General features: G+C 40.0%; 3 protein-coding genes and 2 long non-coding RNA genes across 6 annotated transcripts; 4 read left to right on the top strand and 1 right to left on the bottom strand.

The window, feature by feature from the left end:
* Positions 1-14,042: 14,042 nt before the first annotated feature.
* Positions 14,043-44,198, bottom strand: LOC108880516 (EMILIN-1). 2 transcript variants are annotated; one of them, XM_018672070.2, is made up of 14 exons: positions 43,613-44,195; positions 38,533-38,658; positions 25,588-25,823; positions 25,143-25,399; positions 22,002-22,172; positions 20,654-21,544; positions 20,028-20,361; positions 19,570-19,806; positions 19,233-19,481; positions 18,938-19,129; positions 18,404-18,520; positions 17,452-17,469; positions 17,179-17,313; positions 14,043-16,809 (listed from the first exon to the last, which is right to left on the bottom strand). In XM_018672070.2, the coding sequence occupies exons 1-14, from the start codon at positions 43,744-43,746 to the stop codon at positions 16,487-16,489; spliced, it is 3,420 nt and encodes a 1,139-aa protein (XP_018527586.1). In that variant the 5' UTR covers positions 43,747-44,195; the 3' UTR covers positions 14,043-16,486. The 2 variants fall into 2 exon arrangements, with proteins under 2 accessions (XP_018527586.1, XP_050925374.1); XM_051069417.1 differs by lacking the exon at positions 17,452-17,469 and having other exon boundaries at positions 43,613-44,198.
* A 13,195-nt stretch (positions 44,199-57,393) lies between these two features.
* On the top strand, positions 57,394-58,975 carry LOC127142205 (uncharacterized). Its single transcript, XR_007812683.1, has 3 exons — positions 57,394-57,541; positions 58,032-58,175; positions 58,399-58,975. It is a non-coding gene; the product is annotated as an uncharacterized LOC127142205 (long non-coding RNA).
* Positions 58,976-71,139: 12,164 nt separating this feature from the next.
* Positions 71,140-123,552, top strand: vps35 (VPS35 retromer complex component). Its single transcript, XM_018672067.2, has 17 exons — positions 71,140-71,264; positions 72,957-73,055; positions 73,606-73,702; positions 74,848-74,971; positions 86,222-86,404; positions 96,880-97,099; positions 100,493-100,576; positions 102,440-102,549; positions 105,061-105,157; positions 115,454-115,602; positions 116,033-116,240; positions 118,349-118,504; positions 118,906-119,028; positions 119,122-119,301; positions 120,270-120,509; positions 121,144-121,287; positions 121,963-123,552. The coding sequence occupies exons 1-17, from the start codon at positions 71,262-71,264 to the stop codon at positions 122,140-122,142; spliced, it is 2,397 nt and encodes a 798-aa protein (XP_018527583.1). The 5' UTR covers positions 71,140-71,261; the 3' UTR covers positions 122,143-123,552.
* LOC108880515 (uncharacterized) lies at positions 86,826-93,134 on the top strand. Its single transcript, XR_001960493.2, has 2 exons — positions 86,826-88,099; positions 92,236-93,134. It is a non-coding gene; the product is annotated as an uncharacterized LOC108880515 (long non-coding RNA).
* A 2,118-nt stretch (positions 123,553-125,670) lies between the features above and the next one.
* cunh16orf87 (chromosome unknown C16orf87 homolog) lies at positions 125,671-139,172 on the top strand. The gene is made up of 4 exons (XM_018672101.2): positions 125,671-125,968; positions 130,505-130,601; positions 134,082-134,261; positions 138,586-139,172. The coding sequence occupies exons 1-4, from the start codon at positions 125,903-125,905 to the stop codon at positions 138,702-138,704; spliced, it is 462 nt and encodes a 153-aa protein (XP_018527617.1). The 5' UTR covers positions 125,671-125,902; the 3' UTR covers positions 138,705-139,172.
* Positions 139,173-144,179: the final 5,007 nt, after the last annotated feature.

Genomic DNA, 144,179 nt, shown 5'->3' with positions numbered 1-144,179 from the left:
TGAAGTCGCCAACAATAATAACTTTATCTGTTTTAAGTACCAAACTCGACAGGAACTCTGAAAATTCAGATAAGAAATCAGAGTATGGACCAGAAGGACACTACAACAAATAGAATTGGCTTTAATGTTTTCCACCTTGGGTGGGACAAACTAAGAACAAGGCTTTCAAATGAATTATAATTGAGTTTAGGTTTAGGGTTAATTAGTAAAGTGGAATTGAAAATGATCATTAACTAGTACAGCTTTGGATGAGAGAGATCTGATACTGAGTAATCCACATTTAATTATTTTATTTTGCTGAACATTTGAGGTGGCTGTGCTGATTTTTATTAGATTATTGTGACTAACTCCTCTTTTGTTGATCTTCAATTTAGTTAATTTAAATGGTCGGGGGGCAGACACAGTCTCTATGAGGTAATGGAGGGGTGACTGTTCTAAAGGAGGCTCAGAGAAGCGTGTAAGACTGCAGCTCTGTCTCTTGGCCTGAACTCTGGATTGTCAGGGCTTTGGCTTCCTAATAAACTCTGGCAGATTTCTAGATATGAGAGATGCTCCATCAAAAGTGGGATGAATGCTGTCTCTCCTAACCAGACCAGGTCTCCCCCAGAAGCTCTTCCAATGGTCTACAAAGCCCACATTGTTTTCTGGACACCACCTCGACAGCCAGCGGTTGAGTGAAGACATGCAGCTATACATGTAATCACTGGTCAGATTGGGCAGGGGACCAGAGAAAACGACGGTGTCTGACATGGTCGTTGCAAATGTACACACCGAATCAATATTAACTTTTGTGATCTCCGACTGGCATAGTCGGGTGTCATTAGTGCCGACGTGAAACAGTCAAACAGTATGGAAAGAATCCATAGATTAGTTCCACAAAAGTAAAGTGCTCAAAACTCAGACTCAGACTCAGATGCTGCAAGAGGCTTTTGCCTGCAGCAACAATGATGGAAGAAGATAATGTTGCAACTTACATCAGCAAAGACATGGCTACAATTTACATGTTCAATAGTTATTTGTTTTTAGCTCATTTCATATGACAGTAGTTTAATATAATATTCCATCCTGTTATTGTTATTGGCCAGTTGCAATGCAGGTGTCCTCCCAGGTGATTAGAATTCACTGCAGCTACAGTGAGATTGCTCCTTCCCCCATGTCATGTCTCTCTCTACTGCCAATCTATCTATCTGTCTATTTATCTATATCTATCTCTCTGTAGACACACACACACACACACACACACACACACATATATATATATATATATATATATGTGTGTGTGTATGTATATATATATATATATATATATATATATATATATATATATAAAATAAAATATAAAATATGAAATGAATCCAACTGTAAATAAAACAGTCAGTGGAATTACCCACCACAGCTCTCTATTAACCTTGTAGCTCTTGCAAAACCACACCAACTCTAACCCTGTCTAACGCACAGGGTTCATTGTAAGGTTAGGTTGCCAAGGTTCTAAGAGGGTCTCAGAGACAATTTAAGATTTTCACACTTGGTTCATGTCTCTTCTTCTTTTAACTAAAAGCCTCTTGTATGTTTCATTTTCAGCTTATCAGAAAATATTATGAACGATTCTCCAAAGTATCTGAGTGATCAGAGGCCTGTACAAGCTGCATTGAAAGCACTGGTGATGACTATACTCCATCAGAGGCAGTACATGAAAGCAGTCCACAAAAACCGTCCTGTAACCAAAAGTCCATTTGTGAAGCAGAAGATGTCACAGAGGACCTGTTGAAGAAGGACATGGCCCAGAGTTTCTTCAGAGGAGGACAAGAGGATAGGAGGTAAAAACTCTGATGACACAAACCTTTCTGTTACCTTTTCTACACGGAACACCAGAAAACAACAGGCACTATTAAAACTACCTCTGACTGGCAGCTTTCTCACCATAGCAGAGCACATCAGGCTGACATGGAAGCCTGTATAAGAAAAAAAACTGCCTGAGTCAAAATCATGAGATAAAAAGTCAAAATTCTGAGATAAAAAGTCATAATTGTGAGATAATAAATCCAAATTATGAGATAATGGCGAAATTATGAGATAAAAAGGTCATAATTATGAGATAACGTCAAAATTCTGAGATAACGTCAAAATCCTGAGATAATAAATCGAAATTATGAGATAATAAGATGGAATTATGACATAAATTGAAATTATGACATGATAAATCGCAATTATGAGAAGAAGTCATAATTATGAGATAATTATTATAAGATACACAACACTCAAAGTAGCAGTACTTTGGCGTGAGTTCTCTTATTCAACTTGACAACGAAATGGATTGTGAGCACATTGAAGACTATTTTAAACAGGGCTTTACAACTGAAATACTTAATTTGCTTGCTGATTCACACTGGATTATATGGAGCAAACACACCCTTGAAAAGAGAAGCAGCTCATTGTGTAGACAGAATAAAAATGATGTGGCTGAAGTGGCAATCTTCATTGAACAGCAACTGGAAACATCTGGTCAGTGTCATGGTTACCTTATTTAAGATAACAAATTGTTGGCATGGCAAAGACAGCTAGGTGCGCCACTGGAGTGCATGAGGAATTTTCCAAATTATTATCTCAATTTCAACGTATCATCTCATGATTAGGACTTACTATCTCTTTGACTTAATGTGAGCAGAAGAATTCTTATACCAGAATGAAAACATTTGAACATCTAAAAAAAATATGATGCTTTTATTTCAAAGTTGCAGACACAAGTGGTAAGTACTACTCTAACAGCTGAGAAAGATACTGACTCTGTGTGTGGCCAAGACAAAGTACAGAATTTTCTGATCACTCTTTAGCTAGTTTAAGAAAAACATTATACACAGTGCTTTCTTTATCTGCACTATCAATTAAGAGGCTGATAGTGTGTTATGTTGCCTACTAACTGACATTATCTTGTATTAATATAATTCCTCATAATTCCTTATTTGAACAAGATCCTCAAGGTCAAAGAAAATGCTGCAACCTGTTGAGTCTTAAAGTGATCATCTTAAAACAGGTAGTTCACACACAAAAGATACTAGATGCCTTAAGTGTCTTTATAAAAAAAAGTGTAATTAAAAGATAATACAGTGCAGAATTTAATTATGTTAACACAAACTTAGAAACTAAGCAATTAAATGTTTTCTCTCTCAGTACCACCAGTGAAACAAACTGTAATGCAGTGCACTGTTATGATTAGGTAATGTACGGAAGTCTATCTAGATGGATTACATTCAGACAGTGTGTTATCAGTTAGCTGTCAGTATCTTGTATCAATATTCTCATAATTCCTTATTATACAGGATCCTCAAGATCTAAGAAAAGACAGCAACCTGTTGAGACTGAAAGTGATGACCCAGAAACAGGGATTTCTTAGACTACATGCACTGGAATATGTGCACATTAGTTTAGCTTGCTTTTAAGATAATGTTGTCAGTATTGAAAACATGTCAATAGTTTACTGTAACTTAAACTCATCTCCGGTGTTTTACATTTTGATGATCATGACACAAGACCAGCACGCTGGGAGAGAGACAAACGACAACAAAACATAAAAAATATCAAGTGTAGCAAATCCAATATGTATATTTGCAAAAGTCACAGAACTGTGACCACACATTGTCCATTATGCATATAAAGGCACAAACACACAAACACACACACACACACACACACACACACACACACAGGTACATATCTTCTCACAAGGATGCACACACACAGACTCACAAGCACATATGCATGCACACATAGTCACACATGCAGACACACACAAAATTTGACATACAACTGCTTGTGATTCAATATATTGAATAAATGTGTTGTTGTTCAATGTGTTGTGAATTGACTGAGAAGATGAAACAAAAAATAGTTGATAAGTTTTGTTTATACTAAAGGGTTCATTTTTACCAGGTCATTTTTGACCCAGGAGGACCACAGGTGTGATTTTATCATTATTTTTTGCTGCTATTCAAAAATTTACAATGCTTTCAAAACATAAGTGTATTGAAAAAAATATTCAGGTTTTATTATTTTTTCACTTATAAATGAGGCCTAATTTTGTATATTTGACTAAAACTAACCAATAATACTGAAAAAAAGATGAAAATTATATATCAATGTGTTGGTCTTGATTTGCCCAAAAAGGTGAAAAAAAGAAGTTGTTAATTATTTTTTTTCTACATGTCCTAAAACAGTCTAATGTCATCGGGTCTTTTTTGACCCAGGAGGGCTAAAGTTGCATGGTTGATGGAAGGACTACACAAGGGTTAAAAAAGACAGTTGCAAGTGGCTAAATGACACTACAGAGGTTGTGGACATCATAACATTTCACACAAAAACTGATCTACTCATCAGTCCACCTTTACAGCCTTGTTGGGTTTATATTCATGCTCACAAACTATTACTAACTTTATAAGAAGAAAGCTTCAAAAAACATCAAAGTGGTGTTCATGTGTTAAGATTATCTTGCTGAACAAAACACTTAGGTATCATTCACTTTTGTTGATCACGGAGCTTGTTTTCTGTAATTATCCAAAACCCAATGGAAAAATCCTATTGGTGTTTTGTTGAGAGAACCAGGGCAATGTTAACGTCTGGATTGGTTTACAAAAGTACGTCATCGCTGCACCACTCTATTGGTTCTGAGTTAACTTTTGTGCATGTGCAAAGTGTGACGTGCAGACCCTTGTCCAGGATTGGACTGCTGTACCGATGGCTCACCCCACTACTTCTCCTCCATTGGACCACCTCCACACATGATTCAACTGCTGTCTCTGCCCATATGCCACTCCTTGGGGTCACCGCAATTTTGTCACTGATTTAGAAGTGCTGTCAAAGTGCTCTGACTCTCAGTTTTCTGCCTCTGCGTTGGTCGACAGCACCCGAATTATACGCAGAGTTACTCACCTGTATCTCTGAATGCTTGTAACCAGATTAGTAATCTGTTGTTTATCAGAATTACTTGTGCTGGAGAACAGGGCCAGGCTGCAGTCACTCATACACTTGACTAGGTTTCTTTTTGATATAGACACACACACACACACACACACACACATATATATATATATATATATATATATATATATATATATATATATATATATATATATATAGAGAGAGAGAGAGAGAGAGAGAGAGAGAGAGAGAGAGAGAAGCTCAGTGCATCATGGGAAAGTTGCCCAAGGGAAGCATATACAAAGTGAACAGAATTGATCCAAGCACTGACCCTTATGGAACTCCATGTCTAACTTTTGTGTACATGGAGAAATTGTTAACATGTACAAACTGAAGCCTATCAGATAGATAGGACTTAAACCAGTTTAGTCACTGATGTCACTGAGTAATATTCCGCTTACTGTCTTAGTTGAAATGTCATTTGTGATATTATCAATAAGAGTGGAATAATGGGAAGTTATTCTGGTGGGTCTATTGATAGCTGCGTACAAGTTCATATTGTGTACTGTATTGATAAAATCATTAGTCATGTTATGATTATTTGGGTTGAGCAAGTCAATGTTAAAGTCTCCACATATAAAAATCCTTTTTTGCCTTCTTGTTGTAAACATTCCCTTTATCCAGTCCTTTAACAAATCGATGCAGCGCACTTTTATTTTTATCATTAAAGATTTCTATTATTATGCACTTCAGTACATTATCAACAGTAAGTGACATTTTCAAGTTTTTGTCCATATAGACAGCTACACCTCTCCCACTTTTGTTTTTCCCGATCTATATGTATAAATTCATATCGCTCCAGTTCAAAGTCCATCTCTTTCTCTGGGTTCATCTATGTTTCAGATATTGCAGTAACATTGAATCCTGTTCCTCTCTGTAATAGCAGCAGTTATTATTAATAGGGTTGAAGAAGTTATTATCTGGGTCAGTGTCGTGTTCCATATCCTGTACATTGTAGTCAGTGTATTGAAATGTTTGCAATTCCTGATTTCATGTTGACTTGTCCACTCTGTTGCCATTGTCATCAGATTAGTAAATTCTTTCAGAGTGTGTCATGGTTGTGTGATCAGGTGCTCAGCTTACCTTACCTTATTGACTGGTTCATATTGATTATTGGTACTTTTCCAGATCCTCCATGCTTCTCACCATCAGCACTTTGGGCTCTTCTGCTGTTCCATTTAGCCTAATGAATATTTTGCAGTTTTTAGTCCATGTACTCTGGATTTTTTCTTTTTTTTAGGTACATGCTTTTTTAGGGATGTCAGCATTGACCTTCTTCAGACGCTCATTAATGAAAACAGCTGTTCCTTTAAGCTTCTTCCCTTGTTTCAGGGTTCCCACTTGCTGTCCACGGTCACAACCCCCACATAACAGTGGAGTTTAATCTGGAGCCCAGTGATGACAACATCATTCATCCTGGTGTATTTCTCCAGGTCCAAGACCCGACTCACTAGGCGAGGTGAGCTGCTTGTCCTTCTCAGCATTTTGCAGACGGAAAGCTTTCATCTCTTCGACCAGCAACAGGATGTTTTTCTGCTGTATCCTCACTGGAGAAACAACTTCTGTGAGGAAGTCAAGTGAGTTTTTTACATCGTCAACCGCTGCTGACGATTTTTTTCAGACTTATATTGTCCAGTTTTGTTTTTCTATATTTAAATCGGCATCAGCCGATAGCATAATCAGCTGTTAGCCGGGAGATCAGTTGTTAGCTAGTGGCTTGTTAGCGCACCAGTTCACGACCAGCTCCATTCCCGTTCAGTCCAAGTTGGAGTCTTTGATTTTGGACTGTCCAAATCCAAAATCAAAGATTTTTCCAGGAAAGGGTTGAACCGAAGATGACAACACTTGACAAACAAAGTCCAAAATCTAAACTCGACAGCCAATAAGTCCAAAAAAATAGTCAGAAGTCCAGCACCACAACAGAGAACTCACACAAACAACTGGAAGCAGCCTGAGTAATAGTATATATGCATATTGGTTATGTGGAAAACTGTAATTAATGAGGTTCACTGGACAGGTCACACATTTTTTGTATACATTTTTTGTATACAGCACCCCCTGAGACCCACAGAGACATTTTCGTTTTTGCATACCTGTGTGTTTAACCTTGTTAAGTTGTAATTTTAAACAATATTTTCTTAGTTTTACACATCCTAGAATCAGCCAGTCATATGTCACTCAAACACTTCTATGCATTACAATAGAGAAAATTAGCCCATAAATAGGGGTGGGAAAAACAGATGTTAATTTTTAGTTACTATTATTTAGACTGCATCACAACCAGTATCAAAACAAAATCTCAACATATAAAGTTGCACACACTTTGGATTGTGGTGCATTTGAAGCTTTTAGCTGCTTCTGTCTGTGAGTTATGCACATTCCTTTAGGCAATGTCCATGAGCATTTTCTTTTTTGCCAGAAATTTTTATTTTCCTGCTTGCATGTCCCTAAATATAATATATATCATTGTAATTCCTGTTCAGAATCAGACAGGGGCACCTGACATGCCTGGCAGCAGAATTGGGTATGGGATGTCTGTGAGGGTACCCACTGGAGCAAATAGGAGTGTCTGTTTTAGAAACATGACTATCAATGTCATCATTGCAGATGAGAATTGATTGATATAACACACATATACAACAATGCGTCACCATCATTGTTAGTGTACTGAAGACAGCAGGAAAATTGTTCCACAGTGTTGATGTCTGCTGTGCCATCAACTGTAAGTCAGTAAAAATCAAAACCTGATGCACAAGATACTGCCATTGTTTGAACAGTATGCAAAAACTGGGTGGTGATCTAATTTTGTTGCTAATTCAGTTTCACCTCATTGGCTATTCTTTGTGGTTGTCCTCACGCAGCTGTTCTTGATTCTGTGGTGCTGCTAACGCTAGTTTCTACCTCTCCTTTAGCTCCCTGCTTTCTTAATGGCAGAGTTTGCCAAGATACTCGGGCCATCATTGTGTGTGCTGCAGGTGCTGCAGTTGTTGAAGAAATCCCAAATTTGCTTGCATAGTGATTTTCTTGTGCTGATTCATGGATGTTTGATCAAATATGAGATGAATGGCCAATTATGAAAATTATAACCCTCCTAACAAGCTAATTTTCATTAGTGACTGTCTAATAATTATAATCCTAACCAGAAATTGCCATTATATTGCTATTGCTCCACTGACAAAACAGTATTGCTTATTTACTTTTACTTCAGTAAAGGATCTGACACTTATTCCACCACTGAAAGTCACACAATAACACAAACTAATTAACCAATCAAGGCAGTGGTATTCTGCAAGGTAAAATTACTGTTTGTGTCAGTGGAGTATGGTAGTGATATAACAATTGTTTCTGGTTAAACCAAAAGGATCTTACTTTTTAACAAAGAGGTCTCTCTCTGTAGGAAACCTATCCATAATGTCGTCACTGAGCCTTAGAATAACAATCTGAGCCTGTCAATGGCAAAAAATAAGCTCTTTAGAGGGAGTACTTTGACAAATTTTCCATTGAACTACATTGGAGCAGCTGTTCATGGTGGTCATGTACACCCTTCTTCCTCAGTACCGCGCTGTGAAGGTGAAGGTTTGGAAGTACAAGATACAGCGAGTATGTTCAAGAGCTGGTATCAGCGTTACTCTGGTCAAACATACAGGTTTGCCTGGTTTATATGGGGGTGGTAGAACTAGTTTCAGCAGACTACACACAGTTACAATAATGTGTCAGTTAGTCATCATCTGCATTGCTTGCAAGCTATATAGGGTCGGAATGCTTTTGTTTATATGGTTAGCAGATAGTGCTGCTTTATAGTATGAACATATGTCTATTTCCAGGAAGGAGTATGTACTAGTGTAGTCACAAACATCCCAGAAAATAATCTAGGAGTATGAGAAACAGGAAACAGTCTGTGAACCCAGAAGCAGAACACAGGATCTAAAGGAGGAGATACGTAATTGTGACTTTATTAGGGGAAGGGAGGTGGAAGGAAAGAGGGACGATGGAGACAGGGACACCAGCAAGAGGAAGCTGATGCTGGGTCAGATTGGGATCTGGGGAGTCTGGAGGCCAGGTCAACACCTTGGGCTCTTTGTCGTATTCCTGGAGACATTTCTGAGCAGTTTTTGTGGTGTAGTGAGAGCATTATCTAGCTGGGGGAGGCCCCTGACACTGGGGAGTGTTGTTGCTATTGGGGGTGTGTGCTTGGTCTAAAGCAATGTTGGGTGGTACTTGTACTTGTCAAAGTAACATCCAGATCAATGAAGGACCCATGGTTCCTCAGCAGAACATTGTATTGTAACAAGATAATGAGGTTTTAATCAGTAGCATCAGGGAGGTGTCTGATCAGTCCCAGATTAATTCTGCAGCTGGACAATGAGTCCAATCACAGAGTCAGCATCATAAAGAACTATCCTCAAAGACAAGAAGAACAAGGCAGCAACAGATGGTCTGACCCCCCACAGAGCCTTGATCTCAGCATCTTGGACTCAGTCTGAGATTACATGAAGAGACAGAAGACACTGAGACAGACTGAATCCACAGAAGAACTGAGGCAACTTCTCTAAGATGCTGAAAAAAAAACTACCTAAGTACAGGTGTACTGAGGAGAACTGGAGCTGTTTTAAAGACAGGAGGTGGGGTCATAATAAAAAAAAAATATATATATATATATATATATATATATTTTTTTTTTTTTTTTTTTTTTTTTTTTTTAAGTTGAGTGAAAAGAGAACAGGGGTGGAGCAGATTTGTGTTTCTGTGGATAGAGCTGAAAACCTTTGCTTTCATCTGATCATGCTCAAACCTTAAACACTGTATAAAGACTAAAAAAAATACACAAATCTGCTGGGAACTGATAATATTCAGTGTTAGCTTTGAGGTGTTTAATGAGATTAAGAGGCATTAATAATTGAGCCAGTGCTACCCTAATTTGGAAGATTGTCATTTTGAAAGGATGAACCTTCTGCTTGAACAGATATATTTTGGCTGCAGGGCTTTGACTTTAAGCTTGTCGTGCTTGAACAGTGGGGCCTTTGTAGCTGGCACATTCTTTCAGGGTCTTAATCCACATTATAGTTGGCTGGCATTTTCCTTCCCACTCAGCATCTTCTGCTCCATGATCAGACTGCATGACAGAGAGGAACAGAAAGAGAGAGAAGATAGCTTCCTTCATCCCTGCATCAGTTGAGTGGCAGGAAGACGGGTAAGGTGTTGTTAGTCAGTATATTACAGTTTTTCTCAATTGCTAAAATACATTTCTTGAAATTATCCTCCATTTCCCAAAACACTAAACACAAAAAAACACATTATAGTTCTTCAAATCTTTATTCTTACTAAAAAATGCATTTCCTGTGGAAAATACATGTGAATGCTGATAGCTGAATGGATCGCTGAAAAAAAATGCTTAAATTGGCTTACTATTTCTACTTTTTAAAATATTCAGCTTTTTGTGCAATTTTTTTCCCATTCAAATGAATGGACGAAATGTTCAAATCCTCCAAAACTTCAGCCTCTTTAATCTTTAACTACTTAAGCATACTTTCACCAACAAACTTTAAACAGGTCCCGATAAGTTATATTCAACATTCAACTATTTGATAGCTTCTATAGTTTTGGAATAATCACAGTTTATATTTCATGCTCATTTTGGACAATTTTGGAGTTTATGATGAGTGTGTATTGGAGAGGTCCACAGTGGGTGATGTTAGCGGTGACATCATCAGCTCCAGAATTTCAGCTGCTTTTTCAGAAATTTTTGTGCTTTTGCTCTTCTCCTGCCCACATCTTTCACTTCTCACAATTTACACCTCAAATTTTTGACATTTTTGTGCTTTATCCCACAGTATTTAAGCCATAGGATTTCCGCATTTTCAGATAGCAGCGTCTCAACACCAAGAGGAGCCCACACCGGCTCCATACAGTTCAATATTTAACATTTCATTCCCTGCTCGAGTGTCTGAGTTTGTTTTTAAACTGCAACACTGTGGTCATTTTTTATGTTAGCTACACAAAGGACACATGTCTGCGTCCAGTTAAGTCTCCTGGCATAAATCTTAACAAAAAACCCTTTATTTCTAAATCCGTGTACTCGAGCGATCTTATATAAGCTCATTTTCCACAACTATGCTACCACCAGTGATAGTGGCGCACCTAGTAGTGAGATAGTTTGCTGTTCAGAAAGTCAGCATACAACATACAACTGAGACTTGCACCTGTACCATTACATAGATTTTACCTTTAAACTATTTGTACCTTCTCTTTCTCTCGCTCTCTCTCACACACACATAAAGATTTTCACAGTAAAACCTCTGACAGTTATAGGAGCTTAAAAGAGCCAGAGACTAAAATACACAAAGAAAGAGAAAGACACTTAAACACAACATGTAGTGTTTACACACACACACACACAGAATATATTAACAAATGGGCCATAAGTTTTTCTTCTGCATTTCAACAATAATTTCAGCCAATTTAAGCATTGTTTCAGCGATCCATTCAGCTATGAGCATTCACACACATTTTCCACAGGAAATGCATTTTCTAGTTTATCATATAATCTGTACATGATTATTCCAGCCACTTGGGATATCTCAAATCAAAACGAGCGTCATATAAGCTTGAACCATAATTCCCACCTCAGTGGTACAGGCAGGAAAACACGAGAAAATATTGTTATGTATGAAAAATGAGGACAATGACTGAATAATGGCTTTTTAAAATGATGTTATCTGGTTAAATTCAGGGTGGCACAGTGGAGCAGTGATTAGCACTGTTGCTTCACAACAAGAAGGTTCTGGGTTTGAGCCCAGAACCTTCTTACTGCATGCAGTTTGCATTATCTGCTTGTGCCTGTGTGGGTTCTATTCGGCTTCCTTCCACTGTCCAAAGACATGCAAGTTAGGTTAATAGTGACCCTAAATAAAGTAAATAACCACAGTATCAGTATTTGTCTCTACACATGTTTTCAGAAACTATTTTCAAACATAAATAATGTGTTTTAAGTCTGTAAACTATGTATTACTGCATTGTGGAGTTGGACCATTTCACAGTTTTCCATCAGTTCATTCTCTGCACTGGAGCCACTATTCAGCACAACCCCGCCCCTGACACTGGCGTTCCTCCTGCTCGAGTGCAAGCTGACAGGTATCTGTCAGCCAATATGACACCAGTATTTCCATGTATTTTCCTGTAAACTTCTCTGACTGATCTTGCCTCTGTTCATTGAATATAAAATACACCATTCCGTTCACTCCCACCTTCTTTTACTCACGTTCAGTTGCATAGTGAGAAACTTCTCAAATGGAGAATTATTCAGCGCTAAAGAAATAATCTTTGGATCTGCAGCCCTGAATACCCTGGCCTAACCCCAGGCTACAAAATTTGGCTCTAGAGATATATAAATAATTTAATATGAACTGAAACATATCACCTTTCTGCCTGTGTGGGTTCTCTCCAGGTACTCCAGCTTCCCCCCACAGTCCAAATACATGCATATTAGGTTAAATGGTGATTCTAAATTGCCTGTAGGTGTGAATATGTGTGAATGGTTGTCTATATGTGTTGTCCTTCGATGGACTGGTGATCCATACAGGGTGCACCCCACCTCAGCTGGGATAGGTTCCAGTCCCCCCGTGACCCTTCATGGATAAGCGGTACAAATAATTGAAGAATGGATGGATATCACTTTCTAGAGGGCAAGGAGCAGAGCAGGTGCAGCAGCTTGAGCAATACCAACTAGTTGGACACAGCATCGACCTTGGAAATAAAATCCTGCTTTTCTGGAATTTTCTTCCTAGAATGAGAGACTTGCCTGTATTAGACTACACCACTGACATGAAGGGTCTGACTAGTGTCTGTGTTTATACATTGCTGTCACGAGGTCAGCTCCCTGACCTGTCTGTCAGTGTCTGTTTGTCTCTGTGTTGCCTGCCCCTCCCCCTTGCTCTCTCTCTCCTGCTGGGTCTGCCACTCCACACCTGCCGTGCCTCTACAATCAAGCTCACCTGTTTCCCATCAGCTCGTCTCCCAGGATGTACTTAATCCCTGTTCCTGCCTTCATTCCCTGCCGGATCGTCACTCCAGTACATGGTTTGTCTTGCGAGAACTTCGGCTCCTCTTTGCCTTGCTAGTCAGTCTGTTACTTACCTTGTTGTCTTTGTCTAGTTCCTGCCTGCCTGCCTGCCTGCCTGCCAGCCCGCCCGCCTGCCTGCCAGCCTGCCAGCCCACCTGCCAGCCCACCTGCTATTCCCTCCAGTCCACCTGCCAACCCTTCTCCACCCCTGGACTCCTTCACTTGCTGCAGCACCTCTCTCTGGACCAGCACCATCCTGACCCCTTCACACCACCTATTCCTAATAAACGTTGTTTGTCTTGCAATCTGTGTTCTGCTTCTGGGGTTCCTAGCTCAGTCGTGACAATTGCACAGCATTTCACAGCATCAGGCCTTCTTGGATGGAGGGTGCTGGATGGGAACTACATATTTCTGCTTGGGGATAAGCAACCATGGAGAAATGTAGAGGGGGGTGAATGAAAGGAGTATGAATCACAGTCAACACTCAACACCTGCTGCTGACGTAAGGAAGGATGACGCTCAGCAGCTGCAACCAAAATCACCATCACAGCCATGTACGATGCAACATGCTCCCAACTTCTAACACCTCTAACTTCAATACTGCCTCTAAACATCTGCAGCCTACATAAAACCACGGTGATTGACACTAAATAACCATAATGATACCAAACAACTACAGCTGATGTTTGACACCCACGGGATACAGTTACTACCTGCAGGTGACAGCAAGTTACACAGCTTTAATCTCTCTAAACACCTTTAACCTTCTCTACACACCTTTAACCTTCTCTACTCAACTTTAACCAACACTAGACACTTGTTGGGTACCTGAGTATAGCACAATAGCCAAACCTGTACAGCAATGGCTCAAACTAAACTTGAACATCATGTGTTTGAGATTTAACCCTAACTCTAACAAGTGCTGCATTTCTTCTGATGACAGTTTGATCTTCAAAATCAGAAACTAACTGTAACTCCTGATCCTCCAAACAGCACAGTTTGTTAAACAGCATTCTGGGTGTGACCTGTGTTTTCTTTAATGGCAATGAAAATAATTCAATACAACAGTGTGAAAGGGTAAAAAAAAAAAGTGGCTTACATGAGAACAAGAGCTAAAGCCTGTCAGAGAATACAGTTTCTAAAAACCACTCAGTCAAACATGGCTGCTGTTTTTATTTTGTCAGACTAAATGAAGATGATAATCAAAGTATAAGTGTATAAATATGTGGCATCTATTGTCCACCAGTTTATCTGTAGACAGAGAAGAGACACGTTACTGCTAAGAAACCTTCCTCACATGTTCAGTAACTGATGACAGTCAGGTGGAGCTGGTGATTGTGTTATTGATCTGCTGTCATTAAATGATTAAAACATTTAGTGAATATACATGAATCATACATCCTTCTCAGGCAGCTGTCATAATTACTTTCAAAGCAAACATCAGCTTCAGATTAAAAGTGTGTGTGTTGTCCTTCATCATCCTCAGCTGCTTATCATTGGATTAAAACTGTAAGTCTGGTCAGTAATCTGGTAAATATGTTTCTTCTTGTCAACAAATCTCATGCTCAGACTCAAACCAACAAATACTGTATGTGTATTAATATAATTTAATATAGTGAAGTCTTGTGTGCATTTGATATATATGATTCCTCCATTAAAACTCATCATCATCATCATCATCATCAGTGATCCTCACTGTCTCTTCATCACCATCAACTCACACTGTAATTTATTCTGACTCAGTTCCACGCAGACTGTTCTGCCGCAACAAATACTCACTACAGCACCAACTGTGGATTAATTTGCGGCTGAAAATAGTCCCCAGCACATGAATTGTTTCCTATTGTCTGATAGAAACTACAATGAGCAGCTATTTGAGGAAATGACTGAGCTTTTATTTTAGAATGAAACTAGTGAGTTGTATTGAAGATTTATGTTTTCAGTAGGAACCAATGGGTTTGGAGCTGAGAGCCACAGACAGAGGAAGGAAGGTGATTAGAGACGGACTAAACACAATGTTGTCTTTAGTCTCCACAGTGGTGAAACTTAACTAAGTACATTTACTCATATATTTGTACTTAAGTACAAATTTGAGATACTTGTACTGCTTGAATAACTCCAAACACTGATACGTAATTCTTCTACTGTACTGCATTTATTTATTTTTTTTATTTTGACTGACAAGTGACAAAACTTATTATTAATAATTATAATAATACATTTATGACTATTAAATCTGTCTATAATGTTACTTTATCATTGATATATCTGTCTATATTGAGTACATTGTTTATGAATCCCATAACAAAATTTAGATGATAAATCTTAACATTCAGAGTGCAAGACTTTTATTTGTAGCCCAGTATTTTTACAGTGTGGTATTACTACCTTTAAAGTAATCTGAATATCTCTTCCACCTTCTGTCTGTTAATGTGATTTGTTGACAGTAAGAAAATGTTCAGTGTTTCCAGCCTTGTCCTTTAACATTTGTCTAAAAAAGTGAAACTTTGTGAAAATGGCTTAAATATTCGGCAGGACATAAAAACATAAAATAAAACAAGAAAAAGTGCAGCTCAATATAAAAACATTCACAGGGTGAACTGTTATAAAATCCACAGGAAAACATATTCTGCTTTTATGAAACAAAAAGCTTTCCTTGTTTTTCATCATATTTAAAGTTACATTGTCACATGTTGCCATGACAACATCTGACCTGCTGAGGGCAGGGCTTAAGGATACCAATGAGCATCCATCTGTCTGTAAAACTCTTTGGTCCACAATCGTCATCGACCAGTCACATCATCAATAAGGTCAGATATCTAAATATCTATGAATCAGATGATCAACAGACAGATCTAAATACCTATCAATCAGATCATCAGTAAGGACAGATGGCTAAATATCTACCAATCAGATCAATAAATCTGATCTTGATCCTGCTCTTTGGAGCATGAAACTTTTTAGAAGTTAATGATGCCATGATGTTTCCTGTGATGACACCCGCAGGACAAATTTTACAGTTGTAGCCCCAGAATCAGTTGTTCGTTACAGGAGGTCATGTGTCTCCAAATGGTTGTTTAGAAGTTTCAAGCAGCAGTAGGAACAAGGTCCACCAGGCACCAGCTGATCCTGGTTTACAGGGACATGTCCTCACAGTGCTGCTCTGAGGCCAGTGTCCTCACAGTGCTGCTCTGAGGCCAGGTCATGTGACCGCATCAAATTAGCTAACTGGATTAAAGCAGTCAAACAATTAATCGACTCCTGCTGTCGTTCACATGTGAAGAGTCAGATTCTATAGAACAAGAAGATAAAAGCAGTCCAACAGAATCTGCTCAGGACTCATAAAAAAATTCTGTCATCACTTCTGGTCACTTTGAGTGAGGAGGGCACATCACACCTCCTGTGGGTGTCGTTCAGGTTCTGTGTCGTTGTTTTTCAGATGTCAGGACAAACTCATCACATGTCTTCATACAGCAGCATGCCGTTGAAGATGGTGTAAGGCTCCGCAGAGTGAGCCAGTTTGCCCATCACCAGGTCAATGCAGACTGTGTCCCGAGTCTGCAGAGGAAGGATGATGTTGAATACAGCCAGAGAGCCCGGAGTGGTTTTAGCCTCAGCTACAGGGTTGTTCTCCAGGCCTTCGGGCTGGTAGCCTCCGGAGTCCACCCGGGCCATGCCGTAGTTAGACTTTGACAGAACCGCTTCAATCTTCTCATTCTTATGCCCCGTCAGGATAGCACTGAAGAAGTAATGGCCATCCACAGGGGCGGTGAAAATACCTGATGGTGACAGATTCACATTTAAAGCCCTGACCAACACTGGATCAATACTCAGAGCATTTCGGTAACCGAAAGATCAAACAAAATATTTGTGATGAAGCAGGTAAAATATTCATCAGTGTAACACCATAACTTTATTAACTCAGCAAAAAAAATAAACAAACCCTCAGGTTTAATTACCAGTGCATTCACTCACTCACCCTCACTGACAGCAGTGACCTACCACACAAGCAGCTGGTCTGGCACTCAAGTTTAGCAGTCTGTGTCCTGCTCAAGGACACTTTGACACATGGACAGGAGGAACCACCAACCCGGTGATTAGTGAACAACCTGCTCTATTTGTTGAGACACAGACACACTTAAGTTCACCTGTTCTTGAGTCATAGAAATCTCCTTCATTGACAAAGATCTTGTCAAAGATGATGGTTCCAGCTCGGTCCATGGGAACAGTGAGGGCAGCTGAGAACGACAGTCTAGGTACATGAGCATCAGCACCAGGCAGACCTGAAAACACACACACAGACACAGTTAAAACACCAATAATGTGTGTAAACACAGAACTAATGACTATGATTATATTAAGATCACTGCGCTGTTGATCAGTCATGTTGGCATGTTTAACCATTTTGAGAAAGCTCGTACCTCGTTCACCTTTGGGACCTGAAAGAACCAGAGCAGATGTAAGAACAGGCAGAAAGATGTAAAAAAAAAAATTGGGTTGATGTGCAGGAATAATCAATTAGTTGATTCATTGACATGATAAATAAATATTTTTTTGGCTAATTTTTAACTGGGTGGAGGTAGGAGAAAAAGACATGGAACTAATGTTTATGGTTCTGTTTCTGCTGAGTGCTGCTTCTCTGCTGCATCGTGTTCTGTATGGGGCAACCACAGGAATGCAACAGACATCGGCAATAAAAAGAAGTGAATTATGGCTTAATGGTCTTCGCAGGAGTTATTGTTTCAGTAGTTTCACGTTCAAAATCTGTTTAATAAGGGCCTGCAGGCTGTTAATTGAGCTGCTGCCAACACTGTGGATTTATAGTACTGAAACACTCATATGACAGCTAACAACAGGAACAAATAACAAATAGCTTTGGTGACTTAAACGATTTCAGATGATATGCAGCTACAGCTCTGAAAAAGAATGTGATGGAAGCCAAGAAAGTAGCAGCTGATACATGGACAGCTCTCACGTTGGAGCTTTATGTCACTGTCATCTGTCATTACATCAACGGTGATTGGAACATTTCAGGTTCTGTGCTTTAGACTCTCAGCAGAGATGAGACACACTGCTGAGAACTAGTCTGAGGTGCGTTCTTAATGAGTGGAACTTGGGCGGTAAAGTTAGTGCATCTGTACACTACAGTGCAAAAAAAGGTGACTCGACATGACAAAATATTATTATTTTGGTTTGGGTGGAGAGCACATGTTAATTATAACATCATCAACTTAAATTGGCTTGATTAATCGACTTAAAATAATTAAAATGCCCATCCCTCTTTCATATTAAGAGTAACAGTGAATGTTTATTGGGGATCCTGTTGTACATTAAATTTCCCTCCACGTCTTCATCAGGCTCTGTCTATCTTACCAGGCAGACCTCGTGTTCCACTCTCTCCTTGACGTCCAGGTGGTCCAGGTGGCCCCCGGGGACCTGGCAGCCCATTGACGCCTCTTTCTCCTGGAGGTCCTGGGGGTCCAGGCAGGCCTGTGCAATCAGTAATATAAAATGACAATGAGCACACTGACACACATCATTATTCAACTCTTATTTTACTGTCTAATACGCATTTTCCTCCCAATGTCATGCTGACACATTATTGGTGGAAATTCTCTGTCAACCAGTCTGTGAATTTGAAGCTGGCTGAGTTTAAAAGGTTAAAAAGCTTCATAAGTGCAGCACACAAAGTGTAGGAATGTTAGCATGTTAGCATTTAGCTGAGCTAAAGGTTTTGAAAATCAAATAATTAGCAGCAGTATCTTTTGCTGCTCATTGAAGAACATGCTGAAGAACACAACACATTGAAGAACACAACACACTGAGGAACACAACACACTGACACAGTGAAGTAGGCAACAATAAAAAAGAACAGAACAAAATAAAACACAGCAGAGTCCAACTCACCGGTCAGGTCGTGTTCAGAGATACTCTGAAGCTCTTTGAGGACCTGGTTCACACTTGAATTCAGGTTCTTCATCCTGCTGTGGACGTCATCCTGGTTCTTCTGAATAAAGTCCAGGATTCCTCCATGTTGGACAACTGAATCATTCAGACCAGACACACAGGTCCACAAACTTGACACATGTCGACTCAGTCCTGAACATGGAAAACATCACAGGACAGGACACATTAATACATAGAACATTTTATCATTTTCAGGGAAAATAAAGACAGAAAGCTCCTTCAGAAAGAACCATACCTTCCTTGATTTTGTGGATGGAGTCAGATACCCCATCCAGTCTCCCACAGACCCCTTCCAGCTTGGAAAGCCTCTTCTCTAGCCCATCTCCAGATCTCTTACAGTCTCCCATCTCCACCAGCAGCGTGCTCTCAAACCGTCGGGCGTCACGGTCCATCCCATCCAGACGATCCCGGCTCTCCTCAACATGCTCCGTCACCTCCTGTTGGATTTTATCCAGCTCAGAGATGATCTTATCCTTGGTATTTCCTGGTGGGGGTCAGAGGACAAATGAATGCACATTAGCTGGGGAGGGTGTGATAATGAATGTCAGTTGCTGTTAACGAATTTGGCTCACCAAGATCGGTGATAGTGCTGCCATGTTTCTGCACCGTGTGTTCGAGCCCCTTCAGGGTGTCATTGATGGAGCTGAAGGTAAGGATGACTTCGGATAGTTCGCCCTGCAGCGTCTTCAGCTGGTTGTTGTTTATGGAGCCTCCAATCACACTGTGGCCATCTAAAGGCTTCTCAGCATCCAACCCATTTCCATGTCCACTGGTACCACCACCACCCTCAGTGCTACCAGAACCACCACCTAGTGGGCATTTAGTTTGGACTCAGCTTTAATTATCTGCTCATAACAAAGTAATGTAAGCTCCCATTAAAACATTTCCCAGCTGATCTGTCCCACCAGGAGTCAGAGATAAAAACTGTTTAAGTTACAACAAAATCAGTATTAGTTCCAGTAAGAGCTTTTCTAAATTACTGTATCTTCAAATGTTTTAACATGTGAATAACTGAATTGGTTTATCTGACCCGTTGCTGTGTCTGGGCTGGTCTTGCATTGGCCGGTGCACCTCCTGGTGTCGTCTCGCAGCAGGTGGACTTCATCCTGCAGGTGTGAACAGATCTGGGAGCAGCCGTCTCTCTCTGAGTCAATTCTGATCTGGAGTCTGTTGATATGGCTCTGCATGTGCCCCAGTGCATCCAGGGAATGATTCTTCAGCCTCCGCAGCTCATCCTCCACCTTCCTGCACAGCTCGCAGTCCTGCCCCAGCAGCTCCACCTCCGTCACGATTCGGTTAAAGTGTTCACCATGGTCACCAGTCAGAGCTTTGATCTTATGGACGTCATGGCTCAGGTCCAAAACCTGGATGATAGTTTACATGTTAATATTTCAACAGTAACAACATAACCACTAACTTCTGTTCAATCTGTGTCTTTAAGAGAGCTAAAATCAATATCATATCAAAGTCAGTCGATCATGGTCGATACAGGCCCTTCTGCCTTAAAATAAAAATAAATTTATTAACATAAAACATAAAACATATTTACTTGGACACTAGGAGTCAGTTGGTAAGAACCTGCTTTAAAGACAAAGACATGTAAGAAATTCTCTTTTTTGCGTGTATTTGTTTTTACATTGATCTGAATGTTGTTACCTTGTTGTAAAGAGAGTCTCCCGACACTGACAGGTCTTTAAGTCTGGTGTTAAAATGTCGAATCTGATCCTCGTTGGCCACCACTCTCCACTCCAGAGATTTCTCTGTTGTATTTTTTCTCTCTCCTCCCGTTCCAGATAATCCTCCCCCTGTACCTCCCCTGCTCCCTCCTCCTGTAATTACTCCTCCTCCTGCTCCCCACCCTCCTCCATCTCCTCTGTTACCTCCTCCTTCAGACCCTCCATAGCTGCACTTCTCCAGCCTCCTGTTCATTAGAGAGGTGATGTTTTCCAGCTTCAACAGCCTCATGTCATGGTCGCCCACCCTGTCCTTCACCAGCCCCACATCCAGCTCCACATCTGCAATCCTGAAGGCCTGGTCATCAAACCGGTCCAGGAACACAGTTTTCAGGTCCCCCAGCTCCTTATGGAAGTAGTCTTTCAGGTCGTTTTCCAGGTATGAGCAGCTCTGCTTGGTTCGCTGCACAGTGTTGTTGACACGCCACTCCAGGTCCCTCAGCTGATTGTCCAACATATCCTTGGTCACCGCAGCACTACCTCCACCTCTGCTGATTCCACTGCTGCCACCAAAACCTCCTCCTCTGGAGCCACTGTTGCTGCTGCTACCACCTCCTCCACTGAGCTCCTTGTCCAGACGGTCCCGCAGAACATCAAAGTTCTCTGAGGCCGAGCTGATCTTGCGTTCAGCATCAGTGATGCGATTTTGGAGGTCACTGACGGTGTTGCAGCATCCATGTAAACGCACTACATCCTGGTGCAGCCCGTCCAGGCCCTGCCGATAGCGGACATCCATGGCATTCAGCTGCTTCTCCAGAGCTCGAATCCTCTCTCTGTCTTCCTGCTGCTGTCGGCGCAGATCCTCCACACCAGCCTGGAAAATACACAGTGGTGAACTGAATTTGACTAAACTAGATGTACTTCAGCTGTACTGAAGTCTGCTGTTGTCTCACAATCAAACAATCCGGGTCAGTTCAGATTTAGAAATAACAATGTTATATGGAAATTTCATCATTTGTCTTAGTTAGACTTTATTGTCTCCTATATGGGAAATTCAACCAAACGTTGAACGCATGTACATTTCTGCTTGTTAAATGAGTTATCCACATTCAGGACATGATTACCCTGGAGGTAGACTGAAGACTCTTTATGCTAAGCTAGACTAATCACATCTTGGACTTCATACTGCGTTGAACAGAAATGTTGGACTGTTCCCCTACACTGTCATCAGTTCCTGACCAACAGGAAGTTCAGATGTCATGCTAGGTAAACAGACTGTAACCTCCATGTTGCTTGGATTATTGGCTCATTGAAGGAGGCTGATTTGATACCTGACAAGAGGAGCAGGACAGCGACACTCTCCTCTCCAACTCCCTCAAGATCTCCTCCTTCAGCGAGTTCAGCCTTCCTCCACTCACCCCTCCTCCAGGCAGACCATGCAGCTCGTTACCTTTCCCATTCACCAGGTGGTTGTTGATGCTGACCAGGGTTTTATCATGAGCCTGTTAGAGGAGACACATCTGCTACAGTTCTTATTAAGGTCCAAAATAATCACAGAGCTGCACAAACGACTTCTGCTCATTTCAACAGACAAACAAACTGTCTTGCCTTTTACACATGGACCTGTTCATCATAAACCTGTGGACTCCATCATGGTGAATGGAGGAGGAGCGAGGATATGGAACCATTATCTACTGAAATCTGATCAGAAAGACACTTCCTCCTCGTGAATCAGTTAATGACTAGACACTGCAGCTGATCAGACTGATTTGATTGCATCACTGTGGTTTAAAACCAAGAGGAATATGAACTAATGCCAATCTTTAGATTTTTATTAGTTTCTGATTCAACATTTATTTTAAAACAGTTAATATGTGTTAACTATCCCCTCTAACAAAGAAACCACAAAACTATTTTCATGACTCATCAGGAAGATTTCATTCATCGTCTCTCTTCTTTTCTGTAACATTAACATCACATTATCTGTGATCCATTACCACCACAGGCTTAGACTCCTGCTATTACTGAGTTTTGCTAATGTTGCTTCCAGCAACAATAATAATAATAATAATGCCCTAAATTCATTGCCATATCTCAATTTAACAGAAGACTCCTATATTAGCTTTATTCCCTCCCAACTTGATCATCTAGTAGACAGCGTTGCAGGCTCACTGCGTACAACTCTAGACTCTATTGCCCCCCGTAAAAAAGAAAGCAATAAATCAAAAGAGGCTAGCTCCATGGTTTAACTCTCGAACCTGTGTACTAGAACAAACAACATGTAAACTTGAAAGAACATGGCATTCCACCAAACTGGAGGAATCCCGCTCAGCCTGGCAAGACAGTCTTAAAATCTATAAGGCCCTCTGTAATGCCAAAGCTGTTTCTCTCCCATCGACCTCCACCAGCTAACCTCAATTTTTTCTTCATCTAAACCTTCAACCAGTCTTTTAGACCCCACCCCAACTAGGCTGCTTAAGGAAGCCTTGCCCTTAATTTGCAAGTCTGTACTGGATATGATTAATCTGTCCTTACTAACAGGCTATGTGCCACACTCTTATAAAGTAGCTGTAATCAAACCTTTTTTGAAAAAGCCAACTACAGACCTATATCTAACCTCCCCTTTCTAAGATCCTGGAGAAAGCAGTTGCAAAACAGTTATATGACTTTCTACAGGACAATAGTTTATTTGAGGATTTTCAGTCAGGATTTAGATTACATCATAGCACAGAGACAACAAGTTACTAATGACCTCCTAATCGCATCAGACAACGGGCTTGTCTCTGTACTTGTCTTGTTAGATTTCAGTGCTGCTGTTGATACGCTTGACCATCACATCCTTTTACAGAGACTGGAGCATTTCATTGGCATTAAAGGAGCCACAGTAAACTGGTTTAAGTCCCATCTATCTGATAGGCTTTAACATCTCAATTATTTCTTAATTATCCACAATGTTATCCTCAATGTACACAAAAGTCCACAAGGGTCAGTGCTTGGACCAATCCTATTCACGTTGTATATGTTTTCCTGGGGCAACATTATCAGGAACCACTCCATAAACTTCCATTGTTATGCAGATGATACACAACTATATTTGTCAATGAAGCCTAATGAAATCAGTCACTTGGCTGAACTTCAGGCATGCCTTAGGGACATTAAGACTTGGATGACCAGCAACTTTCTACTATTGAACTTAGACAAAACTGAAGTTATTGTATTTGGCCCCAAACACCTCAGAAGTACATTTTCTAAAGACGTAGTTATGCTAGATGGCAGTGCCCTGGCCTCCAGCTCCACTGTAAAGAATCTTGGAGTTATCTTTGATCAGGATATGTCCTTTAGCTCCCACATAAAACAAACTTGCATAAAAAGGACTATCTTCTTTCACCTAGGTAATATTGCCAAAATTAGACATTTTCTATCTCAAGAGAATGCTGACAAACTAGTCCATGCATTTGTTACTTCCAGGCTGGACTACTGTAATTCATTATTATCGGGTTGCCCCACCAAGTCTCTAAAGACTCTGAAGTTGATCCAAAATGCTGCAGCCTGATTACTGACAGGAACTAGAAAAAGAGACCATATTTCTCCTGTGTTAGCCTCTCTACAGGGTGGCACCGTGGTGCAGTGGTTAGCACTGTCACCTCACAGCAACAATGTCCCCAGTTCCTCGGGCCTCGGGCTTTGGAGTTTGCATGTTCCTCCTGTACCTGCGTGGGTTCTCTCCGGGTACTCTGGCTGATGCACTGAGCTTCTCTCTCTCTCTCTCTCTCTCTCATATCCCATAATTAAATGTCACTAACTTGATAGCTTCCCTTTCCCATAGTTTTGTATTCTTTTGTCTCTCTCTCCTCTTCTGTCAATTTCTTCTGTATAACACCTGGTGTTATATTTAGAAAATATTAGTACTGCTTCTAGTATTGCTGCTACTATTGCATTTACAGCTTTATGATTACTATCATTACCTCTTTTGATTTATTGATACCACGTTACATTTTTACCACCACCACCACCCCCAGTCTGGTACAGCTTGAGGTTTCTGCTTCTTAAAAGGAAGTTTTTCCTTGCCATTGTCGCCTAGTGCTTGCTCTTGGTGGGAACTGTTGGGTATCTCTCTATAATTATAATAACCTAAAGAGTACAGTCTAGACCTGCTCTATATGAAAAGTGCCTTGAGATAACTTCTGTTGTGCTATATAATTAAAATTGAATTGAATTAATACTACTACTACTAATAATAATAATAATATTAATAATAATAATAGTAAATAGATAAAAAATGCATATACCGATACCCCTGTCCAGGGCCCTGCCATCGTGAGAATGAGAACTGGTCCCAGCCTGGTCTCTTTTATGAAAATTGCCTGGCTCCACCACTGGACATTAATATTACCACATGAACTGTGATGACGTATTCCTAACTGAACACATGACTGCAATGCTCACAGGTAAAGTCAGAAATCGTGACACACCTGTGTGCGGTTGTCCAGTTGGTCCAGTTTGGTCTGAATGCTATGAATCGTCTCTTTAATCTCTGGCTGTGCTGCATCAGCAGGGTTTCTTCCTCCTGATGAGTGACCTCTTCCTCCTCCGCTGAAGCCAGAATTGTTGACCTCTTGCTGGAAGCGTTCGTTCATGGTGTTCAGGGTGGACTGCAGGTCCTGGAGGTTCTTGGTCAGGGTCTGGATCTTCTCCTCCAGCTGCCTCATCTTCTCGCTGTCAACTTGTCCTGGAAGAAACAGAAGCAGCAGTCACAGAAGCTGGACTTTCACCATGCCCACATGGCTCCAGACTCCCCCCCACTACACTAACTGAGGACGTTTGTCTTTGGTGTCTCGGTAAGTTCTGTTTAAAAAAGGAACCTGTCTTAGGACTGATGTTCATAAATGTCACATGAAAACAAGAGAATCCACTCACTGCCAGATCCAGAACTGCCGCCTCCCTGACCATAAACACCTCCTCCTGGTCCATAGCTCGTTCCCCCTCCCTGTCCTGGTCTGGGTTGAGGTCTGGTGGTGGAGATCTGTGGTCCTGCTCCACCAGCTGGACCATTGGTGCAGTCCTCTCCACTGTAACCATGGCAACACTTCCACTCCATTTCTGTCACCATTTTGTAGGCAACTTTGTACCTCGGCCTCATGTAGGTCCGATATCTGCAGAGACCAGAGATCTGTCTGACATCATATCCTCAGCTAGCAGACTCCACCCCCATCCTCCCATGACGTCATGATGTTATCATGGACATCATGGACACCAAGCCCCACAACGCGCTCCCGGCACTAGCCAGCAACAACTATAAATTCAATTCAATTCAATTCAATTCAGTTTTATTTATATAGCGCCAAATCACAACAAAAGTCATCTCAAGGCACTTTTCATATAGAGCAGGTCTAGACCATACTCCTGAAAATAGGTATTTACAGAAAGAAACCCAACAGTTCCGACCATGAGCAAGCACTAGGCGACAGTGACAAGGAAGAACTGGACTCAGGATGGGCAGCCATCTTCCTCAGCTAGTTGGGTAGAGAAAGAGAGAGGGGCTAAACTGGCTAACTGCTAAAGTAGCAATAGCAGTACAAGTAATTTCTAATTATAGCAGCAGGTGTTGTGCTGAGTTGTAGGAGCAGCAGGAGACCTGTCATCGCAGATCAGACTCTACAGCTCCAGAGGCAGAAGTACCTGCAGAAAGTGACAGAAGAGGAGAGAGAGACGGAAGAGCACACGACAACGGGAAAGAGAAAATATACAGCTCCGGAAAAAATTAAGAGACCCCTGCAAAATTATCATTTTTTCTGATTTTACTATTTATAGGTATGTGTTTGAGTAAAATAAACATTTTTGTTTCATTCTTTTAACTACTGACAACATTTCTCCCAAATTCCAAATAAAAATATTGTCATTTATAGCATTTATTTTATATATATATATATATATATATATATGTGTGTGTGTGTGTGTGTGTGTGTGTGTGTTTAGCATTTGTTTTAACTTAGGAAGATTTCGGAAATTGATATTTGGTGGAATAAGCCTGATTTTTAATCACAGCTTTCATGCGTCTCGGCATGCTCTCCACCAGTCTTTCACATTGCTGTTGGGTGACCTTATGCCATTCCTGGCACAAAATTTAAGTAGCTCAGCTATGTTTGATGGCCTATGACCATCCATCTTCCTCTTGATCACATTCCAGAGGTTTTCAATGGGGTCCAGGTCTGGAGATTGGGCTGGCCATGACAGGGTCTTGATCTGGTGGTCCTTCATCCACACCTTGACTGACTTAGCTGTGTGGCATGAAGCATTGTCCTGCTGGAAAAACCAGTCCTCAGAGTTGGGGAACATTGTCAGAGCAGAAGGAGGCAAGTTTTCTTCAAGGATAACCTTGTACATGTCTTGATTCATGCGTCCATTGCAAAGATGGATCTGCCCAGTTCCAGCCTTGCTGAAGCACCCCCAGATCATCACTGAAATTTTAAGAATGGAAGCAACCTGACGCTCACTGTATCCCTCTGCCAGTAAAGCCAAAATTGAACCTTTCTTTTCCTCACTCAAAACTTTTCTTTTCAACTCTTTTGGCATGGTCAGTAGTATTTTTTTTGATTCCAATTACTTTTGAGGTACTACTAGCACTGTTTTTGCCATCCAGTAGGTCCTACTGCAAGAGGATGGTGGTGACCACAGCAGTGGTTTTTATACTTCTTCTATACTACTTTTTAAACAAGATTTGGTTCAGGTGATCACCTAATCAATACCTCAAGTAGAATGAGGTGTGCTTGTGTTGGAATTCAGCAGACACTAGAATAGAATGGAATGTCAAACATGTAGAGATGCTAATTTCAGAAAAATTTAAAGTGGTCTCTGCTTATTTGATGTTTTTGATTCTCAATATATCGGTCAGTTTTAATTGTATCAAACTTTGCCAGGATTTGTTTTTTTTATATTATTTTTAAAATTCCATGATCCCCTCTCTTGCAAGGTGTATAGATATAGAGAGATTTGCATATATGCCTACACTCTTTATCCTCTGGGGAGGGACCCAAATCAGTCCCACTGACTCCCATTACAACCACATATTTTTTGATTTACTGTAATCCTGACATAATGCCTTTGCCATGAATACCTAATAAATCTAAGCCTTCAAAATACAGGGAAAACAGGTTTTAGATGTGAAGACTCCCACTAAAGCAGCAAGGGCAGTAGAGCTTCATCACATAAAGTTTCAACGGAGGCCTGGTTCTCTTTCCTTGCAAAAGCTGAACACCACAAAAATGGTCTTGGTGTGTTGGGAAGAGTGAAGAGTGGTGTGAATGTGGTTGAGAATATATTTTTGTTATCAATTACTGACCTTGTCAAGGCTGTAATAATCTCATCCCAAATATTTCACTTTGCACTTCATTTTTGGAAAATATCCCAAATTTTATGTTTTTCCCATCAAAGGTTCTTATGACAAAAAGGGCATAAAAACATTAAAAAATATATATTTTAAGAAATAATAAAAAACTTATGGTTAATATCTATGATTAGGTCTGAAGTTGTTGAAAAGATTTCATGTGGTGAAAGTAAAAAAAAATAATTATATATAACAATTTTGTTACACTTTTATGAGAGGGACAATTTTTACGGGGCCTCAAGGCGCCTCAAGGGTTTAAATTGTAATAAGGAAAATGAAGCGTCTCTTCTTTTGTGAGACGCTGTGACGCTACCTGTACCGTACGCCATGATTCTGTGAGATCGACACTTACTCGCTGCTCCGCTTTCTCTCTTCACTTTCTGTCCTATAGTCTTTTGTTACACATTATTTGCTGCTGCTTTGTACTAATCTATCTTACTTTTGATCGCTACCTGTGTATTGATATTTCCTCTGACTTTAGCCTGTTTGTTGTTAGTGTAATTTAGCTTAGCCGTTTGTAGCCTCATTAGCCTATTTTAAATTGTAGCCTCACCTTCTCACTCCTACAGCTGACCTAGCTTAAAGTAACTACTACCATGGCTTGTGTTAGCTGTTCTGCTCTTGTAGACAGGGTGTTTCTGCTAGAGAGACGCGTCCGTCAACTAGAGCAGCTCCTTTCTCCTAGCATTACCTTAGATATGACGGGCACTCCAGATAGCGTTAGCCACAGACTCGACAGCGAGCCTATTAGGGCTAGCTTAGCCTCGTCGACAGTGAGTGCGGAGTTCGTCCCTGTCAGCCGGCGGAAAGGGGCACGTAGGAGCAAGCAACCGGTTGTGTGGCCTGGTCTGCAGTCGCCTCTCCCGACTGCAAACCGGTTTTCGACTCTTGCTAGCCCCGTTGGTAGTCCTGTGCGCCCGCGTGTCTCCCCCGCTCCCACTGACAGGGCTAAACAACGCACTCTAGTCATAGGGGACTCCATCACTCGCAATGTCAGATTAGCTTCGCCAGCCAATGTTTACTGCCTACCTGGGGCCAGAGCTTCCGACATCGAGGATAATCTTAGGGTGCTGGCATCACACAGGGAGAAACAGGGGGCTCAGGCACACTCCACACCTAGTTATAGCAACATTGTCATTCATGTTGGCACCAATAACATTAGAATGAAGCCGTCTGAGGTCACCAAAGCTAGTTTAGCTAGGACGTTTGAGTTTGCTAGAAAGATGTGTCGGCATCGATTAGTTGTCTCTGGTCCTTTACCCATGCATGGTAATGATGAGGTGTACAGTAGATTAACGTCTCTGAACCGCTGGCTGGCTCGTCACTGTAGTGAGCAGGGATATAGTTTTGTGTATAACTGGCCTTCTTTCTGGGGCCGTCCTGACCTGCTGAAGGCAGATGGTCTGCATCCTACTGGAGCAGGCGCTGCTATTTTATCTAGGAATATAGACAGGTGTTTACGTCGGGTTTGACAGTAAGATACTAGTGATCGGCAGGTCGCAGGTGAGTAGAGAACCTGCTAGGTCTTTAGGTGGTGCGGTTTTGGAGTCCACTAGCTTAGATAGCTTAGATGATGAATCTAACCAGGATAATTTGCAGACTTTAGATGCTCAGACTGATAGCCTGATCTACTGCATTGAGACTGTCTCCATTCCCTGCCATACTATTCACAAGTTTCCTAAGTTTCTAAACCACCATGTACAAAACACCACTCCTGCCACTGGTGACAGTGCTATGTCCCATAAAGTACTGAATAAAAGGCCACTTAAATTTCCTAACAGAAACACTAGATGCTTCATTCCTATTAATACTTCATCTATAGGTACCTTGCCACAACAGGCTGCTACCAGCAGCTCCAGGCTCAATATGATCCTCAAATTTGGCTTCATAAATATTAGATCACTTTCTACCAAGGCATTATTGATAAATGACTTGATTCTTGAACATAATCTGGATATGGTTGGTCTATGTGAAACATGGCTTAAACCAGATATGTTCCTGCCTTTAAATGAAGCTTCCCCACCTGAGTATGCCAACGCACATGTTGCTCGGGCTATGAAAAAAGGTGGGGGCGTCGCTTTAATTTATAAGTCTTTCTTTGGTCTAACCTCAGCTCTTAATGTCACTTTTAACTCCTTCGAGGCTGTAGTATTGAAACCTTCTCCAGTAGCTTCTGATCCCCATGACCAGGGAAATAGATTGCAACCACTCCACCTTGTGGTACTTTACAGACCACCTGGCCCCTACTCACAGTTTTTAGATGAATTTGGAAATTTTTTATCATGTCTTGTCACATATAGTGATGATATCCTAATTATGGGTGACTTCAACATTCACCTAAATAAGGCCTCTGATCCTCTAAATAAAGCTTTTTTGGCACTTATTGATACTTTCGGGTTCACACAGTCTGTACATGAACCTACTCACTGTGGTGGTAACACTCTAGACCTGATTCTTTCCCGTGGGATAGAGGTGTCTAATCTGACCATCTCTCCTGTCACATCGGTTATCTCCGATCATTTTCTTATCAAATTTGATGCGACTCTAGTCTGTCCCCCTAAAATTGTCTCTAATATATCTTCCACCAGACATATAGGTCCCGCAACTTTAACTGTTCTTAGTGAGCAATTACCAGAGGTCCTGGCCCCTTTTACGACAGTAATTGGTTCTGTTGAAAACTGTACCAGGGATTTAAATACAACCTTGTCTAGTCTCCTTGATTCAGTTGCACCTCTCACCACAAAAATTAAACAGCCAAAGAGGTCCACTCCCTGGTTCACAGACGACACACGTGCTCTGAAGCAGGCCTGTCGGAAATTAGAGCGCAAATGGCGCAAATCCAAATCAGAAGCTCTGTATCTCCAGTGGCACCAGGGTGTTCTGGAATATAAGCATGCACTGTCTACTGCCAGAGCAGCATATTTTTCAAATTTAATCAATAGCAATAAACATAATCCTAGATTTCTTTTTGATACTGTAGCTAAACTCACTAAAAAGCAGCAGGCTCCTAGCTGCTCCCCCTTTACTGCCTGTGAGTTTCAGAATTTTTTCTGCAGTAAAATTGATGAGATTAGATTAAAAATCAGTTCAGTTTCTCCAGCATCTGCTGCAGAACCGGCTGTGCATCATACTGAGTCTCAGAGAGTTTCTGTTCTGATGAATTTTGACATTATATGTCTTGATTCATTATCTAAGATAGTACTAGCTTCTAAACCCACCACTTGCCTTTTTGACCCTTTACCAGGTAAACTTTCCGAAGATCTCTGGCCAGTCTTGGGCCCTGCAGTGGTGAATATTGTGAATCTATCGTTGACGACTGGCACTGTTCCTTCTAGCTTTAAAACAGCTGTGGTTAAACATTTACTTAAGAAACCACACCTTGATCCTGGGTCTTTAGGTAACCATTGGCCTGTCTCAAATCTCCCATTCTTCTCTAAAATACTAGAAAAAGTGGTGTATCAGCAGCTTTCAGCTCATTTAGCTGATAATAATCTATTTGAACCGTATCAGTCTGCTTTTAGGGCCTTTCACTCTACTGAAACAGCACTTGCTAAAGTAGTAAATGATCTGCTACTCTCTTTAGATTCAGGTTCCACCTCTCTGCTCATATTACTTGATCTTAGTGCAGCCTTTGATACTATAGACCACCGTATACTCACGGACCGACTGGAAAATAGATTTGGAATCTCTGGCCTGGCTCTCAGCTGGTTAAAATCTTACTTATCTGACAAAACTCAGTGTGTCTCTTGTAATAATACTGTATCAGCCTTTTCTGATGTGAAATATGGAGTACCCCAGGGTTCTGTTCTTGGCCCCCTGCTTTTCTCTCTTTATATTTCTCCTCTTGGCCAAATTATTCGGAGTCATGGAATTAATTTTCACTGTTATGCTGATGATACCCAGCTATATGTGCCTATAAAGGCTGATAATGCCTCTCAAATTAGGGAACTAGAGATCTGCTTGTCATCTGTTAAAAGCTGGATGTCTCAAAACTTCCTGCTTCTTAATTCAGACAAAACTGAAATGCTGGTTATTGGCCCAGCACGATATAGACACCAGTTCGATCATGTAACTATATCCCTTGACAACTGTGTTATCTCTCAAAGTACAACAGCCAAAAATCTGGGTGTCACACTTGATCGTACTCTTTCGTTCGATCAGCATATTAAAGACATTACAAAGACCGCCTTTTTTCACCTACGCAATATAGGTAGGATTCGGTCTTTTCTTTCCATGGCAGACGCTGAAATTCTAGTCCATGCCTTTGTTTCTTCTAGACTGGATTATTGTAATGTTTTGCTTTCAGGACTACCGCGTGCTAGGACTAAAAGTCTGCAAATGGTTCAGAATGCTGCAGCTAGAATGTTGACCAAATCGAGAAGGTTTGACCATATTACCCCGGTTTTAGCCTCCCTTCACTGGCTCCCTATTCATGTTAGATCGGACTTTAAAGTTCTCTTAATGACTTATAAAATTCTAAATGGGCTAGCACCCTTATACCTGTCTGATCTTCTTAACCCCTATATTCCCTCCCGTGCTCTGCGTTCTCAGAGTGCAGGGCTGCTGTCTGTCCCCAGTCAAAAAGAAGTCAGCAGGCTGCAGGGCCTTCTCCTATCGGGCCCCCTTCCTCTGGAACAACCTCCCTAGTGATATTAGACAGGCTGACTCAATTGAGGCCTTTAAATCCAAACTAAAAACTCATCTTTATGCCTTAACTTTTAACTAGCATATTATTCTGGTTCCTATTTCAGGATACCATTTTTCCCTTGGCGGGTTGGGTCAGTCTCAATGCATCAGTTAAGATTAATAGTTAGTAGTATAGTCCATGATGTCCTGCCGACGAGATTACTATTAACTGTCTTAATATCATTGCATCACTTTAACTGTGTGTTCTTCCCTCAAGCACATTAGTGCCCAGGCTGTGCTTCTCTCTCTCTCTCTGCTACTGTCTCTTACTGCAGGGTTCTGCCTCCAGAGCTGGAGAGTCTCCTGCTGCTCCCACGATCCAGCTCAACCCATGATGCGACAATAATTAAACATTTACTAGTGTTATTGATAGTGTTAGTGCTATTAATGTACCATTGTTTGTCATTATTATTCCTTTAGCTGTAATAATAATTAATACTATTATTATTATTATTATTATTATTACTACTACTACTACTACTATTTACATTTTGACTTAGTCTGTGTATCTGCAATGTTGTCTTTCTCCTACCCCACTCCCCCACCCCCCCTCTCTTTCTGTCTAAACCCAACCGGTCGAGGCAGATGGCCGCCCACCTTGAGTCCGGTTCTGCTCAAGGTTTCTGCCTCTTAAAAGTAAGTTTTTCCTTGCCACAGTCGCCTAGTGCTTGCTCATGGTGGGATCTGTTGGGTTTCTCTCTGTAAATTTTATAAGATAAAGAGTACGGTCTAGACCTGCTCTATATGTACAGTGCCTCGAGATAACTTCTGTTGTGAATTGGCGCTATATAAATAAAATTTGACTTGACTTGAATTTGACTTGAAACAGCTTCCTGAGTAAAGGTAAAAAAAGAAAGACACACCCAGGGAGGTCTGGTGCTTCTGCTGTGCTGACATACTGCGGTAAGTGTGTTTTGTCACTTCCGGTTGCTGGTGTCTTCAGATTAGGGTTTCTTGCTTTCTGTCTCAGATTAGATCATTTTTCTCTTACCGTCGCTACATCTGTGTCTTCATCACCAATTTAATCTGCAAATTCACAGTAACAGTAGTTGCTAATTCACCCACAACTCTCTTATTCTGTGTGACTCTTTTGCCACTTCTACACCGATTCACACTATTCTCTGCTAGTGACTTTAGCTGAACTGCTAGCCATGGCCTCTCATTCTCCTTCACCTTCTCCTACTCTCTTGCTCTACGTGTCAAATGTTTAGTTACACCTCTGCCTTGTTTAATGACAATGGTATGTGTAATAACTGTTTGTTATTACACATACCATTGTATGTAGTATATACTGTTTCAGTATGTAATAGGCAGTATGTTAGTAGGCGGTTTCAAACACAGCCAGTGACTGTAAATAAAAATGAACATTGCTGCCCATGGAGCTAGAACAGTAGCATTAAGATTTGGCATTGAAAACAAAACCCAAACTGAAAAAGAAAACATTGGCAATGAAATATTTGTATTGTAAAAAGGAGCACTAGTGGGTGGAGTAGAGCGCTCTCAACATCTAGGCAAGAGACACACACCTGAAAACCACCTCTAGAAGATGACAGTTTTATATGATGCTGCTGGTATGATGTCAACATGACTATAAACAGATCTTCTTGTCTATTTTTTGGGAACTGTGCCTGTCACAAGTGACATATTGACATCATACCAGCAATATTTGTACATTCCCTATACCTTCCAAAGCAAAGGAAACACACTTCAAAATTCTGAAAAGCATTTATCCTTCCAAAGAATTACCCAGACTTTGGTACTGATGCTAATGCATGTGTTTTCACGTTTTGTGAAAACAAGATCGATACTACAGACCATATATTCTTCTCTTGTGGCATTGTACATATATTCTGGCTTGACATACACTAATGGATAAAGCAAAGGATCTCATCATTCCCAGCTTCTCCCTCCAGAGATGACTTTTGATATGAACAAGAATAATGAACTCTGTTGTAATGGTATACTATGTCTTGCAAACATTTTTATACATAAAAATAGGTTTACAAAATCAACCCCCAAAATTTGTTACTTTTCTGAATGTATTTAAGTAGTATTTGAAATCCCTAAAACTTAAAATGCCTCCAGCATTCACACTATTAATGTTGTAATAATATAATATTATAATATATATATATATATATATATACACACATATATATGTGTGTGTGTGTGTGTATATATATATATATATATATATATATATATATAATAAAATAGAAGAACAATATAACTATAAATATAACTAAACTAAAAATGTATTTCCTGTGGAAAATGTGTGTGAATGCTGATTAGCTGAATGGATCGCTGAAGCAATGCTGAAAGATGGCTGAAATTATTGTTGAAATGCAGAAGAAAAAGTTAAAAGTTGAAAGCATTTGAATAGCAAAATTGCAGACAAACTTGAAAGTTTTAAAAAGCATAAAGAGTTGAAGAAAGAACAGTTAAATGGAGAAATGTGTGTAAGGGTAAATCACCAATCAAAATGACCAATGTGTTAATGTACAGAGGCCTGTACTACAAAGGGAGTTTAACATCCTCTGATTTAACTCAGGTTATCAAGGAAAGTTGGGGTTGAGAAACCCTGACTGCTTCGATCTGTGTTAAACGGTACAACAGTGGTTAAGATGTTGGTAACTTGAGTTACCTTAATCAGAGTTAGTGCGTGTGCATAAAATGGGCATGCACCGTATCTCTGTGATGAAGAGCACACGTTAATTCTGTCAGTTTATGAGGAATTTAAAGATACTCTAACAACAAAATGTAAAACTGCCAACAAAGCCAGGGAGACTTGTCACATGTTCTCTGGATTCTTAAGCTGTAATATGAGATGTAAGGACACATAAAATATGTGATTATTTTTCAGATACTTGGATTACAGTCAACACGTGGGTCACATGTCTGAAAATGAGCTGTTCCTGTTAACGATGTTCTGCCTGGAACACTCAGACTGTATATGTATGAATGTAATGCTGTTATGTTCAGTATGAACTTCATGTTAACAGTATTTTAGCCTCAGTGGAAATCTGAACCTGGATGAAATATAAACATTCTATAAAGTGGTTCACATTCATATTTCCCATCATTAATACTACATATTTTGGTATGTAGTCTGCAATTACAACAGCCTGTCACATTATATTGTCTTTCCGCACCCCAATTTAAATGATTATTCAAATGGATAATATGCAACACTAATGATGCTAAATTCTGCTGCTTGACTGTGAGAAAAAAATACAAATTAAAATAACTAAAATTCAAAATGGAAAATGCAGAGCATAAAAACACCATCCTTTGGTCCACATATCTCTACCATCCACTACAACAACCCCCATCCTACGGAGTCAGCCTCTCTCAGTCGTTGAGCCAATATCGATTGGTTTACTTCACCTGTGGGGCGGAGCTTAGGTAGAAGTAACACCGGTAACACAGAGTTAACCACGAACATAAACTGCTCGTAGCAGTTTAGAGATGCAGCGTAAATTACCATGGCAACAGACCTCAGGTAAAACCTATCCACCTTTCGTAGTACAGGTTAATTAGGAAGTTACACCTGATGTCACTAAGTTACTCCTGAAGTTACCCTGATAAGCCAGTAACCTCGCTTCATAGTACAGGCCTCAGGCCTCAGGTGTCAGTTGTATATATATGTGTGTGTGTGTGTGTGTGTGTGTGTGTGTGGGAGTGTGCGTGTAAACAGCACAGAGAGCAGAGGAGGTCCAAACGTCCATCACCTGTGTACAGGCAGCTGCAGTAACCTGTCCCTCATTCAGTCACACAATACTGAGAGGTGACTCAACCCACCTCTGGAACTTGTGCTATTGATTAAAAAACCATAGTTGCTATCAATGAAATTGCCAGGAGACTTTACTGAACACAGACATGTTTCATTTGTATAGGTAAAGTGAAAAATGATGTTAGTATGGCAGTTTAAAAACTGGCCTGGTTTGGGTGTTGACTGAAGAAAGTTAATATGGAGATCAATGAAGCAGTTGAGGGCTCCTCTTGGTGATCAGAGGCTGCTACCACAAAAAATATAAATCCTATGCTTCAAGCATTCACACTATTGTTCTTCAAATCTATATTATTTTTATTAGTTTTTTTTTTTTTTATTATTTTTATTGCAAAAATTGCATTTTGCAATTTTGCTATTTATACAATTTTGCAATTTTACTACCACTACAATTCATTGTAACACCACACAGTACCCTGTGGGCTTCCATGGTGCACTGGGTAGAGTAGTCGCCTAGAAAAGAGTATTACTAATATGAATAAAGATCTGAAGAGCAATAGTGTGACCATAGGATTCACATTTTTTGGCCATAGCAGCCTCTGATCATCAAGAGGAGCACTCACCTGCTCCATTCATCTCCATATTATCTGTCTCTCTCTCTCTGTTCATAAAATGGAAACTGGAAAAATACTAAGTGCTATTGCTTTATTAAGAATTTCTATTTTGATGGGTACATTGTGCGTGAGAAGTTAGTGAGAAGATGTAATACATACCACTCTTTCCCCGTGCTTCTTACTGTGGCGCAACGGGTAGAGCAATTGCCTCTGAATTATAAGATTGCCGGTTCGAGTCTAGCAGCAGACAGGTGGTTATAGCTTTTGAAAAAATAGTATTACTAATATGAATAAAGATTTGAAGAGCAATAGTGCGGATGCTTGAAGCATTCACACGCATTTTCCAAGGGAAATGCATTTTATCTAGTCTAGTAAATGAGCAATGATAACAATAATGATAATAATAATAGATATTGTTACAAATACTTTGCGCTTTTTGCAATTTTGCTTTTTATACAAGTTTGCAATTTTACTATCACTACAATTTACTGTAACACTGTGCACCTGGCACCTGCAACCTGTGATCTTCCGTGGTGCAATGGGTAGAGCAGTTGTCTAGGAACCCTGAGATTGCCGGGTCGGTTCCCGCTTCAGACATTCCGCTATGAAAATCTTTCACTTTTGAAGCTTTTTGCTGTTTTGCTTATTCCACCTTTTCTGCTTTTATGCTATTTTGCTATTTATACAATTTTGCAATTTTACTACCACTACAATTTATTGTAACACCGTACAGTACCCTGTGGTCTACCGTGGCGCAATGATTTATTACTAATACGAATAAAGATTTGAAGAGCAATAGTGCAGATGCTTGAAGCATTCACACGCATTTTCCAATGGAAATGCATTTTATCTAGTTATTGTTATCATTGCTTTTATCAGGAGAGGTTTTTGAGATTTGTCTGGGTCGGGGTTTGAACATGAGACCATGGTTTGGTAGGCATCCACATTACCGATCTCGCCACTGAAGTCCACAGTGCAAAACCTGGCAGTAAAAGCAATTGTAGTGATAGTAAAATTGCAAAATAGCAAAATTGTTGTAAATAGCAAAGTAGCATAAACAGTTGCAAAAAGTTGAATAAGCAAAACAGTGAAAAGCTTAAAAAGTGACATTTTCATAGCAGAACAGTTTCTACGGTAGAAAGTGCAGTGAAATTTCAGCGTCTGAAGCGGGGATCGAACCAGGAACCTTGGGATTGAGAAAGCCCCCATAGGATCCCATTCATTTTTTAATTCATTCAAAAATTTGTATAAAATCAGACAAGCATTAGATCAAAAAGTTGTATACAAGCAGGAATGTCCTGAATGAGTTGAACATTTTGATACCTGAATGGTTTTAATAGCACAAAGCATGCGGGACTAGTTAGATGCCAAAAAAAAAGTTTACGGAAATATAAGAACAATAGTGTGTGTGTGTCTGTGTGTGTGTGTGTGCTCGTGTGTGTACTCACACCACCACCCTGCTGCACTGTCCATTCCCCCAGCTGCAGGGATGATAATCAGGCTTCACGTAGGTTTCAACTCCGTCCTCGACTACACAACTCACAGTCTTTGTCACCACAAATGCACACCAGTTCCTATTTAACACACACACACACACACACACACAGAGAGAGTGTTTAGTTCAGTGAACAAACACAAGGAAACCAGACTCAGACATTTAAAAGACTGCTACAGAAACAAACATGAGAACAGAGAAACAACAACTTGTGCATTGTTTGTGGTCTGAACATGTTTCAGCTCTTCACACACCAACATGACGGAGGTCTTAGTCTGACGGTCTCTGACAGGACCTTTCTTTAAAACCATATTGACACTTTAAAAATAAACCTTTATTGATCAGATGTTTTCTGTTAGCTCCTCATGCTTGAAGACCAACATCTGTTTGGTCAGAACTGAGCATGTGTAGATGTTTTTGGGTGGTTTAATGAACCAAGTGATGCTACAGGACCCTGGTGGTCTATTTTAAACCTGCACACACAGCCAAAGCTGTGAATCGTCCACTTAAGGACTTTTATTTTGAAACTGCAGTGTTTCCCCTGCTGTTAGCTTTGTTTTATTTTGAACCTGACTGTGGTTGTCTGATGGAAAACATGAAGTTAAAAGTGAACCCCACCCCAGGACCCCCCTCCCCAAGAAACTGCAGATCATCTGACACTCATAACATAGTCATTGTTCATGTGTGATGGGTATTGTTGGTAAATGTCTCAGGAAATGTTCAGCGCGTGGTGCTGATGTCATCAGTGTGTGACCAATTGTGACACTTTGTATTTAAATTTAATTATGGGCAAGATTTTTTCTGGAATCCAGAACAACAGAGTTCAGCAGTTCAGCAGTCAAAAAGAAAAAGCTGAGGGAAGTGATTATAAACAGGTTCTATATTTCAGTTAAATAATATTTTCATGTACAAATTTCATGTACATGTAGAGAGAAAGAAAGAAAATCTCTGATTTAAAACACATCACATCCCCATCATGGATCTGATCCATAATGTAATGATCCAATTTGTTTGTGTTTTCAATGGAACTGTGATACTGAAACCTGACAGCATTTCTATGGCAACCACCTGTTGTACCGTCGCTATAGTGACCAGTTATATAGTTGTATAGTTGTACAGGAATGTGTAAAGACAGCTTTCTGAGTTTTCAAATCTCTGGAAATGTTGGGTCAAAAAGGCTTTAACTGCCACTGTCCTCCTCTCTACATGACAGACACACAACACACACCAGCTCTGATCTCACTGCTGTCACTTCATCCTTAGCATCACTCCCACCTCTGACCTGACATGACAGATTATTCAAATTTACTGAAACTATTGTCTCCTCTCTGAGCCTCTGTGACTCACTCTGTCATTTAAGTCAAAGTCAACTATATTAACAACCTTGCTATATGTTCAGGACATACAGAGGATCAAAATGCCGTTTCTCTCGGACCCCCAGTGTTCAGACATTAATAAATAAGAAAAACAAATAAATAAAAAACAAGAAGGGAGAAGCAAAGCACAAAGTACATAATAGTAAAGTATACAAAAAATGTATATTCTTATGTATACATATATGTATGTACAAGCTGCTACAACCTGTTAACATAAATGTGCAATAGTATCTGAACTTACAGGATGTTTTAATGTTTTTCAAACAGATTTTGATCTTCACGATGAAAATGTAATTTTCACTGGGAACCAGAGAAAACTAGACATTTTCTGTTTGCAGGATTCACATACACACAGACACACAAACACACACACACACACACAGAGTGATGTCACTCTACAAGAAATGAGTCATTTAGGCGTTTGTTTCAGTTTGTTGCTGATGACATCAAAGCTGCTTCACTGCCAAAAGGAGGAGGCTGAGTGTGTGCGTATATGAGTTTTTATCTCAGTTTGTAGTGAATCTGCTTCATAAAGAAATGATAAATTATGTTAAGAGCAACTGAAGGGAAACAACATAATGTTTCTGATCTGAGATCAGTCAGAGGTTTACAGTTAACATCTGCACAGTTTGTTTCTTTGTTGTGAATTGACAAAAAGTGGCAACTTCTTGGATGTCGTCTGTAGAGGCTGACTTCATACAGTGTTCCTCTCTCAGTCTGATCAGTCACTGAAACACCAGTTTCCACTGATGATCCTCGTCCTGGAGCTCTGACTTGTCTGTCAGTGTGAAGAGTGACTGCTTCCTCTGTTATTGGTCATATGGTTCTCCCTCTTCCTACTAACTGGTGCTGCACCTGTGTCTCAGCAGCTGCGCCTCTCTCAGTCTGATTTCTTACTGTTCAGGCCCAGGACAGAGCTGAGGAAGCTACAGGGTTCAAAAGTTCTATAACCTTGTTCATGCAATCAGTCTCACCTGGAAATTACAGGTGCAATTCTGTCTGCATTGAGGTTGTACTTTGGGACGTTGTCGATCTGACCTGTTTCTCTTTAATTATATGACATCAAATACACTTCAACTTAAAATAATACAATTACTCTAAGATGGAACAAGTTGTTATAATGCAACACATTCACCCCATGGCCAAAGTTTTTAGTTAAACCTTCTCTGTTCTTCTGGCTCTGTGCTTCAACATCCTTCATTTGAACTAGAATACCAGATTAAAGTGATGCCATTTTATTTAAGCAGCTTATATCAAAAGAAAAAGTTTGTTTAGGAGGTTCTATTCACCCTGTATATGCTTGCCTTGGGCAACATTATTAGGAACCACTCCATAAACTTCCATTGTTATGCAAATGATACACAACTATATTTATCAATGAAATAATTTTCTACTATTTAACTCAGACAAACTGAAGTTATTTCACTTGGCCCCGAACACCTCAGAAATACATTTTCTAATGATGCAGTTACATCAGACAGCATTGCCCCCAACAAGTCTCTAAAGTTGATCCAAAATGCTGCAGCCTGATTACTGACAGGAACTAGAAAAAGAAACCATATTTCTCCTGTGTTAGCCTCTCTACAGGGCGGCACGGTGGTGCAGTAGTTAACACTGTCACCTCACAGCAAGAAGGTTCCCAGTCTGAGCCCCAGTTTCAGACCAGGGATTTTCTGTGTGGAGTTTGTATGCTCTTCCTGTGCCTGCGTGGGTTCCCTCTGTGTACTCTGGCTTCCTCCCACAGTCCAAAGACATGCACGTTAGGTTAACTGGTGACTCTAAATTGCCCATAGGTGTGAAAGAAAGTGTGAATGGTTGCAGTTGATCCAAAATGCTGCAGCACAATTACTAACAGGAACTAGGAAAAGAGACCATATTTTTCCTGTGTTAGCCTCTCTACATTGGCTCCCAGTCAAATCCAGAGTAGAATTCAAAATCCTCCTCCTCACCTACAAAGCCCTTAATGGTCAGGCTCCATCTTACCTTAAAGATCTCATAGTCCCCTACAATCCCAAAAGAACATTGCACTCCAAAAATGCTGGTTTACTGGTGGTTCCCAGAGTTTCCAGGAGTAGAATGGGAGGCAGAGCCTTCAGTTATCAGGCTCCTCTACTGTGGAACCTTCTCCCAGTTTGGGTCCAGGAGGCAGACACCCTCTGCACTTTTAAGAGAAGGCTTAAAACTTTCCTTTTTGATAAAGCTGATAGTTAGGGTTGGCTCAGCTTATGCTGCTATAGGCCTAGACTGCCAGGGAAATTCCCATGATGCAATGAACTTCTCTCTCTCTCTCCCTCTCTCTCTCTCTCTCAGTATGGATCAATATCCCAAAAATACATGTTAAACTTGATATCTTCCCTTTTTCCCATAGTTAAGTCCAGAGACAGTACAGATCTCAGACACACAGGGAGAGAAATCAAACCAACCCAAACAGCAGCCAAATTCTCACCACATCATATTTCAGTTAAAAGTTAAAATAAAGGTCCAGAATGAGGCTTAACACATTAGTTTCTCACATGACTGATCATTACAACAGGATCAGTCTGACACCCTCCTGTCTCTGACTAGACCAGGTCTCTGTCTCTGAGCAGCAGCGTCCACCAGTTTGGACTCTGTCCAATCAGAGTTCAGCTCAACAACCTTGAGGTCGCACTGAAGAAGAAGAGGAAGAAGGAGGAGGAGGAGAAAAAGAAGAAAAATAAGTGGATGCTGCCTCTCCACAGATCCAGATTTTTTTTTCCTGGTACAGACCTTCCTGGCTATCAGTCCAGCAGCTGTGGAGACAAGGTTTTCACTGATCAGCACAGTGAAGGTACAACGGGTATATGAGTTACGACCTTTCCTCTGACCTCTGACCTCACACAGCTGAGAGCATCCACATAATAAACCTGCCTCTGATAATGAAGTTCTACTAACTTTTCTTAGGTTTCCTGTAGCTGTTTCACAATAAAACCCAAACGTTTGTGGAAGTCTTTCAATGTGAAACAGCTGCTGTGAACCAGGAAACATTACAACAAGGCTTAAACTAAACAGAGACTCTGAACATAGACTGTCTTTAATAAGATGAAGTTTTAAGTCATCTGATTCCAAACAGCTGTGAGAACGCAGGGAAAACAAGATCAGTAGATTTCAGATTTTAACGGAATCAAAGTGTAGTTTCCCCCTCTGCTGATAAACAGCTGGAGATGATTCTCCAGTCACTGCCATTAAACCACCACAGAAGAAGAGGAGGTCTGAGCTCCAGTCAAAGCTCAGCTGTTTCATGTGTTAATGTGAGAAAGGTTCAGCCTTGTCGTCCTCCTCACAGACCTGATATTTCACCACAGACCAGGTTCTGATCTGGACTGGGATAGATATTGGAATCACCTACGACAAACTGAGACAGCAACAGGAGCTGTTGCCATGGAAACATCCAAGAGGCACTGCCAGGAGGAGCTGCCAGGAACTGGGTCAGGATTCAAACCAGCAACCAGAACCTTTAAACACTTCCTGTCCACTCTTTCACAATAAAACATCTGCCGCATGCACACACATACACACACATTGTGGTGAGGTCATCGTATCCTGACGTCACCATCACCTCCTTCTTCATCTCCACCCTCACATCTCACCACCACCATCGTCGTCATCAACATCCTTTCCGTGCACGTGTCATCTTACCTGTGTCTGCTGGTGGCGCGGGCTCCGTGTGCGTGCCCGCCGGCGTAAAGGCTGTAGGACGGCTGCAGCGGGAACGTGCTCTTGGCGTGTCCACAGGTCCAGAGCGCGAGCAACATCAGGCGGAGCGCGGCCATCCCGCTGATCAATACACGATCAATATGCTATCAATACGGGATATCAGTATTTGATCAGAGTGAGATCAACTCCTCAGCTGGCGGGAAAAACTGTTGTCTCCATGGAGACGAAATAAGTTTCCACAAAGTCCGTCAGTCCTCCTGACCCATGATCCGTACTTTGATCCGAACTCCCAGAAACCAGACCTGAAGCAGAGTTCAGTCTCCTCTGATCCGCTCCGGGTTCCGCTCTGGGTACGGGTTTTGCTGGTCCTGCGTCTTTAATGCGGTTTTAATCTGGTTTGCTGCGGTCACAGTTTGCTCATCAGAACTTTTCATGTGAAACAAAGAGAAGAAAACGTTGCGACAGACTGAACCAAGACCAGCTGCTCCTCCTCCGCACCACCCCCCCAACTGTCCCCGCCCCTCCCGGAGGAGAAACCAGACACGTGCGGCTCCGCACCCACACCTGCAGCTGATGCCGACCTCACGGTCCCGGTTCTGGGTTTGTTGATGTAGAAATCAAAACGTGAAGAAAGTTTTGAATAAACCAGGTGATGGTTTGTTTCTCCTCTGCTGACTCTTTTAAAGGTACTTCCGCTGTTTTTCACTGTGTCTCAGTCAAATCCTCCGTTGTAGAGCCATTTATATAAAGTTTGGTCACAGCTGACCAATGAGCAATCAACAGCTTCAACTTAAAATCTGTTATAAAATTAATTAAAGAGTTTGAAGTTTAGTTTGTTAATGTTCTAAAATAAGGGTCGAGCTGTGATTTGGATTATAAAGAAAATCCATATATTCACATTTAATATTTTCCAAATCAATTAATAGTTTTACACAAAAAAATTGTTTTAAGCGGAGACTGTATTTTATTTTATATGAATTTCTCAATACTGACGTCATTATTTATTATTTAACAGTCTGTAACTGGACATTAAAATGTGTACCTGTCCTTTAATGTAAAGAAACTTCAAGAAAAGAAAATTCAACATATTATTTAATAATTTAATAATATTTAATGTAATTCAATAATAGGCCCTATTTGATGTGACTTTAAAGAAGTTGATTTCAAACCTTCAGCATCTGTTTGACGACACTGAGGTGAAAACATCCTGCAGATTTCCTGAGGTTAAAGGATGTTTTATATCTGCTGCTCCTAAAATAACGCAGTCAAGATGACCTCTGACACATACACACACAGACACACTGTAGATAACAGTAGTACTGATGATAACAACAGAACAAACAATCTCTGGAAGCCTCTTGTTCTGAGGGTGTGTTGGATTTATATATTTAAGTGTTTTTATTCTTCTTTAGACATGAAAAAACATTTTGCAATTGCAAAAATTGTGTTTAAAAAAATGAAGTTCAAAGTTCTTACATGTCCACGTGGGTGGACTGCATGCGTTTTCAATTGAAGAGCTAGGTATTTAACAAACCAATCAATACATTATGTTAAAATGATAAAATAATATGATTTTTCTAATAATGTTACACTAATGTGTTCACATATTTTAATACTGATCAGTGCAATATAAAAATATTGCTCCGGAACTTTGCTCCTGACTCCTTAGATTCTCAGCATATTCAGTTCCCTCAGCATCCTCAGCTCTACTGTCACTACTGCCAACATTTGTCAATACTTCACAATACTTCCGGCAGCCGTTCATCTTCACTGACATTAGCATCATCCTCATTTGACTCGGGTGGTATTTGCTCCACTATCCTGTAGGCCTTTCTATCATGCACTGTACTTGAGCTCCACAAAATATAAAAGACACTAACTAACTAAATTGTAGGCGCTCCACACAACAATGCACTGTAAAAAAAAAACAAAAAAAACAATAAAAATACAAAATTTACACAATATAATAGAAAATGTACACAGTACAAATAGAAAAGTTTAAATTGAAACATTTTAAACTTAACATAGAAAACTTGCATTAAATAGAAACATACATTTAATAGAAAAGACAAACACACATGGTTTGTGCAATAAAAAATAAAGAATAGAGCCAGGACTATTTAAAGGTGCACAGGTGGAGTCCGGTCTCCTTCTACAGAAGGATTGGCAAGATATTCACGAGCTGCTCAGCTTTTCTGGCCATCCGTTGGTCATTTTGGTTTTGAGAAATTTGTGTTAGACTTACATTGATTGGCCAATGGGTGACGGTGTATGGAACAACACTCTATTGTGGTGGCTGATGTGCAATTCTACCATCAAAACCCATGCATATACAAGAAAACAGCTTTTTAATAGCTGTTCACTGTAGTGACCACCATGCATGAAAGGGTTAAAGAAGTATTTTGCAGATTAATAATGAACTCTGTCAGAGTCATAGTTACAGGATCAGACACTCTTCATCTTTGTCAAAATCTGGGGCCTACGTTACCCACAGTGCACCTCGACGTCTGACATGAAGAACAATCACAAAGGTGAATGTTCTGATAAAATGGTGAGTCTGTTTTCAGACTAAAGTTGAGTCGACGCCTGAACAAACTGATGTTTCTCTTCCTAATAAGAACAACAGAGGCGGGCAGTAAAACTGAACTCTGCAGTGGAAATAGTCTTTATCAGATGTCATAAATCATGTGGTGAGCCCCCCCAGCAGCCCCGCCCTCTCCGGGTGGAGAGACAGACCACCCAGACTCCATCACTCACACTAACCACTGTTTTCATGTTTATGAGGCTGTTTTTAAATGGAGCTTTTGTATTAAAGAGTCACATTCCAGAGTTAAAGTTTCAAGAGAGATCAGTCACTCTCACCTGAACTCAACATTTTTTCAAACACTAAAAACTTTTAAACTTTTCTCTTCTGAATAAGCCAGTGGGCTGTGACAGTTTTACACTTCCCTTCATACATGTTGAAACTAACCTCCTGCTCCATCTGCTGCTCTGTAAACACTCTGTTACAGGAAGAGTTTGGCACTGACACTTGGTTGTGATTGGACAGTGAGTCCAGTTCCAGAGCATGAACACAACACACTCTCATACACACCCAGGGCAGAGCTGGCCGGGGGGGGGGGTAACTTTCACTATTCTTATACTAAAACCAGATAGTACTATTATTTTTTAATATGAAAAAAATAAACCCACATTAATTTAACTGCATAGCAAAGCCTATTAAATAATAATAATAATACTTTAATAAATCTCGTCAACTTTTCTGACGTGACCCCAGAAAGCAACAATGTCAAAACAGAGGAGGAAAAATGTGACAGAGACAGAGGTACAGTAAAGATAATGTGATAAAATTATTTGTCTGCTGTATTGCATTAGTTATCTAGCTGTGTAGTGTTAACTTGCTAACTTGCTTTTGAACGATAGTAGCCTTTAGCCTAACGTGGTTTGCTTATCAATAAATAGCTAGTTTTAACATCAGTTAATGTTACTGCAGCCGAGCGTTATGGAAAATAGTAATGTAGGTTACTTCTCCCACCTTACATTCCTCAGGGAAATTTGTAAAGTGTAGATCTATTCAGCAGGAGTTATACATTTGTCTACATTTTATTGACATCTAGTTAGCTAACATTTGACCTGCTTGTAATAGTCAATCAAAATGCTATTCCTTTTCCACCCCTTTATATATCATAGTTGTTAGCCTAGATGTTTGTTGTTTCAGTTCATATTGTCTAAAGTGTGTTTATAGTGTTAACTTTTACATCAGTGTTAAAGTTCACATCATTAATGTTAATTAATTAAAATCTTGCCTAGGACACCAAATTGGTTAGGACCAGGACTGACCTAGGGCACACTGAGATGACCAGTAAAAACTTTATTTTATAGTCCACCAGGATTTGTCCTCGTGTCTCCAATGGCCTGTCTGAATATGTACTGGAGTTTGCTGGAATTTACAGGAGCAGTTGAGTCTGAGTGTTTTATAAAAAAAAAAAACCCTAAATATCAGAGAGTTTCAAATTAAATTAACTTAATTAAACTTTAATGGCATTTATTTCACAAAGTTTAGGTTATTATAAATATGGCTGCTGAAGAACAGACACTTCTAAAATGTTTCCTGTGGACACTGAAACCACTACAGATCCAAGACTAAGATGGTATTACAGCCAGATTATACCTAGAACACAGTCTGATCACTGCCAGATCACAGTCTGAGGCCTGTACTACGAAGCAAGTTCAACATACCCAAGATATCTTTTTATTATCTGGCTTCACTAAACCTAACAATCACAGTCTGGCTAAGCATGACTAAAATAGAAACACTAGAAATTATTTCCAATTATCAAAGTCAGGCTGAGGACTGCTTGATTGCTCTTTTGTCTGATGGTGATTTATTCTGAGTCATTCTTAATATGTAATTCAGATTAAAAAAAGTTACAGTACTGTCAGGCTGTTTCTGCTGCCAAAACAGAGGAGAGGAGAGAGTTAATGTCTGATGAGGTTGATTTGAGTGAAATGTTCTTTTATAATTGTGGGAAACACAGTGTGTGGATAAAAGCATCTTTGTTCAGTCAAAATGAAGATATAATAGTAATTATGTGATTATTTAGTGTGATTAACTCCATTCATTAGAAGCTTGGTTGTGGACATAATGGAAGGACTGGAACAAAACAAATCCACACAGTCATATCTATAGATCTTTATTATTTATCATTTTATTGTAAACTCTGTCCCTGTCAGGATCTGATTGGTCAGTAGTTGGGCTGTTAACAGGTTTTAATCTGATCTTCTGAAGTTAACCTGCCCTGGAGCAGGTTAGCCGCTCAGCATCAGTTACCATGGCAATTTACCCTGATAAGAAATGAACTACCATCGTAAGACTGAAAACCCAGAGTTAAACCTGAAGTTACCTCGCTAACTGCAAATCCTGCTTTGTAGTACAGGCCTCAGATCACTACCAGATCACAGCTGGATCCTGCAGACCATACAATACAGATGTGGACAGAGATGGAAAAAAAGGGTTAAAGGGTTTAAGGGGAAAAAAACATGCAGTAGAACAAGTAGAATACTACACAAACACACACAATGTACTGTCTTGTGTGTTGTATTCAGGTGTAAACTGTGTGCTGGTAAACACCACTTGACTCTCTTGGTATCTGACGCTATCCACCTGTATCACCACCTGTATCATGTAGCTGGTTATCACCTGATTCTGTTAATTCTCGGTTTTATAATCTGGGAGTTCTTGTGACTGAAATGTTGAATTTAATCCTGGGAAAATCCTGGGAAGTATGGATTATTTCTCTCATAGACATCAGAGGGTTTAGTTTTTATTTATCATCACAGAGTCACAGTGTGTTATTCTGAGCCGCAGTGATGCAAGGAGAGTACAGTATAGACACTGTCAGAAATCAAGCTCTGCACAGCACCAAAATAAAACCCTGGAGCACAGTTCCAGCCCTTTTGATCACAGTTGGAGCCCTGGTCTCCTTGGAGAAAGGAAATTCTTTAAATTTTACAACCAGAAAGTCAGAATGAGATGAAGAGACACTAAAGCAAAGATAGTAAAAAATAAAAATAAAAAAAAGGGGTGGGGGTGGGGGGTGGACCTTTCTGTGTGTAAAACACTTTGGAGCCACAACTCTGAACCAGTTCTGTGTCACAACTGCTGCAATGATTTGAGGATCCTAAAAGACTTCGCACAGAGACTTAGAGCTTTTAAACACTGTTGAATTTGTCAAGATTTTTGAAGCCAGTTCAAACCAGAACACACCTGAAGTAGCTCTACCAACACTGAAGTGTCCCACAGTGGGCCAGTGGACTTCAAAAGGTCTATTTCTGCTAAAACCAAAGTGACAACTTTGCAACTGTGACTATAGCGTTGTTTTTGTTTCCATGTGTTCATGGAAACCCACTGCTGTATCTGTGAGTACAGAGCTCATACCTGACAGTGCCTGCTGAGCAACACACTGAACCCTCCAAATCATTCTTCAGTGTCACTCACAGTGAGACAACAGTGATCTGTTAGTGTATCTTGGAGTCTGGATTCTCCTGGTTTTGTTGGTCCAGGACCAGACCCTGATCACCTCTGGAATTAATCACTAACACTGATCAGCTGTTAGCTGTCTTGTTGGTCTTGAGTTCACTTAACCTTTTCCAGGATGCAAAGGTCCAAGATTTGAAAGCAGACCATCAATCCTTCTGGTCATGTCAGGACCAATGACATCCTGAGGGAATGGCTGAGCCTGCTGACCTTTCCACTACCCTCCATAAATGTTTTCAGACCCCATTCCTATTGCAGAATACTTCATTGATATCTGGATGTGACTAAATTTCCTGCAGCTCCACAGACAAGACAGAAATCAGTGTTCACAGATGAGTCCACATCCTTTACCATCAGTAACTAGGAGTTATTATTGTTGCTGAGCTGAACTTTAATTCACATTTTAGCATCATCACTGAAGTATCTTCGATCTTCATCTCTCTTTGTCACCAGCAGACTGTAACTTCCTGCTAAATCTATTCAGCTCCTGCTTATTTAAATTTCAAATGACCCTAAAGAGTATGGAACAGTCTGTCAGCTCTGTGTGTGTGTGATATCTACCTGTATTCATGTCCAGACCTGTTTTTAAAAACCTGTGTTTTTATTTGTTATTACTGTGTAAAGCAGTTTGATTTGCTTCTGTGTGCCATGCCTTTGCACATCAATGCAGTCATACATACAAACCAAACCTGATTGTTCAACCAACCTGGATCAACATGCAGTTTCATGTTACTGATCCAAATAAAATAACATATTACAGTTCAGATGTGTTGTGAAATGTTTTTTAGATCGAGTGAAAAACTCTACAAAGAGTTATAGAGGATTCAGTGTCTCATTTAGAGCAGCAGGCCTGACTGCAGAATGACATTCAACAGACAATCACAACACTACAACTAAACAACAAACATCAATGATGGCAACACCCCTTTCCTCAAACATCCAGCAACACCCGGTCCCAGCCTGTGATGACATGGTGGCAGTAAATATAAAAACAGAGGAAGTGATCAACCAAAGCTCCTCACAAACACACGTTTTGTTGTTCCACCAGAATCAATAGAAAATATAATAAACTGATCATTTCTTAAGTGAGACAAGATCCTGAGCAGGAAGCAGCTTGTTCACCTCCAGGCTGAAGCCTTGCTCCCTCCTCTGTCACCTGTCAGACCTGCAGGTGATCACCTGGCAGTGCTCAGGTGGACACCATAAACCAGCACATTATCAGTCTAGCATCCATGTTGCTGCAATAATAACATAAAGACAAGGCCTGCAGACAAAACTTTAACCTGTTCATGCATGAATTATGCAGTCCTCAATCACAAGTGTTTTTAAGCGTTAAAGGGGTTTTTAAGGGTTAAAAAGGAAGCGCCTGCAGTGAGTGCTGCAAATGCAATGTTGTCATGAGTTGGTTTCAGCCCCCCACACCACTGTAAACTGTCTCCACCAGAATAAAACTTCTTTAATGTAAAAGCAGCAGTGGGCTTTTATTGTGAAACAGGAAGTATTTACTGAGAGCTGATCACCTGCGTCCTTTATCCCTGAAAAGCAGGTCCTGGACCAGCTGCTGTTTGGAGCCATGGTTTCATTACAACATGTCTCTGGGTCACACTGACACCAGTCATAGCAGTCAGGAATGTTTGGGAATATTTAGGAATTTCAGGTTTGCTGCTTTACACAAATGAAACATGAAGCACAAAGTGACTGAGTTGAAACAGTTGGAAACATTTTTGACTGAGAGGAGGAGTGGGGGAGGAGGAGGAGGAGGAGTGAAGGAGGAGGAGTGGTGGAGTAGGGGAGGAGTGAAGGAGTGAAGGAGCAGTAGGAGGACCCTGACAGGGGCTGATGTCCTCAGCTGCAGTGACAGTGAACAGCTGTTGTCTGATAGAAACACTGAGAATAAACTTCTCTTCCTGATGTGTAAAATGTTTAGTTTCTAAAAGTCAGGATGTTTTCAAAATAAAAGCCATGAACAGTATAAATCAGATCAGTATTTGCTGTGACCTCCCCTTTTCTTTAAACCAGCAGTTTGTCAGATCCAGCATCAGACTGTCTCTTGCAGGACTCCTGGTTGAATCTGTTTTTATCTGGGACTAATGACGGAGAGAACCTGAACATCTTTGGCTCAGTTCTTTGTTTACTGTAAATTTACTTACACTCATATACATTTTTACTTGAATAGGATTTGAATACAGGAACTTGAGTCGAAGTATTTTTCTTTTTTTCTTGTTTGCAATAGATGTCTCAGTTTGTCTTCCTCACTGTTACAGAGTGACTGCAGCAGACTGAGGAGCTCTCTGCTGCATTTCATCTCTCTGAAAAGGTTTTCTGCTGTGTTCTTCTGAACATTTGGACATGTTTATGGAGTTTGCAGTCAGCTGTAGGTTACTGTACATGTTTCAGAGGTTGATCCAGTTCAAGCTGGTCGTCTTTAAACACAAACTGCTTCATATTTAGTCTGAGTCTGCTGCATTGTGGCTAATCTAAACTGAGCTAAGAATCACTGGGGGTGGAGGACATACCTGGGGGCCCAGTTAACCCTTGCTCTGCTTTTTCCACTCAGCTCTGTAACCCCCAACCCTCCCCCACCCTCTCTCTCTTTGTTTACATTACTTCCACATTTACATTACCTTTTCTTTCCACAGAGAAAAAGGTGGAACAAAGTTCTGACAAACTGGACCACTGAGGTTCAGAAACAGAGCGACAGAGGGTCTGGGCTAATTATAATCATCATTATCATCATCATCATCACCAGTCAGCAGCAGTGGGCAGAAAAGCTCCAAGGAAACATGAAACAGCTTCAGGTTTCATGTTTTACTTAATCAGATCTTAACCAAATCACCAAGCAACCAAACCAATTTTTAGTTCTGGATTGAACTTGTTCAGAACTACATACAGGTGATGTTATTTTTGTTTATCCTGAAAATAGACATACAGTCACTTTATCTCAGCCCTGAGCAGAAAGCCACATGTTCAATAAACTGTAGATGGAAACTTGTTTGATGACAATAATTCAGGCAAACTTCAGGTGGGAAGTTAAATGTTCAACATTTAGCAGGTCACACTTTCTGTTTCTGACTGTGTAGAAATCAAACATCCTCCTCTGCTCAGTCTCAGGCAGCTGGAAGTCATTACCCCCCTTCCCCTCCCTCTCCCAATACAGCCTGACTATGTTTTTACCACATTATAAATCCATTCAGGACCCTGAGCCAGCAGACTTTAGGCCAACTGTGTCAACTTTAGCAGCAGCATTTACTGTTTAGTAGTGACAACTCGAACTCTCTTGATCAACTTGGCCCACAGATGTGATTAAATATTCAGAGCAAAGAGCTGACAAATCTTTAAAATACAACTGCAGAATAAATCGGTCTGACCAATGTGATCAGCTACTGAAAGCAAATCTCAAACACAATCACTGTATCAATCACTGGATCAATCACTGGATCAATCTCTGTATCAATCACTGGATAGAGGGCTAACAGCAGCATAGTTGTGAATAGTGTTTACCAGCCTCACACTCACTACAGCCCAGGTTTAAACCTCTGAGGAGAGAGAAGATGAATTAAATGTTTCTAATGAAATAAAAAAAAAAGATAAGTTAATAATGAGAGCAGTTTGAGACCATGACATCCTGTAAAACCATGTTTTACTGTTGTTACAGTGATACGTGACATGAAAATTACAGGGAGAAAAAACTAAGGAACAAATGAAGAACCTGAAAACTTGTTTTCTTTATCTAATTTATCAGGAGTCTTTTCAATGTGCAGCATAAAACAGCATCTGTCCTCAGTTCACATTAAAAACTCTACTGTTTTAAATCTACTTCAATCCATTAAATCACTTAAGTGGCTTCAAATGTCACATATTATATTGTTTACATAATCTGGATCTGATCTGGATCTGTACCTAGGTTTGATTTAATGAGTTAAACCCCTAGGAGAGAACAAACACTGACTCACTGCTGCCATTCAAACAGGCTCCTGTTAAAAGTTTATACACTAGTAAAACCTGCAGCAGATCTGAGATCAGTTAAAAAGATGATAGCAGCTCTGAGATTAGTTTAACACAAATCTCACAAATTATTGTGGTGGTTCAAATGAGGACAAGGTGTCAGAAAAAGGAGGAAAAACTGAAATCCAAGCCACAGTGTCATTAAAATTTCGAAATTTCAAATGTTTATAAAGATTCAAGACATTCACTTTGGCTACCGTGGTGGCTGAAGTGAGGCCAGTGTGTCAGAAATCCACAATTTGCTGCTTTTGGATGCTTAATAAGATCAGATTTAACAAATGCTGTGTCCTCTGAAAAGGAGAGGAGAAATCTCAGCCACTCTAACATGAATGTTTGTCAAGTTCTAATGTTTACAAACATTCAGGATGTATGAAAACACTCAGCAGCTGAAGGGAAACCTTTTGCCTTCTGTGGGCGCTCTACGTGAGCCCAGTTTGTCAAAATCCACTTTTCGATGCTTTTGGACGCTCATAAGCTCAGAATGAACAAATGTTGTGTCCTCTGAAAAGGGGAGGAGGAATTGAAATCTCAGCCACTCTATTATCCATCTATTTTGCATGGCCATGTGAATGAGTAACACCCACTGGGCTTGTGTTACCACGCGTGTTAACACACCTTCTACTGGGCATATTTAATTTTAGAATGTAGCTGGTCAGCTAAGTATTATAATGTTTATATGTGTTAAATCCCCTTGCTTTATTTAATGTTTGATATAAAAAGATATAAATGTCAAATTAAAAATATCCAAGTTATGTGGGTAGGATCTGAAGCACTGTGATTTGTTTAACCATGTGGGTTAGTGGGGTTTGTGTGTCTGAGAAAGCTACTGAGAAAGCTAATTCATTGTCTTACTACAACACAACTCTTTCTCAAAACACAGCATGTGTTTAACCCAGTGCTTCTCAATTATTTTCTTTTATGCCCCCCCTAGGAAAAAGTAAACATTTTGCGCCCCCCAACTCTGGTATGCCACCTTTTATGATGCTAACAGTGCTCGTTGGTTTACTGAAGTAGCATTCACAAAGTGGGACGATTGTTGGCAATATTCGGCACGTTTTTGCTGAAAAAACTCAAGCGGCTTATCAGCATGATTGGGGTGTAATGTCTTTAAGTGACGCCTCAATTTATTTGGCTTCATGCTGTCCGCTGCCAAAATTTTTAGAGTAGTAAACATACCGGTCTTTCCTCGTCTCCCACTGTAGTCACAGTGAAGTCAGGCGCTACATACGCTTCGTCATATTTCCTCGTCTTAGCTTTCGGGAGACTTACATTTGTCTCATTATCTCCGTCCCTCTCCACCTTTCTTTTCATCCCTGTTAATTATTTTTCCATGGTACTCTTAAGGGTTTGTTCACTGCACGTCATATCTCCTGCTCTGTGCTGTGTGCTCTTGTTCGGTGCAAAAACCCCTACTTCCTGTGGCAAAAAAAACATGTTCCCAGGGTCACACGCGCCCCCCCTGGCATCGCTCCGAGCCCCCCCCCCAGGGGGGCGCACCCCACTATTTGAGAAGGACTGGTTTAACCCAAGGAGTGAGTGTTTGGGGTCTGTATGTCTGAGGAGGCTAGTGAAAAAGCTAATTCATTGTCTTACTACAACACAACTCCTTCTGAAAACACTTTGTGGTAGGGCAGAAAGTAACCAATGGTAAGCCATACTTTTTAGTGGGCATGTTTAATTTGCGTTGCCGATAAACACCATTTAATTCATCATCTCTTTTTTCACCTGCTGCTCGCTCCAACGTCCTTGCTATTTTCTTGACTCGACAGCTCAATTTTACCTGATTAAAGCATGGTTCTTCCAAATGGTAAGCATGTTATAGTCTTTTTCATTTTAGATGGCGACCTGCCTCATCAATGTTTCATTCAAGCCACTGAAAAACAAAAGCCCCAAGAAAATTACATTTTGTACGATTTTGAGACCAGATACCACAACGGCAAGCATGTGGCCAATTTTGTGTGTGCAATGGACATAAGTGGAAACAAATTTTGTTTCAACACAACAAGTGTGTGAGCGTGTTTGTTAAAACATTACAAATGTCCAAGATTTCGCAGATACAAATTTATAGCACACAACGTATCAGGTTTTGACAACTACATACTGTTGGAGTACTCTGTGAAAAATGGAATTGCTCCTACTGTGACATTGAGAGGTAGTAGTTATTCTCATGTATGCATACCAGCAGCGGTAGATTGATTCATTCAGCTTCCTACCTATGCACCTGGCCAAAACACTGGTAGCTCTAGGCTTTGACAACATGGAGAAAGGCTACTTTCCCCACAGGTTCAACACCAGGGACAATGAGCAATATGTAGGTGCGTATCCAGACCCCTCCTACTATGACAGAGGGTATGAGTAAGTGTTAGAAAGTCAAATTTATGGCGTGATTTAAGATGCTGTTTCTCCCCAAAGACATGTTGACTCTGGAGCAGAATAAGACCTATTCAGACATGTCAATACAGTGGCTTGAATATGTCGCCAACTCACAAAACATTGCAGTAAAATGGGGTGAGTAGCGGGTAGGGCCATACTTTGTGGATGGGTACAGTGCAGGCACAGTGACAGCGCCACACAGCTGTTGGGCACATGGGTGACATTTGAGCTTGAAAAGGCTCTGCAGAAAGGGTACCAAATTGCCTGCGTTGATGAGGTGTGGCGTTTTCCTAACAAGACAGACATGTTGTTTAAGGAGTATGTCAAAACATTTCTAAAATGCAAACAGCAGGCATCCAGTTACCCAAAACACATGAAAACTCCTGAGGATCAGCAAAAATACATTGCTGATTATTATGAAAAGGCCATCATGTGAGTTAATTACAAATCCTGCCAGATTCACACAACTGTTTTTTAGCAACCATTATGATGTGAGGCAGTTCTGTTTTATCTCTGATGATGTAGCCATGGTTCAGTGGTGCTATGCTGACTGTAGTGGGTCCCATGTAAAGGATGTAAATGTGTTTGGATGTAAAGATGCCATGACTACCGCATAACCATAGCATCATTACAGACCAGATTAGTTTTATACATGTTAATAAACTGTGTATAGGACATTCCTTTTTGTATATGGCGCAGAAAAAACACACAATGCTGACCGCAGATTGTGGAGAGATTGCTTTGAATCTGTCTTCCAGAATAAAATATATTGGTACAGTTTTTTACAATAATTATATATATATATATATATATATATATATATATATATATATATATATATATATATATATAAACTGCTGCAGCTGGAGAGAGAGAGAGAGAGAGAGGACGTGTGCACAGACAAACTGGCCTTCATATTATTAACCTAAATATAACAGCCGGTGCACCTTATCTTAAGATGAGGGAAAGAAAGCCTGACAGGTTGTTGTGGCCGTGACACACAGTTTGTGTGTTTATCGTGTTAAAACTTGCATGTAGCTTTCTAACGTTTCCATTTTGTGAAATGTTGTGTTTTGTGAAATGTTGTAGTGTTTTGTGAGATGTTGTTGTGTTTTGTGAAATGTTGTAGTGTTTTGTGAAATGTTGTAGTGTTTGTGAAATGTCATTTTGTTTTGTGAAATGTAGTGTTTTTGTAGTGTTTTGTGAAATGTGTTTTGTGAAATGTCATGTTTGTGAAATGCTGTGTTTTCTGAAATGTTGTGTTTTCTGAAATGTTGTAGTGTATTGAATGCTAAATGGACTGTACTTATATAGCGCTTTTCTAGTCTTTTCGACCACTCAAAGCGCTTCACACTACAGATCACATTCACCCCATTCACACACACATTCATACAGCACTTGTTCTATACATTAGTGCTTTCTAACACATACACACACATACACATACATTCACACACCATGCCATCAGCATTTGTGATCTTCACACACATAAACAGGTAGGACCAGTGTCTGTTACTGCCGAAACTGGGGGGATTTCAACAAATGTAGATTTTTCAATGGATGTCTGTATGTACACCATTAGACCATTCCCTTCTGCTTTCCCACCATGGTATTTCTAGCAAGGTTTGACACCACATCCCCTACAATGTTTGTGGCGGCTGTTTTTAAATGGGGTTTTGCAATTCTGAGTCCTCTTTTTAACAGTGGGACAGCCATCATAAATAAACTGCAAAATATACCTCCTAGCCTGCTATCATACTGTGTACTTGCTCCAGCGCAGCCCATGATTTCGGGTATTGAAATTCAATGACCCCCACCTCATATGGCTTACTCGAAACTATAGGCTTTGCTAATTTTGTCCTCTAATGCCATATCTCATTATTTGGGCATATCTCTGATGAAGTATTGCTGGGTAATGTGACATAAAACCTTCAAATTTTACTAGATCTTGCAAAAATGTTTACATTAAGAGCAATGTTCTTCCAGGTCTTACTGGGAAGAACCAGCACCGCCAACCAAAGAATCGAATCTTGGTGGAGTTCTTTGTTTGCAGACCTCAGAGATAATGGGTTTGACGGTGGGTTTCTGGACAAGGCCATCCTTCAGTTTTGTTGCATGGGACTCATCCAAGTGAGTGTATGCATTATATGTGTGTACATAACATGGGTATGTAGGTGAAAGAGGGGGGGTATGAACAGAAGGAATGCAGGAATATAGACAGACAGTGGGAACAGAAAAAGAGACAGAAGGAAGAGGAGGATAGATGCCATAATTTAGTGCTGTATTTAAGTGTGAATGTATGCACAGTTCTTCCTAATTGTATTTGTATATTCCTTTTTATTCTTTTTAATAGGATGAGTTGGATGACACTGCACAGGTTTGGAACCATCAAAAAACATCAATGTCCCCAGCAGCCGGCCCAATGTGATGCATACGTTGCCTCAACTCTATGGGACCAGAGACTTCCTTTCCCCTGTTGATGATGAACATGTGCAACTGTGCAAAGATGAATGTGTCTTTCGCCTGACAAAACCCTGTGCTCTAGATGTGTATGAACTGTGCCATACCTTTATGGCAGAGTCCCATCTGACTCTACCAGCTGATCCATATCAGGCTGTGAGCTTGTATATGCATCTTAGACAGGCCATCACTGAGTCTCTGTAAGTCAAATGTCAATCCAGATCATAACTCCTGCTATTGAGCTCATGACCTCTTGATGGTCCTTCTGAGAGTGTGTGTGCGTTCCCCTCTGAGAGTGTGTGTGCGTCTATGTGTGTGGTCTTAAGTAGAAAACTGCTAGAGAAAACTAATGTATCTTCTTCTGTCTGTGATAAACAGCAGATAAATGTGTTTCCTTATTTTGTAATCTATTATATGTTTTCATCACACAATTCTTTATCCTGTGTGAAATCCTGGCCTGCAACTCTGAATAAATGTAAATCATACCTAATCAGTGTGGTTTGTTAATAAAATTGAGAACTTTATGTCAATTTATGTGTTTAAATGAATTTAATTCAGAAACAGAATTTTGTCAGTTAAGGGGATCAACATGGGACAGAGTCGCGTTGCACTCTTTGAGCAGCTCCCCGATAACTTATGAATCAAGGGCTTCTATGCTAAGTTTAGAAACTCATAAGCAGTTTATTCTTGTATTAACGCACAATATCTCCTCTCAATATGCATGCAAACACGTAGCGGGAGTTAACGTCACGTACAAAAAACACGTTGACGACTTTATACTCAAATGCTGTACAATTAGCAGATAGCTCAATGGTATGTGTTACATAACATTACGTTAACATTGCATGTGAGCTAGTGCCCACAATTCAAAACGATGCTATGGACTTCTGTTAGCATTACATTAGCCAGTTTAACTGTGACAGATACACTAATGTTTTTTTACGGACTCATGTAACATTAAATGCATAAAAGTGTAAAGTTAGGTTGTTGATTGATGCAAAACATAATCGATGGGCTCCCAAACCATTATAAATTGCTCCCAAAACTGTTTATATGTAAAGCAGTAGTTAATTATTTTTTAAAAGGCATTGACACTAATAATTAGCAAGCTAAAACTTACAATTTCTTCAATGGAGCTGTAAGCTGGTGGGATTCATGGGAAGGAGAAAGAGGGTGGAACTGTCTGGCTGACGCTGGTGCAAACTTGGGAGTGACCATTTGGTTGTGTGGGTGTGTGTATGTGTTCATAATCTGCTACAACAGAAATGTGTTCATTTATTGTGAACTGATTATTGCACAATTGGGGCGCTCCGTCCGCAGAGGTTTCTTTTCCATTCATAAAGATCAAGAGGAGATTCCAGTGAGCTATGCATCATTTCTCCATTGACAGTGAATATTCCAGCGGGTCCGCAGTCTTTGACTATGTCGTGACCTTCTTCTTCATCTTTTGGGTTTAACAGCAGCTGGCATCCACACTGTTGCATTACTGCCTTCTGTTTCTATGCTCAGTGTTCATTCATTTCAAATCCTTCTATCAAGTCCAGTTGCCCTTAGGAAGTGGAATAGCACTCTCCTCCCCTTATCACTGTCTCCCCATTCTAAGATGTTTTTAATACTGATATTCACTTGTCCTCTTCTTCTAAACTTAAACATCATTTCATTTTTTCCTGTGTGAATTTCCTGCATGACATGACTATATGTTCTACAGTTTCTTCTTCTCATATCTTTTGTCTTTTCCACAGAGGATTTAAATCCCCATTTTGTGCCCCATTCTTCAACTTGATTGATTCCATTCTGCAGTTTCTTAATTGTATTCAACATTTTCAACACTCTTTTCCATAAGGCCCCATCATCTGCAAAAAGTGATTTCCCCATATCCATTGGAATCATTGCAAATATATAGTTTATCATAATAGATAACAGTGTTGGACTCAATACACTCCCTTCCAGCATTCCATTCTCCTCCACATATTGTCCCAACACCTCAGATCCCTTCTTCACCTGAATGGTTCTTCCATCTGAAAAGTTCATAACCCAACTGAACATTTCCCCCCCCAATTCCCATTTTGTATAGCTTGAAAAGCTATATACTTGTATAGCTTGAAAAGCATCAAAGAATACTGCAGCCACCGACTCTTTATTTACCTGAACTTTCCTCACTTCATCTTCTAGGCACAACACTGGATCCTCGTTCCAACACTGGATGCTCGTTCCTTTCCTGAAACCACTTTGGTATGCAGCTAACATCCCCCTACTTTCCAGTAAATAGATTAACCGTTCATTTATCATATGTTCCATTACTTTACAGATGTGAGATGTCAAAGCAATTGGCCTGTAGTTTTCTGTTCTGCTGGTATCTTTCCCTGGCTTCTTTATTGGGATAATTATTGCCTCTTTCCAGCACTCTGGCAGTCTTCCTTCATCCCATATTCTATTATACAGTGGCAATAATTTTGCCAAGCTACCTATACTTAAATGCTTTAACATACTTTAGCACACTTCATCTTTGCCAGGTGCTGTTTTCCTTGTCTTATCCAGTGCCCTTCTTAGCTGTCCTATAATCAAAGGGATATCCTGTATTCCATCAGTATTTTGTTTCCTACCTCGGGCCTAGATGTTACCAGATTTTGTTCTCTCTCTGCCTCTTCTCCCTTTCTCAGACAAATTACTGGAGTTCTTCACCTTAACAAAAGTTTTTGCCATCTTCTCTGCTTTTTCTCTATTTGTCACCGCATCCTCCCTTCCATCACTGGAGTCCCATTCCCTGACACTGTGATGCTGTGACGCTACCTGTACCGTACGCCATGATTTTGTGAGACCGACACTTACTGGCTGCTCTGCGTGCTCTCTTCACTTTCTGTCTTGAAGTTTTCTGTTACACATTATCTGCTGCTGCTTTGTACTAATCTAGCTTATTTTTTATCGCAACCTGTTTATTAATATTTTCTTTGACTCTAGCCTGTTCATGTTAGTTTAGTTTAGCTTAGCTGTTAGCCTCATTAGCCCTTCTTAAATTGTACCCTCACCCTCTCTTTCCTACAGCTAACCTACCTTGAACTACTACCATGGCTTGTGTTAGCTGTTCTGCTCTTGAAGACAGGGTGTCTCTGCTAGAGAGATGTGTCCGTCAACTAGAGCAGCTCCTTTCTCCTAGCATTACATTAGATATGACGGGCACTCATATCGCATGAGTGCACCAATAACATTAGAACGAAGCAGTCTGAGGTCACCAAAGCTAGTTTAGCTTGGACGTTTGAGTTTGCCAGAAAGATGTGTCGGTATCGAGTAATTGTCTCTGGTCCTTTACTCATGCAGGGTAATGATGAGGTGTACAGTAGATTAACGTCTCTGAACCGCTGGCTGGCTCGTCACTGTAGCAAGCAGAGATATAGTTTTGTGGATAACTGGCCTTCTTACTGGGGCCACCCTGACCTGCTGAAGGCAGATTTGCCTGCATCCTACTGGAGCAGGTGCTGCTATTTTATCTAGAAATATAGACAGGTGTTTACGTTGGGTTTGACATTAGGGCCCTAGTGATCGGCAGGTCGCAGGTGATTAGAGAACCTGGTAGGTCTTTAGGTGGTACGGTTTTGGAGTCCACTAGCCTAGATGATAAATCTAACCAGGAAAATTTGCAGACTTTAGATCCTCAGACTGATAGCCTGATTCTTACTTTAAAGATCTCATAGTCCTCTACAATCCCACTAGAACTCTGTGCTCCCAGAATGCTGGTTTACTGGTGGTTCCCAGAGTTTCTAAGAGTCGAATGGGAGGCAGAGCCTTCAGTTATCAGGCTCCTCTACTGAGGAACCTTCTCCCAGTTTCGGTCCAGGAGGCAGACACCCTCTGTACCTTTAAGAGTAGGCTTAAGACTTTCCTCTTTGATAAAGCTTATAGTTAGGGTTGGCTCAGGCTTGAACCATCCCTTAGTTATGCTGCTATAGGCCTAGACTGCCGGGAGATCTCCCATGATGCGCTGAGCTTCTCTCTCTCTCTCTCTCCCTCTCTCCACAGCATGGATTCATATCCCATAAATACATGTTACTAACTCAGTATCTCCCCTTTCCTGTAGTATTGTGCTCTTCCGTCTCTCTCTCCTCTTCTGTCTCTTTCTGCAGGTATTTCTGCCTCTGGAGCTGTAGAGTCTGATCTGTGATGACAAGTCTCCTGCTGCTCCTACAACTCCACTCAACACCTGCTGCTAGAATTAGAAATTACTTATACTGCTATTAGTTGTATTGCTATGTTAGTAGTTAATTATTTTAATTATCACTACTATCATTACTACTGCTGTATTACTGACATCACCTTACATTTTATTGGAACCCGTGTTATGCTATGTTCTTCTCTCGCTATCCTCTCCCCTCTCTCCCTCTCTCTCTCCTTCTTAACCCAACCGGTCGAGGCAGATGGCCACCCACCCTGAGTCCGGTTCTGCTCGAGGTTTCTGCCTCTTAAAGGAAGTTTTTCCTTGCCACTGTCGCCTAGTGCTGCTCATGGTGGGATTTGTTGGGTCTCTCTCTGTAAATACCTATTTTAAAGAGTATGGTCTAGACCTGCTCTATATGAAAAGTGCCTTGAGATGATGACTTTTGTTGTGATATGGTGCTATATAAATAAAATTGAATTGAAAAAAAATTAATCTACTGCATTGAGACTGTCTCCATTCCCTGCTGTACTAATCACAAGTTTCCTAGGTATCTTAACCACCATGTACAAATTACCACTCCTGCCACTGGTGACAGTGCTATGTCCCATAAAGTACTGAATAAAAGGCCACCAAAATCTCCTAATAGAAACACTAGATGCCTCATTCCTATTAATATTTCATCTATAAGTACCTTGCCACACCAGGCTGCTACCAGCAGCTCCAGGCTCAATATGGTCCTCAAATTTGGCTTTATAAATATTAGATCAGTTTTTAATAAGGCGTTATTGATAAATGACTTGATTCTTGAACATAACCTGGATATGATTGGTCTATGTGAAACATGGCTGTAACGAAGGGCGCTTCGTTACAGCAATGCTTTGGCTTTGGCTTTGGCCTTGGAAATATTGTATAGCGGGGGGAGATTATGACAGTTTTACTTGTAACAAATGACTACAGACATTACTAGCGACATTTTGCACTTTATTAGACACAGAGTGTTTGTACAGAACATTTGCATATTTGGTAGCAAGTATGGATTGGTTACATGGCATATGTATTGAACATGTCACAGTACGGTTATCAGTTGACCGGCACTGGGCTCTACCTGGAAGAAAGGGGAGTTCGGTTAGGCTCCGACAACACGATAATATGCGGTTGTTCATAATTGACGAACAAACATTCGATTAAGTTCTGTGTGGTGTAATGTACATTTAGCTACTGTGGGTAAAAGGGTCTTTGTATAAATGAAATGTCTATTATAGTGCAAGGAAGTAGTCAATACAAGGGAATTGTTATAGAAACACTTACTGGTCCGATCTTGTGTCTACTCCCGTGTTCGGCCGAAAGAAGTACCCGGGGTACGAGCAGGGTAAAGAACGGGAGGGACCAAGTGGCTGATTAGGTAGAGGGGATCTGGGAAAATTTGTACTTTAAATATATTGGTTGTAATTATGTTTTGGAGGCTTATGTTTGTTGTGAGGTGAATAGCAGGAAAACACAATTGTAAATATTTTGTTAAAATCAGAAATTACCTCCTGAGGGAATAATTCCACCTGTGAACAGAAACTGAGCATACCTGCTAATGGTATGGTGCAATGTAGTCCACCAGGGACACAGTATAAAAGGCGCCAGTTTCCATCTAACTGGGTTGCTGGTAGGGCTAACTACTTCCACTATTCTGTTTGTATCACTGAGATTGTTGTAAATAAACTGCACGTTGAGTTCTTGAATCCTTGCTTGTTCATCATTTATAACTGCAAATCCAGCCGCTAAAGGGTCATCCTAACAATGGCTTAAACCAGATATGTTCCTGCCATTAAATGAAGCTTCCCCACCTGAGTATACAAATGCACATGTTGCTTGGGCTATGAAAAAAGGTGGGGGTGTCGCCTTAATTTATGTCTTTCTTTGGTCTAACCTCAGCTCTAAATGTCACTTCTAACTCTTTTGAGGTTGTAGTAATGAAATCTTCACCAGAAGCTTCAGATCTCCATCACAAGGGAAATAGATTGCGACCACTCCACCTTGTGATACTTTACAGACCACCTGGCCCCTACTCACAGTTTTTAGATCAATTTGGAAATTTTTTATCATGTCTTGTCACATATAGTGATGACATTCTAATTATGGGTGACTTTAACATTCACCTAAATAAGGGGTCTGCCCCTCTAAATAAAGCCTTTCTGGCACTTATTGATACCTTTGGGTTCACACAGTCTGTACGTGAACCTACTCACTGTGGTGGTAACACTCTAGTCTTGATTCTCTCTCATGGGATAGAGGTGTCTGATCTGACTATCTCTCCTGTCGCATTTGTTATCTCTGACCATTTTCTTATCAAATTCGATGCAACTTTAGCCTAAAATTGTTTCAAATGTATCTTCCACCAGACATATAGGTCCCACAACTTTAACTGCTCTTGGTGAGCAACTACCAGAGGTCCTGGCCCCTTTTACGGCAGCAATAGGTTCTGTGGATAACTGTACCAGGGATTTAAATACAACCTTGTCTAGTCTCCTTGATTCAGTTGCACCTCTCACCACTAAAATTAGACAGTCAAAGAGGTCCACTCCCTGGTTCACAGATGACACACATGCTCTGGAGCAGGCCTGCTGGAAATTAGAGTGCATATGGTGTAAATCAAAATCAGAAGCTCTGTATCTCCAGTGGCACCAGGGTGTTCTGAAATATAAGCGTGCACTGTCTACTGCCAGAGCAGCATATTTTTCAAATTTAATCAATAGCAATAAACATAATCCTAGATTTCTTTTTGACACTGTAGCTAAACTTACTGAAAAGCAGCAGGCTCCTAGCTGCTTGCCCTTTACTGCTCGTGAGTTTCAGAATTTTTTCTGCAGTAAAGTTGATGAGATTAGATTAAAAATCAGTTCAGTTTCTCCAGCATCTGCTGCAGAACCAGCTGAGCATCACACTGAGTCTCAGAGAGTTTCTGCTCTGATGAATTTTGACATTATATGTCTTGATTCATTATCTAAGATAGTACTAGCTTCTAAACCCACCACTTGCCTTTTTGACCCTTTACCAGGTAAACTCTCCAAAGATCTCTGGCCAGTCTTGGGCCCTGCAGTGCTGAATATTGTGAATCTATCATTGACGACTGGCACTGTTCCTTCTAGCTTCAAAACAGCTGTGGTTAAACCTTTACTTAAGAAACCACACCTTGATCCTGGGTCTTTGAGCAACTATCGGCCTGTTTCAAATCTTCCGTTCTTCTCTAAAATATTAGAAAAAGTGGTGTCTCAGCAGCTTTCAGCTCATTTAGCGGATAATAATCTTTTCAAACCTTATCAGTCTGCCTTTAGGGCCTTTCACTCTACTGAAACAGCACTTGCTAAAGTAGTAAATGATCTTCTACTCTCTCTAGATTCAGATTCCACCTCTCTGCTCCTCTTACTTGATCTTAGTGCAGCCTTTGATACCATAGACCACTGTATACTTATGGACTGACTGGAAAATAGATTTGGAATCTCTGGCCTGGCCTCAGCTGGTTAAAATCTTACTTATCTGACAGAACTCAGTGTGTCTCTTGTAATAACACCATATCAGCCTTTTCTGATGTGAAATATGGAGTATCCCAGGGTTCTGTTTTTGGCCCCCTTCTTTTCTATCTATATTTCTCCTCTTGGACAAATTATTCAGAGTCATAGAATTAATTTTCACTGTTATGCTGATGTACCCAGCTGTATGTGCCTATAAAGGCTGATAATACCGCTCAAATTAGGGAGCTAGAGATCTGCTTGTCTTCTGTTAAAAGCTGGATGTCTCAAAACTTCCTGCTTCTTAACTCAGACAAAACTGAAATGCTGGTTATTGGCCCAGCGTAATATAGACACCAGTTTGATCAAGTAACTATATTCCTTGACAACTGTGTGATTTCTCAAAGTACAACAGCCAAAAATCTGGGTGTCACACTTGATCCTGCTCTTTCCTTTGATCAGCACATTAAAGACATTACAAAGACCGCCTTTTTTCACCTGCGCAATATAGCTAGGATTCGGTCTTTTCTTTCCATAGCAGACGCTGAAACTCTAGTTCACGTCTTTGTTTCCTCTAGACTGGATTATTGTAATGTTTTGCTTTCGGGCCTACCACGTGTTAGCGCTAAAATTCTGCAAATGGTTCAGAATGCTGCAGCTAGAATGCTAACCAAATCGAGAAGGTTTCACCACATTACGCCAATTTTAGCCTCCCGTCATTGGCTCCCTGTTCATGTTAGATCAGACTTTAATGTTCTCTTAATGACTTATAAAATTCTAAATGGGTCTAATTGATTGTCATTCACTTCACACTCTTTACTGTACTGTTCCTCACCTTTAACCTCCTTCGGGTTAACACTAAGGGGAACACCAACAATCACCCCCTTGCAACCACTGACTGACTCTTTTCTCCAACTTTCACAACTATGGACACTTTAGCTTTTCCCACACCAGAGAGCTTTTTTGCTTTCTCCATCTGCCCTTCAGCATTACATCCTATAAGCAAGTTTCCATCGCCTAGCACCCTGCTTTCTTCACTTCTCCAACTTGCCCTCTTTTGCCCCATCTTTGTGAGTCTGAGCGGATCCATTCCCTTTACCCTTCCTTCTCCCTCAAATCTTACTACCACACTAAGCAATCCTTTACTCTCATGATCTTCTCTTCCCTTACTTTCCGACTTTCCTACACTGGAGGTCTCGTCTTTCTTCCTCTTAAGACTACTACCATTTCCCTTCCTGGCTCTCACAACCTCTTCCCACTCACTCTCCCTCATCTCATCTTCCTCACTAAACTCTGTACTGTCATCTGTCATCCTCACTGCCATTTGATCAGAGTTTGCAAGGAACAGTGCAAGACTACCGTCCCGGACCTATACAGGCCATTGGTCGATACTACGACTATTACCAAGTCCAAATGTCCGTAAGTCAAAGTCAGAGTCAAGCAATCATCCAATATCCTGTTGTCCCATAGAACTGATCAGTCTTCTGTGATTACTGCTCCCTATGTCATGACCTGTTCCTTTGCTTCTTTTTATCCTGTGCCACTTGACAGGGCTCCACTTCTTGACTCACATGTCAAACAGTTCAAATCATAACACTTCAGTTTTTGATCCTGTTGCCCTCATTTAGCTGATTTATTCTCACTTTCCACGAACCAAAAAAGATAAAACATTTTTTGTTTAACATGAGGTCAAAGACTGTACTGAGGGGGATAGTTACTTGGTTGGTTGCTATTTGTGGTCTCACCGCTAGATGCCACTAATTCCCCCACACTGCTCCTTCAACAACCATAGTTAGTTAATGGATGTTTAGAGTGCTGAATTTGCACCATTTATCTTTTGCCTTCTCCAGAACTGTCTCATCTTAATACTGTCATGAGAACCTCCATACCACTGGTCATATCACTCCATGGGACAACTAGTAGTGTTTTCCAAAGGAAAGATTGAATTAAGCACATTGGGCCTCATGCAGATTTGATTTTAAGTCTCTAGAAACTTCCATTTATATATATCAGAAAACTGGGTTTTAAACAAGCTCATTTGTTGTTTAAACTATTTCACAGACTACGTGGGTGTGGCAGATCACATTTTGATTGACAGCTTCCTCAGGAGCCCCAACACAGAAGTACTGCTGTGTGTGGTTTAAGTGTATGTTGTATTTAGAACATTTTCACAGATTTACTTTGCTGCCAGCCATTTTCAGCAGGGAACTGAATCCACCACCTGTGCTGTCTTCACAGCCACAAAGATTCCTTTGAAAAAACAATCATTTTACAGTGCAGAACACAGGAATTACTAGACTATCGCCACCTTGATCAGTTACTTTGTGTTATTCTGCAACATCAGTGTTTTTACAGGCTAGTTTGGATCTGAACGATCATTACAATCATTGAGGCAGCAGTGGTCCAGCAACTGCTGTGCCCTGTGAAGTAAAATTATAGTTTTTCTACTGTGGTGAAGCTAAACCACTATCTATTTTGATACATGTTTATGTTAAATATGGCAACCTTTTATGATGACCCAAGAGAAGCTGTTTTGTTGTGGTGTGGTATTTTGCCAAAAAAGCACCTTTGCTCAAAATCAAATCACCATTAGGGGGTAAGGGTCAGGTTAAGGCTTTTTTGGTGAGCCGGTCTGCTGGGAATGCACCCCTTGCTCTCTCCCACTAGTAGTGGGAAGCAGGTATACTTTTTAGGTACAACACCAACACTTTGGCAGGGCCTGCTTTCACCCAAAGGAGTTTGTGGTCATTCTCAACAAAGGCACATGATGTATGCTTGCTGTCATGTATACTGTATATTAATTTCTCTGTCTCTCTCTCACTCTCTCTGTCTTTTCATTTTTTTTTCTTCCTTCTCGTATACAGCACCCCTTGGCTGACAGCGCAGTAACACTTCTGAAGAGGGCCTTCCTGCGGCTGAACTGATCTCGCATGACCATTTTTTCCAAGGAGCTGGCTGTCCTAGTGTTCACAAAGGAGGTCCTTGTACAGTCCACCCTGACTGGAAAGTCTGTGAAAGGGGGACCCTAAAAAAGGCAGCTAGATGTTGCCAAAGTGCAGGCCATAACAGGTAGGTAATTCTCTTGAGTTATATTTAGTCTATTAACAAAGCTTCTGTGATTTTTTTAAAAGTATTTTTTGGCCTTTATTTATAGAATAGTGAGAGAGGAAACAGGGAGAGATGACATGCAGTAAAAGTCTGGCCGGATCAGGGTCCACCTACTCAAACCACTAGAGCCCACATGGTATGCACCCTAACCATTCGGCTATGAGGGCACCCCCAAGCTTCTGTGATTTTTCATGTAGCAGGATCACATAGTCGTGGGAAACCAACCACCAGTAATTGTTTAATATATGTTTGACTGTGTACTGGGAGAAATATTGGCATACCATACTGATACAATTCCTCACTGCTAATCCAGAGTCGCTGTTAAAAAAAAAAGTACATTGGTTCAGTATAGGGCTGCAGCTATCAATTATTTTAGTGATTGAGTATTCTACATCCATCCATCCATTATCTATACTGCTTATCCGTTAAGGGTCATGGGGGGGCTGGAGCCTATTCCAACTGTCATTGGGCGAGAGGCGGGGTACACCCTGTACGGATTGCTGAGTATTCTACAGATTATTCCAATTGATTAACTGAGTAATCGGGTAAGAAATGCTTTTGCTTTATTAAATAGTGATAGTAAATGTACAAGAAAAAGAGAGACAAGTCTCCTAAAATGAACAACTAATTGGTTTCCTTTTTAAAAAGAAATCACTTTTTCTCAAGGAATCATTTCAGACCTAGTACAGTACAGGATGTCTCAGGCAGTCTCATATAGTCAAAATAGAACAAACTATTATATGAATAAGTTGTGTGCTCTCATCTCTTATCTATTCTGTTAACAGATACTGTTCTCCAGGAATTTCCAAGTGCCTCTGATGTGCGAGCAACCCCCAGATGCAAGTGTAATTATGAGCAGTTCAGAAAAAAAAGGAACATAATGTGTAGTGTGTGTGTTTGTGCATAGAGGATGGGGGGTTGCAAAAATGTTGATGTTTAAAATGTTGATGAAACGAGCCTGTGTTTACATTTTGCCAGGCAAAGGTACCACAAATAGTGCGTTGGCCAGTTAAAAAGATAATTTTATTTTTGACCTCCAGTGGCCTCCAGACTTAACAGAATCTTTGTACTTGGTTTTAAAGAGACACATGGTCTTGTTTTATTTTTCTAATATGGAACCATGTTAATAAAACCTATTATCTCATTCACATTCATTAATGACTGTGTTCAGGTCATGTATTTTAATGGCCTTGAAAAAAAGTATATTGGTAATTAACTGCTAAGCTACTTTTTTATTAATTGAAATAAGCTGAAAGTATAACTGAGCATACTGTGACTAAAATAGGACTATATTAATGGTGTATTATATGCTCTCTTATTGAGCATTTATATTACTGCATACACAACAACAACTTAAGTACACTTAAGTATACTTTTAGTTGTTCAACTTAAGCACATGAAAGTACACTAAAAGTACACTAAATACACTTCAAATTGTGTTCTACAATTTAAATAAAATTTACAAAATGAAATGTTCCAAAAATAGCAAACTTCAAGTTAACTAATCATTTAATAATACACTTAATGTATACTGATGATTCATCTGGCTGCAAGTACACTCAAATATGCAAAAATTTAATATACTTAGCATATTTATGTTTCAACAGGGAGAAATTTCTCCCTCACTATAAAAGCGATCAAAACAATGTACGCAATATTTTGGTAAGGGACCCTATTGTAATGTAATATTAATTGTGAAAATCCCTTATTTTGGTGGCCATTCATGTTTATCTGTCACAGTATTTTGATGTTCATGTGCCATTCGACTCCCGGCACTACTGACCTAAATTCTGTCGTATCGATTGTATGAACTTGATAGCTCAGTACAGTGGAAAAAAACTTAATCTGCACTGTGATGTTGCCGACATTACCCATGTCCTTCAGCTGGTGAAGTGCCTAATACTAGCCACGCCTATTCTCTGATGTGGTCGTAAGGCACCATTAATGTGAGTCACATGACAGGGCAGCCTCTCCGACTGATCTGACACAAGGCTAAAAATCATGGTAAGCAGTTTTCAAAATAGAATATTATTCTATGCATTCGCATGTTTCCTTTGGATACCTACTTGTGTTCACTTTCGGTCAGTTGAGAAACCTATCTCAAGAGTCTTAAGCGATTCTAAAATTAGAGTTGTGTATGATTGTTACTGTGGCCTAACATCAGACAGCGGCTAGCAAGGCTAACAAGCTACCAACGGATTGCAAGGGTATAGCTACGTGTTTTACTGAAACGTTTATTTTATTCACGTTGTCAGCAAGGCACATAGTCATGCAACATTCCATATTATGTGTTGAATTAAATGAGCTAATAACAACCTCTGGTATTTCCGTAACAAAACAGGTGACAGTCTAACAACTAACGCTAGCCGTTATTAGCGTGCTCTTCCGCTTTGCTGTGTCATATTGTACTGTCGTTAAATGTTATGGCCTGAGCTCCGCTCCGCATAAACAAGTGGTAAATGTGTCTGCTGTTAGCAACAGGGCTACCTCCCCTTTTTAGTATAATGTATAATGTAGGTTTGATTTTGACATTGGTGGGGACATACATGCGTTCCGCAGACTCCAGACAGACACTCTAGACCGCAACATAACATTTAACACTGCTCTGTCTGGGGCTGGTTCAGGGTTGGATCACCAGGTTCAAAGAATACATCTTAGTACAGAAAGAATAAACATATCCATGAAATAACTCAACCTAAATAATATCATCAGTCTAATATAAACAAACAACAATTAAACATTTCTCAACCTATTTCACTATCAAGTCACCATCTACCTTGGCATAAACGTCCGGTAGCCGGACAGGCATGACGCTTTTAGTGTGAAATCCACCGCATGCTATTTCCGGTGGCTAGTTGGCGTCAACTTTAAACACCGGTGATAAGCATAACTCTAGTTATTCTGCATTTTAGCACAGCGATAACACACTCCGAGCAGCACCTCACCCAGCTGAGGGATGCTCAAACACAATTCAAAGCAAACACAACGTACGTATACCCGATGCGCAGGGACAGGTGAGCCAGGTGGCTATGTAGCGGGGACACAGAACCGACACGGCAGGCAATCAGAGCAATTCGACTTCAGGCTCTCATCTAGATCAATCCCTACAGGTTCTGCACACCGACACATACTACAAGTCATACAATATTTGTACTTATTGGTCATTCATGCACACGACTTGACTAAAGTTAAGGTGCTGTACAATAGTAGCCCACGCTTGAGTGAGACTGACACACTAACTTTTTCTACTGTGTGATGTCACTCGTGATATAGCCATCCCCTGAGCTGGCACACCCCCCAGTAAACTAAACTATAACCTGGTGACTTTGGGGCCTTTTCTACAGTAAATGATTTATCGTAAAGAAGCTTCTTATGATTGCTGCTAGAAACCTAAATAAATACATCAAACTAAACTTTGGTTAAATATTACAGGTCTTCATCATATTAAAACTTAGTTTGTCGAAAAAAATGAGATAGTAGTGTTGATGAAGTCCTCTTACGGTTCTGTTTTTTGTCATTCAGTCCAGTCCAGTGGAGCAAAGTCAGCTGCTGAGTAACTTGGACTGGTTAAATACAGCAGTTTCAAATTCAAAACGTTATATAGCATTGCACTAATGACTGTCTCGATTTATTCTGCAGAATTTGTTTGAAAATTACTTATCAAGATTCAATAAGTTGTGTTTCCTCCTTTAACAGCCAACCACACAGCAGTCTCCCCAGGATGAACAGGAGAAGCTTCTAGATGAAGCTGTGCAGGCTGTCAAAGTCCAGTCTTTCCAGATGAAGCGATGCCTGGTAGGATGACTTCAGTTTGTTATAACTATAATTATGGTTCTGACAGTTATTTAAATAATGGGTTTTTGGCCCTGTTTTGTTTATTGCACCTCTTGTGACGAGTTAACCAACCTTAAGGACCCCTTTGCTGAGTGGAAACTACTGGCATTGTCGGCATACTTTTTGAATTTCATATATTAATTTTCTATAGGAAAAAGGATTCTCTATCATAAATTAAGGAGGCATAATTATTTACGATTATTCAAGTCATCTGTCTGATAATGCTCAATAAACAATGCAGGGCAGCCAGCTGTGGCCCTGGTTGTTTTGTTAATTTATTAACAAATTAGTTAAATTAACAAATTTATTGAAACAAAGTAGTAATTGAGGCTGATTACCAGCATTAATTTTAGAGGCACTATTCATTCATACTATTGGTCTGATCTGATCTGTACCAAAGAGCTTTTTCTTTCTTTTTTTTTTTTTTTTTTTAACTGTTTTGACAAATTGAATTGTTTTGGTTGTGAATATTTAGTATGCTCATTGCTTGACTGTGTTGTGTGGTCTGCAGGACAAGAACAAGCTGATGGATGCTCTGAAGCATGCTTCTAATATGCTGGGTGAGCTGAGGACTTCCATGCTCTCTCCAAAGAGCTACTATGAGCTCTGTATCCTTTACAGTTCCAGCACACTGGAAGTTGCAGTAAGATAGATACAAGGCTATGTAATGATGAATTTTTGCTCACTCCACAAAACTTTGTGGCACTGATATTATTGCAATAGTAGACAGCAAAATTCTGTGTTCAGTGTTATCTTAACATGTTTCAAGATTCAAGATTAAAGATTTTTTTATTGTCACTTATCTCTATGTGCAGGATATACAGAAAAATCTAAAAAATGTTTCTCTCTTAGCAAAAGAAGAAAATAGAATAAAAAAAAGGTGTGTGTGTATATATATATATATATATATATATATATATATATATATATATAGTCTGTTGCTCAATTTGAATGACACCAGGGCTATGACACCTGGTGTCATTAAAATTGTAGCAGGTGTCGTAGCCCAGTGTAACTGCGGAGCTACAGTGGCACTACAGGAGAAAGCAGAGAAGGGCTCCCCTTAATGCAAATGTCCTCTGATGCAGTGCCAGCAACAACCAGGTGAGATCCAGTTGTGCAGTTACATACATGCTTCCAGATGCAAGATGCTGCTACTCAGTCTTGCCTGCTTGAGCACCATTGTTGCATTAAAGTGGTTACACCAACATGTACAGTGAAAAGGTACTCTGTACTTGGGAACCAACATGTATAAAAAGAAATGGACAATGGTGGCTATGTTCGAACTGTCCAGTCGGAGCAGAGGGTGTAAATTTCGTGCTCAGCTCAACACTCATGCAGTATAGATTTCATGAGAAGCCGGAGATTCCTAACTTCTTCTGTATAGTTGAATGCAGCACAAGGGTTAATGGATCACTCTTACACCATGTCCATACAGGAGTTGTAGTGTTTTGTATTTAACCTTGCTTTAAATATTACTTGGTCCTTCCTTGTCAGATTTTTGTCCTGACATTTTTTGAATAGTGAATTGGGTGCTTACTGAAAGATGAAGCCAATATGTACAGTTGCCAGTTTGATGCATGGAATTACATGATTATTGGGCTGTAAGTGCTGCCAAAAAACCTGGGTGACGATAGATGTTCCTGTGCAGACTGAAGCTGAAATTGCTGCTCTACTAACATTCTGCCAGCAGTTATTTTTACATGTGGAAATTTCATGGTGGGTTTGCACTGGTCCCTAACTGTCTTTTCAGATATGGCCATCTCTGATGAACTCCACTACCTAGAGGTATATCTGACTGATGAGTTTGCCAAGGGACGCAAGGTGGCAGATCTCTATGAACTGGTCCAGTATGCAGGGAACATCATCCCCAGACTGTGAGTATCACCTTCCATCAAACACAAAGTAGTCTCAGAGTATTTCAAGTATTTAGACCCTTTTTTAAATTGAAAAAATGTTTTTCTGTCATATATTTACACACAACACATCTCAATACAGTGTGGTAAATCAGGTAGGCTTTAAATTATGTAAATCATTATCAATGAATAATGAGATTCATTTTTCACTTTTTTTTTAAACAAGTGTGTTAATTAATTTTCAGAGTAAATAATCACACTACAACAAAATATAATACAGGTGCAAAACAACTATCACAATAAGGCACATCTTCAATGAAATACACATCACAGGGCAGTTTTATGTGTTATTTTGCACAGTCCAAAATGTAAATAATCCATCAACTCCCTTAAAGATAAACATAAAAAAAAAAAAAAAAACAATCAGACGTATAATAAATACCAGGCAATTTCATTTGTTTATGGTTTACATACAGGGGGAACATGCCTCCGATGCTTTCCTCCCCTCTAAGAACACCGTAAAAGATCTCCACATACTGTCAAAAATGAAATATTTACCCTTTAACGTGAAGGTGAGTTTTTCCAGCGCCAGCGAATCTGATAGTCCTGCAAGCCAGACACTAATACTTGGTTTAGTAGTGGATTTGCAAGATTTGGCTATAGTGTATTTGGCTTGTAACAAGCAAAAAATAATCATTGATTTATTTGCCTTACTAAGGTTATGATTTATTGGAAAAATACCAAGGATACAAAGTTTGGGGTCTATTATTAATTTTATACCTGTAACCTGCAGAATCATATCCATCACCTTACTCCAAAAGCCCTGAATCTGTGGGCAGTCCCATAGGCAATGGCATAGTGTGCCCTCTCTACCACATTTGTAGCACGTGTCAGGGTTATTAGGGTTGAATTTATTTAGCTGAGTTGGTGTTACATATATTCACATTATCCACTTGTACTGAAGTAGTTTAAAATGGCTATTTATTGTTTGTGTTTGAGATTTTAAGCAAATCTTCTGCCAGTCCTCAGTGGAAATTACTGAGTTGAAATCCTCACACCATGCCAATCTTTTATTATCTGAGGAAACCTTTGATCCTTCCATGATTAATGCATAGAAGCTTGAAGTCAATCCCCTTTTAGGATGTTGATTAGTTGCTATTTCTTCCATAGGGCTAAGCGTAGGTAGAGATAAAGACTTCTGTAACTTAAATATATAGCTTCTTATCTGCAAATATTTAAAAAAGTGTTTTGGTTGGATGTCATATTTTTGTTTCAGATCTACAAACGACAAGAGAGTGTTGTTGTCAAATAAATCTGCAATTTTACTAAGGCCTTTATCTGCCCAAATTTTGAAGCCAATATCTTTTTTTGCCAGGTTTAAAATTGCTGTTGCCCCAGATTGGTGTAAATTGAGATAACACAGGTATCCCACCTTTATGATTATGAACCTCATGCCATATCAGAATTGTGTTTTTAACAAAGGGATTATGTGTTAATGCCTTCAATTCTTTTAATTTAGCCGAGTATAGATATGAATTGAGTGGTAGAGGGGATGACATACTTCTTTCCATACTCATCCAGGACTGTGGCGTTTCTTGTGAGAACCAACAAGAGGCAGTAGTGAGTTGGGCAGCCCAATAATATCATTGGAGGTTTGGGAGTTTCAAGCCTCCTCTATCATAGGGGAGATAAAGCAAAGATAAGCGAAGTCTAGCCCGTCTGTTGTTCCAAATGAAATTACAGAACATGCTTTTCATCTATGAAAAAAATTAATAGAATTAAAGCTGCAAGTAGCGTTGAATGGGCCCTAGCACCCTGCGCCTGTCGGGGGACAGGCAGCCGTGGAGTCACTGCGACTTGTACAATTGCAACACTGTTGGAATCAGAACGAATGAGCTAAAAATCACATGCTCTAAAGTTGGATATTTGTATCTGAGGTCAGCCACCTGCACAGATACAGTCCTAAGAGCAGCTTATTCCTCTGTCCTTTTGCCCTAAGTATGTTCTTGGCTGGTTTTAACTGTAATAAATGTCTCTGACCTTATGTGAAATGAATCTTTGTCAACCTGCAAGTGATACGACATACAAGGTATGGCTATTAAAACAAGGCCCGAGCAGCGTTGCTTGGGCCTTGTGAATATAGGGATTCACTCAGGATAGTGAATATAGGCCTGCAATAATAGAAGTATCCTGAATGAGGGTGGCAGCAATACGCCAGAGCTGCGTCTAGTCTCCAACAAAAGAAAAAGAAGGCCTACACATATCTTTCTAGCGAACTGAGTTCAACATACTCAGGATATCTTTTAGTTATCTGGCTTCACTAAACCTAACAACAGTTAGGTCTGGCTAAGCGGTTGTACGAGCCTCTATCAACTCGTTAAGTCAACCCAGGATTTCTTGAGTGAGTCATTTAACAAGGTGAATTGTGAACAATATGATCACATGACTAGGATAGAAATGTGAGGCCTGTACTATGAAGCAGGATTAGAGGTTAACAAGGTAACTTCAGGGTTTTTTTTTTTTTTTTTTGTTCATCATTCACTTAACAAGACACAAAAATACAAACATCCCATAGGGAGGGAAAAAAATGATATAAAAAGAAAAAAGAAAAGAAATGAAGAAAAGAAGGTAATATAAAAGAAAATTTTTAAAATGAAAATAAAAATTTCTTTATATTATCAGAACAACTTTATCCTAACACTTATTATTATTATTATTGTTATTCTTATATTCAGACCAGTTGTCCTAGTGTCTTAATCCAAAGTTCCTCTTCCTCTTTGAATAACATCCCCAACAGAAAGACCCAGATCTTTACAAATCTTGCACTTCAATGTTGTGCCAATTTCCTTAGTTATGCATGACCAGAACCTTGATATTCTGTGTGAGGCCCGAATACATCTCTCCCATGTCTCTTCATTGTACACAAGGTCTACCTCCCATCTTCTAACAAGTCCATCAATATTATGTCTTTTACAGTTCTGGAATTTATTATAGAAACCCTTTAGATAGAATAAACTTAATTATGAATTTTTCAATTGGTCCCAGCAGTGTTTCATCCTGTGTTAGCTTGATATTTGTGTTGACAAAGTGGCGGACTTGAAGATAAGCAAAAAAAATTTCCTCCAAAAGAATTTTGAACTTGTGCAAAGGACAGAAAAACATTGTTATCATCAAACAAATCCCCTATCACTCTCGCTCCTTTGTCATACCCAGAGTGAAATACAGCACTTTTATTATTCATTAGTGGTGTCAGGTATGAAATGGTACCTTTTCTATCTGCAAATTTATTCATGTCTTGCCAGATCCTGAACAAATTTTTCATTTTGGAGTATTGGATTATCCCTTAACTTGGAAAAAGGTTTCTCTTTGCTAGTACGCTCCCCTAGCTATCCAAATAGGGCACACCCCACGATTCAATCAGCTCCTCTCTTCCTTTCAAATAATAATGAATCCACTTGTGAATAAGTCTACTGTGACAAACCCAGTTATAAAATATAATGTTAGGCATTGTCAGACCCCCTCTGTCTTTTGGTACTAATAAGGTTTTCATGCTTAGTCTGGGTTTTTTCCATGAATGAACTTTGAAAGCTCCTTTTCAACCTCTTTTGCTAACTTTCTAGGGATAAAAATTGGTAACATCTGCAATGGGTAGAGCAGCCAAGGCAACACATAAACTTTTGTTAAATTTATTCTCCCCATCCATGAAATGGGTAAGTCAGTTGACTTGGTAAGATCGCCCTTGATTTCCTTATACACTTTGTGGAAATTCAGTCTCAGTAAGTATCTGATATTTGGGGGTTATGGTAATCCCTAAATACGAGAATCCTGAGGTAGACCAAGAAAAAGAAAAGTCAGGCAAGCTTGGAGTTTCTTTATCATATCCAACTGGCATAGCCAATGATTTATCAAAGTTAACCTTATATCCTGAAAAGGACCCAAAGGTTTGAATAATTGACATTATTGCTGGTATGGATTTGTCAGGATCAGTAATAAACAGAACATCATCAGTATATAATGCATCTTATAAGAGAGAGATTTTATTTTGAAACCTGTTATACTGCTGTGACTTCTGACAAGTAGATCTCCCCAACTCAAACTCTGATGACACATTGTAGTGGTGCAGTAGAGTCTGAGGTATAGAGTTTCCATTATCTCTACTAACATTTTAGTCTTGTGATGGCTTCTACCAGCCTGGTCCTTTAGTGAGGATATGGTCTTAGATTCACATCTACCAACAGCTAAGCGTGCCAACAGATGTCCTGGTTTGTCCCTCATTTCAAACAATCTATGTTCAGCATAAAAGATACTTGCCTCTACCTTTTGTGTCAAAAGCTGGTTAAGAGCTGAGCGAGTGGCTTCTACCTTCTTAAATAGAGCTGACGACTGATTATTCTTCACTTGCTCCTCGAGCTCACCTAATTGTTTTTCTAAATGAAGTTGTTCTCTTAGAACCTCCCTTTTTTTTAGCCGTACTATAAGAGATTATAGCTCCCTTTAAGTAAGCCTTGAGCATGTCCCAAAGAGTAGCTGGATTTGTCTATTCATTATCATTAGTTGACAAACAAAAATCTATTTGGTCCTTTATAAAGGTCACAAATGAAGGGTTATTTAAAAGTGAGGGGTTTAGCCGCCACTGGCATGAGGTAGGCTGAGGGAAGGGTGGTGAGGCTTTAATGTGTGTGTGTGTGTGTGTGTTTAATCTGTGTGATCAGATAATACACAGGTACCAATAGGACAAGCCTCCACTCTATCTAGCACCATTCTTGATACAAAAAAATAATCTATTCGGGAAAAGTTTTGATGTGGGTGAGAGAAAAAAAGTATAATCCTTTTCACCAGGGTGCAGGACTTTCCAGGTGTCAAACAACTGTAAATCTGAGCATAACTCTATGGTGGCCTCTGTCTTTTTAGAGGGTGTGGTCCCAGATGGGGAGCGATGGTCCAACTCAGGACACATAACACAGTTAAAGTCTCCTGCTAGTATACCAAATGCTGAAGGCATGGTAGAAATATCAGCTAGCAGTTTAGAGTAAAATTCTCGCTGGTAGACATATACACACCCTATCATAATGTGTCCCCCATATAAAAGGCCTGTTACAAGCACATAGCGGCCCTGCTGGTATTAAACACATTTTTCAAGCGTAAATGGTGTATTTTTACTTATTATAATAGCCACACCTCTCTTACTTGATGGAAACAAAGAGTAATATACCTGCCCAATCTACTCTCTTCTTCTCATGTTCCTTATCATTAAAACAGGTTTCCTGTAACAGGGCTAGCTTTTTCCTTCTTAAGGCAGGAGAACAGCTTTTTACGCTTGATAGCATGATTTACTCCTTTCACATTAAAAGATATATACTTAGTTGTACTCACTGACCCAGCCATTGAGATGATAGACAAACCAGTGTACATGCAGGAAAGAAAGAAAAAGAAAAAAAACCCCACCAAACTCACTAACTTCAAAACTATCTACAAACAATGCAAGTACTAAGAACTAGTACTTACTGTTATCCACTTAGCTCAAACCAACGTATCTTTATCATCAAGAAAGTCCTCATAGCAATGCGTGTGAGAGGGTTCCTTGGTGCTGGGAGGAAACAACACACGCTGTGAGCGCACTCAGCCAAGGTCAACAGCAGCTCTCTGTGCTCATAGCTTCCTTCACCATGTAAAATGAAAACTCCTTCTTGTTGTAAGTGAAGCACAGGGTCACTGAACCTGATGCTCTTAGCTGTCAGCTTCTGGCATACTGCATTGAAGTTTCTCCGTTGCTGCAGCACATTTTGAGGGATATCTTGTCGAATGATGATCATATTCTCATATTCAAACTTCTGTTTACCACCAAGCAACAATATTCTCATTTTGTCGACTGGATAGTGTAGCTTCATTATAACAACATGGGGCACACCTGGCTTAGGACGACTGAAAGCGAGACTGTGGCACTTGTCTAGTTGGACCCAGCCCTTTTTGGTTTCCACGTTAAGTAGTTTGGGGAGCCAGGTTTCAAAAAAGCATTTTTCCCTTCAGTTCCCTCCTTGACACCGAAAATTCTGATGTTGTTCCTGCAAGATTGCGCTTCCTGATCATCCAGTTAATGAGGGCAGCTAGCTTACTCTCTGTGTTCATTATCCTGGTACCCATTTCGGCTATGATGTCCTCCGCATTGGAGATTCGACTTTTGGCTTCTTCCAGGCGTTGTGAATCACTTTCTAGTTTCGCTGTCATAATGTCAAGTTTACTAGAGAACACAGACATCTTTTCTTCCATGCTGCAACCTTCGTTGTTAACTCAGCTGCCAAAGCTGCCATGTCCATTGAAAAGCTAGCAACAGCACCTGTTGCATCGCCATCTTTAGCTGCTGGTTTGTTGTTAGCATGTCGGCTTCACTTCGACTTCAGTCAACATCTCTTTGCTGGACATGTTCACCAATCATTCAGTGTGTCGTATCTTAAATCGTAAGTTTAGGGATAGTCTGGAGGGGAGCTATCTGGTCTCGATCTTCTTAGTATAACGTCATCACCGGAACCCACATAACTTCAGGTTTAACTCTGAGTTTTCAGTCATTGCAACGGTGGTTCACTTCTTAGCGGGGTAAATCTCCATGGTAACTTATGCTGAATGGCTAACCTGCTCTGGGGCAGGTTAACTTCGGAAGATCAGATCAAAGCCCGTCAACAGCCCAACTACTCATCAATCAGATCACTGGAAAAGTAGCGTCGCGTCCTGAGCACTAGCATGCGAAGGCCCTAATTAACTTACTGTTATCAGAAATAGGACTAATTTGGAGACACCTAAATCCATCAGTGAAAGATTATACTTTCTGTTCATCTCCACACTTAACTTTTGATTATTTTTTAATATTGGGAACAGATAGCAAAGTACAAAACTGCCATATTGGAACAATGGGCCTTTCAGATCATTGCCCACTCTGTCTATCCTTTAAAATTACTTACAGAAGGAAGCTTGCACACTGGAAATTAAATCCCAGTGTACTGAATAAAAACAGGATAGAACAGTTTGCAAGAGAAATTCAGGAATACTTAAAATATAATGATAATGGAGAGGTGATTGAGATTGTAGTGATGTCCTTTCTCAAGAAACAAAGAGAAGAAAAAATCAAGACCCTCCAGACTCAACTCAGAAACCTAGATTCTAAACATAAAGACTGAGACCCAAAGTAGATATAAAAAGGACAAGAAACCAGATTGAAGAGTTATACACACAAGAAATTGCTATACACTAAACAAAAATACTATGAAGGGGGCAGCAAATATTAAATATTATTAGAATACAGTCTAAGAAAACAACAGGCAGACAACACGATATACAAGATAAGAGACCCTAAAACCAAAAACATTTATCACCAAATTAAGGACATTAAAGATAGTGTGCTGCCCTCATTATATGTGTCCTGTATATAACTTGACAGCCAGCTAAACGCCTTCCTAACATCAAGACTCTGAAGACAGTCTTCCTGTTGTCCACAGGTTTATTGACGTTGCAAGGAAAGCGTGAAACTAAACAAGATACAAAAAACATAATCAATACTGTGCCTGTTTTTAACATACAGATATGCACAATGTAAATAGACTCAATCTTTCTGTGACAGGTTTCTTTAAGTATTTTTCTTGTCCTTTTTATAATATCATATAATACATGAAATAACATTTTAATATGTAACCAACTGTAAAAATAATTTTTAATTGTAATCACGCTCATATGAACTCACAATGGTCTAGCAACAGTGTAGAAACTGAGAATAGTTATCGCAGTAGCTTTCTAGCAGTTAACTTCACAAAATATAACATTTCCTCAAAATAATGATCTGCGATAGTAGTTAAGAATAAAACAAACTTGCACATACCCACAATGCTACCAAAGGCATAAGATATATGCAGATGTCACTGGATCAACTCAGATGAATAAAACAACTTCCTGAGACATGCTTGGTTACTTCCTTGTTTCTGGTCACATGACATAGCTCCCTGTCACTTACTCCCCCAGTTTTTTAAAGCGACCACAACAAAACACAGGAATGCATAAAAAAGACTTACATTATTTCAACATGTTAACTAAACAGATAGTTTCAAATAATCTCATGAAAAATTAATTCACAACCTCAAGTCAATACTAACCAGAAAATGGAGACACTATTTAAATATATTGCCAGACTGAAAACTAATAAATCCCTAGGCACGGACAGATTTAGCTCTGAGTGGTATAAGAGTCTGAAGGAGGTTTTGACACCTATTTTATTAAAAACATTCAACTGGGTTCTGACTAAAGGGGAAACCCCAGCATTATGGAAAGAAGCAATTATATCTGTCATACCTAAGGGAAGTAAGGATAAATTAGACTGTGCAAATTATAGACCGATCGGTGTGCTTAATTTGGACCATAAATTATTTACTTCAATTATTGCAAAAAGACTTGAGAAAATCTTACCCAAAATAATCAATATGGATCAAACAGGATTTGTTCTGTCACGTCAAACACATAACATCAGAAGATCTCTACAAATGATCAGATATATAAATCAAAATATATACAGACTGTATTTGTGAATTAGATGCCAAAAAATCATTTAACTCGGTCAGATGGAAGTTCCCATTCAGCGCTATGGAGAAATTTGGTTTCAATCAATTATTAAGACACTAAAAGCCCTTTATGACAAACCATCAGCTAGTTTAAAAATTAACAGGGAGCTCACAGAGTCCTTTTAGCTGGAGAGATCAACAAGACAAGGCTGCCCCCTAAGTCCACACCAGTTTTTATTGAGCCATTGACACAAGGGATTAGGCAGAACAGCAAGATCAAAGGTATAAAAATGGCAGCAGGTGAACAAAAGCCAACCCTGTTCGTGGATGATGTGTTTGTTAGCCTTTTAAGCCTAACAGAATCTCTATGGTGGTGTTGATTTCTGTATTAGACAAGTATGGGTCATGATACCCCTCAATATCTCCGCTCCAGATACCATCTAGACTGGTACAAAAATTCTGTTAAATTTCTGGGAATCTTTCTGCCTTTAGACATATCAAAACTAGAAGAAATTAACTACGCCCCCCTCAAAAAAGAAACTATAGCAAATATCAATGGATGGAACTTAATCCCTTATTCAAATATTAGTTCTTGTATAGATTCAGTGAAAATGAACATCTTACCAGGACATTTATATTTATTTCACTCGATACCAATTGAGAAACCAGAACAGTATTTTCGGGAGTGGGATAAAATCCTCTCCAGATTTATATGGGCTGGGAAGAGGCCAAGAATAAAATATAAAACTCTACAACTACCAATGGAGAAAGGTGGATTAGCCCTCCCCTGTTTGAGAGATTATTATAGAGCACCTCAAATTTGGCCATTAGTGGGATGGTCTCCACCAAACTATAGAGCGAATCTGAAAGAGATAGAAATGTCATTGGGGAAGGGATTACCAGTTAATAATTTAGTTGGCAATCCCTCATTGACCAATCACCTCTCAGACCCCAACAACCCTTGGATAATTGGCTCATTGATGACATGGAATGAAATAGTTAGAAGGTACCATTTGAGGAAAAGGACTGAAATATTTAAATGGTTTGCATACGATTTTATGCCCAATAATTATGACACATGGTTCAAAAATTGTATAGACAATGGGCTTACAGCATACTGCACACTCTCAGATCAGGATACAGTTTTGAGCTTCCAGGACCTTAAAGAAAAATTTGGTCTACAAAATCTTTCATACTCAGCTCAAAAGACCAACTATTCAAATCCGACTGCCTGCGGGAGGTCTTGTGGAAACACATTAGCAAATCATTTTCATATTTTTTGGAGCTGTCTCTCTGTGGCTCCACTCTGGAGAGATATCCATGGGATCCTGGAAGATGTTTTAAAAAAGGAAATGTTCTGTTTTTTTGCACATTTGTCACACTTAAATGTTTCAGATCATCAAATATATTTTAATATCAGACAAAGATAACCCGAGTAAATACAAAATGCAGTTTTTAAATGATGATTTCATTTATTAAGGGAAAAAAGCTATCCAAACCAACCTGGCCCTATGTGAAAAAGTAATTGCCCCCCTTGTTAAATCATGAATTAACTGTGATTAGCCACATTTTTTGAAACTGCCAGACCTGTAGAATCAAGAAATCTTAACTTAAAAAGAACTTGACTGACAACATGAAGTAGGCTAAAAGATTTCAAAAAGCAACACATCATGCTCTAATCTAAAGAAATTCAAAAACAGATGAGAAACAAATTCATTGACATTTATCAGTCTGGAAAGGGATACAAAGCAAAAGGACTCCGGGGAACCACAGTGAGAGTCATTATCCACAAATGGAGAAAACATGGAACAGTGCTGAACCTTCCCAGGAGTGGCCAGCCTACCAAAGTTACTCCAAGAGATCATCAACGACTCATCCAGGAGGTCACAAAAGAACCCAGAATGACGTCTAAATCACTGCAGGCCTCATTTGCCTCAGTTAAGGTCAGTGTTCATGATTCAACAATAAGAAAGAGACTGGGCAAAAATGGCATCCATGGGAGAGTTCCAAGGCGAAAGCAGGACAGTGATCCGAAGCACACCAGCAAGTCCACCTCTGAATGGCTCATAAAAAACAAAATGAAGTTTTTGGAGCGGCCTGATCAAAGTCTGGACTTAAATCTGATTGAGATGCTGTGGCATGACCTTAAACAGGGCGTTCATGCTTGAAAACCTGGTTGAATTAAAACAATTCTGCAAAGAGGAGTGGGCCAAAATTTCTCCACAGCGATGTGAAAGACTCCAGTTATTGCAAACACTTAACTACAGTTGTTGCTGCCAGTTATTAGGTTTAGAGGGCAATTACTTTTTCACATAGGGCCAGGTTGGTTTGGATAGCTTTTTTCCCTTAATAAATGAAATCATCATTTAAAAATTGCATTTTGTATTTACTCAGGTTATCTTTGTCTGATTTGATGATCTGAAACGTGTAACAAAAAAGCAAAAACAGAAGAAATCTGTAAGGGGCCAGATACTTTTTCACAGTACTGTATACTGTGTATACTGTCCATATTATACAGGGATAAGAGAGGATGTGGGTACATGTGTCTAGGTATGTATAATGTACTTAGGTTGACTCTGCTGTCTTACCTAAAACTCAAATCCTTCCCATGTTATGTTATGTTATATGTCTTGTACCCAGTTGGCACATGTACTGTTTTGCATACTTAATGAAAATGAATGAAAACTAAATAAATTAAAAAAAAAAACTCTTTGCTTTGCCCCTCTCTCCCTAGGTATCTGTTAATCACAGTGGGTGTGGTGTACGTTCGCTCCTTCCCCCAGTCTCGTAAGGACATTCTGAAGGACCTGGTTGAGATGTGTCGAGGTGTCCAGCACCCACTGAGGGGCCTCTTCCTCAGAAACTACTTGTTGCAGTGCACACGCAACATACTGCCAGATGATGGAGAGCAGTCAGAGTAAGCAAGTCAATCTTTTTCTTTCATCTCTTATCTGCTCTCTGCCATAGTATGCTATCCTGCAACGTGGACAGTAATGGCATTTTAATTTACTAAGATACTACCACCTGAATTCTCAAACTATCTCCCTGGACCACTTCTAAAAACACTGGCACTATAATACATCCTGCTTTAAGACTATGACTGATTTCAGTACATTATGGGGAAGGTGTTGGTGGTGCTGAAGTGGTTAGGACTGTTGCCTCACAGCAAGAATGTCCTTGTCCCATCACTAACACCCCCTGAAACTACCAATTGTAATTAAAAAAAAAGACTTTTTTTTCTTTTTTTTGCTCCAAGTCTTTTTTATTTATATTTGTGCATAAAGAGATAGTGTACAAGGTACATAGATTCAAAACGTAGGTGATCAGAAATAGTACAAATATAAACTTAAACAACCCCCCCCCCGCCCCTGCAACAATATTGCTGTACCATTCGACAACCTAATATTGTTTGAATTGTATGCAGCCACTTGTATTCCCTGCATCACATAGATATCGTACATATTTTATATAAATAAATAAAACTGATACAGTTAGAATAATACAAAAAAAAGTTAGTTAAAGCAAAACAACATAATAAACAAGTAAATAAAAGAAAATCAGCAAGTGATTGAGAGTGGTCCTTATGGATTTCAAATTATACATAGTACAGGAGCAGTCATATAGAACACCAATATTAGTGACATCTTATTTCTCTATATAACTTAAAAAAGATTTCCATGTATCATGAAATTTTTGAATACATCCTCTTGTAGAGTAACAAATCTTCTCTAGTACCAAATGGTGTAGAAGATCATTGATCCACATCTTAAAGGTTGGAGGAAGTTTCTCCTTTCACTTAAAAAGTATTAATCGCCTAGCTATAAGAGATGCAAAAGCTATCATATTCTTTGCCTGGCGGTTAAGGAGAGAGTCTTGTGGAGTTATTCCAAATATGGCAGTAATGGCAGAAGGTTCAATAAGTACTTGTAAAACATCTGAAAAAGTTTTAAATATTGACTGCCAAAAATTGTCCAGTTTTGAACAAGACCAGAACATATGCGAGAGTGTGGCTGGTGCTTGCCTGCATCGATCACAAATGGGATCAGTGCTAGGTGAATGAAGATGATGCATAACCTTAAACTGGATAACTTTGTGTCGTAAGCAGATTGAAGAGGAATGTATTCTATCTAAAGCTCTTTCCCAAATCTCCTCAGGAAGTTCAAACCCCAAATCGTCCTCCCATTGAGTCTTTAATGATGTCAAAGGTTCCAAATTATATGTATTTAGTAAGGAGTATATGTTCCCAATATTCCCTTTGGAACCTGAATTAAGCTTGAGAATGGAATTCAGGAGGGTGCTGGGTGGTTGGGATGGGAAATGAGTAAATGATATTGATATGAAACTACGGAGCTGCAAAAATCTAAAAAGATGAGAGTTTGGGATGTTAAATTTAAGCTTTAGTTGATCAAAAGATGCGAAAGTACTATCAATAAATAGATCTTCTATTGTGGCGACTCCTCTATTAGCTCATTCATGAAAAGCACCATCCATAATTGACGGCATAAACTGGTGGTTTTTTGTTATAGGAGCACAAGTGGGCAGATCCCTGAGAGAGAACCTTCGTCTGAACTGTGTCAGAATTCTAAAAGAGTGTTTCACAATTGGATTTGAGGTAAATTTACATATGGAATCTAAAAGAGGAAGTTTTGAGCAAAGAAGTGAGTGTAAAGAGGTATGAGAACAAGAGGAGTTTTCCATTCGTAACCATTCAGGAGTAATGTCACCAGATGGAGAGTCTTTCCAAAACAGCATAGACCTAATGTTGGCAGGCCAAAGTAAAACTGGACGTTAGGGAGGGATAATCCTCCATATTTACGATGCTGTTGTAAGATCCTTTTCCGTATTCGGGGGTTTTTCTTGTTCCATATAAATCCCGACACCAAATTGTCCACCAACATGAAAAAGGATTTAGATAGGTGTAGGGGAATACACTGAAATATGTACAGGAATTTGGGCAGGACATTCATTTTAATTATGTTAATTCTGCCTCCTAATGACGGGGAGCAAACTCCAACGTTCCATATCTTGCTTAAGTTGAGTCAATAGTGGTGAAAAATTAGCTTTGAATATGTCTTTGATGGCATGTGTTATCCAAATTCCTAAGTATTTGAATTTTTGTGGACTGACTTTAAGGGGGAATAAACCAAAGTCAATTTGCTTGGCTGCTATATTCACCAGCATAATTTCACACTTCTGTAGATTAATTTTGTATCCTGACATTTTACCAAATTCTTCAAGCAGGTTGGGAGTAATTGGTAGACTAGTTAAAGGACGAGATAAATATAAAAGCATATCATCAGCATATAAGGACACCTTATTATCTGAGTCATATCTCCGTATTCCCTTTATGTTGATTTCACCACGTAATGCTAAAGCCAGTGGCTCAATTGCAATAGCAAACAGGAGTGGCGACAGGGGGCAACCCTGTCGGGTGCCACGATGAAGAGGGAAGTAAGAGGAGAGGTTATTGTTTGTTCGGACAGCTGCAAGTGGAGAAGAATACAGAACTTTAATCCAGGAGATGAATTTTTCACCAAAGCCAAATTGTTTGAGGGTATAAAAGAGATAATCCCACTCCACCCGATCAAACGCTTTCTCAGCGTCAAATGATAGCAATATTTCTGGAATGTCGGGCGGGGTGGGACCATAAAGAATATTAAATAGGCGTCTAATATTAAAAAAGGAGTGACGAGCTTTAATAAAGCCAGTTTGATCGTCGGCTATAATTGAGGGCAAGACCGCCTCTAATCGGCAGGCCAGCATTTTGGAAAGAATTTTACTGTCTACATTTAAGAATGAAATGGGACGGTATGAGCCACAATCTAGAAGGTTTTTATCTTTTTTAGGAATAAGAGAGATGATCGCTTGTCGCATAGTTAGAGCAAGAGAACCAGTGGCCTGTGACTCCTCAAATATAGAGAGAAGGATAGGAGACAGCTGGTCTGCAAATTTTTTAAAGAATTTGCTTGGGAACCCATCGGGTCCTGGGGATTTTCCAGCCTGCATGAGCTTAATTGCATTCATAAGTTCCTGTACAGAAAATGGTTCATCTAGCTCGAATGCAGTTTTGTTATCGATTGTGGGGACATTTATTTTCCTAAAAAATGAATCGAATAGAGCATGGTCGCCAAGAGAATCACTATCATACAGCTTCGAGTAAAATCTATGAAAACATAAATTAATCTCAGAATGATCTACATGCTTGGTGCCCAATTCATCGTTTATCTCAGCTATAATTCTATCCACAGTTTTCTGGCAGAGCTGATGGGCAAGAATCTTCCCTGTCTTTTCACCACATTTGTATGTTTTACTCTGTGTTTTATTTATTAGGTTTTCAATGTGTCTTGTTGATAGCAGATTAAACTCTGTCTGAAGAGTTAATTGCAGTTTGAATAAGTCATCGGATGGAGTGAAAGCTAGTACAGTATCTAATTTGAGAATATCATTTGTTAGCTGTTCAAGTTTCATATTGTGACGTTTTCTTTGTTGTGCGCTATATGATATTATTTGTCCCTTCAGGTACGCTTTCATAGATTCCCATACTGTTAAGGGAGACATTCCTGGGAAAAAAGTCTAAATTTTGACTGATTAAGCAATATAGTCAAAGATATTGAGTGTTATTGATCTAAATGCACTTTACCAATTATCTGTAGAACATATAATTTAAATGTATTAATAATAATAATAATAATAATAATAATAATAATAATTAATAATTAATAGTTCCCCCTTCTTGATCAAAACACATTTTATACTTTGATTAAAAAGTTCACAGTTAGGGCTGAGTACAGAACTTCTGTTCTTTTATGGCACTGACCAAAATGCTTCGATATTACCCAGTATCGAAAGATGCTGTGTTTTCGGTGCCAAGGAGTTAATCTCGTGATCAAGATTTGATAATGCTGCCATGATTGGCTGTAACATTACACACGGTAGAGGCATGTAGGAAAAATCCTTGCGCGGTTACGCCTGCAAACAGGGTTCACGTGTATCTGTGTTGTGAACTACAGCGTGTGTCGAAGCAGTTAAAAAAATGCGACCAAGGTCAAATGTGTGGCTGAAAATTATTTGTTGTATATTTTTTATGTTAGAAAACTGCTTTGAGTGGAAAATGTTGAAAAATAAAACTCAAGATTTGTACAATAATATCTAATGTAAATTTTTTTTAGAATTGATTTGATAAAATTGGCATTGAAAAATGTATCGCTCAGGAATAGGTATTGAAATCATCGGTATCTGTACCAATATTGAAAATTTTTGAACAATACCCAGCCCTATTCACAGTAGAGATGACTGGAATTGGGGAGAGAGAAAGAGGTAGCAAATGACAATCATAAATGTCCCTGGCCAGTCTCAAACCAGGGACTTTACCCTTTGGGCCACTCATCTGAATTACTTGACGTGTCCCACCCACCTAAACACTGTTGCAGACCAAGCCCCCCCACATTTCACATTTCAGTAAGTGAAATGCACTTATGAGCTCCTCCATAACACCACAGTTATCAGTCAGTTCACGGGTTCATGCATGTGATAGCTTGGTGTAAGGTCTGTCTGACGAGACTGATATTTCAGTTTCCCAGTCAGTTTCCCAAAGTAGCAGATGGGTACTGGAGAGCCAGAAAGGCTGTGGCTGTGGTGGTTGTGAATACAAAAATGCTTCTCCTGCTATGGAGAAGGACTTTTGTATGGCTTCCAGATAGTTCTGGCAAAACATCAGATGACTAAGGAAGTGAACGCAGAGCTTTGCCCAAGCTATGTTCAGTAGGGGAGGAGAACTGCTGACTGATGATATTATCAGGCAGCGGAAAGAATACTATGAGGTATTTAACTTCCGGGGCGCGGCTTGGCTGCTGACCCTGTGCTTCTCTGTTTGTTTTTTTTGTTGATTGTTGTTTAACTGTTGTTTTCTATTGCTTTTTCTGCTGATGGTGCAACATAATGGACTACCTACTTGCAGTTGAACAATGGAGTCAGTGAGTGCTTGCAAGTTCCTCCAGTCATTACATACTCAAGGGATGTTCTTCTTGCCCTTCAAGACACAGCAAAAACTGTGGACGCTAACCCTATCCCATCTACATCTTTTGCAAAAGCTCGAAAGGGTTATACAGTTGTAAGGGCAGACTGTAAGGGCAGAGGACTCTGTATCGTTATTGATAATACCTTATAATGCTGTGATATGAACTGACAGATACAATCGCATGTTATATTAAGTTTTGTGAGGACACGGTTCTCACAACTAACACAGTGTTAAGCGATAACAAAGCATTGCTTTCAAAGAATCTCAAAGTGTGTTTAAATGAGAAAAAGGTTGCTTTCCTGAAAGATGACATAAACTTAGTGAAGGAGCAAGAGAGGGAGTTTAGATGCAGAGTTGTTACAGTGAGAACAGATTTTAAGAACAAGGTTGAGCAGAGATTATATACAGGTAACACAAAACAAGCATGGGAGGGGCTCAGTACAAATATGGGCAGAGCAAGGAAAACGCAAAGTATGAGGATGGCAGATTGTGGTGAATTTGTCAATAACCTCAACACCTATAATGGAAGGTATGATGTGAGAGACCCAAGAACAGGCTGTAGTATTATCAGCAATCAGATAGGTAGTTATGAAATTAAACTATCTGAGAGAGAAATAGTGATATGTCTCTCTAAAATCAAACTCAACAAAGCCCATGGGCCTGATGGGCTACGAGGAAGGGTACTTAAAGTATGCTCTCACCAGCTTAAAGGGGTTGTCACTCTGTTTCAGACTCTGCTGGATGGCTGTATTTTTCCAACCTCGAGGAAAAAATCAAAAATAAGACCTGTGTGTAAAGTCCTTGGAGCAACATCACATAAAGATTTTAGACCAGTCGCACTCACCTCTGTTTTAGCTTGTTATGTGCGGTCTGTAGGTGTGTGGCCTGTTCTCTCTCATCCTCTCTCTCCCTCTAGCCTTCTCTTTTACCCCTCCTTCTTCTCCTCTTCTGAAGTAGCTGAGTGCAATTGTTATTCAGAAAGGAGGAGGAGATGCTTTGAATTACTTTGGGTTACTTTGATCAATAAAGTTTGGATCATTGATTTTTTTGTCTGGCATCCTCTTTCATGTGCTATGGTCTCCTAACAAGCCTTTGTTTAATTATTATTCTTTATGGAGGCCATAACATATTTGGGGGCTTGTCTCCACGCGTTTTCCCCCACATATTGGCATTGTTTTGTAGGCTTCTTTAAACGCTGACTGCGGGTGAGGCTGATGGCTTCTGTTCTTGCCTCAGTGTTGTACCTGCATATTTTTGTGTTACCACAGTTACTTGTGGCTGCAAACTGTGTCACTGTAATTTTTTTTTCACTCCACGTCTTTGTTGATGCACAGTCTGACACTGTGGGTTGTTCCCTTGACTGTTTGTATTGTTTGCATTGTGCCTACATATTGTATGCTTGTTGCAGTTTTGTGCACATGGTTTTGGGACGCCGCAGATTTTGTCCTGCTTTTCAGTTTGAGCAGTGTTTTGTGTATGTTGTGCCATTTCACAGGGCTGTGTTTTTGTATTTGCCCATTTCTCCCTTGACTTGGCAGACTTTTTGTGATGTGTATTTTTGGTGATACTTGCTCTGAGCTAAGCTTGAAGACTGTGGCGTATCCATGTCTTAATAAATTCCATCACTCTACTAGAATCAAGAAGAGTTCATTGTTATCGCCGATCATTGTGGTATTACTCTTTCTAAACAAGTAATAAAAAACAAGTTTCTGGTCTGCTTTCTGCCTGAAAGAGTTTATATAAATAAATAATAATAAAAGTAGATAATAAAGGAAATAATAATAATAGAAGTAAGACTCCGTAATGTACTGGAGTTGCGGAAGATGTAAGGAAAAAAAAGGCAACTTCTCTTAAAGGAGCTTGAGCTGAAACAATCTTCCTCATCAACCTTGTTTCAATCATAGTCTGAGTTTTTGATTTCTGTGAAAAGGACGTAGGCAAGTATTTTATGCTGATCCAACGTGTGGCCAATACATTAAAATGGCCCAAAGATGTTTTGTCTTTGCTCCTTCAGTATGTCTTTACTAGAAAAGCCCAGGAGGCTAATGTATTCAATTAAATTCAATTCAATACTTTATTGTCATTGTCATAATAACAGTTATAAATATTGTTTGGACATCTTAACATCAATACTGGCATAGCAAAAGTATTAAAAAGTGCAAAAGTGCCATCCCTGATATCAGAAATATCAATTATATATATACAGTGTATTATTTTGCACAGCAAGACAACAAAACAACAATAATACCCATTGCAGGCACAGTTGTTAGAACAGTAACAGTTCAGCAGCAGATATAGGGCAGTCATCCTTCACACAATATGAAAGAAAATGAAGTGCAGCAGTGCAATATTGAAGTCTGGTGGTTCTAGCATGGATGGATCTGTATCTTCTCCCAGAGGGCAGCAAGTGGAACATGTGATGTGCAGGGTGATCCTGATCACACAGGATGTTATGCACTCCAAGTAGACAGCGGGTGGTGTAGATGATCTGGAGTGCCTGCTGCTTAACCTTAGTGCAGCTGGAGAACCTCACTAAGAAACCATCAATATCAATATGCTGCTTATAGCACAGTGGTAGAAGTTCAATAGGAGCTGCTGAGGGATTTTTTTTAGGTGTACAGGTCCTGGAGAGAAGGCAGGCTACAGCCGATCACCTTCTCCGCAGACCGGATGACATGCTGCAGTCTGCCTCTGTCCCTGGCAGTAGCAGCAGTGTACCAGATTGTGATGGGTGAGGTGAGGACAGACTCAATGATGGAGGTGTAGAAGTGCACCATCATTGTCCTTAGCAGGTTGAACTTCTTCAACTGCCGCAGGAAGTACATCCTCTGCTGGGCCTTCGTGATCAGGGAGCTGATGTTTAGCTCCCACTTGAGGAGCTAAAACTTCAGGAGTTTGACAGACTGGTGACTGGAGGTGCAGCAGTTGGTGTACAGGGAGAAGAGTAGAGGGGAAAGAACACAGCCTTGAGGGGAGCCGGTGCTGATGGTCCGAGAGTCAGAGATGTGTTTTCCCAGCTTCACTTGCTGCCTCCTGTCCGACAGGAAGTCTCTGATCCACCTGCAGATGGAGTCAGGCACACTCAGCTGGGAGAGCTTGTCCTGTAGCAGTGCTGGAATGATGGTGTTAAAGGCGGAGCTGAAGTCCACAAACAGGATCCTGGCGTAGGCCCCTGGGGAGTCCAGGTGCTGCAGGATGAAGTGGAGGGCCATGTTGACTGCATCGTCTACAGACCTTTTGGCTCTGTAGGCAAACTGCAGGGAGTCATGGAGTGGGTTGGTAATGGATTTGAGGTGGGACAGCACAAGGCGCTCAAATGACTTCATTACCACAGAGGTCAGGGTGACGGGTCTGTAGTCATTAAGTCCTGTGATCCTTGGTTTTTTGGGGACAGGGATGACAGTGGAGGCCTCAAAGGGGGAGGGTGAGAGGCTGGTGTGGTGGGGCTGGTGGATGGTGTCACGGGTGATGGTGTCAGGACTGTCACACTGTCTGTCGTAGAACTCATTCCGGCTGTTGGCCAGGCATGAGTCGTTCGTGGAGTGGGGGGACTTTGGGCTTGCAGTTCCTGATCTGTCTGAGCCCTCTCTGTCCCCACTCCTAAACGCTTCCTCCTTCTCCAGCCTCAGCTGTCTGAGTTTGGCTGTGAACCAGGGTTTGTTGTTGTTATAACTCACCCTCCTCACAGAAGCTGATGTATGAGGTCACAGCCTCTGTATACTCATCCAGACTGTTGGTGGCAGTCCTGAATACATCCCAATCTGTGCAGTCCAAGCACGCCTGGAGATCCTCCACAGCCCCACTGGTCCACTTCTTTGATGTCCTCACAACAGGTTTAGAAAGCTTTAATTTCTGCTTGTATACAGGAATCATGTGGACTATGACATGGTCAGAGTGGTCCAGTGCAGCGTGGGGGACAGCGTGATAAGCATTGCTTACTGTGGTGTAACAGTGATCCAGAATGTTCTCCTCTCTGGTCGGGCATTTAATAAACTGTCTATATTTCGGGAGTTTGTGGGTGATGTTGCCTTTGTTAAAGTCACCAATAACCACAATAACTAAGGAGTCCGGGATTGTCCGCTCCACACACAGAATCTGGTCGGCAAGCATGCGCTGCGCCTCCTGCACGTTGACCTGCGGTGGGATGTAAACACCGACCAGTATGAATGAAGCAAACTTGCGGGGGGAGTAGAAGGGTTTACAACTGCTTTTACATGCATGATAATAATTAGAACATCCATGAGTGCTATATCTGCTGCCAAAAAAGGATGTTATCATAGTTAAAGTGAGGGACACAAACATATAAATAGAATATTCCATTGAATGCACCACCTTTGGTTGTTTACACAGAACCATTTGAATTAGGCTTAATGCTGCCCTGTTGTGTAATTTTACACAGCATTCTGGCATTGTGGAATCAGAAGCATGATGTGGTGCACAACAGCCTCAGCATCAGTCTGCATCTGTTCCAACATGCCAAACCCCCAAATCAATTTTTTTTTTTTTTGCCATGGCACCCAAAAATGCAGTGTAATTGCTTGCAGCCGCCAGAGATGGCAGCTGCTTAAGTTGTAATTGTGTAAAACTTGCAGCATGTCACAAACCGGATGAAAAATTGTGAAGAAAAATAAAGAGCAACAGTCACGCAATAGTAATGAAAGTAATACATCTGAAAGCATTCGGGTTCCAACAACTTTGATGCTTGGACCCTGAATAGTAAAAAGCCACAAGTGGCATTTTTTGGACTCCAGGCACCACTTTCAGTTTATTAGGTTCAGCAAAATTTAGTTAATTTAGTCTAATACAATAATAAACAGTCAGTCTGGCAGTAAATCCTAACTTCATGACGGTTATAATGTTCAGTTTTTTGTTTGAACTTTTAGAGAGTTGCTAATTTGACTTTATGGGTATTTTAGAGGTTGGTTTATGTTATGTTAGTTGTTGGTAAGAACTCCTGCGTGTCTACCAAGTGTGTTGTTTCGGTTTCTTTACTCTAGGTGTGCGTTTTTCACTTTGGGCTGAGCAAAGACAGCTTTTTCTCTGCTTCCAGTCTTAAGGCTAAGCAAAGCTTAATAAGTTGTGATTCCAGTTCTGTACTGAACACACAGATATAAGATTGATATTGAGCTTCATGTTTCTCTTCTGGAAATAAAGTAAATGTTGAAATATTCCTTTAAAAGCTACTTCATGGTGATCACATTTATTTTATTCTATTTGTTATTTAATTATTTATTGCAGTATCACAGTATTTCATCTATGCCTATAGTTTAGATTCCTTGTTTGCAACATACATGCCACAGTGTGTTGTTTTTAACTCAGCCCTCAAATATTTTGGCATGTTTCCATGTTCTAAACTTGTAATTTTTACTCCACAGGGGATCAGAGGAGATGACTGGTGATATCAATGACTCCATCGACTTTGTCCTACTGAACTTTGCGGAAATGAACAAGTTATGGGTTCGAATGCAGCATCAGGGCCACAGCCGAGACAGAGAGAAGAGAGAAAAGGAGCGTCAAGAACTCAGGATTCTGGTGGGCACCAACCTAGTTCGCCTCAGCCAACTGGAGGGTGTCAATGTGGACAAGTACAAACAGGTATGTGTTTGTGTGCAACATCTAATTAACCATGGTTCCCAGGTGGAATTTGGATGTTGAAAATGAGCTCTGCACTGTAGCAGCCATATACAACTCTGGAAAAAATTAAGAGACCACTGCAAAATTATCTGTTTTTCTGATTTTACTATTTATAGGTATGTATTTGAGTAAAATAAACATTTTTGTTTCATTCTTTAAACTAATGACAACATTTCTCCCAAATTCCAAATAAAAATATTGTCATTTATAGCATTTATTTGCAGAAAATGACAAATGGTCAAAATAACAAAAAAGATGCAGTGTTTTCATACCTCAAATAATGCAAAGAAAACAAGTTCACATTTATTTCGAAACATCACAATACTAATGTTTTAACTTCCAAAGAGTTCAGAAATCAATATTTGGTGGAATAACCCTGATTTTTAATCACAGCTTTCATGCGTCTTGGCATGCTCTCCACCAGTCTTTCACATTGCTGTTGGGTGACCTTATGCCACTGCTGGCACAAAAAATTCAAGCACCTCAGCTATGTTTGATGGCTTGTGACCATCCATGTTCCTCTTGATCACATTCTAGAGGTTTTCAATGGGGTTCAGGTCTGGAGATTGAGCTGGCCATGACAGGGTCTTGATCTGGTGGTTCTTCATCCACACCTTGACTGACCTAGCTGTGTGGCATGGAGCATTGTCCTGCTGGAAAAACTAGTCCTCAGAATTGGGGAACATTGTCAGAGCAGAAGGAAGCAAGTTTTTCAAGGATAACCTCGTACGTGGCTTGATTCATGTGTCCTTCACAAAGACGAATCTGCCCGATTCCAGCCTTGCTGAAGCTCCCCCAGATCCTTACCGATCCTCCATCAAATTTCACAGTGGGTGCGAGACACTGTGGCTTGTAGGCCTCTCCAGGTCTCTGTCTAACAATTAGACGACCAGGTGCTGGGCAAAGCTGAAAATTGGACTCATCAGAGAAGATGACCTTACTCCAGTCCTCTATGGTCCAATCCTTATGGTTTTTTGCAAACCTCAGCCTGGATCTTCTTTGCTTCTCATTGATGAAGGGCTTTTTTCTAGCTTTACACAACTTGAGCCCTGCCCCTAGGAGCCTGTTTCGAACCGTTTCGAAATATTTATATCTATGCGTCCACTTGTTTTTTTTCACTGGGGCCATTCTGCACCATAGTTTCTGACCAGGATATGGCAGAGAGCTACATCACGTGCATACTGCACTTTCATGGCACAAAATTGTTCAAAATATGGTCACCACTATCTCCAAAACCTCTATATTCAAAATCTCTAAAAACTCTATGGGTTGTTATTGTGTCAGAAAGCCGCGGGAGAGCTGCATCTTGGTGGCCGTATCCTTTGCAAGCGTCATTTTTTTTGTGTGCACTACAGCATTCTCCAAGCGTACACAGACTTACTAACTGCTTTCACATTACTATCTTGGCACATTATTTTATCTCTGAAGTGTGAATTCAAGCTACACTAGATTTCTAAATGCTAAGGACACAGCATAAACATAAGTCATGTCCGTAAATCGGGTAGCCACCATATTGCGACTCTCCATGGATCAGCTGTTTTCGCGCGGTTCAACAACAGAGCTTATGATTGGTTTACACAGTTAATATGGCTGCCATGAATTTCATTAATCAGAACACCGTAAAAATTGTTTTGATAATGAATAATGCATTAATGAGGACGCAAAACACAGATTTATGGACTTTCCATGATGGATTACAAAGCCCCTGGAAGGATTATAATTGCAAACGACAGCTTGTTATAAAGGTATAATAGAGTGGACCAGGGCAGTTTTTAAAGTAAGTTTTTACACAAATGTGGTACAGAAATATTAATGTATCAGTACAGTATGTATGAGTACTTTTCCAGTCATCTGGGACTGGAGGGACCAGCTAAACCTGCTAAAAAAAAGGCAAGTGACTCCTTTCCTGAAGGAAAACAGACAACACTAATACTGGAAGTAGTACTAATGACTTGTAAGTATAACAGCAGGCGATGAGCAGGGTCATAGGAGCAGCAGGGGGCTTGTCATCACAGATCAGACTCTACAGTTCTGGAGGGAGAAATATCTGCAGAGTGTGACAGAAGAGGAGAGAGACAAAAGAGCACAAAACTATGGGAAGGGGAAGAGATTGAGTTAGTGACATGCATTTTTAAGACATGAATCCGTACTGATAGAGAAAGAGAGAGGAGCTCAATGTGTAATTGAAGTCCCCTGGCAGTCTAGGCCTAAAGCAGTATAACTAAGGGATGGTTCAAGTAACCCTGAGCCAGCTCTAATTATAAGCTTTATCAAAAAGGGAAATTTTAAGCCTACTCTTAAAAGTGCAGAGTGTGTCTGTCTCCCAGACTCAAACTTGAAGATGGTTTCATAGTAGAGGACCCTAATAGCTGCCTCCCATTCAACTCCTGGAAACTCTAGGAACCACCAGTATCCAGCATTTTGGGAGCGCAATGTTTTAGCGGGATTGTAGGGAACTATAAGCTCTTTAAGATAGGATGATACCTGACCATTAAGGGTTTCATGAGTGAGGAGGAGGAAATAAAATTCTGTTCTGGATTTTACTGGGAGCCACTGAGGAGAAGCTAACACAGGAGAAATATGATCTCTTTTTCTAGGTCTTGTCAGGAATCGTGCTGCAGCATTTTGGATCAACTGGAGAGTCTTTAGGGACTTGTTGGGGCAGAATTACAATATTCCAGCCTGGAACTAACATATTCATGGACTTGATGTTCTGCATCCTTTTGAGACAGAAAATGTCTGATTTTGGTAATATTACGCAGGTGGAAGAAGGCTGTCCTAGATATTTGGTTTTTGTAGGAGCTAAAGGACATATCCCGATTAAAGATAGCTCCAGGATTCTTTATGGTGGGGCTGGAAGCCAGGGAAAGGCCATCCAGAGTAACTGTGTCATTAGAAAATGCATTTCTGAGGTGTTTGGGGCAAAGTACAATAACTTGGTTTTGTTTAAGCTTACTTGTAGAAAATTGCTGATCATCCAAGTCTTAAAGTTGCTAAGGCATGCCTGAAATTCAGCTAACTGATTGGTTTCATTAGGCTTCAGTGACAAACATAGTTCTGTATCATCTGCATAACAATGGTAGCTTTAAGAGTGATTCCTGGTAATGTTGCTAAAAGGAAGCATGAACTGGGTGAATAGTCCAAGCACAGACCCTTGGGACCACTGCTACAATACTTACAATACTATTATACTATATTTGATTACAGGGGAATTGGTGCTTTTCTTTCCATAGTATCATATTTTCTGTATTTGACATGTATCTTGGCACATTATATACAATGATAAATCTGTTAGGGTAATTTGATGTCTGTCTGGTAACACTGTTTTTCTTTTTTGTTTGTTTCTCTCAAAAGATTGTTCTTCCTGGAGTGCTGGAACAGGTTGTGAATTGCAGAGACTCATTGGCCCAGGAGTACCTAATGGAGTGCATCATACAGGTAGATTAGATCTCTGTTGGTGCTACTACTGACCTTATTGAGTTGATGTTACCAGCCATGACATGGACGTTACCAGTCCACACTGAACATAGTTTTTTCTTAATTTTTCAATACAATTCAGTTTCTGCTATCACTTGAATGCAAGTGATCACAGCAGGTGGCTAGTTTTTAGTGTCACATCAGACCTTGTCATTAGATTTTTAGATTGATACTTGGTACACAAGTTGCACACTGACTATTAGTGATGTAAATCATTATGATGATACTGACAATTAAAAATTATTTAATGAATCCCCAAATAAATAGAGCGAAAGAAAGAATGAACAGAGGAGTGAAGGGATGAGAGAAACAGAGAGTGCACATGTTGGTGAGCAAGGGAACATGTACAGTACTGTGCAGACGTTTTAGGCACTCTAGATGTTTTTACTCTTATCCTTCATCAGTAGCATCAGGTAGGTGTCTGATCAGTCTCAGATTAATTCAGCAGCTGGACAATAAGTCCAATCACATAGTCCGCATCAAAAAGAACTATCCTCAGAGACAAGAAGAACAAGGATGTCCTGCAACAGATGGTCTGACCCCCCACAGAGCCCTGATCTCAACATCATGGAGTCAGTCTGAGATTACATGAAGAGATAGAAGACACTGAGACAGCCTGAATCCACAGAAGAACTGAGGCAACTTCTCCAAGATGCTGGGAATAAACTGCCTAAGTACAGGTGTACTGAGGAGAACTTGAGCGGGGGGGTATTCTTAGGGATATCAAAACATCAAATAAAAACACCCGAGAAGTTTTAAATATGGGACCTTAAATCCACTTCTAGATTGAGTCCATTGTACCTCCACAGTACAAAGAGTGAAAAAAGGAAAGTAAAGGTGGAAATTTGATTTTAAAGACTGGTTTAGGTTTTGGGTCAGGTTTGGGTTCTGCCTGAATAGTCATGGTCGCTGTTGAGTTGAGCCAGTATCATACAACATTTTAGCTGATTTGTGCAATCAATATTATTTTTACATGAAATCTACAGTACTATGTAAAGATTATAGGCACTAAAAGTGAGGATTCTTTTAGATATAAAGCCATGAATTGTTTTTTATTTACCAATCACGCTCATACAAACTGCAGGAAACAGAAAAAAAACTCAAATCAGTAGTAGATGTGACCGCCCATTGCCTAAACAAGACAGCAAGACAGCACCAATTCTCCAAGGTATGCTTATGCACTGTTTTTTAAGGTTCTTGGCAGGTGTGTTTTCCCATGCATCTTTGAGAACTTACCACAGTTCCTCTGTGGATTTATGTTGACTCAGTTACATCTTTCTTTTTATGTAATCCCACTCTAGCTCAATTGTGTTGCGATCAGGGCTCTATTATGTCCATAGCATCTGTTGCAGGACTCCTTGGTCTTGTTACTAAAGATAGTTCTGTACAACTGGCTGAATGCTTGGGATTATGCTGTCACGCTGCAGAATAAATTTAAGACCTTCCTCCCTCGAGGAATTTGTCTTGGTATATTGGTGCTAAAAATACAGAGATAGTACACAAAGACAGTAAGGAGTAAAGAGCAAAAGCAATTACTATATGTACAGGGAACATAAATATAATTTAAATGTAAAATGTAGAGTGCAAATGCGTGGCCGTGGCAGTGATTGTCCGGAGAGATGTGCGTTAGTGTAATGCATAAATGTGAGTTTAACGTTAATGTAACGTGTATTGGGTGGGGCGGTCTGTGAATCCAAAATAGTGACATGGTGAGTTCTTGTGTGAATCTTCAAACTTAATGTTTTTTCATATATATATAAATAAATAATATGAAATGTAAATGTAGCCCTACACTCCTGGATTGAGATAGTCTTGTCTTGTAAGGTTTTCCCAGATGAGTTCCACCTTCAGACCCTGAACCCTTTCCTGCGTTCCTGTGCTGAGCTTCATCAACACGTCAATGTCAAGAACATCATCATTGCCCTCATTGACAGGTACAGTTTAATTCACAGTATCAACAAAGTTAATGGAATAGAAACTCTGTGAATACCTCTTTGGTTTGACATTTCACTCCATCAGCAATGGCATTATTTGCATATGCAGATTTTGATTGAGCAGAATTAACCAACAAACAACCAATGTTGTGAATTGTTTGCATCCTTAAAGTACCCAGAAAATTCTACACCATTTAACACAATCCAGTATGATAGCCATGCAATAAACACTGTAATGCTGTCTTTTTTGGAAGTGAGTCAGGGACATGTTTTATCTGTTTAATCTAACTTTAGACAATAGTTTAAATGGTGCTGTGTTGGATTGATCTTTAAAAGTGTTTTAATTAAGTTAATTTTGTCCACCCTATTTGCATCCATGGGGGGATACTCACCATCAGCAACACTTAAAGAGCAAGCTAATTACTGGTTTCAGCCTCAATACACCCCCCTCAAAATTTTTAAAAATGCATTTAAACCCTGATGCACTGATACTACTGATACTCTCTGATGCTCACAATCTTTCATACTGCTGATAATTAACTGCTATTTTTACGCAGTTGTATGCACCTTGAGCAAATTACATATTTTGTTGAGTTTTGAAGTGAAAAGAAGTGTATACAACTCATTCAGCAAGAGAATATTTAACATGAGCCTGAAAATTTGGGGAAGCTGTTAAGATCACATTACTGCCATGTTCTAAGGAAATCAACTATGTTAAGCTCTGACTGATCATTTCTTAAAATGTGCCAATGCACTGCAGGATCACCAGTGCAACAGGCTGTAAGCTTTACAACCAAATCTTGTCTTAAAATGTCCAAACTACAAAACTAACTGTGATGGAGGAAGAGCAACAGGGCACAGTGACTTTTGTCTGCTCTGATATTCTTAGCTCCGGTCCGGTAAGTTCTGCCTGCTAAATTTCCACCCCCATGTTTAACAGTTTGAGAGGTGGTCTTTTCATAAAGCGCGGTTTCTTTTTTTTCTTCAAAATCACCTATGGTGATTAAGGTAATTTTAACTTCTACTCTTTTTCCAGAATGATTTTAGCGTATACAGGTGTTGCTGTGCATGCTTAAGACATTGACATTTGATGAGGTGACATGTAAGGTTATCCTTTGATGACTTGAAAACAATGCTACACAGTGGAAGGGAGCACTAACACTCCTGTATTAGCTAACCCTACTTGCAGGTCCTTTTTGATCACATGGATTTTGCTGTACCATTCTACCCAGCAGTATTGCAGCTTTATCTTACAGTTTTCTTGGTCCCCCAGTCTTGTGTTGATTTCCACAGTTCCCCCTAACTGCAATTTCTTACCGACATTTTGGACAGTGGAAAAATAATGCTTGAAGGATTTTGATTTTTTTTTATAGTCTTTCCCTGCTTTGTAGGCATCTATTTGCTCCATTTTTAGATCCTCTGTTAATTTCTTAGAGGAGCCTATGGTTATTGAGTGTTAATTGAGAATTTCTCAAGCTCTTGCATTGTGCTTAGCTGACAATTCACAATGGCAGGTTGAGAGCTGTCATGTAATTTGCCCTGGAATATCAGAATTTTTCCTTGCTCAAAATGAGGTGGAGGTGGTACCATCCTGATCATATGCACACACATATGTGTACCATGCTTTAAACTGACACATGCACTTTTTACGAGCAACATATTTTTGGGGTTCTAAAAATTATATGATTGAAGAAAACGACAATTACCACTTAATGTGGACTACAAGGAGTGCGTGAAGAGGCTTTATAAAATTTGAAATAAGAGGCTGAAATGTTGTTCCTCTGGTTGTGAATTGTGTAGATGGACTATCCAATAACAGGGCCACATTTTGCTTATTATGAAATGTGTAAATGAAAGCAAAGGATTTTATGTTATATTTATGTTGAACTACACTGCAAGAGTAGCTGATCTTAATTTTATATTTGTTTCGCTTGTTTATTTATCTTTATTTAGCTTGATTTTAAACAGGTTTGCTGTTTGTTAACTATGTAAGATTTCATCTTGTGTTTAATGTTGAACGGGGCACCTTTAATATGCTGTCAAAAATTGTTAAAATCAGGTAAACATTTGCTTTGCATTAATACACTCCCAGTGACTTGACAAATTAATACTCTTGCCTTGACTTTTTGTCCTGTCCTCCACTCTGACTCTGATCCTCTCCATCACTGGAGTTCAGTAGCAATATCTGCTGCTGAAAACATTACACTGATGGGATGTAATGCTAACTAAGTAAACCATTATAAGAAATTGGGCTTGCAAAAGATACAATATTCACCTGTAACAGCCATGTAATAACACATTCTCTTTGAAGGGGTGTTTTCTCTATTAAAATAAACTGATCAGGCTCAAAAGATATAATTAATTGACTGTGCATGTAATTTTTTTTTTATCTCAGAAAGGTGTGTTACTCTTTAAGGAGGTATAAACAAGACTTCTTTTATGATCCCTGTTTGTGACCTTAACAGTAGGAATGCACTTAGTCTCGCTGCCAATTTCTGTTTTGTTTTTCAGACTTGCTCTGTTTGCTCATCGAGAAGATGGCCCTGGTATTCCAGCTGAGATCAAATTGTTTGACATCTTCTCTCAGCAAGTGGCCACTGTCATTCAGGTAGGTTACGTTAGCTTTACCTGTTCTGTAAGAAAATTTAATTTGTATAAACACACAAAAAAAGTCCCTTTTAGGCAGGATTTACTTCTCAAGGTGAGGACAAGAAATTTTTATATGGCATGATTAATAGCACATCTGTGTTCTCTGTGAAAGTTACAACAGTCTGCCAAGATTGGACCTTTTATCATCGCCATTAACACTTCTTACATGGTATATTAATAAATACAAGTGATCAGTACTGCATGTCAGATGGTCGGATACAGGCAGAAACTCTTTCCCCAATGCCTTTTCACTGGTAGATTGGGGTCTGTGTTGACCATTTTCTGAACTCTGAAAGTGACAATCCAACATTCACTCTCAGTTCACTCTGTGATTTGCCAATTGTGTGGAAGTAAGAGAGGAACCAGGCAATGTACTTTGGCTTTCTTTTTTCATTTGCTAAACTACTATTTGTGGCACTTCAAATGTTAACCACCAATGGCAACGCTATGAATGTCTTCCCTGAGAGTTGCGAGTTGCTGAAAATTTTCGCTGTTATCCTTACTGTGCCTTCTACATCCGCCTTCTGCTGCAACTGTTTGGAGTGACTTTAAAACACATTTGATTTCTAACATGCTCAGACATCACATTTTTAGTTCTGTACCCCACCCCTTACCACCAACTTTTTCTCCTTTCTGCATCACATGTCTGCAGAACATTTTTGTTATTCAGATTGTTTGTGCAAAAAGGAAACATGATATTAATTAAAGCTGCAAGCAGCGGTGAACGGGCCCTTGTACCCAACACCAGTCAACTGACTGGCAGCCGCGGAGGTCATTGCAAGGCGCACAACATGGTTTTGCAATTGCATGACCATTGGACACAGAACAAATGACTTAAAAATCACATATTGTGCCCCTCAGGTGGATATTTGTATCATGCATGAAGGTAGCCTGCACAGATAGAGCCTAAGAGCAGCTTATTCCTCAGTCCTTTTGCCCTCGGACCTGACAAGTACACTCTTGGCTGGTTTCAACCATAATAAATATGTCTGACCTAATGTGAAGTAGATCATTGTCAGCCTGCAAGCCATACAACATAGATCTGAAATCGCATCACTGTTGTTGCTGTGGAGCCTGTCAACCACACCCAAGCCCAGTTATTAAAGAATATTTACATTTTCACCAGGTCTGAGGTATGTGCCGATTCTGGTGAGTTTTCGTGCATCCTAAAGCCCTCAAAAATGTGATTTAGTTTGCGGAATAATTATAATAATTAAAGCCGCATGCAGCGTTACTGCTCCCATCAGGTGGTGCTATGACTATACCTGAACATTGGCATGTCGATGTGTTCAGGCCATGACACTTACTAAACATGTGAAGTTTGGGGCACATTGGATGCATGTGGGAGGTGCAACAACTTCCTGTTTAATGGCGAAACATCGAAATTCGCGACACAGCAAGGGCATCCCATGAAGACTCACAGTCACCATTATGATCTTAATGCTTGTCTTACCACATTTGAGGTGAATCTGATCAACACACTTGGATGAAATGCATCATTACCTGTTGCCAATAGGTGGCGCCACAGACATGCCCTTCAACAGAACATCAAAATTTTCACAATAAGGCATCATGAAGTCCTTAAGGCTTTCCTGACCAAGTCTGAAGTGGATCACATCAACCTATTAGTAACAGGATGTCAAAGTCTAAAACATGTCATTTCCTGGCCAAAAATGAATTTTCAAATTAGAAGTAAAATGGCTGACTTCCTGTAGGTTCCTCGTAGGGGTTCCTTGTAGGTTCACCTCGGACAAATGGCAAGGGGGTTTTGAGTTTGTCCAAGGGGGCACTATGGAGCCATTTTATTGCACCAATGAACAAGACCCCTGAATAGAACAGAACAGAACAGAACAGAAATAACAATGTGTTGTTTTATTTTAAAGATAAAAGTATCATTCAAATCTACATGAATGACTTAAGTTACTCTTTAATGTGGGAGAAAATAAAGTAATCCATATTTTTGACACAAAAAATCACTGGTTAAACAAGGCTTATAGTGAAGTGATTTGAAAAGTGATTTGCTCATCTGCCTAAAGTCAGGGTGAAGCCAGTAACCAGCCGTAAGGGATGGGTATCATTAGGATTTAATCTTTATCCATCCAGATCCCTATCAGTCTGGCTCAGACTGTTACTGGTTCTTTTTCCATTACTAAATATATAGATTTTTAAATTTATCATTTTGTAAAAGAATAAATTCAGGACATGAGAAGAAGGGTTATATATTAAATACAACTAAATGCTGTTTCTATAACAGCAACATTAAAATCACAGTAAACACGATATCTCAGTCAACAGAAATCTAAAATGTCCGGGGGCTTGTTTGAGAGTAAAGTTTACAACAATTTGTGAAATTTTGAGATTAGTGGCAAACTAACCAGTCAGACTACGTACGGACAGCTGTCATTTTAACTTCTTAGTAATAATTTGCTATTACCTTAACCAGCGTTCTGTGGTTCCTGTTGGCAAAGCATCAAAACTTGCCATGGCACCACAGCATGGGTGACCCATGAAGACTCAGTCATCACATAAAAGCACCATTACGATCTTAATGCTTGTCTGACATCATTTGAGGTGAATCAGATCAACCCACTTGGATGAAACACAACATCACTTCCTGTTGCCAATAGGTGGCGCCATGACTATACCTGGAATGTAGGTGTGTTCAGGACAGGCCTGTTTTCAAACCAGTGCAATTTCAGATAGACTGAACAATTTATGGCTGAGTTACAGCAAGTTAAATCAACTTCCTATGTCATGGGAAGACATCATGCTCAGGCCCTATTGTAATCGTAGGAATTATTAATATTCTTGTGACACTGAAATCGCTTTTTTGAGGGCCTAAACATGCTCTAAAACTCATGAAACTTTGCACACGCATGAGACCTGGCGAAAATTGACATCTGATAGGGGTCTTGTTCATTGGCGCTGTAAGGTGGCTCCGTAGCGCACCCCTTGACCATATTAAAAACCCCCTTGCCATTGGGCTTAGTTTGTCCAAGGTGAATGAAATTCAGAAGCATTATGTAACATGCCAAGATGCACAAAAAAGTCTCTTGACATCATGGCCTCAAACCTACAGGAAATCGGACAGTTTCGTTTTAATTTGAACATTTTGCTAATTTTTGTCCACTTTTTGGTATTTGTGGACATTGTATTTGATCAAACTCCTCCTCAGTTTTTATCATATTGACCACAAACTTGGTCAGGGTACTCGTAAGGCCTTTGTGATTAAAAGTTATTAAAAGATTCTGTTGACATCGAAAGGAGTGGCCATGGTGGCACCTCAAATGTCCATTCTTCGCCATGAAACAGGAAGTTGCATTTAAATTGCTGTAACTCAGCCATACGTTGTTCAGTCTGCCCCAAACTTCAATATGTTGATAAGTGTCCTGGCATGAACACACCCACATGACAATATTCACAAGTTATAGCGCCACCTATTGGCAACAGGAAATAACATGTTTTAGACTGGGGTGTCCGGTTACTAGCAGGTTAAAGTGATCCACTTCAGATTTGGTCAGGAAAGCCTTAAGGCCTTCATTATTCCTTACTGTGAAAATTTTGATGTTCCATTGAAGGTCATGTCACATTTGGTCAAAAAGCAAAGCAGGTAATTGTCCAGTCTGAGTACAAAGGACAAAGGCTTAAGCTCATTTGTTCTGTGCCCGGCAGTCACACAGTTGCAGAACTGCGTTATACAACCTGTGGGGATTCGAGGGCCCGTTCAACGACTTGCAGTTTTAATTATTGTTAATATTATTCCTTCCCCTGAAACGCAGCTTTAGGACACTCGAAAACTCACCAAATTTGGCACATACCTCAGACCTGGCAAACATCTCATTATTCTTGAGTGGGCTCCACGGCGCCCCCAAACGCAGGCTATGTTGGAAAAAAGGTGCTTGGATTTTCATGAAATTCAGTGAGGTCATTGCTCTCATCATTTTAGACGTACCTATTTTTTTGAGATTTTTTTTGTCAAACAGGAAGTCAGCCATTGTTGATTTCCTGGGTCAATTATTCATTCTACAATCGCACTTTTAAACACCTAAGCACATTGATTTGATATCACAATTGGCCACAGGCGTGCTACAGCAGCTGTCTAGCGCTGCCTAACTACTTTTAGCACTTTACAGGTGGTTGGCATATTCAGATGCTACAAAGCTTGGCATGTTTGTCATAAGTCACATAACTTGATTTCTGATGTAGGTCAATGTGTGTGTGTCAAAATGGCTCAAGGGCACCCCCTAGAAATTTCAAATGAAGCAGCCCCCATGTACCATTTTTCACAGGTGTACCAAATTCGGCAGGCACTTGTAACACCCCAAGATGTTCAAAAGAGCCTCTTGGAGCTCTACCCTAAATTCAACAGGAAGTCAGCCATTTTGAATTTAGTTTGCAAATATTCATCCATACTAATAGCACCACCTGTTGGAAGCAGCATGACATGACACGTTTTGTACTGTTCTTTAAGTGGGTTGATCAGATTCACCTCAAATGTGATCAGAAAAGGATTAAAACCATATTTATTTTTTATTGTCAAGATTGTGAGTCTTCATCAAACCTTGCCATGGCAGCGAGGTGAATTTCCAACCTTCACCATGAAACAGGAAGTTGTTGTAACTCACACATACAGTCCAGTCTGCCCCAAATTTCACTTGTTTGATAAGATTGTTGGCCTGAACACATCTACAGGCCAAGATTCAGCCATACTCATAGCGCCACCTACTGGAAACAGGAAATGACATGTAATATACATTGATGTATTCCTCAAGCAGGTTTGTAAAGATCCATTTTACATGAGGTCAGAAATCATAATCGAAAGTGGATTAAGCCCTTCTAAGGGTCTGTCTGTACACAGGGCTGCTCTTGTGTATAATAGAAATATGCAACTGATGGACACAGTAAGTGATATTCATCTCATTTGCTCTGTGTCCAGCGGTCATGTAATTTCAGAACTATGTTGTATGACTTGTAGGTTGACAAAGATCCATTTCACATTAGGTCGGAGACATTTATTCCAGTTAAAACCAGGCAAGTCTGAGGGCAAAACAACAGATGAATAAGCTGCTCTTGGGCTCTGTCTGTGCAGGTGGCTGCCCTCTTGCATGATCCAACTGAGGGCTATACTATGTGATTTTTAGCACATTAGTCTTGTGTCCAACGGTTATGCAATTGCAAAATCACATCGTACGACCTGCTATGACCCCACAGCTGCCAGTCCCCCACCAGGTGCGGTGTGTGCGGGCCCATTCAATGCTGCTTGCAGCTTTAATTGTTATTAATATGTTATTATTATAGCGTTGATATCAAGTTCCATGACTTCTGACATACACGCCCAGTTTCATGAGCATCCAAGCATGGCTACTGCCTGAAAAGTGCTACAATTAGGAGGCACTAGAGAGCTGCTATATGATGCCTGTGGCCAATTGTGACATCAAATCAAAGTGCTTAGGAATTTAAACATGAATACAAAGTTTTATGAGTTTCTGCACATCCTAAAGACCCTAAGAGGGGCTTAAACCTCTGTACTTTTGCCCTCAGGCTTGAAGGAGAACAATGATCAATATCACATGTCATTTCCTGTTTCCAGTAGGTAGCGCTGTGACTGTGGATGAATACAGTAGATGTGTTCAGGCCATGACATTTATGAAATATGTCAAGTTTGGCGCATATTGGACAGTGCATATGAGAGTTACAACAGCTTCCTGTTTCATGGCGAAGCATCGAAACTCTTCACAATATAGCACCATTATTACTTACTGCTTGTCTGACCATAAATGAGGCAAATTAGATAAACCCACTTGCATGAAACACAGCATTTCCTGTTGACAATAGGTGGCACTATCACTATACCTGAATACAGGCATGTATATGTGATCAGGACAGGCCTGTTGTCAAACTTCTGAAATTTGGGGCAGATCAAACAATGTATATTTGAGTTCCTGGTTAATGTTGAAACACCAAAATTTGCCGTGCCACCAGGCCTTTCTGACCAATTTTGATGTTGCTGAATATTGGCATGAATATTGGATGTGTTCAGTCTATGACACTTCAGATGTGAAGTTTTGGGCAGATTAGACAGTGCAGTGCAGTACAGCAACTTCCTGTTTCATGGCAAAGCATCGAACCTCACCTGAGCACAACAGCATGGGCATCCCATGAAGACTCATGACAATAAAGCACCATTATGATCTTAATGCTTGTCTCACAACATTTGAGCTGAATCAGATCAACCCACTTGGATGAAACACATCATTTCCTGTTGCCAATAGGTAGCATCATGACTTAACCTGGAGTGTAGGTGTGTTCAGGACAGGCCTCTTGTAAAACCTGTGAAATGTGGGGGAGATTTGACCAAACATGTTACATCAAGTTACATCAACTTCCTGCTTCATGGTGAGACATCAAAATTTGAGGTGCCACCACAGCCACACCCTTCGACATCGAAACAGTCTTGTGTTAACTTTTAATCAAAAAAGTCTTAGAGTATCTTTACCAAGTTTGAGGTCAGTATAATAAAATCTGCAGGAGGAGTTTGATCAAATACAATGTTCCCAAAAGGCAAAAAATAAGCAAAATTTGTATATTAAAATCAAAATGGCAGACTTCCAGTAGGTATTAGGCCATGATGTCAAGAGGCTTTTTTGTGTGTCTCTGTATGTTACATATGTATACCAAATTTTCATCCACCTAGGACAAGTTAAGCCCAATGGCAAGGGGTTTTTGTAAAATTCCAGGGGGCACTATTGAGCTATTTTGCTATGCCCTCAAACGTGTGAAGTTTTGCACAGATCAGACACTATGCATGCATACAGTACTTTCTGTTTCATGGCAAAATATTATAAATTTGCCACAGGCAACAGACAATTTTCAAAATAAGGCATCATGAAGGCCTTAAGGCTTTCCTGACAAAATCTGAGATGGATTGTGTTAACCTGCTTGCAACAGCACGTCAAAGTGTAAAATACTGCATTTCCTGTTGCCTGTAGGTGGCGCTATAACTTTATGTGAATACTGACATGCGATCCTATAAAATTTGGTGCAGATTGGAAGCGTGGCAGAGTAATAGCAACTTAAATGCAACTTCCTGTTTCATGGCGAGACATCAAAATTTGAGGTGCCGCATTAAGAGTATCCTGACCAAGTTTGAGGTCGGTATGATGAAATCTGTAGGAGGAGTTTGATCAAATACAACGTGTCAGAATGGACAAAAATTTGCAAAATTTTCAAATTAAAATCAAAATGGCTGACTTCCTGTGAATCTATAGAGCCATTTTGCACCGCCCATGCACGAGACCCCTTAAATTCGGAAATTTTCGGCAAGTCTGATGCGTGTGTAAAGTTTTTTAAGCACTTTTAGGCAGGTTGCACCTGCAGGAATAATACAAATACTCAGAGCAACTCCAATAAGGCCTTTGCATGCTTTGTGCTCGGGCCCTAATAATAATCAGAGCAATTCCAATAGGGCCTTTAGTGTGCAATTTTGACACCAAATTTTGGAATTTACAGCTGCTGTACTTTAACGTACTCCTAGAAATTTGATCCAATTGTCTTCAAATTTGTAGTTGAACGGCACGCCTGTGGTGGCATTGAGTGTTTCAATATTTCACCATGAAAGAGGAAGCTGTTGTACAGTGGCAAGAAAAAGTATGTGAAACTTTTTGAGTTTGCTCTGCACAAGAAGAATATGCTTATGTGAGCCATGCCTCGCCAAAAAGAGCTTTCAGAGGATCTATGATCAAGATCAAGAAAAGTTGATTTACATAAAGCTGGAAAGGGTTATAAAGTAATTTCAACGACTTAAGAAGTTCACCAGTCTACACTTAGGCAACCAATCTACAAATGGAGACACTTTGGGACTGTGGCTACTCTACCGAGAAGTGGGCACCCAGTCAAAATGACCCCAAGAGCACAAAAAAAGACTCATCAATGAGGTAAAGAAACAACCCCAAGTGACAGCCAAAGATTTGAAGGCGTCATTGGAGCTGGCTAACATCTGTTTTCATGAGTCTACAGTATGTAAAACATTGAACAAGCAGGGTGGCAGGACATCACGAAGGAAGCCGCTGCTTACTAAAAAGAACATTGTTGCACACCTGAAGTTTGCAAAAGAGCACATTGACACTCCACAGCGGTATTGGCAAAAGGTTTTGTGGACTGATGAAACTAATATTGAACTATTTGGAAAGAACACGCAGCACTACATCTGGCGTAAAAAGGGCACTGCATATCATCATGAAAACATCATCCCAACCGTAACGTATGGTGAAGGAAACATCATGATTTGGGCCTGCTTTGCTGCATCAGGGCTTGGCCAGCTTGCAGTCATTGAGGGCAAGATGAATTCCCAAGTGTATCAAAAAATTCTTCAGGATAATGTGAGAATGTCTGTACATCAGCTGAAACTAGAATTTGGGTGATGCAACAGGACCATGATCCAAAACACCTAAGCAAGTCCACAACAGAATGGCTTCAGAAAAACACAATCCGCCTTTTGGAGAAGCGAAGTCAGAGCCCAGACCTCAATCCAGTTCTGCCAGGAAGAATGGGCTAAAATTCCTCGTGAACGATGTGCAGGTCTGATCCACAGCCACAGGAAGCGCCTGGTTGAGGTTATTGCTGCCAAGGGGGGGTCAACCAGCTATTACTTCCAAGGGTTCACTTACTTTTTCCACTACCATTTTGAATGTTAAATGAGTGTGTTCAATAAAGACATGAAAGATAAAAAAAAATAATTATTATTTTAGGCACATTGTCACATTTAGGCACATTTGTCAATACCCTTGACTTAGATGAAGATCAGATCACATTTTATGACAAAGTAATGCAGAAAACCATGAAATTTTCACATACTTTTTCTTGCCACTGAACTCAAATATAAATTTGTCCAATCTGCCTCAAACTTCACGTAAGACATGAGGCCCGGCCTGACCACATCAACATGCATTCAGCCATACTCATAGTACCACGTATTGGCAACAAGAAATGACATGTTTGATACTGTTTTTTTAGTGTGTTTTATTCAGCAGTTCAAATGTGGTCAGAAGGGAGGGGGGGCAGATTGACACTTGCTTTCGGGTGTTGAAATCATGATGCTGACTAATTTGGAAGATAGCAAACGGGACTCTGCTCATGTTTTCTTTGAGCAGAGGTTCTGTGACGATTGCTGCTGCTGCCGCCACCACTGACAGTAGAACCAGAAGCTGCCACTAACAGTGTGCCTGGTGATGCATTTGAGTGGATCACAGAAACCGCTCCAGCAATAAGCCTCACACGGTTCAGGGCTCTACATCTTTATCACATACCAGATACCAGATCACTGTTAATTCTTCTGTTATTTCTAGCCAAGAAAAGTATCCTGCTACAGTGGTCTGCTCCACAGGTTCCCACGGTCAATATGTGGATGTCACAGATATCAGCTCTCCTCCCCCTGGAGAAACTGACTCATGATCTCAGTCATAAATCTGACAAATTTTGGAGACTCTGGCAACTTCTGTACTTTTTCTTACAAAAAATTTGTTTTGTCTTATACACATATTTATTTTTTCTTGTATGGAAATTTAGCTGCCTTTTTTCTTCTATTTTTGCTGGTTTGGGGAAGGTTTTTGTTTTGTTTTTTTTGTGGTATTTTGTGTTAATAAATTCTGTACATCAGTTTGAAATTACAGCATGGAGGACTGTTAGGATAAGAAACAGACACAGTGAGGCTGTGTAGTGGTTTAATGTAAAACTAATTATGCTGTGTAAGCAACTTATTAAAAGCCAATAGCTAATTTATGCATAGCATGCTCACGCCCATCCTTCACTAAAGTCGATCCATTCATGAAACCATTAAAACCATTTTCAGTAAAAAAAAATATTTTTCAAAAATGTATACAGATAGGAATGACTTCAGTTTAATTTTGCATCGAAAAAAAACTCTGCAACAGCATGCATTGGATTTTCCCTTTGACTGTGACAGTGAATGAGGGTGGGAGAGGGCGTGAACAACCAGATGGGTGTGCTGGCTCTGCTGTAGCTGTGGCAGTAGACAAATGGTCCCACACAGGAAACAACTATTTAAATTGTTAATGAATCAGTTTTAAGGTGTAGAGGAGGTGTCATGAAGTTTTACTTTAAAAAATGTATTTTCCTCCCACTTTGTGGTGAAAGTGAAAAGTGAAAAAAGTCATCTAATTGTTGGTCTTCATAAATCTTTCTAACTTTCTAAGTTTCTAACAAAACGCTTTTCATTGTATGATTTCACCCCCTTCAGTCCCGCCAGGACATGCCATCAGAGGACGTGGTATCTCTCCAGGTTTCTCTCATCAATTTGGCAATGAAATGCTACCCTGAACGTGTTGACTATGTAGATAAGGTCCTGGAGAGCACTGTGGAGATATTCAACAAGCTCAACCTGGAACAGTAAGTCCCATTACTTTTGACACACTGGTGTTCAAGGAATACAATGCATTTGGGCTGTTCCAAATAGTCATAATAGTCAGGCCTAAGAAATATATCAGATAGCGAGGTTGCAGTTTGTAAGTTAATGGTAGTTTTGTAGTTTTTAAAAAAGCTTGTCTTGATAACAATGAGTAAGAGAGCCAACAAAAATAAAAGACATGCATGTTTATACATTAGAGAGAAAAAACAGAAATGGGGAGAGGAGAGTTAGAAGAGGCAAAGGAGAGTAGAGGTTATTGTTTGAGTTGGCAGACAGTGATCAGAAATCTGGATACCATCATGCGTATGTTTCATTGTTAATCCATGTTAATCTTTTGATCACAAATATGATCCAAGAGAGAATAGAACAGGGATGTGTCACCCTTTGACCCTTTCTTTTCCTTCTTGTTAGCATAGCAACCAGCAGTGCAGTGTCAAAGGAACTTACCCGACTGTTGAAGATTCCAGTGGATACGTACAACAACATCCTAACGGTGCTGCAGCTCAAGCACTTCCCACCACTCTTTGAGTACTTTGATTATGAGTCACGCAAGAGCATGAGTTGCTATGTGCTGAGCAACACACTGGACTACAACACCACCATTGTGGCACAGGAACAGGTCAGATTTTGAGCCCTCGCTTTAACATGAGGATGTTAATATTTACATTTAGGCCTTACACTCAGTCTGCAGTTTGGATAGGTGTACCTTACACATAAAATTACAAAATGGCCATTCAGTTGAATCAACAACTCACCAAAACAATTTCAGTGAAAACTACATTTTAACCTTCATCAAAGTAGGTTTGATTGTGGGCAGGTAAGATTGCATTCATTTTAGCTAGGTATAACTAATCAACCGTGAACTGAGTGTACAGTAACAGTGAACAACAGTCAATCCTAACATTTGAATTATTTATTTCTACAGTATCTGTGCCTAGCAGTTGTAGAATCATTAACATTAAGCAAATAAAATACTTAACTAAGGTTAGGGAAAGAGCATTAATAGTTGGTTTGTGACAAGATGGGCAGTCATGAAAGTCAGCTGTGCTGCACACCCTACAAAGTGGCTATAAATTGGCATTACACAATTGTCCAAAATGAGCTGAATTTCTAGGAATACAGCAGTTGGCTGTATTGAGCTGGATTTATGCTTGACGCAAGGATAACTATGGTGTATGAGTATAAGTAGCATGATGTCAGCCAAGATTTACAGTGCCAGTCAAAAGTTTCGACATCAAAACTATGAAGGAACACATGGAAATATGTAGTAAACAAAAAAATAAAACAGAATATGTTTTATATTTTAGATTCCTCAAAGTAGCCACATTTTGCTTTGATGACAGCTTTGCACACTTCTGGCATTCTCTCAATCAGCTTCATGAGGCAGTCACCTGGAATTGTTTTCCAACAGGTGCTGAGGCTGCTTTGCCTTAACTCTGCGGTCCAACTCATCCCAATCCCCATCTAAACTGGGTTTAGGTCTGGTGATTGTGGAGTCCAGGTCATCTGACGCAGCATTCCACCACTCTCCTTCTTGGTCAAATAGCCCTTACATAGCCTAGAAGTGCATTTGGGGTCATGATCCCACTAAGCACAAACCAGATGGTATGGCATGTTGCTTCAGAATGCTGTGGTAGTCATTCTGGTTAAGTAAGCCTTGAATTTTGAATAAATCACCAACAGTGTCACCAGCAAAGCACCACCACACCACCTCCTCCATGCTCCATGCCATCTGCTCACCTTCTCTGCATCTCACAAAGACATGACAGATAAACTAAAAATCTCAAATTTGGACTCATCAGGCCCAAGCAGTTCTCTTCTTCTTGTTGATCTTCCTCAGCAATTGTTCTTTGCAGCAATTCGGCCATGATGGCCTAATTCATGCAGTCTCTTTTGAACAAATGATATTGAGATGTGTCTGCTACATGAACTCTGTGAAGCATTTATGTGGCTGAGGCTGGGAGCTCTAATGAACTTATCCTCTGCAGCAGCGGTAACTCTTGGTCTTCCTTTCTTGGGTTGTCTTCTTGAGGATACATTCAAAGTTCTTAGTTTTTTCAAGACTCACTGACTTTTATGTCTTAAAGTAATGATGGACTGTTGTTTCTCTTCACTTAGTGGTTCTTGCTGTTATGTGGATAAGAACAGTAGTCGAATAGGGCTATTCACTGTATAGAAGTGTGTACCAACCCTGCCTCTGCACAACACAACTGATAACCTCAAACACATCAAGAAAGCAAGAAATTTACTCATGACAAGGCAAACCTGTTAATTGAAAACCAGGCATGAATGTGATTGAGAGAATGCCAGAAGTGTGCAAAGCTGTCATCAAAGCAAACGGTGGCTACTTTGAGGAATCCAAAATATAAAACATATTCTGGTTTGTTTAACACTTTTTTGTTTACTACATAATTCCATATGTGTTCCTTCATAGTTCTGATGTCTTCTGTATTAACCTACAATGTAGAAAGTGATTAAAAACAAAGAAAATCAGGAGGTGTGTCCAAACTTTTGACTGGTACTATATATATAGTACATGGATATCACTTGGCAGGGCTAAGCATCAAAGATCCCACAGATAAAACAGGGCAACATTACTAAGGAAGATGTTTGATGGCCTCTGCCTCATGACTTCAGAGTGGTTCAGTCTCTCAGCCAAAAGCAGGGGTAATAATGTAGAAAAGTACAGTGAATCAATACTCCTCACTCCCTCCCTGGTTTCTCTAGGTGGACGCCATCTTGAATTTGGTATCCACACTGATACAGGACCAGCCAGACCAGCCAGTTGATGATCCTGATCCTGAGGACTTTGCTGAGGAGCAGAGCCTTGTGGGTCGTTTCATCCATCTGCTCCACTCCGAAGATCCTGATCAACAGTACCTTGTGGGTCTTTTCTTTAACATTTTGCACATTTATCTCATGTACTAGATATATCACATTATATACTGCTACTGCTGGACTTGACGTTATTGCTGACTATTTTGGAAGTTACACTGTACTGTTTCCCTTTTTAAAGTATTTTCCCACCTTGTTCAGAGTTGGTGTGTACTGTGATGAATTACACCACAATGGAAATCAGTGGCCGTCTTAATAAGCACGAAAGTGTATTAAGAAGTCTGAAGTTCTACAGTATGCTGGTTGTTGACAGATTTATAATTTGTTATAATTTACCTTTGTTATAGTTGTATAACTTTCTCATCTAAAACTTTGTGATTGGCAGGCCACAGTTATCTTTGCTGTTGTCTCTGTTGTTCATGCAAGTTAAAATTCTGTTTTGTGGATAGATTCTTAACACAGCCCGAAAACACTTTGGTGCGGGTGGAAACCAAAGGATTCGTTATACACTCCCTCCTCTGGTGTTCGCTGCCTACCAGCTGGCCTTCAGATACAAGGAAAACTCATCATTGGTGAGCAAACATCACTTTTCACTACATCTTACATGCTGTATTTGGAGTTTTGTCTATCTTGTTAATAAATTATCCCAAATGTGTTCCTATCAGGATGACAAGTGGGAAAAGAAATGTCAGAAGATCTTTTCCTTCGCCCACCAAACCATCAGTGCACTTATCAAGGCTGAACTTGCTGAGCTGCCTCTTCGACTCTTCCTACAGGGGGCACTGGCTGCAGGCGAGATTGGCTTTGAGAACCATGAGACCGTAGCATATGAGTTCATGTCACAGGTAGACTGAATCTCCTGCTTGCAGGCTTAAACTGTGTCTGCATAAGTTGCATAGTGAAGGCAGCTTCTCTTAAATGCAGACCAAACTAACTAAAGGACAAGTGTGACAGTAACCTCTGGCCACCTGCCTTTAACTCTCCTGTTGCCCTTCGTATTGCCCTTCATATTCCGTATACTTTTTTCTTCTTATATTATTCAAAAACAAAAGATAACCACTTCAGAATCACAAATGTCATGCACAACAACATGTCCTACTACACACACACACACACACACACACACACACACACACACACACAAAGGCACATTGTCGGCCACCGGGTCACTTTGACCCAGAGGACAACGAGAGGGTTAAGAATGTAATTTTTACTGTCTAATATAATAATATAATTACAATAATAATCTGTTCCTGCTGGCCTCATATTCATGTACAAGTCAATAGTAAAGTGTTTATGGTTTAGAGTGGCTGTTGCTCTAGAATACCCTCAGAACCACATGATATACAGTAACCAAACAACACAAATTTTTGCATATTGAGTTTTTTCTGTACAAATGTTAAAGATCGAGACATTACAGACTAGTTCATTGAAGATGTATGATGGGAATACATTTAAAATATATATAAAATATGAATTGTCTTTTCTGCTGCTACAGAGAGATTAAATCACAAGAAAAAGATGTCATATATGATGATTGGAAATATTAAATATTTGGGGGCTTTTTTCCAACAGTAGTGAATTTGTGGTGTTACTTCATCAAAAAGTAGTACTGAACAACTTAAGTGCAGTAATATAAAAAAAGGGCAACTAACTAAGGCCAAACTTCCATTATATATTTTTTTCTTTTGACACTCAAATATTGTACACCAAGTCTCTTGCTCTCTACTTTTCATATCCTTTGTGTAATTCAGAATCCTCTCTCCCTCCTTTGCCTACCAACCCCACCTTTCCCATTTCTCTTGCTGCTCAGGCCTTCTCTCTGTATGAGGATGAGATAAGTGACTCCAAAGCCCAGTTGGCAGCCATCACACTGATCATTGGTACCTTTGAGCGAATGCGCTGTTTCAGTGAGGAAAACCATGAGCCGCTGAGGACTCAATGTGCACTGGCTGCCTCCAAGTTGCTGAAGAAGCCTGACCAGTGCCGAGCCGTCAGTATCTGTGCCCATCTCTTTTGGTCAGGTCGCAGCACTGACAAAAATGGTGAAGAGGTATGTTGGCGATGTATGTAAATTCAGATATGTACTGAATATGATAAGCTAATGTCCATAATATCAGCCTGGCAACATATCAGTTGATATGTTTCAGTAGACCTACTGTATATCTGGATTAATCTTTTAATCAGGGGAGAGAACTAAATGTACTATGCTGTGAGGAGATGTGACCTGTAATTTTCCACAAAAGGAATAAACAGTTATACTAAAATTACGTACATTGGGATAAGATTAGTTATCTATCTTAGGCACACTGAAACCCACTGGGGCACTTCTTTGGGTCATTAGATGCATTTGCCCTTTGTGATGATGCTAAATTTAAGTACATTAATTAATTCATAACATTATTTATTCACATACATTTATTCAGTGTTTTTGGACTTGTTTGCATTTACTAGATAGGAGGCTTGGTCATTATGGTAACCTGATCAGTGTCTTAAACCCACTAGGCTACTACAATAGAACAAAAAATTGTAATGGAAAATTTGTATGGCATAGAGGGAAACATTTTTATTTTAGATTTTTCAATATAATAATAGTAAAGTTGCTAGGCCATTGTTTGTAAACATTTTTGCTGCTCTTAAATTTGTTTCCAAAGCTGCCATTGTCAACTAGTGGTGTTGTGTTTTAGATCCGCGATGGTAAGCGGGTGATGGAGTGTCTAAAGAAAGCTCTGAAGATTGCCAACCAGTGCATGGACCCATCACTGCAAGTCCAGCTTTTCATTGAAATCCTCAACAGATACGTCTGCTTCTACGAGAGGGAAAACGATGCGGTATGACACCACAAATGTCAAATTTCTGTGTGGTTAAGACATCTGTTCCTGTGATGTGACCAACTGTTGGTCTGCTCTTAAATAATCCGATTACTGTTGTCACTGCGCAGGTAATCTGATTTCTTAAATGTCATGTAAAACAAATACCTTATTTCTGTAATTAACGTAGGGAGTAAACCTGATGACCCACAGATTTCTCCTGGAGAGAGCTAATATGTTGGCCTGCATCCTGGCTGATCAAATGCAGAAAGTGCATCTTTGTATTTGAAATGATCACATTAGAGGTTATATTAAAACTGAAACTGTCATAAAAAGTACACTATTTACCTCATTTTATAAACATTCACTAAAATGCATTGTGTGTATTCATGACAGTGTTGAATGCATTTCCTTCCTCTGAAAACATTTGCAAAGACAGTTTCTTAGAGTAAATTTTAAACCATGTATTGTTTACATACAAGCTAGCAGTCTTTCTCGCAGCCTTTCTGGTGCATTTTCATTTTGATGGCTTCAAATATGTATGGGCATTTAAATACTCCAAAATCATTGTTTTTAACCTTCAAAACGCATAGATAGTTTTATCCCATACAATGTGAGTACTGGCCATAAAAGTTCTGTAAACATGACTCTGTAAACAGGAACTTTTATGTTGTCCCTTATCCTCTACCCATCCAGGTGACAGTCCAGGTATTAAACCAGCTGATACAAAAGATCAGGGAAGATCTTCCCAACCTGGAAGCAAGTGAAGAAACTGAGCAGATCAACAAACACTTCCATAATACACTGGAGCATCTTCGCCTGCAGAGAGAATCCCCTGAGTCTGAGGGCCCTGCCTACGAGGGCCTGGTCCTTTAAAACTACAGGTTGGGGGGGGTGTACAGTCCATCCATAGATTATGCTCTATATTATGAATATACAAATACACTCACATGGACACACAAAGGCAAGGAATAAAAATAAACATAAAGTAAATGCTAAGAGAACTCAGTCCTTCATTTTAAAAAAATAATTATTAGTATTAATTTCTCTGCATCATTTCTTTCTCACTGTCCTTCAGTAGCAGAAGTATTTCTGCAACAGGTTGGAGATGTTACATTTTAAGAAATGTGTGTCAGCAACAGTGAATTTAGCTTTATTTTGCACTTGTGGCAAGTCTTTCATCAGTCTGCATCATTCCTTCATGAATTTATACTTGACCAATTTATCTTTAACCTGCATTACTTTATTGATGATAGTAGACTTACTAGCTGTTATAGGTGTGTACATTGAGTTATCAACACCTCACTCATTCACATCTTTCCATATTGAGAAGTGGATATATTAGCTGAGTGTATAAAGGCTATAAAATATAGTAGTGATGATGCAGCTGTGACACATGTGAGCTAATTTCCAGACCTGAATAATACAGAACTCTGCTGTTTGTGGCATGTTAAAACAGGTTTTGATAAACCAAACTGAGGACCAGACAAATGCAAGAACATGTAAATGTTGACCCCACAGGAATGACACAAATAATGTTGTTCCTATTAAAACTTTATAAAATAATAATGTTTTAAAACAGAGAGTTCTTTGTCTTGTTGAACTGTGGAAGCTTAAGTCAATTCAATAGCTGTACAAGCATCGCATGAACTTCAGTTCTTATGCCATCCAAGCTGGGCTGCAAATCTACAAATCTAGTATTTTGTATGGGGGAAATTTTCATATTTTTCAAAAGATCCTATCCTCTCACACTAATGTAGAGCTTCTTTATAATAAAAAAAACATTAGATGTGTCTCTCCGTCTCTATAGACTCCATATTGTATGTGTTAGTTTACTTTTTGATTTCTCATCAATGAAATGACACTTCAGAACTGCAGCATGTGTATGCATGCTTCAGTGTGCTTGTACCATGAGGTCTGGTGTCAGTGTCAGTTTACTGTACACAGATTACACCAAGTAAAATGTCTGACATTGTCAACATATTGTGAAATCCTGTGGCTTGGTGACACTGCCCTTTGAGATTAATCTGGTGTTGGGGGTGGGGGGTTGCAACATGCAACTCTGTGTCTAAGATGAAAAATGGAATGATTTGCTGCAGCATCTGACAGTGTCTACTAATCTCCCCTTGTTTAGCTATTGTTGATTAGGTCAAGATTGCAATCACAGATTTCTCTCCCTTTTTGAATCTGTCTGTAAAACCACTTGTAATTCGGATAAAAATAAAAGCAGATTAAGTTGCGATTATTATCGTCATTTGCTGAAATAAAATTTAAATTAACAATAAATGTTTGCATTTTGATAATTTTACACACAGCATATGAATATAATAAAAACAGCTCTTAATATATTGAGTGACTGTCATATATTATCATGTAACTTACAGCTCTCCTGCAGCAATGAAAAAACAAAGCCTTGATAGTTAACACAAACAATTCCTACAGGTGTCCCAGTTGTTGTTGATGACTTACACTCTGTACAAAGGCAGTGTTATAACAAGTTGTGTTGCTACAGCCTCTGATGCATTATTAGGACAGTTGAAGTAGTTCTGTATATTGTTATCAGAATGTGAGAGAAAGGCAAGTGCCAAGGACAAACCGATAGTGATAGGTCTATGCTGCAGCAAGATAATGAACCAAAACATAAGAAGGAAAGAGCCAGACAGTGGTTTCACATGACTGAAGACCAGCACAGTCTCCAGACTTAAACCCCATGGAGCTGGTATGGGATGAACTGGACAGAAGGTGGAAGCAAAGCAACACATGTAACACATCTGTGGAAACCTCTGTACAGTGTTAGGACAAACTTTCTGAGCAATATTTGTTTTCCATTGTAGAAAGAATGACACATTCAGCTGCTGGATGAGTGAAAACTTTTGATTCCTTTATGTTCAATGCTTAAATTTAAGAAACACTGAGACATTGAATTGTGTCAATTTAACTGCTGGAAACTGGAGGTGCTTTGAAACTTTTTATTTATAGTGAATAAATTATCCATATATTTAGGCCAGGGACACAATGTCTTGGTTTCCATTTTGGCACCCATGTTAACAGGTTAGAGTGGCCACACAACTGTCTCAAGCAGAATGTGTTTGTGTGATGTTTTGTGACTGCCTCGCCACACAGGCAGTGTGGCCTGGCCATATACATATTCCGTGCACAGTTCTTTCCTCTCTGAACCTCAAAGAGGCTGGTGGTCCACTGATCTGAAGCCTGTTGTGGCTCTGTTGTTAGATAGCCAGACCCCTCACGAATGGAGTGGTGGTGAGATGGATGGCACGGAAGTGCAGTGGTTAGCACTGTTTTCTTACAGCAAGGTTGAGCCCTGGACTTTTCTGTGTGGAGTTTGCATGTTCTCCCTGTGCCTGTATGGGTTCTCTCCGGGTTCCAGCTTCCTCCCGCAGTTTAAAGATGTGCAAGTTAATTTTTGACTCTAAATTACCCATAGGTATGAATGTGAATGTGAATGGTTGTTTGTGTCTATATGACAGTGTGTGTCAAACGTTAGACGTGTTCAGTGTCTTTTGATACCATTTTTTTCACTATTGAATAGTTTGAAAGGTGGATTTTGATGTGGCTTTATACAAGGATCATGGATATAAAGTATTTGTGCTGTCTACAGCTAGTGAATTACGAACCAAAATGCATTTACTTATACTATAGTAACTAGTAATTGCAACATATTTGGAGGCTCTTAATGCTTTCCCTTAAAATTTTGCCTTCTCAGCACACAAATATCTCTTTGTAATAGTCTACATATAAATATACATATAAATCCCATCCTTATCTAGTAAACGTTTAAGCCTTTTGTGTGTGCGCGCACGCGCGGTATTCTTTTTATGGCGTCATAAAAACAGCATTGCCACCCCCCAAAGTCCACACTACACCACTATGCACAACCCCGAGCTTGTACAGTACACTGCCATAGCTTTCTTTACAGCAGCAAATAACAGCGGAACCCATTTACGTATTTACATGATATCGTAAATGTGCACTGATGAGCGATCATATCTAGTATAGCTAATGTATTCTAGAAGTGAATGAACAAGTTACATGCTGGCTACACTGTCTTTAATGACTACTATAATTTCTGAAAAGCACTAGATATCGCTTTGCTTTCTTCTTCGACAAAGCTTCAAATAGTCTTTTTTCCGAAAGGGAACCTTCTACGGTCTGCAAGACGAAGGCAGAACGTGAAGATGCGTAACTTGTCCGGTACTTTTCTAAATCATACCGAAGAATCCCAACCCTAATCCCTCTGAAGATATGTCAGGTCACGCTTACTAAATAGCAATTGGGTAACATGTATGAAATTGGCACTTGAGTGTTTTTCGCTTGTGACTAAGGGGAACCAAATTGCGAAGAATCGGCTACTTACCATTTTTCCCAGGTAACTTGAATGCAACTCGCCACCAGAGGGATTCCCCGTGCGCATGCTCGCAGCTTTAGCAGTATCAGTATATTGTAGTATATATGTGCTTAGTAAAGGCTTGTTGTCACGTAATGACATCTGATTGTGTTTCTTGTATGCATCTTGCATGTTAGTGCACGTTGGAGCAAACCATTTGCCGTCCATGTATTTCAGAAAGAAGTTGTAGCTAACGTTGAACTATTGGCGTGTCGCTGGAGGAAACTGACTATGTCGGCAAATAAAACAAAGAAAGTCAAAATGGCTACTAAATCGTGTCCTGAGTGCGACCAACAGGTAAGTTTTGTTTTTTTTCAAAATTGAACTTTGTTACTGATTGCGTATGTTAAGTACTTCTCTTAATGTTATTGGTGGTTATTGGTTCAACAGTAACGTCAGCATACTTAGGCAGTTTCGAGCTTCTAAGACGGAAATGGGGTTCAGTGGCAATCCCACTGTACACGTAAACGACGGTATCGTCAAACCCTACTAACAAAGGTTGAACAAGTTAGGTTTTTTGTTTAGCATAGAGAGCCGTCATGGTCTCTGATGCATGGATCCCATTACATATACGTACATTTCGGCAGTTATCGTTTTGAGACAATCGCGCACTCAGCACAGACAATATTCAAATTATATTGGAATGACTTTAATATTTTGCTTTATTATTGTATTTGTTTTACAGTATGTTAACCTTCCCATCAGTAAATCACTAGATTTCAGCATTTCTGGATGGAATTTGGCATTAGATTACACTAGAAAGCCAGGGCTGTTGTTCATGGCCTTGGGGGTTTTAAGGTGAACTACTGTGTATTTACAGGTTATGCTCTCCTGATATTTCGGTAAGAGCATGCCAGAAAGCATTCCACAGTGTGAATGGTCAGTATTTCTTGGGAATTTGGAGTTGATGCTACAGCAATTTCACATTTAAAGGGGAGTTCTCATTAGAGTTTGATTTTACACATCAAAATCGGTTTACAAGTCTTAGTGAGAACAACAAAAAAGTGAGTGTGAAAAAGGTTTTTTTGTCGTTCCAGAGGGGAGCTGTGCAAAATCTGAAACTGCTTCACGTGATGTTACTTGAGGCAAAACCTGTGTGGGCTTAAGACTACAAGTTTGGCTTAAAAAGTTTATAGTTTGTTTACTTATCTCTCTGCAGAAAATTCTTAATTTCATAACGCTATGAAAACATCATATTTGATTTGTTGGCTAAGTTGCATTTTTATGAGTGTGCTAACAAAGTGGCAAGCACAATCTGATCAAAAGGGTTTGTGCAGCATAACCTTATCTGGGTTTGGGTCACGGTGGCAACAGGCTAAGCGGAGTATTCCAGATCCTTCTCCCTAGCAACATTTTCCAGCTCCTCCTATGGGATTCCAAGATGAGATATAAGCTATATAATCTCTCCAGTGAGTTCTGGGTCTTCCCGGGGTCTCCTCTCAGTTGGACATGCCTGGAAAACCTCCAAAGGCAGCCGCCCAGGAGACATCCTAACCAGATGCCTGAACCACCTCAATTTGCTCCTTTCGATGCAAAGGAGCAGTGGCTCTACTCCAAGCTCCCTCCAGATGTCCATGCTCCTCACCCCTTCTCCAAGGCTGAGCCCTGCCCATACACCCTGTGGAGGAAACTCATTTCGGCCGCCTGTATCCGCAATCTCGTTCTTTCAGTCACTGTCCAGATCTCATGACCGTAGGTGAGGGTCGGAAGGGCTGGCCGATATTGGGGAAAAAATCATATCATGATGTGATTTTTCATATCGGTAGATAATGCTATATTACGATATTATCAAATCACTGTTTCACTGTATTTCTGTCGAAGTTAAAGTTTCCTTTTTACTTCTAAGTGAGATGTGAAGATACCATAAGGTCAATTTTGGGGCTGTCCTTAAATGTCAACTATTTAATGCATCAGTTGGGAAGATCCTGATTCAACTCACAGAGAGTCAGTGGGCAAGTTGTTACACTTTTTAGCTGCCTCACAGTTCACACACAGAGCACTGCAGGGCCAACAGAGCGACAGGCTATAATTTTACAACCAGATCTTGTCTTAAAATGACCAAACCACAAAACTGGATGGAGGGCAGAACAACAGTGTGAGGCAGGCAGTGTGAGTCGCTCCCATTCTCTCCACTCCGGTGTCAGGTGAGAGCTGTATGCTAGTCGTGAGAACGGACTGAGAGAACTGACCTATGGCCAAGACGCCAACTTAATGTCTGCAGTTTCTCTGCTACATTTTATGGTGGCGGCCCACACCTGGACAATTATTGCATAACTGCTGCATTAATATAAATTTTCAAAATACTCAGCTGAACCAAAAAGGAGAGAGAGAAAGAAGAAACAAAGAGAGCAAATGGTAGAATGAACTAGTTAAATTAAGCCAGATTTGTGATTGTATTTTCTTTTTTCTACTGGCACAAATTGCAAATCCCACAGAATTTTTATCAGCTGTGTCCGTCTCTACTGGCTCTCTGTACCTGTCAGTCCTCTGTCAGTCCTCTGTCAGTCGGGGCTGTGTCCATTGGGGCATCTTCTTCGGTAACACTGTTGCTCAATTTTTTGTTAACATTTTCAGTCATCATTTTCTCTTTTATCTTGCTCTTACTCCTGACGTACAGGTGTGCATGGCTGCAGTATCCAAAACATTAGCATGTGTGTTTGCTCTTGCGCTCTGTGCGTCAACCTAACCTGATGTGCTTCGAATTCTGTTCCAGCCACATGATTGGTTTGTTGCAGCACACTTCTCATTATCATTGGCTTTTCTGTCAAAACACAGGTGGAATGAGTTCTATTGACATTATCGACCATGTCTTAAATGTCTATCGAGGAAAAGATATATCGCAATATGTATCGTTATCATTTTATCCCTAGTTGGAATGTAGATCGACTGGTAAATTCAGCTCCCTGTTCACCACAAGAGTCCTGTAAGTGTCCATATTACTGTTGACGCTGCACCAATCCATCTGACAATCTCTCACGCCATACCCTCACTCGTGAACAAGACCCTGAGATACTTAAACTTCATCACTTGGGGCAACAACTCTCCCCCCACTGGGAGGGAGTAATCCACCATTTTCTGTCTGAGAACCATGGCCTCAGACTTGGATGTGCTCATCCTAATCCCAACTGCTTCTCACTTGGCTGCAAACTGCCCTAGTGCATGCTAAAGGTCACAATCTGATGGAGTCAACAAAACCCCATCATCTGCAAGAACTAGAGACATCTCCAAACTGGATACTCTCCTCACCTCAGATGTGCCTTGATCTCCTGTCCATGAACATCACAAACAGGATCGGGGACAAGGGACAACCTTGGTGGAGTCCAACATTATGTTGACAAAAATCTAAGCTACCATGATGATGGATAGAATATGAGACCAGAGGCTGCATTAGACTTTCATCTAAACTTATTACTCATCACTTTCATTTTTTGTGATAGTGAGATATAACATACAATATATATATATTTATTAGCTTTTATTTTTGATAAACAACTCAAAAATTAAAATCACATTTTCCAAAAATCCACATTTTACATAATTTAAATCATTGATACACAGAGGAACTAATTGTATTGAAAAATCTTTCAAACCACTATATCTTCAAACTGAATCACATCAGATCTTTTTTTTTCCTTATAATTAGGGGTGAGCAGTATGGCAAAAAATATATTCACAATTTTTTTCCCCATACTGATTGACATCAATATTTACCACGATATGTAACTGCGAGTTTGAAGAGTATTTTTTTGTTTATTTTTTCCCGAAATCGCTCAGCCCTATGTCCCATCTTTGTTGGTACCAACTGGGCAACATGTTTTGCAGACCGTCTTAATCTGGGCTTCGATGCTTTTAAGGTAACCAATCCACTTTCATATAATCGACGTGGTGTGACTTTTCTTGTCAACAGTTTCCTGTTGGGAGGAAAATGAGTTCTTCACTTTCACTTTAGTGCCGCTTGCAAATTTCGCTCATGTTTCTTCTTCTTCTTCTTAAATTTTACTACGATCCCAGATCAAAATCGTTATATTGCCCTATATACAATACTCAGGTGATAGCACCTTCTTGCACTGCTACATTCAAGGTTCCCAAGGTCTCCAAATTTTTTATAACACAGAGATAAGTTTATCTTTTAAATTTTTAATCCTATTCAATCCAATTCTGAGCCAAATCAGATCCAAGGGGTGGGTGAGTTTATTGAGTTAAATTAATCTGAAAACTTGCATGTATAAAAACCAGGTGAAATAATATCTGCAAGTCACCCTTAAGCAAGTAAAGGAGCATTTCTGCTCTGCCCTGGCTGGTCTTTGTGGGTCCTATAACACAGCTACTTATCACGGATACTGCAGATACTGCTCTGATGGTTCACACTGGCATTGGTATTTGAGGCATTGTTTTGTCCCAGCTGCTGCTTTGCCATATCCATCTTTTTCGTTCAAGGTTGGCAACTCTGTTGACCAGGTGACAGTGTGCCTCCTTCAGCTGGGCTTGTAGTGCTGAGATGGTCTCACTCTGCAGAATTAATCTGGGACTGATGAAGGATAAGAATAAAAACATCTAAAGTGCACAGTACTGTATGTGTGTGTTTAGAATAGAATAGATAGACTGGTGACTGTAACTTGCCTCTCATCCAGTGTCAAATGGGATTGGCTCCGGTGCCACCCATGACCCACAAAGGATTTGTGGTGCAGATAATGGATGAATAATGGATGATTTGAATATTGCATTTAGCTGTATAATGATTTCAGTAATATTTTGATTGATTGTTTAGCCCCACTTAAGGAAAGCCTCAACAATGATTAAATCTTCTTTGTGTTTTGTGTTCATTCTCTCTAGATTCCAGTTGCATGCAAGTCCTGCCCATGCGGTTATGTGTTTATTAGCAGAAAACTCCTAAATGCGAAGTTAAATGAGCGCTCTCCAGCCATTGCAGGTAAGGTTCAGCTTTGTGCAAAACTAATGAATTATGTCTGAAAATTAAGTTTGACCTTGTGTTTAATGTTAGCTTCATTCTCTCTTCTTCTCATTCTTCTCTTCCATGTATGGAGCTAAATAATATCAATTAATCAAAAGTTAGTAGTACTACGTCTTACAATGCTGCCATTTATTTTGTAATAAAAAAAAATCCTGCTCTTATGAACACACCTGCCGAAAGTTGATGACCAACTTTGTTTTACTGGCTGTTGTTGTTTTTCTTCCTTGGGCACGCAAATAATCAAATGTAACACTGTTAAAATATTAATGCAGAGATGGGTGACAGATTAGAGGAAAAACATTACATGAAGTGTCCTAATAAGATGTTAGGTATGGTTTGATGAACTGGACTATTAAATTCCCCTCAATTCCAAATGGAACTAATGGCAGGCATTTAATGTGATAGTGAGATAGCGTTTGTTGGGTACATATTTTTCCCCGTTTGAAGAGTACTGGTAGCATTACCAGCATGGAGGCATGGAGAGGGAGAGGGAGTGAGCGGAGAGGCAGAGGTGGCGGAGCAGCCAGGGCTAAATGAGGGAGAGGAACTAGGGGACGTAACCATACATTAGCTTCAGTATCTAACGAAGAGGTACAAGTGGAAGCTCTCCTAAGGAACCAGACACAGAAAACCGAGGTTTGTGTTTTGTTATACTCCTACCCGACCTGCGTAATATGAATACTATTTATTCAATACGCTTATCCAGATTTGTGCTTTACATCCAGCAATGTCACTAGTTTTTGTAATCTTAGTGTAAGGTGAGTCGCCATTACCTACCCAATTAAACTCAGTTTATTAGTCTCTTTGAAATAAGGCTGAGAGGTTTAGGAATGCTGGACAGCTACAAACTGTAATCTGCACTGGTATATTATGTCAACAAAATGTCATGTCATGTAAACTCCACTTGAGATTATTCTCCTCACAATCCCTCCAACTCAGGGATGTATCCATAGCTTTTTCAGATTTCAGGGCATGTATAGCCTTTTCAAACTGTAATTAGAAGTTTTCATTATTAACAACTGACAGCCTCAAGAGCACACAGAAAAAACTTGATCACTTGTATACAAAACACTGATTGTAAAAACATCTCTGTATTCTAAAGGGGAATATTTCAAGTATTGAACTCACATCTATTTGCCCTCTGCTGTTTTCACTGTTGGTGGGTTCTGGTGGAAGTTGTAGTCCAGGGCAGCAAGCAGAACTCTTGCCTCTAGGTCTGCAGCTGATTCGATTCATCAGTAAGTATGTGTGTGTGTGTGTGTGTGTGTGTGTGTGTGTGTGTGTGTGTATATATATATATACTGTTAGAAATAATCACAAATAGTCATAATTTACAGGATGCCAGCCCCCAGTGTCTGTGAAAAATAAAAAAGGACTATAAAATAACGACTGAACTAACTGAGAAAAAAATACATGAGCTCAAGTGAAAAACACTCAAAACACAAGTGAATGAAACAGCAGGTTTCAGGTAAATCCAAACTTTTGCATACCATATGGTTATATGTAAAAGGCATAACTCCGCTACTTTTGAAACCAGTTCATGTTTTTGGGTGTCGATAACTGCAGGATGTAATGTAAACATTACGGTGCACACATCCCTATCAATCATTTACATTAGAAAATAAGGTCCAGGTTCCAAAATAACAGTCACCCTTTCAGTTGTCAACATATTTTACACAACCGACTGTTTATTTGGCAGATGTACCACTGGACATTTTGGTCAGTGATGTTTTCATCTGCTGGACAACAACACATGATACCGACCAGAAGCTGGTATATGCCGGCTAATGTAATGGCTCTGACCTCTAATACATTCTAAAACATGCTATGGTGCTGGGAGAGTTGGCTCAAATGGGCATACGTAACCAAACTAAATCAAGAGAAGCTCAACAACTATGCACACATGAGCTCTAGACTTATATTGATTTTCAGCAGCTCTGCGCCGATCTCTGAAAGGCCACCGAGTGACTTGCATATATTTTACTTCTAGTGCATAAATATTAAATTGTAAACGTGATATTAATTAGCCTGTATATTCAGAATATGCACGAGAAGGAAACTTGTGTTAGTAACAGGAGTTGTGCCCATGACTATGTTGTCACATTAGCCAAAGCTATCATACAGCAAATTGCAATTAGATTATTAAAGCTACAAGCAGCATTGAACGGGCCCTCACACGCTACACCCGTCGGGGGACCTGTAGCCATGGGTCGTACAACGTGTGTCTGCAACCTTGTGACTGCCGTACACAGAACGAATGAGCCAAAAGTCCCTTACTGTACCCATCAGTTGCGTATTCCCATCATGGACGAAGGCAGCCACCTGCACGGATAGACCCTGTCCTTTGGCCCTCAGACTTGACAAGTCCCTCTTTGCTTTCTGACCAGATGTGAAACGTATCTGTTTCAAGCTGCTGGAAAGAGTACATTGAGGCAGATTGCGGGATGTTTTTCCTGCTGCCAGTAGGTGGCACTATGACCAAAACCTGGCTGTCTCCCTCATCTTCTGCATACAACCCGTGACGTCACTGTAAAAATGCAAAAAGAGCTGCCATTTGGTTCACTTTGTCTGTTTTGAGCTACCGTAGAAACATGGCGGCTGCCATCCGCTTGTTTGTAGATATGAATGGCTAAATCTGAACGAAGTGAACAAAAACCTAACATTTATCAACTTTAGGTGATTAGGCACTAATAAATACAGTTATGTGTATTATATTGCATTTTTGCCTATCCCTGTAAATGTTATACATTGGACCTTTAAGTGGGACCTGACTTGCAATTTTTAATTACCTGAAACAGAAATACCAAAAAAGTTATTAACTTTGACTGAGAATTATTCAAAGAGTTGAACAGCATGTGCCTGTGAGGAGAGCTGTTTGACTTACCTCGGGGCGGCTGTGGCTCAGGAGGTAGTCGCCCACCAATCAGAAGGTCGGTGGTTCAATTCCCGGCTCCTCCAGTCCACATGCCAAAGTATCCTTGGGCAAGATACTGAACCCCAAATTGCCTCTGATGTGTGTCATCGGTGTGCGAATGTGTGTGTCTGTGCTAGAAAGCACTATTTGTATAGAACAAGTGCTGTGTGAATGGGGTGAATGTGATCTGTAGCGTGAAGCAGTTTGAGTGGTTGAAAAAACTAGAAAAGCGCTATATAAGTACAGTCCATTTACCATCTCCTTCTATCTTAGGTCACCAACTTATCAACAGCTTATTAACTTGTTTAAGTGTTGTGTAATTCCACCTACAGAAACTTTCCACAGCTGTTTCCATCTCATCCACAATTTTCACCTACACCTATCTTCTCTCCTACAGGACTTCAGGCTTAGTTTCTTTCTGAACAAAAACTCAGCAGTCAATGAGCTTAACACCAGACTTACTTGAATTGCTGAACAAATCAGAGATCTCACTGCTTTTTTATTGTCAATGTTTTCCTTCATAGACAAGCTGGACTTTAAGCGGAGGAGGACAGAGCGTATTCGCAGAGAGAGGATTGACTCTCCTTTAACCAGTGATATGGAGAACAGGCGAAGATCCCGAGCCAACAGCCAGTCAGATCCTATCCGGAGGGGACGGGGCAGACCAAAATCAGTGGGGCTGAGGAAACAGGAAGAGGAGAAAGGTAAACTAAATGATCACCTACAGTTGGATATTACAGGTCTGGAAGGCTTTCAAGAAGAGACTATCTGAAAATGTATGCTATTCCAGTAACAATGGAACTGGATGTATGAGAAACAACATGCTGACACTGGGCGAGAGGCGGGGTACACCCTGGACAGATCACCAGTCCATTGCAGGGCCAACACATATAGACAGTCATTCACACTTACATTCACACCAACAGTCAATTTAGAGTCACCAATTGACCTAATGCATGTGTGTTTGAAGGAAACTGGAGTACCCAGAGCTCTTCTCACAGGAAAGCCCTGGGGGAATCAGGGCTCAAACCCGGAACATTCTTGCTGTGAGGCTAGAGCGCTAACCACTGCACCACCGTGCTGCCTGGCCCATTTAGCACCCAATGCTATTAATTTGCCATATATCTAAAACACTCATCACAGTATATTATAATATTTCATTTGTCATTATTGAATGTCAGGGGGATTATCAATGATTAATTTATAGTGCTTATATTGAAAAATGCCTCTATTGTATGTATGCATTGTTACATTTGGGCCGTGGTCCTTTCCACTCTGGACAGCCCACTTTTCTGCATTTCTCTTTGGCCTGCATTTCATATTTCTCATCAGTCAGATGCAGTTGTTACTGGAGTGCTCTTTGAACATTCTGCATCTGTAAAAGCCTTTTTTGCATGTAAAGCAGAAATTTGTCTTGCTACCCATTAATGTTTTGCTGTCCCTCTAAAGCTTTTTTAGTTAGTGCAGAGGGTAAGTTGGGATTCTGTCCAAAATTCCAACTGATGAGGACTCTAACCATGGATATTTTACGTAGTGTTTTTTTGTCCTTACTTTAAACATGATAAGTGTTTCACTACAAGTGCATCATTGTGTTGCTCTAGATCCATGGTTCCCAACCTGGGGTCTGTCCCCCCTCAGGGGGGCACCAGAGATCACAGGTGGTGCACAGAGCATTGTCTGCTCTGAGGTTGTGCGTTTATCAAAATTATATTTGTGCATATTACATTTTTTAAATCCCAATAATACTCCCAATTGGATAATCAAAATTCTGTATAAACCAAATTAAAACATATTTTTTGATCCACATTTAAAGTTATTAAGCTACTTATTACCAACACCTCTGTGACCTCTGAACTTCTATTTAGTCTTGTCAGGTCAGCTCTCGACAGTTACCTCGATTTTGGTTTTGTGGAAGGACAGGACAGTTTTTGGCCGGAATGTGTAATTTGTGGTGAGAAGCTAGCTAATGACAGCATGAAGCCAAGGAAACTGAAACAACACCAGGAGACTAAACACCACGAGACTATTGGTGAGAGTCTGAAATATTATAAGAGGAAGAAGCAGCTGGCACTATCAAGAAGATCCACGGACATCAGAAAAGCTTTTGAAAGAGCAGTTAGTGATTTACACAGAGCCACGAGGCATAATTGCCAGGGCTAAAAAGCTGCACAATTTTGGAGAACAGCTAATCAAACTCACGTGCCTGAGAATTGTGGAGAGGCTGAGTGGACCACGGGTGGTTGATAATTGATAAAGTAAAAACTGACACTCTCTGACAACAAAGTCAAAGACAGAGTTGATAAAATGGCTGCAGGTTGCCAAAACCAGCTGCACAAGAAGCTTAGGAATATTCCCTTTGCCATTCAGCTGAAACGACAACAGTGGCAGACGAGTCCTTGCTCATCGTTTATGTGCAATATATTGATGGTGATGACTTGAAACAAGACATTCTTATGTCTACAAATCTAGCAACAACAGGCCAGGATATATTTTTGGCTGTGAACTCCTATCTCTCATCCAACAATCTGCCCTATGAAAACCTGGTCGCATGTTGCACTGACAGGGCCGCAGCGATGATGGGCAAAAACGGGATCTAACAGGAAAATGAAAAGGCCCCAGGGTGTGCGATATTCCACTGCATGCTACATCACCAAACAGCCAGTAAAAAGCTTTCAGATGACCTCAATAGCACCGTATCAACTTGTTAAATTTGTAAACTATTAAAACTAGTAATTATACTATTAAAGCTCGCCCTTCTAACAAGAGACTTTTTACCCAGCTGTGCGAGGATGAAGCACATCAAACATTACTGCTACACATGGAGGTACAGTGGTTGTCGTGTGGACAGGTGCTTATGTGTTGTGTGTGGAACTGCAAGAAAATATTAAAGAATTCTTGCAAAATCACAATCGAACACTGTTTGGACAGCTGACTGATGCGTTCTGGATCAAAGCAGCCTACCTGGCGGACACATTCACGCTCTACAGTGCGACAAGCAAGCAGATGCAGGGTCCTGAATCAAACATCATGCAGTGCAAAGACGCTCTGGATGCTTTTGTGCATAAACTGGTGTACAGAGTTGCAAAAATGTCAAAAGGGAAGTTACAGCATTTTCCACTGCTACTTTCAAAAAAAAAAATTTCCAGATACAAAAAGTTTTGGATTGTCAAAGGATGCACTGTCGATCCCAGACTGGCCAAACACGCAGTAACAAGGGTTATTCTCCCTTTCAGCACTACATATTTGTCTGAGACAGCTTTCAGTGCCCTGGTAACTATAAAGTAAAATTAGTTTATGAATAAACAGACATAGACATAGAGTAAAAACAAAGACTGATTTGTTTATTGCTATCGGTGTTTGTTGACATAATGTGCATCGTCAATATGCAACAGTTTTCCTGTTTTAGTTAATTGTCTGAAGGAGATCTATGACAGAGCTGTATGTATAGGCCTAGGTGCTGAAAATATATCTTTATTCCTATCTTTATGTAAGAAGGTGTGTGTACTCACTCTATTAGGTTGTTGGAAAACTGTTTAATGTTTAGCTCTCACAACAACAGTTGTTTATTTTTGTAAATAAAAGTTTGTAATTAATAACTTTATTCTTTTGGTGCATATGTGTGGGCAGGGGTTGGGGCTTTGGGGACCTGGTTGTTTTGGACACAAGCAGGGGGGCTTCAAGAAAAAAAGGTAGGGAGATTTCAGAAGATTTCTTTCTGGTCAAAATGCTCCCCGTACTTAATAGTGTGAACTAGTCTATAATATGGTGATACTACACACTTTGTTCAGGTTCATGCAGGTCTACAGCCACAGTCCCACTATACTGAAATGCCAGTAATAGGCCAACAGTAGGCTTTCGTTTAGTCTTCATTTTACATTAAAATTCAGTATATTTATTGTCTAAACTGTTAAGAAGCCTCTGTGTCTGTGGTCTGTTATGTGATGCATGGCCATATTTCTGTAGTTTAATCAGGATTTTGCACTTTTCCCCTGAATTTTTTTCAAGTCACATTCTCTGCCATTTGAGCCCTGGTTCGTCCAGCTTTTCTGTGTGGAGTTTGCATGTTCTAACTGTGCCTGCGTGGTTTCTCTCCCGGTTCCAGCTCCGGCTTCCTCCCACCATCCAAAGACATGCAAGTTAGGTTAATTGGTGACTCTGAATTGCCCATAGGTGTGAATGTGAGTGTGAATGGTTGTTTGTCTATACATGTTGGCCCTGCGATGGACTGGTGATCCACCTCTCACTCAATGTCAGCTGGGATAGGCTCCAGCCCCCCCCCCGACCTGATTGTCACATGGAATGTTCTTGTGTTTGTTCATAATATTCCATCAGTGCTCAGCCATGTTCACAACACAACTGACTGAGAGATGCTATTTGCAGAATAAATAGTCATCCTTTGCAACAATTATTTTGTTATTGCTGTTTTCATGTCTTTTGTGTAAATCTAAATAAAATTCGATGATCTTGCATCTTGCGTGTATTGGTGTGCAGTCATGGCAGTCTGGTACCTGGCCTCACTTGAGCCACCTCTGAATTTTATACTGCAGATCAGGGATTTCCAGAGTCTGACACTATTCCGCAGTGTCTGACAAAATAAAGTATATATATATATATTTTTTTTTTTTTTTTAACTTGCATTTCTTCATGGATCACACACTGAGCCAGCGCTGACTTAACTGAGCCATTACAAGTAAAACCCAGCTTGTGGTATTCTTTGTCATATTTCAGTATTGTGATTTAGCTCCTGCAGTTTTTTTTTTGTTTGTTTTGTTTTCAGAACACTGGCATCTGCCTGTCCCTTTCACTACTCAGTGTTTTTGCCTCTTGTCTTTCCCTCCCCAATCCCCTTCAACTCCTCCCATAATGTAAATTTATTTACCCTTCAGCCCACAGCACAGATATGTGACATACTTTCAAAAGCAGGATCATTTTGTAAAATTCAAATTCTAGTTTTATTTTTATGACCTTATTTGAATACAGTATTGCTGTTATTTTTAAATGACTGGTTGTGTTTTATTATGTTCACAGAGAAACAAGAGAAGGAAGTGGATATATATGCCAGTCTTTCTGATGAGAAGGCCTTTGTGTTTTCTGTGGCCTTGGCTGAGATCAACCGCAAGATCCTGGGTCAAAAACTTATCTTATAGATTAAAGCCTGAATAACTGAGAACACCAGCATAAAGGACATATCATAGGAAAACGATCAAAGAGGATGACCAAAGAGGGCAGAACTGGCTGGAGCAAAAATTTGACTTGGATGTGCTTCACTTGGATGATGATCAAAACAAAGATTTTTCTCAAAAGGATTAAAAATGTATTGTCATCAATTAGTGCTATGTACAGTATACATATGTACATACATATGTATTTATTAGATACGTTTATAGACATTGTCCATCTGGCTAACCTTGTTTGAAATGCAGATGAAATAAAGTAACAAGAATATTATTTCATCACTCTGTTAAATATAACATCGTTAACAGGTTAACTGATGTTCTGTTCTGTTTTTAAAGTATCACTTTCCACTTGTTACCAGAGGGTTTCTTTTGCTTCATAATTAAAAAAAACTGTTAAAATAAGGTTTTGTTACTGATTAAACAAGTACCTGGACTGTGTTTATATTTTAATTATTGAGACTACATGGGTGCAAGAAAGTTCTCATAAACCAAACATTTATTTAACAAAATGAACCTTCATAGTTCAAACAGTGCTTGAATACTGCTATGATCTGTGTGGTTATAACTGCTGATCTGTTGACAAATATTTCAACCACTGAACAGTTTGTAAACTATAAACCTGTAAAGAGTACATTTCTTAAAAGAGATTACCAATGATTCCTGTAAATCTGCCTTAACATCAGACTTTACACTAGATTTTTTTTTGTTTTTGACCGCCAATTTGTCCATTATTATTCAAGGATTCCAGACATATAGAACAATTACTGGACATATGTTTTAAATAGCCATATAATAGCCTACATTTAAACAACAATAAGGCACAAAGGCCTGAACTAATAAATGATATTTATTTAAAGTAGTCAACATAACTGAACTCCCTGAGGGGTGTCTGCTTTTAAGCGGGGTACACACCAAAAGATAATCGGGCTGATTATCGGCCCAAATCACCCCTCCATTCAAAGTCTTGAATTATTATTATCTTGCCAGATTTTCCTGTTGTGTGAGGTGTGTTTTACTCTCCTCTAACTGCTCCGAAGACGATCGGGAAATCCTGTTGTCTGGGGAATACACCGGGGGGGGGAGCCAAGCACGCAGTCTGTGGATTATCACGTTGAACAGGGCGATAGCCAATCAGGAAGCAAGCCGGTTGAAGACGCACAGCAAACAAAAACCTTTGTCGTCCGCCATGTTTATTTCTTTACTCCGTGCGAGATTTCGAGTTTTGAGAGTCCAGACTGGTAGTTGGTGGACAGAATCTGTTTGTGTGAGGTGTGCTGTGTTGCACATAACAGAGTATTAGAACAACTAACTGTAAAATCTTCCATTATTTATGGTCGTGTGTGTTGTCTCTCACATTTTCTATAACCGGTAATATTTTAATGTGACCATACAGTCTGTGAAAGAAACAGTGGGGATAAAACCAAACGTTTGTACAATAAATGTTTATATGTAAAAAATGATAACTGCTATTTTTGAACCTGGATCATGTTTTGGGTGTAAATAATTGATATGGGCAAAGGTATTTCACTCAAAGTCTTCTATTTTAGCCTAATTTAGCAATTATGAATGGTTTGTTTGTTGGTAAACATTTTTTTTATTCAGTGTTTTCATAAAAGCCTTATTCTTATGCATTTTTTTTCGTAACAAAGAAAATGCACAGTTACTATTGTTCAACATTTTTAAACAAACCTTTAAATGAACAACAATGAACAAATAAATAAAGGCCAAAGTCTTAACATTATGACACTTTAGATAAAAGTCGTGTTGACCCTGCTCTGACAGATATTTCCATTTGACAAATTCTGCACTCCGCTTTACAGTCTCCACTGTCATTGAAATGCAGCCAGGTACTGCTTCTATTTCGGTTTTCGCTCATTTCTTCACTTGCACCCGACGGGCTTACATTTAAATCTGGCTCCCCCGTCTTTCTGTCGCTCTGTGTGTACCTGGCCTATACCACTACACTCGCTGTCTTCGGAGCGTCTGCCCCCTTCCTTTTTTCACATAATGGTATGATCCTAGTCTGTCCTCGCATGTGATTGGCCGCATGGTGTCACATCAAAATAAGATCCAGCCCCTGGATTCATGGATTCTCAGCAGAGCTAAGCAGAAACGACTAAAGATTCGGCTTTCCTAGACGGGAGTCTGCTCTTCTCGTTCGCGAACGAGCTGGGTCTAAGAGCCGATTCTTTGTAGCACATCACATCACATCACTAGAAGACAGTCGAGACAAGACAGTGACGAGAGTGAATATGCTTTCACAAAAAACTAAAACAGTTACTGCAGGACACTAAAGGCAGGAGAATTTCTTCCCTGACCTGAAACTATTTGTAGACTCAGATACTATATGAAAAATCCAGGAGAACGTGGACAGCTAGGTTTTACAAATCAGGAGGTTTTTAGACTCAAAATACTGATCCTGAATGTTAGAACCCAAATTTCCGAGGATGACGAGGTCTTTGCTTTTCTCAGCCTGTTTTTATTGTCTTTTATTTCATTTTGCAACTTTAAATTGGACACACTGAATGTAAATGGAACAGGTTTATTTAAGCCATAAAAGCAGCACTAGTGGAGGAGTTGAAATTTGGGTTAGGGTTAGGGTTAGAGTTAGACTTGGTCAGGATACTCTTAAAGCCTTTGTGATTAAAAGTTATTAAAAGATTTTGATGTTGATGTTGAAGGGTGTGGCTGTGGCAGCACCTCAAATTTCCATGACTCACCATGAAACAGGAAGTTGCATTTAACTTGCTCTAACTCAACCATACTTTGTTCAATCAGCACCAAATTTCACAGTAATGATAAGTGTCCCGGCATGAACATGTCAATATTCAGAAGTTATAGCGCCACCTACTGACCAAAGGAAATAACATGTTTTAGACTTTGATGTCCTGTTGCAGGTTGATGTGATCCACTTCAGACTTGGTCAGGAAAGCCTTCATGATGTCTTACTGTGACAATTTTGATGTTCCGTCGAAGGTCGTGTCTGTGGTGCCGTGGCGAATTTGATGTTTCACCATTAACTAGGAAGTTGATGTAACTCATACATACATTGTCTGATCTGGCCCAGATTTCACAGGTTTGCTAACCGTCATGGCCTGAACACATCTACATGCCAATATTCAGGTATAGTCATAGCGCCACCTATTGGCAACAGGAAATTATGTGTTTCATCCAAGTAGGTTGATCTGATTCACCTCAAATGTGGTCAGGCAATCATTAAGATAATAATGGTGACTGTGAGTCTTCATGGGACACCCTTGCTGTGTCACCATGGCGAATTTTGATGCTTCATCATTAAACAGGAAGTTGTTGTAACTCCCACATGCACAATCTACCTCAAACTTAAAATATCTGATAAGTGTCATGGCCTGAACACATCTACATGCCAATATTCAGCCACTATCATAACGCCACCTACTGGAAATAGGAAATGACATCCCACTTCACATTTGGTCAGAAAGCGAAAGCAGGTAATTGTCCAGTCTGAGGAGAAATGACAAAGGCTCAAGCCCCTCTCAGGGTCTATCTGTGCAGGTGGCTGCCTTCATCCATGATGGAAATGTGCAACTGATGGGGGCAATAAGGGACTGCTGACTCATTCGTTCTGTGTCCTGTGGTCACGCAGTTACAGCGTTCGACCTGCGGGTACCCTGCGGCCGCTTTATGTATTATTGTTATTCCATACCTTTTTTGGTTGCTAACTACCCCTACAATTTTTTTGTGTATTTTGCTGTTCTGAAATTTTACTACTTTGCTATTGATATATTCTGCTTTTGATTTCTAGATTTCTTTATATCTATAAATACATGCTCATTTTCCAGATAATGCCACTCATTTTGACCATTGCATTCTCTGTTTCAAACACTTAAATGTTTTTAACCTGTCGTCTCACTTGCTCTTGTTTTCTGCAAGTGGGAGCCTTTGAGTGGAGAGGTTGGGAATACCAACCCAACATCTCGGGTTACAGTATCAACTTTCAACTCAACTTTCCAGAAAACAACTCAAATTAAAGCTGCGAGCAGCGTTGAACGGGCCCTCGCACCCAGCGCCCGTCGGGGGAGCGGCAACCGCGGGGTCAACGCAGGTTGCAGGGTACACGCTGGCGTAACAGTTCACACTTCCCAGATGTAAAAATTTAAAATAAAAGCTTTTATGCTAATTATTTTCTGTGATAATATTTTTCAGAGCTCATCATCTGTGACAGCTCTTGGCTCTCCTGACTGTAACCTCTCTGTGGCAGCTTCTCACAGACTCAATCAACTCCTCTTCCCCTCCCCCCTCAAACACAAACACAAACACACCCACACAAACACAGAGAGAGATACCCCCTCCCAAAAGGAGATAAAACTCAGTTTTAACTTGAGTTTACAAGCTTTGAGCTTTGAGCAAAAGCATTTTTTTTAAGTTCTGTTATTGGGTGCATATATAAATCATTTATGCTTAAACAAGGCTTATAATGAAGTTATTTGAACAGTGAATATCTCATCTGCCTAAAGTCAGGGCGAAGCCACTAACCAGCTGTAGGGATGGGTATCATTAGGATTTTATCTTTATCCATACAGACCCCTATCAGTCCAGCTCAGACTGTTACTGGTTTAAGAGAGTGAAGTTTATAGCAATTTGCAAAATTTGGAGATGAGTGACAAACTAACCAGTTAGACTACATACAGACAAGCTTTAATTTTAGCTGTTAGTAACAGTTTGCCATGAGCTTAACCAGCGTGCTGTGCTTCCTGTTAAACATGTCATGAGACTGTGGACAACGCTGAAAATATTACTTTACTAACTACTGGCTGAACAGGCGCTTTGACAAAGAAAAGGTAAAGGCCAGCAGCTTTTACTTTTCAATGCACTTGTCGTCAACTTGAGTGGCTTATATTCAGCTGGTTCACCTCGACGCCGGTGGACCTAATGCACTTTTCCTGTCGCCGTACACTGTGTAACACGAAAATATCAGCCGACCCCTTGTGAAATTTCCTAACTGATCAAAACCAAACTGTAAAGACAGCATCAATCCACGCTCAGCTTTGGTCAAGGGGAGACATATGGTAAGATTACATCAATTCAAAATAACCTACAATTCCTTCAAATTAATTTGAAGCCAGTTTAATTTTTTGAGCCATCTTTGACATCTGCAGATATGAGTTTCTGAAGAGGGGCCTGCTGAGGTTAGATGTGCTGAATAATATCCATTTTCATATCAGAAAAAACACTGCATTAAACATTGTCTTAGCTCACTGAGCTGAGGTCAACAGGTAATATAACCAACCTGTGAGGTGGCTCACCCCCGTAAGATAAACACATAAATGAACCCTGATAGAACCAATAATTAAAGGCACATCAGTGACAGGGAATGCTATTAAAACTAAACTATAAACTGGTGACATTAACTGCAAAAGAAGATTTTTATTGATACATTTCAGGTAGAATTTAGTTTTCAATAAG

Source organism: Lates calcarifer, unplaced genomic scaffold, assembly GCF_001640805.2.
Source record: "Lates calcarifer isolate ASB-BC8 unplaced genomic scaffold, TLL_Latcal_v3 _unitig_950_quiver_259, whole genome shotgun sequence".
NCBI lineage: Eukaryota > Metazoa > Chordata > Actinopteri > Centropomidae > Lates > Lates calcarifer.
The sequence above is the reverse complement of the archived record's forward strand: the minus strand, read 5'-3'. Positions and strand labels throughout refer to the sequence as shown.

Excerpts from the sequence above, each read along its gene's own strand:
- LOC108880516 (XM_018672070.2), bottom strand. The coding sequence starts at position 43,746 with ATGGCCGCGCTCCGCCTGATGTTGCTCGCGCTCTGGACCTGTGGACAC. Across the intron at positions 25,824-38,532 it reads CAGTGCAGCAGGGTGGTGGT|ATATCGGACCTACATGAGGC; the intron begins GTGAGTACACAC and ends TGGTCTCTGCAG. Across the intron at positions 18,521-18,937 it reads CTCTGAACACGACCTGACCG|GCCTGCCTGGACCCCCAGGA; the intron begins GTGAGTTGGACT and ends CTGATTGCACAG.
- vps35 (XM_018672067.2), top strand. Across the intron at positions 86,405-96,879 it reads GATGATGGAGAGCAGTCAGA|GGGATCAGAGGAGATGACTG; the intron begins GTAAGCAAGTCA and ends TTTACTCCACAG. Across the intron at positions 115,603-116,032 it reads AACAAGCTCAACCTGGAACA|CATAGCAACCAGCAGTGCAG; the intron begins GTAAGTCCCATT and ends CCTTCTTGTTAG.
- cunh16orf87 (XM_018672101.2), top strand. The coding sequence starts at position 125,903 with ATGTCGGCAAATAAAACAAAGAAAGTCAAAATGGCTACTAAATCGTGT. Across the intron at positions 125,969-130,504 it reads GTCCTGAGTGCGACCAACAG|ATTCCAGTTGCATGCAAGTC; the intron begins GTAAGTTTTGTT and ends CATTCTCTCTAG. Across the intron at positions 134,262-138,585 it reads GAAACAGGAAGAGGAGAAAG|AGAAACAAGAGAAGGAAGTG; the intron begins GTAAACTAAATG and ends TTATGTTCACAG.